General features: G+C 40.2%; 5 protein-coding genes across 22 annotated transcripts; 3 read left to right on the top strand and 2 right to left on the bottom strand.

The window, feature by feature from the left end:
* The first annotated feature begins 31,415 nt into the window (after window positions 1-31,415).
* arhgef9 (Cdc42 guanine nucleotide exchange factor 9) lies at window positions 31,416-80,551 on the top strand. 14 transcript variants are annotated; one of them, XM_020706732.2, is made up of 16 exons: window positions 31,416-31,680; window positions 34,156-35,828; window positions 38,429-38,761; window positions 39,558-39,684; window positions 39,766-39,875; window positions 59,142-59,321; window positions 60,719-60,808; window positions 64,170-64,370; window positions 68,061-68,240; window positions 68,483-68,715; window positions 69,792-69,921; window positions 71,743-71,874; window positions 72,780-73,023; window positions 73,219-73,287; window positions 75,254-75,321; window positions 76,185-80,551. In XM_020706732.2, exons 2-16 carry the CDS (start codon window positions 34,230-34,232, stop codon window positions 76,188-76,190), a joined length of 3,702 nt encoding a protein of 1,233 aa, XP_020562391.2. In that variant the 5' UTR covers window positions 31,416-31,680; window positions 34,156-34,229; the 3' UTR covers window positions 76,191-80,551. The 14 variants fall into 14 exon arrangements, 13 of the variants coding, with proteins under 13 accessions (XP_020562391.2, XP_011478710.2, XP_011478707.2 ...); XR_909457.3 differs by having other exon boundaries at window positions 31,417-31,680; window positions 73,219-73,310; window positions 76,185-76,296; XM_011480408.3 differs by lacking the exon at window positions 75,254-75,321 and having other exon boundaries at window positions 31,417-31,680; window positions 73,219-73,310; window positions 76,185-76,296.
* A 3,093-nt stretch (window positions 80,552-83,644) lies between these two features.
* On the bottom strand, window positions 83,645-90,580 carry asb12 (ankyrin repeat and SOCS box containing 12). 2 transcript variants are annotated; one of them, XM_011480404.3, is made up of 5 exons: window positions 90,183-90,580; window positions 88,432-90,092; window positions 88,013-88,330; window positions 84,754-85,282; window positions 83,645-84,672 (listed from the first exon to the last, which is right to left on the bottom strand). In XM_011480404.3, exons 3-5 carry the CDS (start codon window positions 88,271-88,273, stop codon window positions 84,536-84,538), a joined length of 927 nt encoding a protein of 308 aa, XP_011478706.1. In that variant the 5' UTR covers window positions 88,274-88,330; window positions 88,432-90,092; window positions 90,183-90,580; the 3' UTR covers window positions 83,645-84,535. The 2 variants fall into 2 exon arrangements, with proteins under 2 accessions (XP_011478706.1, XP_004073482.1); XM_004073434.4 differs by having other exon boundaries at window positions 88,468-90,092.
* Window positions 90,581-90,686: 106 nt separating this feature from the next.
* zc4h2 (zinc finger C4H2-type containing) lies at window positions 90,687-100,750 on the bottom strand. Its single transcript, XM_004073433.4, has 5 exons — window positions 100,545-100,750; window positions 99,821-99,992; window positions 98,936-99,108; window positions 92,591-92,753; window positions 90,687-91,333 (listed from the first exon to the last, which is right to left on the bottom strand). The coding sequence occupies exons 1-5, from the start codon at window positions 100,595-100,597 to the stop codon at window positions 91,220-91,222; spliced, it is 675 nt and encodes a 224-aa protein (XP_004073481.1). The 5' UTR covers window positions 100,598-100,750; the 3' UTR covers window positions 90,687-91,219.
* Window positions 100,751-111,894: 11,144 nt separating this feature from the next.
* Window positions 111,895-122,488, top strand: LOC101173478 (moesin-like). 3 transcript variants are annotated; one of them, XM_023959337.1, is made up of 14 exons: window positions 111,895-112,408; window positions 113,159-113,242; window positions 113,317-113,412; window positions 113,556-113,678; window positions 114,048-114,199; window positions 114,302-114,385; window positions 114,463-114,609; window positions 116,238-116,334; window positions 116,934-117,097; window positions 117,238-117,368; window positions 117,548-117,708; window positions 118,107-118,199; window positions 119,797-120,030; window positions 120,913-122,488. In XM_023959337.1, the coding sequence occupies exons 1-14, from the start codon at window positions 112,400-112,402 to the stop codon at window positions 121,075-121,077; spliced, it is 1,740 nt and encodes a 579-aa protein (XP_023815105.1). In that variant the 5' UTR covers window positions 111,895-112,399; the 3' UTR covers window positions 121,078-122,488. The 3 variants fall into 3 exon arrangements, with proteins under 3 accessions (XP_023815105.1, XP_023815106.1, XP_023815104.1); XM_023959338.1 differs by having other exon boundaries at window positions 111,895-112,985; window positions 119,872-120,030; XM_023959336.1 differs by having other exon boundaries at window positions 111,895-112,985.
* A 479-nt stretch (window positions 122,489-122,967) lies between these two features.
* Window positions 122,968-130,848, top strand: ar-alpha (androgen receptor beta). Of its 2 annotated transcripts, none has more exons than XM_011480160.3 (9): window positions 122,968-123,873; window positions 124,716-124,852; window positions 125,061-125,177; window positions 125,620-125,757; window positions 125,955-126,161; window positions 126,688-126,832; window positions 127,759-127,889; window positions 128,043-128,194; window positions 129,714-130,848. In XM_011480160.3, the coding sequence occupies exons 1-9, from the start codon at window positions 123,002-123,004 to the stop codon at window positions 129,876-129,878; spliced, it is 2,064 nt and encodes a 687-aa protein (XP_011478462.1). In that variant the 5' UTR covers window positions 122,968-123,001; the 3' UTR covers window positions 129,879-130,848. The 2 variants fall into 2 exon arrangements, with proteins under 2 accessions (XP_011478462.1, NP_001116383.1); NM_001122911.1 differs by having other exon boundaries at window positions 123,002-123,873; window positions 125,620-125,760; window positions 125,952-126,161; window positions 129,714-130,102.
* The last annotated feature ends 12,631 nt before the right edge of the window (window positions 130,849-143,479 follow it).

The raw sequence follows: 143,479 nt of genomic DNA, 5'->3' as shown, positions 1-143,479 counted from the left end.
CCAAACCATCTCAGTCTGGCTTCTCTGACTTTGTCGCTAACACAGGCAACGTGAGCCGTCCCTCTGATGTACTCGTTCCTTATCCTGTCTAACCTGGTCACTCCTAAGGAGAACCTCAACATCTTCATCTCCGCTACCTCCATCTCAGCCTCTTGTCTCTGTCTCACTGCTACCGTCTCTAACCCATAGAGCAGAGCTGGTCTCACCACTGTCTTGTACACCTTTCCTTTGAGTCTTGCTGGCACTCTTCTGTCACACAACACTCCTGACACTTTCCTCCACCCGCTCCAACCTGCCTGCACTCGCCTCTTCACCTCTTTTCCACAATCCCCATCACACTGAACTGTTGACCCCAAGTACTTAAACTCCTGCACCTTCTTCACCTCAGTCCCCTGTAACCTAACGCTTCTACCTTGATCCCTCTCGTTCAGACACATGTATTCTGTCTTACTACGACTGACCTTCATACCTCTTCTTTCCAGAGCAAACCTCCACCTCTCTAGCTGTTCCTCCACCTGCTCTCTACTCTCACTGCAAATTACAATGTCATCCGCAAACATCATTGTCCAGGGAGATTCCTGTCTTACCTCGTCTGTCAGCCTGTCCATCAGCATAGCAAACAAAAAAGGACTCAAAGCTGATCCTTGGTGTAGTCCCACCTCCACCTTGAACTCCTCTGTCTGACCTACAGCACATCTCACCACCGTCATACTTCTCTCATACATGTCCTGAACTACTCTGACATACTTCTCTGCCACTCCAGACGACCTCATACAGTACCACAGCTCCTCCCTCGGCACCCTGTCATACGCCTTCTCTAAATCTACGAACACACAATGCAGCTCCTTCTGACCTTCTCTGTACTTTTCCATCAACATTCTCAAAGCAAAAATGGCATCAGTGGTGCTCTTACGGGGCATGAAACCATACTGCTGCTCACAAATCTCCACCTTCTTCCTAAGCCTGGCTTCCACTACTCTTTCCCACAGCTTCATTGTGTGGCTCATCAACTTTATTCCTCTATAGTTGCTGCAGTTCTGCGTGTCACCCTTGTTCTTAAAGATCGGGACCAGAACGCTTCTCCTCCATTCCTCAGGCATCTTCTCACTCTCTAAAATCCTATTGAACAACCTTGTTAGAAATTCCACTGCTGTCTCTCCTAAGCACTTCCATACCTCCACAGGTACGTCATCAGGACCAACGGCCTTTCCGCTCTTCATCCTTTTCAGAGCCTTCCTAACCTCATCCTTTCCAATCTCTGCTACTTCCTGCTCCACAACAACCACATCTTCCTCCCTTCTTTCCCTGTCATTTTCCTCGTTCATCAGCTCCTCAAAATACTCCTTCCATCTTTTCTGTACACTCTCTTGGGTTGTTAGCACCTTTCCATCTCTGTCCTTAATCACCCTTATCTGTTGCACGTCCTTCCCATCTCTGTCTCTCTGTCTGGCTAGCCTGTACAAGTCCTTCTCTCCTTCCTTTGTGTCTAACCTGTCATATAGCTCATCGTAAGCTTTCTGTTTGGCCTTTGCCACCTCTCTCTTCACTTTACGCTGCGCTTCCTTGTACTCCTGTCTACCTTCCTCAGTCCTTTCTACATCCCACTTCCTTTTAGCCAACCTCTTCCTCTGGACGCATTCCTGTACTTCCTCATTCCACCACCAAGTCTCTTTACCGTCTTTCCTCTTTCCAGATGACACACCTAGCACCTTCCTACCTGTTTCCCTGATAATCTCTGCTGTAGTTTCCCAGTCCTCTGGAAGCTCATCCTGACCACCCAGGACCTGCCTCAACTTCTGCCTAAATTCCTCACAAGTTTCTTCATTCTGTAGCTTCCACCACTTGGTTTTCTTTTCTGTTTTCCCTATCTTCTTCTTCCTGACCTCCAGAGTCATCTTACACACCACCATGCGGTGCTGTCTGGCTACACTCTCTCCTACCACCACTTTGCAGTCATTAACCTCTCTCAAATGACCTCGTCTACATAGGATGTAGTCCACCTGAGTACTCCTACCTCCACTTCTGTATGTCACTCTATGTTCCTCTCTCTTCTGGAAGTAAGTGTTGACTACAGCCATTTCCATCCTCTTCGCAAAGTCCACCACCATCTGTCCCTCCAGATTCCTTTCCTTCACACCAAACCTGCCCATCACCTCCTCATCACCTCTGTTGCCCTCACCAACATGCCCATTAAAGTCTGCTCCAATAACAACTCTCTCTCCTCTGGGAAAACTCTCTATGACCTCATCCAACTCACTCCGGAATCTCTCCTTCACTTCTAACTCACAGCCAACCTGTGGCGCATACCCACTGACTACATTCACCATCACCCCTTCAATTTCTAACTTTAGGCTCATCATCCTGTCTGAGACTCTTTTCACCTCTAGAACACTGTTTACAAACTCCCCCTTCAGAATCACTCCTACCCCGTTTCTCTTCCTATCAACACCATGATAGAAAAGTTTATATCCTCCTCCAATACTACGTGCCTTGCTGCCCTTCCACCTTGTCTCCTGCACACACAGTACATCTACCTTCCTTCTCTCCATCATGTCTGCCAGCTCTCTGCCTTTCCCTGTCATTGTGCCAACGTTAAGAGTCCCTATTCTCAAACCTATGTTCCTGCCTTTTCCCTTCTCTCTCTGGCAACGGACCCTTCTGCCTCCCCTCTTTCTTCGACCAACAGTAGTCGAATTTCCACCGACACCCTGTAGGTTAACAGCATCGGTGGCGGTCGTTGTTAACCCGGGCCTCGACCGATCCGGTATGTCTAAAGTGTTGTGGATGATTCGCATGGTTATTTTGGCAATTTTTACGCCGGATGCCCTTCCTGACGCAACCCTCTCTATTTATCCGGGCTTGGGACCGGCACAGAAGTTACTGGCTTGCAACCCCTGTGGCTAGATTGATGAAAGGGCAGATATAATAAATTGAAATAGAAGGGGGAGAAAGCAGCCGTTTTTTTTCAGTTTAAAAGTGAAACGTTTATATAGAATCATTAAACAAAGATTAAAAACCTTTTGTAACTTTTGTAAACCCATGGCTTCTCACCTAATCAATTCATTCAAGACAACTGCAAAGGTTTCCTGTGCCTTTAAAGGGGAGGAGTTTTGCTTTTTGAACTGACGTAAACAAATGCTAAACTTTTCCACAAAATCATTTTTTTCTTGTGATTTCCTGCCTTTGTCTCTATGTGTACATGCAACCAGAAGCTGACCTGTAGAACCAACATCTGCTGAAAAGTCCCAAAGTTATGCTGAGCGTTGCCTGAAGGCCTTTGGTGGCAGTGCACTGTTAAAACAATAATCCTGAGTGACTAGTTTGCACACACACACAAAAAAAAGACTCGCCAATAACAGGATACTTAAATAAAATAAATTGGATTTAACAAGTAAATTTAACTATTTTAACTGAATAATTCAAAGTGAAAAAAATATCCTATGGATTGCTCTTCAAAATCAGTTTAAAGGAGTTAGGCCCATACAATATGCTAAACTTTTCTATCAGCAATAATCCAATACTTGGTTATATTAGTTGCATAAACGTTTAGTATAGTATATGAATATAAAATACAGTACCTTGAAAAGTGATTGGATACGATTGAGACTGGTTTCACTATCAGATCAAAAAAAGCTCATCCAAAAAAAACTGAAATAACAAACAAAAAACTGGAAAAACTGAAAAACTTTCCAGAAAAACTGGAAATAACAGCTCTGACTTTGAGGTGGAGGATTCAAATCATCTGGCCACTGAAACTTTATTTTTTTTACTTGAAAAAAACAATTTCTTTGTCCTTATAAAAACCTTAATGGGCCCTTTTACCTGGAAAAAATAACCCATAAAGCAAATTATTGAAGCAGAATTACCTTCTTTTTTTTTTTTTTAACAAAGCAATCATTAAACTCTCTTCTCTAAAAAGAAAAAAAATGGCTTCTTCAGTTCTACGTTTTACACAATCTCTGTTTAGATAATAGTTTCTACATTTCTTTAAGAAATACCTGCATCTAATTATTGGGAACATTATCAGATTTGCATCCAAGACACGGTTTCAAATTCATAAAAACTTGACAGAGGTCAATTAAAAAGGGCCAAGGCCTGATATGTACAACAATCCTGTATGGCTGGCAAAAGTATGAAGGCTATGTGATCCACTAAAACTATCGCTAAGAATAATGAAGATATCGTGTGATCCTTCTACCATTTTTCTTACACTTAGGAAACAGATGAATACTTTCCTTTATGGTGCCTCTATTTCCTTCATTTTCAAAAGAAGCTTCATGATCACCAAGGTCTGAGGTACATTATTATATTGTGCACACATATAGGTCTGTATGTATCTCTCATGCTCTAAAGGCTCCAATGACACTCGCACACAAATCGCTTCCAGCAGAATTCAGTTCATGACCCACTGCTGAAAGAGCACTAGTACAAAGACATGATGGGATGCTGTGGTTTACTCAGAAACTTTTATGTTGCTTAGAGTTTTATTTAAAGCTTCTTTAATCCTTGTGCTATTCTAGGCTCTTTAACGTTGGGAGTTGGGTCATCTAGACCCATTAGACAGTGCTCTGAACCTTTTTTCTTCAATGACTTGTGAACCTCACTGGTGTCCACGGATTACATGAAATCTTTCCACCTTTATCCACCTTTGTCATGGTAGGGAGAACACCTCAATGGAAGGGTGGGGTCATCTAAGATAGCACAAGGGTTAAAGAGTATCATCTGTAAACTGAACTTTTTGTCCCAAATTACAATAGAAGATCATTGACTTTATGTGAGAACTGGACCGAATGAGTGTGACGTCACCCAGAAAGTTATTGCGGTCCACTGATCGGTCTTAACCTGGGCTTTTTTTTTTTAGCTTCTTTTCACATTTTCTACCAGAGAGCAACCTATTAGAGGTTTTAACCTACAGCAGCATAAATCATAGCTGAGATAAAATCATATTCTAAGCATTAGGATATGGTTATTTAGATAAAATACCATGAAACATTTACTTTATATTTTATCACACATCTTAAAAAGCAAAAGCATTGATTATTGGCATCTTGTACAGAAAACAAAGCTCTTGTGATTTTTCAGTCTAAGTGGAGGTCGTGAGAGGAAGTAGTAGAGAGCAATCTGCGATGCTGCCTGAAGGTAAGCATTGTTTATGTGATAAGAGGAGAAACAAGCGTGTCTTTGTGTCCTATACAAAAAATGAATTATAAATGAAATTGCAACACTGAAGAGAGAGAGGATGGAAGGAAAGTGGGGATTGTTTAGACTCGAGTGGTTGAAGGAGAGGAAAGACAAAGTAGAAAAGTGAGTGTCGAGATGGCCGAGACTCTGGCGTAGGTAGCCTCAGAAAAGTTTGAATCCATGAGATATTGGATATCCTGACCTGGCCAGTGGAGGGCGTGAGGATGGATTGGCCACTGTGGACCATCTGAGAAAGAATGAACAAGGGAGAAGGAGAGATGGGGTGATGGAGGTGTAGAGAAAAGGAAGGGAGTAAGGAGAATATCAATGGCCAGACAGAGACACGTATGGATTTCTCTTCTGTCTCTTCAGAGCCCAACTTTACTGCAGCGCAGAAGTGGATCGAATTGGGAAGGAGAGAAAAAGTGCCTGCTGATCCTCCCCAGAGAAATCAACACTTATGCATGAAAAGCTTCTTTGACTGTTAACTTTGTTTCCCTGTTCATTGTTCAATAGGATGCCCTTTTTCTTCACCATGTCCTTCTGTTTACACCTTGACACAATAAAGGCAGTATAAGGCAGCGACAGAAAATAATGAATACCACGCAAATGATAAAAAAGTGCATGCCTCAGAGTGAACAAATAATAAAAAGGAAATTTATGAATAAGTGTGGTTATTACAAAGTTCTGTCTTGCGAGTATTTGCATAATTTCAATTACAGCACAATGACACAGTCCCTTCCTGATGCGATTTGTGCTGACTGTTAATACCATCAGCATAAACAAAGGAATATCACATTGATTTTCAAGCTGAGTCTGTCAATGCACGCATCAACATTCATATAGTGTACAAGTTCTGAAAGGCTGAAAGACAGCTCGGTTTTTGTGTTTCATATGCAACTAAAACAGTAAAGCGGCATGCTCCCTTTGTATCAAACATAATTTTTCACTCAGAGGCAGAAAATGTCGGTATTGAAAATTTAATGGTCATCATTAAGCATCAGCACCTTCAGCTGTTTGGCCACAATCACTTTACTCTGCATCAATAAAACGAAGCATCAAGGATTTGATAAGCGAAATCAGACCAACACACATCTACGACGAACACCAAACGCTGACTTTTATTCAATACAAGAAATCAAAACTAGATATTTAACTGTCTCCAAAGTTGTTTTTTTAGAGTTGAGAAAAGTAATTTTCAATAATGATATCTGGATAATGTAATGCTATTATTTAAAACAACTTTTTAATAGAACATATTTGTAATATTCAAGATTCCTGCCTTAATGCTGTAATTATTTATTTCTTATATAAAAGAAAGACATTATCATTAGTGAACTGACCAGCTTTATGTATTTATGTCTTGATGTCAAGTTCACTTTTGCAATGAAACTGAGCTAAATAGGAGAGAATAGAGTGCGACTTTTGATCCCCTACAGGGGTATCGCCTGTGAAGAAGATAATGAGTAAATCAATAAGGCTAGTTGTAAAACTCAGGCTAAGCTATGCCTGCTCAGTTGGGGGTAAGCCGGGTCTTACCGTCAGCCCTCCAGCATCAACTGACACACAACTGCAATAAGTTAAATGCACACGTACCAGTTTATTAGCTTGTGGCACTATTTACTTTCAGATATTTTTAAATGCATGCTGCCTTGAAAGGCAAAGATGAGACAGATGCTGTAAAGACTTCAAGGGCTATATTCCTTTAAAAAAAATGTAATACAAAAAACTAAGGGCTACAATGCACAACATTTATTAGCATCATAGGCTAACAATTCCCCATGTAGGCATATTTTGTTAAATTGTTGCCTTAAAATTGTTTATTTTTGGAAAAGATACATTTTTGATGTAAATAGCTATAGCAAAGCTTGAAGTCCCCATCCGATCATCTTTTGCGCTGTTTTAAAAATGTGTTTCCAGTGGTTTTTTAACTATGATTATGATGTTTTAGGCGAACAAAAACTGGGCCTGTTCTGGGACATAGTTTCTGCAGAGTGGCAGGGGTCCATTATGTCACTGCTACAAGCTTTTTCAAACGGCATTTTTTCATCTGCTCCTGATTCACAACATTCTGAATAAAGAAATACTCAGAAATCCAATCTTACTTAGAAATCCAATTTTAAATTTAATTCCTTTATATTTTTTCTCCATCGTGACAAAAATATCACCCTAAAACACATTCCTTTCTTGTTTTCTCTGTGCTTTTAATATATTTAAAGCAAGCTCACTGAATCACTTTAGTTTCTTTCTTTATGCAAACCTTATCTAAATAGGTGCTCACCATAAGTCAGTGAGCTGAATCAATAAAATGGGAAGGTAAGCCTCACACAATATCACTTTAAACATAAGAAGGAAATGCACAATTTGCATTAAAATTGTTATTGGTTTACATAGAGCAGAAGTGCAGCAAAGCCATCTTGCCTCCAACCCTTTGTTTGTTTGCATTTGATTACAAGCCATTAGAAGTGAACATAGCCCAGCGGACTAATCTTGGAACACATTTTATCTGTGTGCAGTAACTTTCGTCATCAAGCCTAAATCACTCCCAAGCCGCATGCTGCAAGCTGCAAATCGAACCCAATCGTTCGCTCACACTCTTATCAGCACAAGGTCAGTGTGTGGGCGGAAACATAGCCTTCCGTTTGACCCGTGTTATACAGCCAAAATAATGCATTCGTTCTGGCTCCGGGACATTTTGCGCACACATGCACACACAAATAATCTAACAATATCAATTGCGATTAGTTATTTGCATGCTGTACTCAGCCGAAGCACAGATTTGCCATGTTAAGCTCTTAATTTCCTGCAAATAAGAGGAATAAGTGAATTGAAAGGCAGGGCACATATACTATGTTGGTGTTTAGGAAGCTGTTCATGGTGGTAAAGAAACTAAACATGTAAAAAAAAAAAAAAAAAACTGAAGATGTGAAGCAACACAGCAGTAGCTGTGGGAGAGATGCATTGGTCCTGCCCAGATCACTGTTGGTGGGGTTTAACATAGTTTGCAAAACTTTCAAACAGACTAAATGATCAAAGATAAACTTCAGGTGAGAACATATATCAAAGCGAGAAGTTTTTGACTGCATATATGCTTTAAAGACCCAATCCGATGAAAACAATTTTTTGGGTGTTTTTAACAAGTCTTTGTGGCATTCTGAGTATTTCTTTATGCAGATCGTTGTGAATCAAGAGCAGATGAAAAGATACAATTTGAAAAACAGCTTATTTGTGATGTAGACAACACGCTGGGTGGTTCCTGCTCTGAGCTTTTAGAATTGGGGAGGGGGCGAAGTTGCTCCACCAGCAAATTTCCAATGAACTGCTGCAGCTCTGCAGAAACTGTCCAAGAAAGATGACTGTGTTCTTTTTTATTTTGGCTTTCACATGATCACAAAGGTTTTACGATAAATAAAAGATGATTGGAGTGGGTTCTTGCTGCTTTCCATACACATACAAACGTGTCAATATATACATACATGGAACAAAATTAGCAGGCACATGAAGGAAAAGGGAAAACAATTTAGCTCAGGATGGATGTGTTTGTGTTTATCTTTGAATGATTATGTGAACATTTATGAGGGACATTTTTAATAAATCACAATTCTTCAAACAGAAATGATAAATTCTCAAATAAAGTAATTTAATAAAATAATATGAAACATAAATTTGGATTTAGGACAAGTAAAGTTGGCTGTTTGTAACCACATCAAATGGCAACAGTCAAGATCGTGAAGGCTGAAAGATTCCCTTTGCCGAATTGGCTCAAAGCTATGCTAGAATTGGACTTTCCTACTGGGCTCCATGGACCAGAAAGGGTCTCCTGAGGTCATAGTTGAACTGGAAGAAAGCTGGACCTGTGTGGATCTCACACAAGCAGCAAAAGCTTTGGCTCTGAGGTGTGGGAGAAGGGTCAAGAGGAGGCTGAAGCCAGCAGGGGGTTATGCAGCCAATCAGAAGACTGTCGTCGGGCAAGTGTGAAGCATTCAAAGTCATTTTGCACAAAATCTCAAAGATTAATTTATAAACAAGGAATCTAAAGATAGTTTTTAAGATGCACAAAGATAAGATCATTAGTATTTGCACAAAAATTAGTAACTGTAAGATAATTATAAACTGAAAAAAGAAATCTAAGAAGACTTCAAAAAAGGGACTAAGATAGAAAACTGAACTGAAAAACCTATGACCTTGTCTTTAAGTCAATCTATGGAGAGTACAAGGACTCAGACTGAGATTCTAGTTTCAATCTGAAAATATTGCACTATGAGGAGAAATGGAAAAAAAGATTTTACAGATGAGAGCGTTGAATGATGTAATTTAACACAAAATGTGTTTCATTGCTATCTGATGGTGGATGTGAGAAATGCTAAATAATTACAAATGTGTTTTCTAAATAAACAAGTTAAGCACAAATAAACATTCAAAATCTAAAGGCTAATACTCAGAAATGTAATAGTAAATATGAAGTTAAGAGTCAAACTAAAAAACCTAAACTACATGAAGTACATAACTACATTTTTCAATTGAATTCAGTGCAGAAATGCATTTAATATGCAGTTTAAATAAATGTTTACATAATTTGTATTTAATTGTACTTGTGACTAAAAAATCACACAAAAAAAAGTGTCCTGTCACTGAGAAGTCGTCACCAATAAACAGATTTTTATCACATTCAAAACGAGGCATTAACAAATTACTGTCTCTTCTCCAGTGAAAAAGTTGAACTTTGCTGAACATCAAAAACATTCTGGGTAGGAGACTTTCCTCTGTCCTGCAGTGGCTCATGTACATACATACATACATACATACATACATACATACATACATACATACATACATACATACATACATACATACATACATACATACATACATACATACATACATACATACATACATACATACATGCACACATACATGCATACATATATACATACATGCACACACTCTTTGATCTCTGGCCCGCTATCTTTTCCCAAATGTCTCATGCTCTTATCAAGCCCTATCGGGTTTCTCCAAGTGACCACGCCCCCCCATCCCTACCTTATAATGTCGTTTCTTGATTTCTGTCTTCTTTAATCCAATGTTTGAGCTTGTTCATGTTCCAATTACTTTCATGTTGTTCCAGTCCATGGTGTGATTGTTTATTTTGCAATATTGCTGACTTGAGGTTCTGCTGCTCCGCTTCTTCTTTTTGTTTGATTGTCTGTGTCTTCCTGTTGTCTCCTCAAATTAATTTTTGTGCTCCCCTTTCCTTGTATTAACGGAAACGTATTTCGACGAGACTTACTCTGTATTTCACGAATAACTGTAAGTTCCTTTTGGTCCTTTGGGTGAACCAATACTTGTCTCAGTTTTATGTGAGGTTTGGTTTCTGTATTTATGTTGTGTTTCTTCTCGACTCTTTGTTTTGATGCAGTTATTCCCCTAACGGATTGAATGGTTATTGTTTCCTTGTAACTTTTCTTCACTTTCTTCTTAGCTTTTGATAGTTTTTTTTCCCTTTGGTTGTTATTTTCTTATTTTTTATCTGTTGTTTTCCTTTGTTTATGACCCATCCTGGATCAGGTAGAGTTGCAATGCGTGTTGGATCTGTCTTTCCTGCTCCTGTCTATTCCCTTCATCTGTAAAAGGGTAGGACCATACATACAGTGATCTTACAACTGACCGTTTGTGTGCAATTGTGTCTTCCTATGAACATAGGCACTAGAGCTGGAAAACCCACACAAATAGACAGCAGCAAAGAAACTATAACCATGGTTTTTTTTGTTTCCTTTTACTGTTTATTTTTGAAAGGTTTTATGTTTGCATCAAAATCTATCTTGACGTCTACTACTTTTTCCTGCCGGTGCTCATAACCAGCCCATGAAAAATGCATCCCACACCATGATTTCCACTTTTGACCCATTTTTGCATCAGACCAGAAACGTGATGAAACTGCACAAGCTGGGTGCTCTATGTAATTCTTGTAATCTGCACATCAAAAGGGCAGTCGGCTAAAAAATATTTAGTGAATGTTAATATTTTCCACTCTTACTACTTTTTTTTGTGATGACCACAATAAAGAAGGAGATGAGACAGGGGCTGCGGAGAGGAGACCTTGAGTTAGTTATATATTCAGGACAGATCCTTTTGCTAATCCACATACACTCCAGCTCCGTCCCCCATGTGTGCCCTGCCCTTAAGAAGGCAAACAATAGATATCCTTCACTCTCCTCTAGATCACCTCTTTCAACACATTATCCTTCATCTGCTCATTTTTGTTTTTATCCATACAGCAATGTATGTCTTTATTTTCATGTCAAACAAGAAGACATATTCATAAATGAAAAGTACACAACATATTTTGCAGGAAATGCCCACATGAAAATAGATTTTATGCAAAACAAGGAGGAAAAAAGACCCCGGATCACTCCATGTTTGTGTAAGAGGGATTTTTGGTTAAGCCCAATTTAACAGCCAGTGAGTTTAAGTAAAGGTGCTCCGCAAATTCTATTCTGCAGCATAAACACTCAATATATGCTAAGCCTCATTCTCTTGGTGTGCATAATGCTGTCTGGATCCCACCGAGCTCCCGTGGACCCGCACACACAGCCCCATCCTCCTTACTCCTTCTGCCAATAACTGCCCAGGAAAATCAATATGTCAATACACATTGCAAATGTTGGGTCTTGACTTTGCAAGGTAATGTCTGCTTGTCTCTGCAATTTTGTTCTGAGCGCAACAGGATAAAAAAAATTGCTCCTTTCTTCTCCCGCAGATTGGAGTGATGAAAAACATAAACGTCTTGGGGATTGACTGTTGTTTTCTGACCTCAACTGTGACTGGTACCTTCTCTCTGCTCATCTTTTTACCAGTCACGACCAAGGAAAACAAACCTTCATTTTTTTACATTTTGGTCCTAAACTCAAAACGCACAAGTTGAGTTGGTGATTTGAGGAAAAATATATGTGCTACTTCTCCTTTTTGTCTCTTAAAAAGTCGATTTCTCCTTCTTTCACCACTCTTACAAAATGAAGTTTCAGGTTGATTTAAAATGGAACCTTTAGTCCTGCAGACCATGGAATTGTATCCAGGTTTCATCCCAGGTCCCTGCAGTATTTAGGCAAGGGCGCTTAGAGGAGTGGGAGGAGGAATGCCGAGGAGAAGACCTAAGGCTCTGCTCTAAGAGCCTAGAGACCCCATCTCTCCAAGAGATCAGTTCTACTCTGAAAACTCTATCTACACTTAATCCTGTCTCACAGGGATGCACACCCACACATGCACATACAAATGTAAGTATTCAAGCACACGTGCAGCTGAATTATTCATGCACGCATTGAGTGCATATTGTATTTAATCACAGCAGCTGCAAAAACACTCTATCCTCGGTGGTCTAAGTAGCAATGATGAGTTTAGAAGACCAACTAAATGAAGGATAATTATATTTTTTTACACTTTAAACTCTTTCCCAATCTAACAGCAGTGTTGTGCTCATCACAGCTGAGTCGGGCACATCTGATCGTTCGGCAGAACCACCCGTTGAAAGGGGTCTTCTTGTAAAACATTTGAACCCGCTCTCAGCAGAGTTCCTGCACAGTATAAAGCATGTGACAGATGAGTAAAGCTGGAACGCTCCAAGACGTCTTCAAGAGAGATGTTGCCCTGCCCTCACATCTGAATATGTATGAGATTTTAGATGAGCACTTTTCATTTCAAATACACGTGAACGCTGCAGCTTCAGCTGTCATCTGCAAAGCTTGATTCTGACATAAAACAGCATGCACAAACTTTCAAGTCCACTTGGTTTTCATATTTTATTTAGCCATGAATTTTGATTTTGTATAAGGACCTAAAAAAACCAAGTTTGATCTTTTTTTTGTTCTGGTTTTTTTTGTTTTAGCAAAGTTTCATGAATAAGGGTATTGAGAAGAGGCCATACAGCCTATTCAGACACCAGCAGTGTCTGAAACCCATCAAGGTTGCTATTTCTCTGGGGATTGCTTGTCACCGCCACTCTCTGTGTCTTGTTCTGTTTTGATCTGAGCTCTGCCCTCAACAGCTTTTTGGATGATCAGTGATTTAGCTGCCAAAGGTGATTCATGAATAATAATATGTTTTCAAGTGTAGTAAATTAATTCTTTGTTGTCATGTCGATGCCTGACACTTGCAATAAATACACCACTGACAAGTCTCCAATTTTACATGGAATCGACACACAAAGGAACTAGATTGTAGATGTGTGGACTAAATCGTGTCCCAAAGGCACTGACCATTGTTGATGACAGCAACTGTATTAATAGTTTGGGTGGAAAAACATTTATTAGAGCTGCAATAGACAGAGAAAAATCTATTGATGTTCAGAATTACACAGTAAAGTTCAGTTTTGAACTGAATCATTTATGCAAGCTCTTTATCTAGATCTCCAACTAATGTCTTTACTACCCCCCTCAAGTATTTATCATTTGAGCTATTTTGGGAAAAATGTCTGTAAATTGCATACTTCAAGAGAAAAAAAAAACTGTTATTTTATTTTGTCTTTGGTCCTGAAGACAAGAAAGAGATGATTTTAACCAAACTTGGGAATTTTAAAGCTTCTCAATGTGTGAGAAACCTGGGCGTTCTTTTTGACTCTGAGCCGAGTTTTAATCCTCACATCAGAAACGTTGTGAAAACAGGATTTTATCATCTTAAAAACATTGCCAGAATCCGCCCTTTCCTCTCTCTTGCCAGCACAGAGGTGCTGATGCATGCTTTTATTTTTAGTTGTTTAGATTATTGTTATGCCCTGATAGTTATGCCTTTGATAGTTAAGTTCTAGTTTTAAGAATATTATCATTGTTTCTGACTTTAAAAAAATAAATAAATAAATCTCTGTAACGCAACTTTTCTTTAATTTTATTTTCAAAATATGTGACCTACTTCCATGAAGAGTGATGACACAACGTCCAGAAAATACATCCGTTTTTCTTGGCATTATAGTGTTGTTTAGTGAGGTTGTTGGTTATTTACATGTAGACCTACGGATAGAGCTGTTAGCCTCAGAAGTTCCTGAACTCACCGGTGCGTTTGTCAATCACATCAGTCGTTTACAATGGCTTAGGGATGACGCAGACCCATCATTTGTTTTCATTCAAAATGTGAGTTTCAAAAAGGTTTGAAATTTTTGGTTTAAAACAAACATCAGAGTTCTGACACATCATTGTAATGCCCCTTAAAATAAATTGTTGAAGCTTTTTTTACACTTTAGGGGAGTTTCATCTGTTTTTTAAAGTCAATTTTCATATTGTTTGGACCTCGTCTTTGCTTTTTTATTTTGGTTTATAACTTTGTATTATGCTTTTAAACTTTTGATACTTGTATTCACCCTTGTTGAAAGACATAAAACAGTTAGATCTCAGTTATTTGTGATTTGTTTTCAGTAAAAAAAAAAAGAATTTACCACTCAGAATGTGGTGTTTTTATACAGTTTCAGGTTTATTTTAGAATTGGTATAATGTAATGACAAGACATCTGTAAATTAAAAAAAAGGAGAAGCTGGGATTGTACTTAAAAGCATTTTCACAAAAAAAGTTTTAAAGATCATTTGCTTGAGGTAAAATGTTTTGAAAATGTTGAACCAGATCTTTATTCTTTTTGTTGCACAAATCAAACAACACAAGAATTTACTTGAGTGTTTTAATTAAAATTTTTATCATTTTTCCAGTTCACTTTGTTTTGCAGTCATGTATCACCAACAAGTATCACAATTTCCTCTGTGCTCTTATCTCGGAAAAGTAATTTTACACAATTTAATCAGAGATGTGTGGAAATTGGTCTTTTCACTACTGGATTCCACTCATCGCTCTCAGGTAAAGACAAACTAATTAATCTATAGTCCATGACAGGCTATATTTTATTAAGATGAGGTCTCAGAAAACTATTATTCTTCTCTTTGTCAACACCCACCCTCCCACGTGAAAGTGTCATCCATTGTAAAACATAAAGAATGACAGATTTGAGTCAACCTTCCAGTTCTTCTGGCAAACAATTGCTCCGCTTGTCATCGTGTCGAACTTTTTTTCTTTTTCCCCTATGTGCTACATTTATAGTTCTATTGTCTTATCAGAGGCTCTGTGATCATCTACAAGACAACTGGTTTAGACTCAGGTGGTGAACTTTATTTAACCGATGAAGTGCATTTTTCGAGTACAACCCATCATCTCGTTCAGCTTTGACCCTGTGTGTATTTAGGTTTAACACCCCACTTGACACTATTTCTTCTATTTGGTCATGGCGCTCGGATCTAGCAAATCCCTGTTTGTGCTGAACTGCCCTCTGGGCATCTTCCTGCACCTGGGGTCTTGTGTGATGTGCTGGACCTCAGCCTTTGCTGCTGTTGTTCTCCAGAGTTGTTCTCACAAAGTAGCAGTGATTATTGATGTAATGATGTTGGTCAAACCAATGTTCTCATCACTTACAGCCAGCTAGAACCTTTTATTTGAGGGGTGCAAGAGGGGTGCAAAGGACTTTGGAAGGATGGCAAATGAGAACAGCAGATTGGAAGGCAAAAGATTTAAAAATATGTATTCAAAAAAAAAAATGTTGTCATTGTTAGAAATATTAAAACATCAGTTCTTTAGGCTGAGGGGCTAAAACTAATGTAAAGCTGTAGCATTTTTTTTAATTCATAGAAAGCCCAGATTGGCCAGCATACACAGTACAGGGGTGCACCCAATCATTTGAGGGGCTTGCTAGATTCATTGAAAAATAATGGTTTTGTTTCTTTTGACAGTCTTTAAGAAGCTTGTATCAATGATTTCCTAATCTTTGTCAATAACGATACTTATATTGACTCAAAAAATTGGGGGGAAACTGTGTGTGTGGGGGGGAGGGGGGCAGCAGCCTTGATCTACTTAGAATGTCTATCCCAAAAGATAACTATTCCTCCAAAAAGTAACTCAAAAATGCGTCACAACATGAATAACCCAAGAATTGGGCTAAAGAAATAACTCATGTTTCAAGAGTTGATGGCGCTTTCAATAATGGCATTGGAGACTTAAGACTTAGATAGGTTACATATGTACCTTACACATACCAAGACCAAAATGGGTCTCCTTGTATCCTACAGTTCCAAAACTGTAAAGATTTGTTCATCAGGTTTTACATTTCTTAGTCTTTCTAGTTGTAATGTATTACTTATTGCAGCATTCACATCTTCTGGCAGACCTTAAGAGCTACTTCTGAAGAGTTATTTGCTGCTTAGGCTTCCTAAAAAGAATAATAATTGGAGAGCATAAAAGCACAAGCAAAGCCATAGATCTCTGTCCAGAATGCTTCTGGATGCTTTAGAATGCAGACCTCCAGAAAATTCTGGTAGTGGAAATAAGCTTAAAGGGTAACACCAACACAATTTAATTTCATTGTTTGTATTTTATGATTTAGTGGCTTAAGTTTATTTGTAAAGCACAGATCATCTTCCTTGACTGCAACAAAACAAAATTTAACCGGCAAATTGATAAAGTAAGAACGTGTTTAAAGGTTGCAGATGCATCAAAAAAAAAAAAAAAAAAAAAAAAGGAACACACGGTTTACTATTTACCTATAGATCCACTCTGATGAAAAGAGTATTTTTGGGTTTTTTAACATGTTCTTGTGGCATTCTTCTCATGATGGAGGACAGAAAATTAGGCTTAAAACTGCATTTCTGAGTATTCCATTATTCAAATCTTTGTGAAACAGGAGCATATGAAAAAATGTTGTGACATAGAAGCTACAATCGGCAGGCCACATGCTCCCTGCTCTGCTCCATTCTGACGCATCCACTTGTAAACGACCAGATCCATGTACGTCTTCATTTTCTTTGTAGGAACTGGCATCTTGCTAAGAACTGTACGGCTGAATAGCTCCAATATTGCACTCCATTTTTGTTGCACCAGTAATGTTCATTTGGATTGTGAGGGGCCGTAAACTAGCGGGAGAGATTGTAAACAGAAGGATGATGGGAAATGGGTGCAGGCTTACTCCGTGCTAACAGTCTTTTTTTTTTTTTTTTGCTTTTATAATATATTTAAAAAATGACCAGAGTGGCACTTGAACTAACCCTTTACAGTTGTGAAATAAATCAAACTAAAAAATTTGTGTTTTTAAACCCCAAACTGCAAAATTGTGGTGGTAATTTAAGCCTTTTCAGAAGATGCTTGGAGCTAAACTATGTACTGGGAATATTAAAGCTGCAGCAATAAATGAGAAATTCATTAGATTGGGCCCATGTAGATCCATAGAAACATAAAGGAACAACTGACTACCCTTCACTGCAACAGACATTTTCCAAGTGCCCTGTAAGCAGATGACACAGCAGAGGGGGAGGAGACACAAGTGTTTTGATGAGTTATACTAATTATCTTCAGACCGTTAACGAAGAAAAGTGAGCGTTAAGTTAAATGGCCCTCCCTGAATTTGCTTTGTTTCATCAAACATAAATAGCTAGTCAACAAATCAGATCTTCATCTGCTCTGCCTCCCATTGACTCCCCCCTTATTTCTCTCCCTTTGAGGCGAACAAAGTGAGTCAAGATCTTGTCCATTACAATGAAATCAGTTGACGTTAAATCGTTCTATTAAATTAGCTGTTTGTCAGCCAAAATTTCTCCGGTGCACATAAGCGACAACTCAGTTCATACACCCACGCACACTAAGGTCTCAGCAGACCAGTGAAAGGACTCCTGCTCAGCCGCAACACTTAGATGATAATTATAGTATATATTGTCACAGTGGATGCCTTCTGACAAAACACAAACACGCCATATGCAGATTGGTCAATTTAACAGGCTGAGGATAAATCAACATTTAGTGTGCACCGACACAAGGGAAATATTTATCCTGCAGGACAAATGACGCGTGTGCGTGTGTGTGTGTGTGCATGCGTGAGACAAGGAAGCCATATTGGAGAAGTAAATAAGGCAGATTAACCGTTCTGGTGGTTTGGTGATGTTGTGTTCCCAGACATGTTCAAGGAGGACAGATGGAGGCAGTGAGACATGCAACCCTCATTGTTATCACAAACTGGGCAAAGCCACATCAGATTTAATCAAACAAAAATGAACTCAGCATGAGGAGTGCAGTATTGCTTGTCGTGTAAGGGCCCGAAATGAGAACCCACAGAGCCAAAGATTGACCGCAGAACAGTGGGCCCCAACCTTTTTCAATCCACGGACAAGCTAAATGCCAGACAGTATTTTCACGGACCATCTTTTTTTTTTTAGCTTCCAGTTTCCTTTAACTTTTAAGGGTAAAGTTCATCTTCATCTTTCGCAAAATACCTGCAGCTGCTTTAAAATTAATTTGTACACTACATTTAGTGTAGGAACTATTAAAACCCATAACTGCCAACGTAAAGCTAATAAATCGGCGCCAACTTCCACCTCATCCAAAAATAATAAACGTGATCCCACTGTTTGAGCAACTTTTTTAGAAGCATCCTCGTAACATTAAAACCATTATTTAACGTTTGATACATTATTGTTATGGTGTGTGGAAACAACGGTCACAGTAAATCCATATTTGGAGTGAAGACTACAGTTTATGTCTGCTAAATGCAGCTTTTTTTTCCTTTTTCTTTGAAGTCAAAGGCTCTTCTTCTGTTTCCTCACTGGCTCTTTCTGCAAAAGAAACTTTTGACTAAAGTTAGATTTCTGTTAACTCCACTAGCTTGGGGGTGTCAACGTGGCGATCAGCATAGTCGCTTTAAGAAACTGGCAGATGTATATTTGACACATGACATGTCTAGACTGAGCCGGACGTGGTGCAAAAACATTAGATTTCCAAAATATAGGTTGTGTTTAGTTTTTTTTTTCTCTCCCCCATGGACCGGTGCCAGTTTGCAGCCCAGGGATTGGAGACCACTGCCACAGAGGATGATCTTTTTTTCCTCAGCGGATGACTTGTCATAGAAACCAGTAAAGCCTTTTGCACCACTGACTTTTTTTCTGTCCTTTCATAAAATATTATCATGCAGGTCACTGTTTGTGTGAACTTCACCGCTCTAGTTCGCCATCCTATTTGCTTCTTTTTCTTTTTCCCCCCCTTTTCAGAGACGACATTTTACACGCTGTGTGTCAATCCGTTGGTGAGTGAAATAAAAGGTCAGACAGCAGACTATATTTTTCATTTCAGTAGCAACCGAGCCACCCACATGTGACACTGTGTACCGCATTATCAGCCCTGATGAAAAGACGCGACGGTAACTTACGAATGACCTGAGAAATGTCATTTCTTTCTCCTGGACCTTACCTGCAGCTCAGGCAGTTTGTTTGCTGTTTGGGATTAATTATGAGATGCGCTTGCTGTCTACTGTAAAGTTTCTTGAAGGCCTTTCAGATAGGAGAGGAAATTGATTTATAGATATTTACTTTTTCTTATAGGTTTTTTTATCCGGGTATATGTGAGACTGAGAGAGAGCTAGATTGAAGCACCATGACGCTCTTTATGGAAGCATAGATTTTTCATAAAAACCTGTTTGCTTTGTGTGTTTTTAGACTGTAACAGCATTTACTCTCTGACAGAGATCAGACTGAAACAATGAGTTGCAGATCAGTGGAGAAGTCTCCAGGGAGAAGTCAGTCTCATAAGTGGCACACAGTTGAACAGAAGCACGTATCACTTTTAGCTCACTGGGACTGGTTTTCCATTGTTTTTCAAAAGTCTGTCTCTCAAGAGATTGTTGGGGGGGGGGCGTTTCAGCTTATTTCAGTTTTTCCCTGAAATATTTGTCAGTATTTAATTTTTTTTTTCGGATAAAACTTGGAAATTGTTGCTCTTTCACGTGTTTAGATGATAAATGCATTTTTAGACTGGGTTGTTTCATCTAAACCACAGATAGTTTAGCATGCGTGAAATTTCATCCCCTCTTGTAGGAATCACACAGTCCAACTCCAGTTTGCCCAAAAAGAAGCGGTCTCAGCTTCTCCAACAGGTGAACTATGGTAAAGTTAACTGCAGCCAGACAAACTTTCCAGGTAAGCAAAAAGAACAGAAGTTGCAAAACTGGGTTATCTATTCAAGGTTGTAATGGTCAAAGGACAAGCAAGACTGTATTATTCCTAATTTGTTTTGGTCAGTGTTTATTTTGGGTAATGTCATTGTTCACCTTTCAGCATATCCCTTCAGGGGTCGCCACAGGTGGTTTGGCAGAGATTTACATGCTGGATACCCTTCCTGATACAACCCAGACTTGGGCCACTAAGGGTAGCCTTGCCCAAGAACCCACATTGGATGAAGCTCATCACGCGGATTGAACCCTTGTTTCGACAGCCGGTCTGCTTGTTTTGAGCAATACTGACCCCCAAAAGGGCAGTTGTTGCATTTGCATAACATTTTGAAATGTCCAGGTCAGCTCTCAAGAATGAAGTGTGAAAGCAAACCAAACCCAATTCACCTATACAAAAGTTTTCCACATTCATCTGCTGAACTAATCTAAAATAAAACAGTTTAAATCAATTAAAAGAAGTAGTGATCCCTTGTTTTTGCTGTATTTACTTTCATTAAAAAACCTCCGGTAGAAGTAAAATTACAGATGTTTTAAGGCTGTGAAATTCCTCAATACACATTTTATACTCTTTTCTCAGACATTACCATGTTTATACTTTTCACTCTTGTTTAAACTCTCAAAGTTCAAACCTTTGTCTAAAAATGACTCCAGTATTACAGAAAGAAAACAAAGATCTGCTGGCTGGCGATCAAAGATTTATGTAGATTTGGCAAGCTGAATCCATTTTGTGCAGAGACACGGTACGGAGGAGATTGATTGACACAGTCAAAAGCCAATCAATCAGGATGCAGAGCAAAGTGTGCTGTTAAAAAATAAAAATAAAAATAAAAAGATAGTTTACAAAAATGGTTTGAACAATAATTAATAAAAGTTGGGAAAATTTAACTGCCCATACAGCCCATACAAAACAAGATTTTTATTTCTGGCGTTATCAGGCTCTTATGTATGATATGTATAAATAACAAGGAGAAGGAATGTAGTGTGGTGACCTGGGGGTTAGCCCCACCTATGGTCACTAAGACTCCTTGGAAATGTGAAATCCTGTAAGTAAGAAAGCTGTTGTTGAGGGAAGTAACCCTTGTTGTATCCTGTTCATGTGTATGCATTCTAAAATGGGAAATGATACCAGAAAGGATATTGAATAGTCTGTTTATCTGTCTGTCACACCCTCTCTGAGACTGTTCAGGGTAGTGCGGCGTATGGGGCACAGACAGCTTTCCAACTTATCCAGATAGTTGATAGCTCAGCTCTTGCTCCCCTTCTGCAAGTGACATTCCAGCGGGTTTTTTATAGTATTTTAAAGGTAAATGTGTGTTAAGTGTGTGAATGTGTGTGAGTATGGGTGAATGGGACTGTGATTTTAAAGAATGGAAAATCCCAATATAAGTATACGCTAATTACAGAGTATGTTTGATGTACAATCGACCACTTTTAAGAGAGTTTCCATGGCAATAATGTATTGACATCTTTTAAGCAGCTGATTTATTTTCATTTGCCACAAAAAAGGCAAAGGTTTGTATCTTACAAATTCAAAAAAGACAAAAGGTTTGTTTTAAAAAAATTTTCTTGTACAACAAAGATGAAGACTGTCTGAAGAGAGCTCAGACAACCCAGATCTGCTTCTATCCTTCTTTCTTTTTTATACAGTACGTATGTATTCATATATCACAAAGTTTAATTTGTGTCCATGAGCACTGCAGCTGCAATCTTTGTTACCATAAAAACAATTTCTGAGAATATCCACACATCAGAGGGACCCATCAAATTGAATCTATTTCGTCTGCAGATGATGAATTCACCTTCTGTCATGGTGGATGCTGTCCGATTTCCATGCTGCAGAAATATGGGTTTATTTCCTGGCTTATCTCGGCTTCCTCCACCTCATCTGTTGCTGGTTTTCTCAGCATCTCTCCTCCTGTTTTTTATTTTTTATGCCTGACTATCTCACTGACATTACCACCACCAGCAGAGAAATGATGGTAATTGGCCATTTTGGGCTTGGACAGCTGCAAACATGAAAGCAAAAGTGGCTTCAGCTTGGAGTGCTGGGCTCTAACCTCTTCAACCACAATACCTTTTTTTTCTGTCATGTACTCTGCACTTTCAGAAGCATCCATTGCTTTATGAATATGTGCCCTGGTAAAATGAGTAAACGCTTATGGGACACTTAAACCCAAATGAGTGTTGTCTCTGCTTATTTTCTATGTGGATGACAGTTTGGGAGTGTATCTCAGAGTTGGTCATGAAAAAAGAATGTATTTCATGAAGAAGACTTTTGCTTTCTTTTGTTTTGTTTTTCTGACACATTCCACTTTAGCAGCTATTAAAATCATACCTAAACTAATAGCAGACCTATATAAGTCTCCCCTTTTTCAGTCTGGACAAATAAAAAGCTAAATCTGTTCAGTCATGTTCACACCTCAGAGGTAAATCATCAAAGCACTTACATCCATAGATGAGTAATACCAACAATAATAAACAAATAGGACTGTATTCACAAAAGCCTTAGAAATAAAATGTGATGGATACAGTTTGGGATAAAAATGGTTCGAGAAATGTCTCAATCCAGTAGAAACAAGTTAGGGGTCTTCAACCTAAGGCTCTGGAGCCACCTGTAGCTCTTTGACTTTAAAACAAAGCAAAAAATCTGAATAAATAATATTTTTGTTACCGGTAATTACGTTTTGTCTTTTATTTTTAGATTTTTAAACTTTTTAAGTTTTTTAAACTGAGTTGTTACGTCCCTCTTCAGAGAGGAGGGAGAAATGTGTAACATAAAGAAAATTATGATAACCGGGCGGGGTTAAAGTTGGCCACACAGCCGTTTATTCAGTGACAAATAACACTCACAGGGGACTAAAAGAGAAATAATCAACTCAACACCAAAGGTGCAATAAATAATGGGATAACTTAAATTCTCAGGCTTTAAAGCAAGGCACCAAATTACTCAAAATGCAAACAAAAGACCACAAGAGTAAATGTAACAAAAGGACAAAAACCAGAATCAAAGCTAAGGGGGAAACCAGAGGCTTTCTCAAGCTAAGGCCAGGCAGACAGCAGGGGCAGGCTGAAGAACAAATTCCCACTCAGGAATGCAGCCGCCACTGGAGCAGAGGATCCTCGGAGCTTTTAAGCTTCCCTCCAAGCCAGGCGATTGGTAGCAGCCTCAATCAGCTCTGCAGAGGGGCGGAGTCAGCAGCTGTGCAGGAGCTGGACTTCTACAGGAGCTGAGAACACATATGCATACACACACGCACACACAAGACAAGCAGACAACTACTAGGGGTCGTAACACCCCTCCCCTTAAGCTGCAAACCTTTAAATATAAAGATTTGCAAGCAAACCAACCAAAATGGAATTAAGTGTGTGATGCACAACTTACTCTGAGGGAGAACGTGAATCCAAACTGGTCATGTCATCACCTAACTGGTTCTCCTCTCCAGCAAAACCGAGCGCCGGAGGCGCTGGTTAGGAGTTCCGGGCTGGAACTCCTGCCTAAGGCCGGAGTGGAACGTCGCGAGGAGTGAATGCTGCCTAATTTTCCCGGTCTAAAAACTAGTGCCCCTTTCACTGGGTCACATGCAGGACATCCAACAAAACAAGCCGGGGGCTCGTCCGGGATCGTCTGATTTGGAGCGCTCTAGGAAGTCCGCGCAACAGGCTCCTAGCACGGGCAGTGTCTCCGCGTGCACGCGGCGACCCACGCGCGGGGCGCCGCCGTCACGCTCGCGGCTACCTCTCCCCGAGGCGCCGTCCGCGGACAACACAGGCACATCAGTGACAGTGACAGGCAGACAAACCACACCCATTTCCACCAAGCTACTCACCAGCAGATCCTTCAGATCCTGTTTGAGGATGGGTTTGGGTAAATTGACGAGGAAGTGATTCGCTATTTGCATCAAATCGCTTTTGCGGCACGTTTCCAATTGTTCAAAGGTTGGGTGAGCAATGAAGTGCTCCAAACTAAAGCCGGATGCCATGGTTTTCCCCTTTACATACACAGGCGTTGGCACACAAACAGGAGGAAAGGACACGTCAGCACAACAACGCTGCAGGTGTCACACAAACAAAGGTAAAAGCTGGTGACAGCTGACACTTGAACCCCTTAAATTTAAATAATCCCGGACGAGCCCCCACTTATGTTACGTCCCTCTTCAGAGAGGAGGGAGAAATGTGTAACATAAAGAAAATTATGATAACCGGGCGGGGTTAAAGTTGGCCACACAGCCGTTTATTCAGTGACAAATAACACTCACAGGGGACTAAAAGAGAAATAATCAACTCAACACCAAAGGTGCAATAAATAATGGGATAACTTAAATTCTCAGGCTTTAAAGCAAGGCACCAAATTACTCAAAATGCAAACAAAAGACCACAAGAGTAAATGTAACAAAAGGACAAAAACCAGAATCAAAGCTAAGGGGGAAACCAGAGGCTTTCTCAAGCTAAGGCCAGGCAGACAGCAGGGGCAGGCTGAAGAACAAATTCCCACTCAGGAATGCAGCCGCCACTGGAGCAGAGGATCCTCGGAGCTTTTAAGCTTCCCTCCAAGCCAGGCGATAGGTAGCAGCCTCAATCAGCTCTGCAGAGGGGCGGAGTCAGCAGCTGTGCAGGAGCTGGACTTCTACAGGAGCTGAGAACACATATGCATACACACACGCACACACAAGACAAGCAGACAACTACTAGGGGTCGTAACATGAGTTGATCTGACATTAGTTACATTTACCTGTCTTTTTTAAATGGTTTAACCATGCACCAAATTTAGAAGCATGATGAGCTTTACCTTTCCTCTAAAATACACACATGTCAAATGTTGTTGTTTCCCTTTCGGCTTTTTCCATCAGGGGCCGCCACAGCGAACGAGTCGCATGGTAAACTTGGCAATGTTTTACGCCGGATGCCCTTCCTGAGGCAACCCTCTCAAAGCAACCGGGCTTGGGACCGGCACAGAAGTAGAGAAGAGAACAGGGAGCAGCCCGGAGTCGAACCCTGGTGTCACAGACAGAAGGCTCCGCAAACCAGCACGAGCTAAACCGGCTCCCACACACATGTCAAATAATGACACAAAATGCTAGTAAAAGGTTTGGTCCATTGTCAGAGTGGCTCATTATAAGAATAAGTTTAAAGGCAGGCGGTGGATCTGATTTGACACAGATTTTATTTTATTTTGAAAGGAACTTGGATGTGCTTCTGCTGAAAGTAATATATAAGAACTATAGCGCTTATACAATTTTTTAATTGTAAATATTTATATGCTAAATTTTAAAATAAATGGCTTAAGGGCCACAAAAATATAAATAAAGTGACTATGATGGGCTCTTGCTGCGTTTTGGTAATTAAAAAGGCTCTCATATTTAAGGTTGCAGATTGCTGCCCTATGTGGTAGAAAATAAAACAATCAGTTACTCAAAATAATAAGTTACTCAAATGCTGCACAATAAACCATGAAGGACTTTTTTTTATAGTGGAACCTAAAATAGATGTCTTTACATCTTTAGAGTAAAACAACAAATCATGGAATCATGTTTAATCATAAAATGACAGCACTTTTTTTCCCATCAATCTCAAATAAACTGAATGGAGTAAAGTACTACTGGTAAATAAAACTGAGCTAAAAAACTAGACTCTGTGAAAATTGTTTGCTTCCAAAGTAAACATGGATTTTAACATCAGTTATGTTCCAAAAATTCTATGAAAGCAACCTCAATGATTTCACACATTTTTAATTCAAAAAGTATTTTATATTTACCTATATTGCAACTACGAGTCCAGTTTATGTCTCCCACAAATTATATTTAAAACAGCACATTTATTTACATTAATCTTTATATTCTGATATGTTCATGTATAAAACCTTAAATATTTTATGACATCTCATTAATGAAATGTTGCAATTTATTTGGAAAACATGTATTTTTCTTTTGTCATAATGTAGGATTAAGCTGTTATTTATCATGACATGTTTCCATTGCTGGCCTGCAGTCTTCCTCCATAGGTTTTGCGCCTGTCGTGGCACGTCACCATCAGCTGAGTTAAAATGGACACGACAGATTTGTCCGGCTGGCCACGCCCACAACACGCAACTAATAGGTACGCGTCACGACCGGTGGGAAATCTACTCAGGGAGACTGCATGCCTGCAGTACAGATCTGTCAAGGTATATTACAGCTTCACCCTAAATTTATCTGACAAAACAAAAACAAAAAAACTATTTAAGGGAACATGAAAGACAAATAAAACTTATTCGGAATTGGACTTTTTTTTTTCATTTCAAACTCTTTTCTAATTATAGTCATGTTCCGTAGCAGTATGCCTTTGCCTATGTTTGATTCTTTGTTTATATGGGATGTCAAGATATGACGTGAAGAAAGTGTTCAAACAAACATGTTCACCAGCAAATAATTCATATTTACAATAAACTGTTCGTATTTTTTTAGTCAGTTTTGCTCTTGGGGCATGGTGGCAGAAGTGTCATGGTACAAGGTGTATTTGCTGACTCCAGAACAAGCAGTTGATTTGAGTGCAGATTCTAAAGGTTGCTCAAAGTTTCTTAAGTCCAAAACTTCAATCTGATTAAAAGGTGGGAAAAAAACAAGGAGGGCCTCAAAAAGTAGAAAAAAACTCTCGTTGAGATCAAGTAAGTTTATTTTATATGAATAGCACAGTTTAAGACGATTAGATGGGACACACTTGCTTTTCCACATGAATGCTTGTCTCTCATAGAAAGATTAAAAAGCCTCATATCTTTCCATGTAGGGCCTTGAAGCAAGGACGATGTGCCTCGCTGAATAATAAACGAGACTGTTCCACTTGACTTCGACTTTTTAATTTAAACCAAGCCGTTACCTAACTCGTCTCAATTAGGCATCCTTGGAATCAGTGGAACTGACCAGCAATAGAGGGAGATCAGGCGTTTTCACAGAGCCTCTGTGCAAATACACAACACAAGTGAAATTATCTTACTGGGTTACAGTGGAAAACTGTGAAATTGGAGACTCTGCTATATGGGAGAACATCCCCAGGACTGAAACCTCATAATAAAGATCCAGTCGATGCCTGCAACCTTAATAACGTCTGACTCAAATGCTGGCTGCATCGCAGAGGTTTAATTCTTTACTTTAACACCAAATTACTTGTTCACCCAAGGCATATTTTGTCAAAAAAAAAAGTCTGTGGTCACCACTTCAACAGTGTGCCCATGATCCTGACAGACAGGACTGAGGTCTGAATACCAATGATTTAGTGGCAAATATGCTGCTAGGAATCTGACCTGGTCTTGTGGAATGGAGCTTCAACTTCACGACAGTTAGGCACCTTTTTGCCTGGGGGCTCCTCTGTCATTAACAGCAGCCCTCAGTTCTGACACAAACCAGTGCTGAACACAATACTCTGTATTCACAATACAGATATTATGAAGGTTTCTTATTGAAACTTTATACAGTAGACATATCTTCAGTGAGACAGTGAACCAAACCTTGGGGTTCTGGAAGTTAATTAAAAAACCTTATAGCAAATTTGATCAGTTCCATTTCATTATTTTGGATCAGTTCCCCCAGTTTTGTTCAGTGAGTTTCATTCCCCTGAAAACCGGATTTGTCTGTGTGGTATTACTCCTGAAATAGACCACATTCTCAAATGCACATCTGATTTTTTAAAATGAAAGATTGTTTGAACTTGCCGAAGACGATGGGGTTGTTTGAAAGAGCCAGAGTGCCATCGTGTGGAGAGCTGTAGTTTGGTTTGTGAGAGTGCAGAGAGAAGGATGCATCCACATGGAAAGGGTAGGTTTGCAGCCGAAGCGGCAGATGTTTACCTGAGGTAAATTCATGGATTAAGTTGGTTTATTTTTTTATCAATTCTACCAGCAAAAATGGACATCCGTCCTGACGCTTTTTGCAAAGAAATTCTATGTGGTGCTTATAGGTGCTTCCACTAGATGGCTCTCTTCACTCAAATGTGTTTTTCCATCCATCCCAAGTACATTTCTCATCTTCAATAAACAGTATATGCTTACATATAGCAGTGGAAATGTAAACACTTTTAAATCTACATTTAGTCATATGATACTATTGGTAACGAAAATTTGTGTTGTTTTTTTCTTTTACAAGAGTTTAATTTTATTACTGTAATTAAGGTTGATTTATTATAGAGACTGAAAACTGGTTTGGTTAGGAGACAGAGGTCAGGATTTTGGGTGCCCCTTCGCCTCACTTTAGCTATGTAGCAACTGATGAGTTTTCACAGTTCAACTAACTCTGGGAAGAAGGAATGAAGAGGTCAGAGGTCAACATTTATCAACGAGATAAATTAGACAACAATTTTTATTTATTTATTTATTTTTGCCATATGAAAGGCAGTTTTCTGTCAGTTGCGATTTTAACTTCTCAAATCTGGTTCTTTTTTACTGACTTCATACATTCTGCAGAGAAGATGTTATAACTTGTATCTCCTTATGCTCTCGCTTGGTTTAACACCCCCCCCCCCCCCCCCGATGTCTACTGGTTGTTAATTTTTATTTATTTGTTTATTTATTTAATTTTTTTGTCATCAGTGGAATACACCCAGATGAGCAGAAGTGGCATATAGTGCCAGGCTGCTTTTTTTGTCACTGATCCTGACCCACAAACAAAGCCAAGTTTAGCTCAGCCTGCAGGGCATAGCAGGATACAGAGCCAGTCAAATATTCTGAATTAATTGCTCCTATTTTATAAAAAAGGGCATAAAAAAGTGTTGTTATTGTTTTTTCTTTTTTCAGAGCATGTTGGAGATGGTAGCCTACAGGAGTGTTACTCCTGCTTTGAATTCCTAAAAAATCTGCTGTTTCCTTCCAAGCTCTGAAACAGGAAGTAAAACTCTGGTACTCTTCCGCTCGTCTTGTTTATTGGAACCCGCCTTCCTGTTTTCAGATTCATCCCGATAAAGACAAAAAAATCCCCCAGCTGAAAGCTGCGCATGCACACTAACTAACAAACCAGCACACTCCCTCTGTCCTGTCCTTTCACACTCCCCTCTTTCCTTCTTCTTACAGAAGAGACTCTTAAAAAGTGAGAAATTCCCATCACTGACATCTCTCTTCACACATTCCAGCTGTCGTGTGCTGGCACACACACATTAAAGGGCCTAAATTGATTGATTAACCTGAGGGGATTGAAGTTGGGATCAAAAGAGTCAGATGTCACAATGTGAACTGGTAAGATGGGTTCAAAAGGGGTGTGAACTTGTGTATGTATGTGTGTGTGTTGAACGCAGTGCCATGTTGCACCCAAGCCAGAAGAGTATGCAGGTCAGTCCAGCGGGAATTTCAGGAATGTCCGAGTAATTCAAGGTCTGATACCAGAGGAAAAGACTACCTGAAAATGATTTTTATTCCAAAAATTTGGGGGCGGGGAAATCCATCCAAAAAAGAACTATTGTAGGCTTATTGTTTGTGATGCCCCCCCCCCCCCCCCCCCCCATAACTACACAGCATCTCTCCCCAGTCTCCCCAAACTCAGCAACCGTCTCCTTCTGAGAAAATGGAGTAAACCTCAGTCTGTTTTCACCAAACACCTGCACTCAAAACAAAACTTGGACTTGACCTCCCAGCTGTTCTCACATGAGCTGCAGCTTATGCATCTAGTTCCCATGGCTTTACTAAGCCTTTCATTTGATATCACAACATATCTGCCCCCCCCCCCCCCCCCCCAATCCCTCTCCTCCCCCCCACCTCCCTCTCCCCTCCCTCTGTCTGGCTGGCTTTTTCACGGCAGCCTGTTTTCTCTCAGCAGCTTTGACAAAGACTGGTGAAATAATTACAGCTGGGTCTATGCTGAGGGTGTTTGTCCTCTGTAGTTCCCCCCCCCCAAAAAATAAAATCTGTAAGTGTGGACCGTGTCATACGATGGAGAGGAAGAAGACGATTGTTCTGAAATTGAGGGATGGATGACATCATTTCAAAGGGTTTGGTTTTGCTCTGAAAAAAAAAAAGTCAAGTCAACAAAACCAAAAAAAGAAAGCCCTGCAAATGACGATTCACTTTTTCAATGCTATCCATTGTTTTAATTTTATCCTACTTAATTTTCTGTCATGTTTACACTATTTGGGTGAATTTTTTTGTGAAAGATGAGGAAGAACCTGCTGCCTGTTCGAGCCAGGATGTTTTGTGACAGCAGGAGGACGGCAGGAAGGCGGTCTTGAGGAAGTTTGCAAGAATTAAATAAGTATAGGAACAAAGGGAATAGTTTTAGCCTTAAAAAATGCAAGAATGTGTCTGAATTCAAAAGGAATTAAAAAAAATGTGACTAATCCTGAAATCATTTACATAAAAAAAGAATCTTTGCAAATATGGAAGTTCCATAATGTCACATGGAGATGAGGCTGCTGTAAGTCACAGTGACAGTTGCGGATGAGTTATCAGGAGAGTGTGGCATGTAAATCATCAGAGTTGCTGCTTACACCACCAAGAACTGCAGCTGTAAAGCGGACGAGGGAGCGGAGAGCTGCTCCACGGACAAGCAAGGGAAGCATGGACACGCAGAGATATTTACATACAGTCAGACAGACTTCCTGGCATTGTCAGCCTGAGAGCGTTGATGTCAGATCCACTCCTTCCTGTGCAGAAGGGAGAACGCCACGCTGTGACAATGGGCCCAAAACAGGACAAAGAGGAAACGTTTAAATTTAGGCCCCCTTCTTCCACCATCTCCTCTTTCAGGGCTATGGACTTATGGAGCTGTTTAGTTTTCTGAGTTCCTTCAGTCCCCCCCCCCCCCCACACACACACACACACCCTCCAGCTCCCTCTCCCCATTGTGTCACTTGAATAGAAGGATTTTCACATTCAGAGCAAATCCCATAGGAGGATCAGCCAGAGACCAGAGTTCAGTCAATCACTTGTTTTCACTGATGTTCCTTTGGAAGTTATAAGTGCTTTTGTAACAAAACCATCCAACAAATACTATGTGTGTATGTGAATGTGTATGACCTGCATTAAAAAAAGGTGGAACAACAGTCATGAGGGACAGAAGAAACACGAGAACAACACAGAATACAAGCGATTTATGAATTTTAGTAGTTTTAAAGACCTTACTAAGCTTTTAACTATCTGTTATTAGCTTTTGACTGAAAATAATTATAGTTTTTATGTTCTGGTCTGTGTGTATGTGTGGAACTAATGTGTGTAAGTGTGTGTGTGCGTGCGCGCGTGAAGGAGGATGTGTTGTTTCTCCGTGCGTAAAGAGCTTTATCACAAATCAGAGTGTCGGGGTCTGCTAAGGCGCACAGGGCAAGAGTTCACCGGGAAACTTTTTTTGAAACGTTGGAGCCTCACTTCAGAAAGTTAGAAGGGAAAAAAAGGAGTCAAATGAGAGGCGCAAAGGGAGTCGCTGTTCCTATCGCAGCGTCCGCCTTCTCGCCCTCGGATGGCAGCAGTTAGGACAGCGGTGGACTTCAGCCGGTGGCTGGTCTAACTTGACTGATCGCGGGGCAGATGTCCTTATAAAGCGCACAGGTTTGGTAAGTTTGCGCCGGCTCTTCTGTCTCAATCACGGCGTTTTCACGGCGTGGACCTTTTCCACGGAACTCTCTATTCACTTTATGTGGACGGTTGAAGCGCTACAGCTGTCATTTTTCTTTCCTTTTACGCAGCGACTGTTTAAGGTAATTTTACTAATTCAACAGTCTTATCGTGAACCCGAGTTTTTGTAATGACGTAACTTTTCGATTTGACTTTTAGACCTCGGGACAACAACAAACAACTTTAGTCTCAGCTTTTAGACAGACAGAGGTAAAGTTCTTGAAGTTTTGAAGGTGGCCGCAAACGCCACACTAGTTAACATTATTCACCTGTTTAATACCCCAAGTTGGTTAAAAATGAAGTCAAGTTGCTGTTACTCCTAAGTTAAATTGGACTATCTTTTTAAAAAGCTACACATTCAAATAGTCTGTGTCCTAACTGACAGTTTAATTCGACTATATGTTGAATATTATGGGCTTTAAGTGCAGACTCCATCTTAATTTGTGGGTAATAACATCCAAATGGGAGGCTGGTTTAAGAGATTCCAACTCTAATTGGCCGGATTAATATAACCTCAAAATTCTTTTTTTTTAAACTCTTATGAATCCTTTAGGAAATGACTCCCAGACATTTGGAGGCCACAAACATCATCAAAAGAATGTGTATCCTCCTTTTTTTAAGGCTTTGGAAATGCTCTTCCTTCACTTGGCTGTCTCTGTGGTTCTTATTTTTGTTAGTGAAACAGCCCAGAACGTTGCAGAAAATTCCTGTTTGGGATTTCAGAATATTTTCTTGCAGAGATTTTGATAACTTCTTATAACTTTATTTTAAAAAAAATGTGTGTGTTTTTGTGGAGATTTGTCTATAAACCTTCTTAATTTGGTACTGCCAAAATCCTTGTGCACCCTTTCTATCACCTGGTAATGTTGGGTGACTTTGTCCATCTGAGCTGATCACATCCCACTTCTGGTTTATTTGTCTGCAGAAAGCATTCCAAACATAGAACTGATCTAACTTTTTTTTTTTTTAATGAAACTATAATCCTCATATAAACAGTGTGCACCCTTATAGGTAGCCGTGATTAATTATGTACAGTCATTTTCTTTTCATTGTGCAGCTTAACAATAGTATGACTAACTCTTTGAGAGCGTCTGAAAAGGATGGTGATTCAAAGCTTGAGACTGTGTAAACCTGCACATTTTACCAAGCTGAACAAGGATTTCCTCTTTAGATATAAGTACCAAACAGTATCTTAACTTGTTGTTGCTTTTCTTTTGACTTTGTGTAGTTCGATCTCATTTTGATAAAACATTAGTGGGAATTCCTTTTTGTGTCACTGCGATTCATTTTTTCTCAAATCTTATCTAGAGAAAAATCCAAGATTTAAGTGCAGCCTAACTTCAATTAAAACTCACCAAAAACAGCATCTGTACCTTTTTATTATTCTCAAAAGATTATCAGTGATAAAGTAATAATATTTTTAAGTTTTTGATCCTCTGTAACAATTTAATTTACAATAACTAGTGTTGTGGTGGAAGCCTCAAATAAACAAGATGCTTCCACTCATTAGTCGAATTACCAAACTAGTGAAATTAGCATACTCTAAGCATCTTCCGCTTTTGACGAAGCCCATCTAAGCTGTGCGGTGGTGTTACTACTGGAGCAGATCTGTAAAAGACATCACTATAGTGAGTGTTTCTATGACAACAACGCCTCCCAGTTAAAAAGTGAGTTGGGATTGTGTCTAAAATAATTACTTTGAAGCAAATATGGGGGTGCAAAAGCAAATATTGGGGGTGGAGGGTACAGTGGGTTCCCTGCAATTCAAAAGTCTGAGCATCAAAGAAGGAGATGTCCCAGACTTTTGCTGTTTGAAAGCTTGTTCCCATCTGTTACTCCTAAATATTTGACCTTTATTGCAGATTAGATAATACATTAAATGCCCTTCCTAATAAGTACACCGTTAGCATTCATATCCCTTAGCAAAAAGTAGTATATTTGAGTTTAAGTATAGCAAGTATGCTATAAACCATGTACATGTTCTTCAGACTAAATGAAAGTGTATAATATATAGGTAGTATATAAAAAAGGAAACTTTAAGTATACTGCCTGACTTTTAGTATAGACTGCTTAGTACATTTAACCCTGGTGCTATCCTAGGCACTAACGTTGGGAGTTGGGTCATCTAGACCCAGTAGACAGTGCTCTGAACCTTTTTTCTTCAATGATTTGTGATCTTCACTGGTGTCCATGGATTCCATCAAATCTTTCCACCTTTATCCACCTTTGTCATGGTAGGGAGAATGCGTCAATGTAAGGGTGGGGTCATCTAAGATAGCACAAGGGTTACACAGGCTACTTTTTGCTAAGGGATACAAGTATTTGCTGTAAGTAAAACTTATTTCTTAAGTGTAGTTAATGTGTTTTCAGATTAATGTCAGACTCCTGAATAAAAATGTTTTTTGCTCCCCCAGGTGCTTGACAACGCGAGTGGGCCTTAACATGATGCCTACTGGAACTGATAGCTGACACTGTAGAATGAGAGAGGATGGAACAGACAGACAACCCTGTCCCTGACAGCAGTAACCCTAATGGGTTTGTCAACCGAGTGTTTAATGTTTCTCTGGACGTGGAGAATGAGAGCGGCAGTGTTTATATTCAGGAGGCTGGGCCAGGAAATGTGGACAAGCAAGGAGAGATCCAGGCCGCCTCTTCTCAGATCCTTGTCAAGGACAGACAGGAGGTCAGTCGGAGACCCCGTGCCACAGGGGGCATCTGGAAGATCTTGAACAGGAAGAGAGCTGTCTCAGAACTGGAGAGGAGACCCCACTCCATGATCCTACCTGGGGAGACTTCCATCCCTAAACTCTCATTTGCTGATAAAGTTCGGTCTTTTAAGAAGCTAAAATCCCCTGCAGTGTTCAGAGGAAAGACGGGAAAACTGTCCACAGCCAAGTTCACCAGCTCACTGGTGGATGAGGAGTTGTTCTGTCGGGACATTGGTACTCCTCAGCAGACCAGCAGGGGGACGCTAAGACACAGAGGCAAGAGGCATTCTTATGCTGGCTATACAGCAGAGTTTGAGTGTTCGCTGGAGGAAATAGACCTATCTTCTCCAACGGATGGCGCTCTGCCCGCTGTAGTCGGAGAAGCTGTTCCGCAGAACGGTTGTAAACCCTCAGAAAAAGTTTTGTACTCTAAGAGAAGCAACAACACGTCATCCAACTGTAATAAAGTGACTGTAGGATGTGACGAGGCTAGCATGAAGAGTAGCCAAAGAAACCCTCCCAATGGAGGAAAACGGCACAAAGATATGTGGAGTTACCTGAGGAGGATTTCCCTCTTGGGGAAGGCCAATCCCGTCTACTCTGAGAGGAGCTTTGACTCAGAACTTCCCTCATTGGACAAAACAATGGACTCAGACTATGGTTCTGTAGACTTTGAGAGTGTTAGAGACTTTCAGCCGCCGCCCCCAAAGCACACAGACACCAAGGGACACTTTGGGGGTCTGTTCAAATTTTTCAACAGCGTTGCGGAATCTGCCAGAAAATGGCGGACGACATCTCGCTCTTTCTCACCTCCAGAGGGGGAAAAAACTCCTATGAGCTCCCCGCAAACTCTGCAACGCACAGTGGACAACGTTCCCCAAGTGTTGCTGACACTTCAAAATGAAGGAGCTCCAAAATCCAAGCCTACCCCGTCCCCAGAACTTACCGCTAATTCCTCGCACTCCAGTAACTTAAACAGTGAACTTTCGTCGAGCACACGATCTCCCGAAGTTGTCTTAAGAGCCTTTAGGCCTTGTTCTGGATCCCAAGCTTCTAACGGCCTTCAGAGTTTTGATGTGGAAGTCAATTATATGAACCCAGAGTCAAACCAAAAGTTTACAGCTATTGTAGAGAATCACATTCCTCGATTGAGCTCAGAAACAGTGACGGGAAAAGACGTGGAGGTTAGAAGTAATCAATTGAACGGTCTCTGTCAAGAGGAAAAGGTAGAAGGACAAACAGGAAATGAGCAGAATTCCAAGGATGCTCCACTTGACTCCCACCAGATACAGGAAGTGAATGTCCAATCCCAAGAAGGTGATAAAAAGAGCACAACCAATAGCATACGGCCATCAAATTCTACAGAAGAAATATTTAAGGTAAGTGACTTTAAAAGTAAAATAAGCGATCATAATTATTTGACTTTTACCAAAATCATTCAATAAAAGTGTATTTGATTTTTTTTCATGTTTACCTGCTGTTGTATTTCTATTTCTCTTCAGAGGGATTCATGTACATATTAAATGTGTTGCATTTTTGTTACTGCGTTCCATTGCAGGCTTTCTCAACATCATTAACATCGCCAAAGGCATGTGTCATGTAATTACTGCTTAGAAGATCATTTATGCAGCTGCTTTAACCATGGTCATTCTTTTGCTTTTCAAAACCAGCAGAAACCTAGAGTTGAATTGTTACTGGAGCTCACTTTTTCATGACAAAGAACCATGTTCTAGAGAAATGATTTGGACACCAACTCTGCCTGTTGTACTTTTGCCCCATCTGTTGGAGAGAAGAGGAAATGGTCATTAAGAAAAGTCCACAACAGCAAAGAACAAAAGTCTGTCCTTTCCTGCTATGCTAGCCTTTTGCAGCTAGCAAATAAAAATCCCACATTTCCCCATAGAGCTAGCAGGGAGAGACTGCGGCCACCCCCGAGGTTTGTGACGTCATCCCTTCCTTGCAGCCTTCCTTTCTCTCTCCAGTGAAAAAAATTAGTCATCTCCCTTGTAGTCATACCAGCGAGTCAGGACATGTTAGCTCCAGCTCCTTGTGACTAAATGAGATATGACATCTCAATACTCGGCGCACTTTCATGGAGGTTTATTATGCAAAGGGAAGTGGCTTTTGTAGCATTTGTTTAGGGAAGGGTGCTGATTTGTATTCCTACAACTAAGCAAAGTTCTTTGCTAACATACATTGTGATGGGCTAAAATACAAGGAGCACGTTTTTTTGGGTAGTGACTACAAAATACACATCATGTCTTTATTTTAAGAAAGGAATCTAACTCTAAACAAACACTTTATGTGTAATTTGAAAAAGGCTAAAAAGAAACAGCACCAGCAAAAGAGAAAAAAACATTAAATATAGTCTAGAAATAGAAAGAAACTTCGGGAATATTTTTGGAGTATATCAATGAAGCCTTCCTGAATTCTTTACTGGCTTTTTTAGGATTAAGCTGGGGTTTTAACATTCCATCAACTTTAAATCCAGTTTAAAATTTTCTCATTTGAGCTGAATTCCTCTTAATGTTGCAGTGACACTTTTTTTTATTTTTTGATGTTTAGCCTTCATTTCCAGATAGTCTTAAAGATCCTCTTTATATTTCCAGACTATCAGGACAGAATTGTGTGTCCTGTTGCCTTGGTCACAGCTGTCCTTACGGGCAGATGCAGGTTTTCTGTGGGCAAAAAATGGGCAAACCTGTACGGGGTACACTGGTGGCCTGCACAAAAATATAAGATCGTAGACCGTTAGGTGAGCCTGTAGAGAGAAAATTGTAATGCATAGTTTTTCTACGGGCTTGCTGCGTGCGACCAGCTGTGGTGAACACTTAATACATGAGGGTAATTAAAGGGGACGTCTGTGAGACGCAAGCACGCTCTATGCATTTTTCTTTAGTTCAACCCCACCAAGCCAGTGGACTGTAGCCGATTAGTGCTGCTCAAGTGATAAAAGTGTGCTCCTCGTGCTCCCGTTGCGCGTTCGGTCCTTGCAACCTGACTGTTAGATATTAGACAATTGGACAATCACAGCGTTTATTGCTTCGGCATCATACAGGCGTCCTTCGGGCACTTACATGTCACCTCCCTGCCCCGTGTGTGCGGTTAGTAAGGAGCCAGTACGCAAACAACTAAAGTGCAGTGTAATGGCACTGTACGACAGCATCACCCATGCGTCATAAGTGCACGTGCCTTACATTATCCTTACAAATACTTCATCATGCACTTACTACATGCACAACAATTTAAAATTTTCATGAGGTGGCCTCAAGACACACCTTCAAATGCGACTGCACCTGTCTTCGACCTTCCACGGGCTTGGACAACCCAAAACTTATACCACTTGAAAGGGTCAACCCTCCTGACTACGGCATTACTGAGATTCAGCCCAGTTAGTTCCAACCTGACATGTTTAGTTCTTTTTCAACAAGTCAAATGTTTACTTTGTATATACAGTATTTTTATTGCATTCGCTGTTTACTTTGAAAAACCAATTTCTCATGGCTCCTTAACCCGTTCACAAATTATGTAATTTACACCATTACATCCAGGACTCCACTAATTTTAAGCATCACATTGAAATAAATAAAAACATTGTTTTATATAATTGGACATAAATTCTGGAAAGGGGCTAAAGTTTCTCCAACTTTTTGTACAATCTTGGAAGAGCTTACCACAAAGAATTATTCTTTCTCCTGCTAAAAGAGTAAAGAATTAATAGTTTTAAAAATAATTATCAGATTTTTGAAATTCTACCTGTCTGGTATAGTCATTTTTATGAGAAACGGGTTGGGCTCTGGATTATCAATTATAGCATGTAGAAGCATGACTTTATGGCCGTTAGAGTCTTTTATTCTGAAATTTCAGGTGTATTTAACTTTTTAATCTGCACAGAGGTTCCATGCAACTCCCTAAACAAGAAATGAATTGTTCCACTTTTATCTGGGCCAAAACCACTGAGTATCTTTGCCAATCCCAGCTGTGTGAGCAGATTGCCAACCAGACAGGCAGCAGTGTAAGACAGCTGGGTCCAACCGTGCCCCACTCTAGCACAGAGAAGGCCTCTGTACCCCACAAGCGACCAAGGCCCCGTCCTCGCCCGGCCTCAGCTGTACTGGACCAGAGGAGGCCCTTTCCAGAGCTCTTCACCCATTATAGTGAGGTCGGCTCACTGTCCAGGCTGAGACGCAAGCCTGCTCCCACCATGCAACTCTTTCCAGGGCTGAGACGGATGGCTGCACGCTCCAGGCCCTGTTCCGTCATAGAGAGCAGTGTTACTAGAGAGCCACAGTCCACGGAGCTGCACCAAAGAGTAAGAACTTTCGTAACTTGAGAATTCATGCATGAATTCACAGAAAGAAAAATATTGGCAGCAAAATAAACAAATAAGCAGTCATAAATTAAACCCTGGGCAAATGTTTAAAAAGTAAATACATGTGTTTGGATATATTTATTTACTGTACACATTGAAATAGTTCTCTGTTTGCTTAAAAGTAGGATGGCCAAGTCTCACTAGTAGCCTCCACCAACTCACAGATAAATATAGCCCATGCTCATAATGAATCAAACGCACACTTCAGACTTTGAAGGGCAAGCCCAGAGCAAACCCAGTATTTTTATACCACATACTGTTAGCTGCAACAATGGTCTAATTCATTTTTACATAGACTCCTGTATTGCTGGACGTTTCTGTTCCTTAGTTCTACTTCCTTCTTTCTCTTTTTTCTTCCCTCCATCCCAACCCTTCTTTCCATGTGGCTTGTCTTTTCCTTCTTTCTCACTTTCTGCCTTTCTCTGTGGCCAATTTTCTGCCTCATCGCTCCCATAAGCTTTGCCTCTCATTGCCCTATCTCAGAGTCAGTTCATTTTGACCTGAAAGAACACCTGGCTGGCATGATGTATTGTCTCTTGTGGCTTACTGTGGGGCATGCTCACTAGCCAACGCACCAGAATAGAGTTGCTGCATGTGAAATACTCGCTGCAAAAAAGGGGGACAGAGCTTTTTTTTTTATTTTGAAGGGCAAACAAGTGTGTGCATTCAAGCTTGGGTATGTAAGCAGTTGGGTTATCAGTGTAGGAAATGCCCTAACTGCTTTAGTACCCTCTAGGCCCTGTCTCGCCCTCCGGGTGTGTCGCCACTCGAGCCCCCACACAGAGCATCTCTGCAGCGGTGTCGGTCCCTGCCTCTTCCACCCAGCACCCTAACTGCTTTGGCTCTACTCTTGCCCCAGTCAGGTACTACCTTCATTTCTTTTTAAAAGAATACAGATTAAAGGGTTTTTTATGCTTTCTAAGTCTTTTTGTGCTTCTGTCCAGTACAAATGGGTCAAACGTCATCATCAGTGCGTTTAAGGTCCGGAGGCTCCGGGAGCTGCAGGAGGAGGAGGCTGTTGAGGCCTGGATCTGAACCGCTGCAAGTCAACATTGTGAGTCCTGGTCTCCATCAGCTACACAAACATGGCACCTGTGTTAGCAAAAAAAAGCCATATGCTATTGTGTACTGTCACACTCAAGAGTTTCACATTTATTGTGTAAAGTAACTTTGCAGACAAAGTGACCTTCACAGCTAAAAAAAAAAAAAAAAGGGGGAGAAGAAAAAAAAGAGTTCCATGAAATCATTTTCATGCAGTGCCTGGTGTGCACTGAGATGCATCTGAAAGAGTCTCTTTTCACCTTAAGTAATGGTAGCTGCAGAGCTTATGCTACTAATACTATGCTGGAAGTTAAACCAGCCACTTTTAAGTTCAAACTTTGGAATTTACCTGAAGCCACTTCTGCATTAAAGTGTTTCATTTATGTTTTTGACGGCATAAAAAACATTCAACATCTTGCAAAGAACTCTCTGAATCTCATTGCTTGCTATAATTGGACAATCTTTTATTTTAGTTAATTAAACGTGAACATGTAGTCCTAGGGAAACCGTGTGTATCTTTGTATGACAAAAAAGTAAGTTTTCAGGTACTTCAAAAAGAGGAAACCTAGACATAGGAAGCTGTAAAATTATCTTTCCATGCAGCAAGTCATTTTTAACAAAAAAATGTATAAAATACATTAAAATCTAGAAACAAGGAGTTCCACGCAAGCAGTGAAAAAAATGGAAAAATTAGCTAAAAGCGAAATATTTGATAGAACTGCTTCAAGTGCAATACTCTAGAACCCCATAATAGGTATTTTTTGCTAGTTCTAAGCAAATGGTTTGTATCTTTTCTAGCTTTCATGTACTTTACCTAATTGTAGTTCATTTTGATTAGTCCCAAAAAAACTACTGTAAGAAGTGGCAATACCTAAGTTTTGGAACAAAATGTGCACAAAATCTAAAAGTAGCTGCTTTTCTTAGAACATAAATCAAAATTTTTGTTTTCGAAATATTAACAATGAGTGCCAGTCAACATTTATTTGACTTTAAAATAACATAAAGTAAAATAAAATTAAATTAATAAAAATTAAATAAATCAAGTTTTAATACTCATTTTAATAATAATTTCCTTATTTCTAGATTCTAGATCTTAATGAGCTTTTCTGTGCGGATTTTAGAAAAAGGTGTAGAAAAAAATAAGTGAAAAAAGCTGGTAAAAATATGTCTAAAAACAAGGATTTAAATCTTTGCAGGTATAAAATATTTTGCAGTGTATGCATTGTCATAACATTTGTCATATTTTCCATGTACACCTCATATTGATGTAGTTTGATGGCTAAAGTACAGCAAAACTGTTTTAATACATAGGCCATCTGCTCAGGTTTTGAGTCCAGGCTGTAGTTTTCAATTGTATTGGAATTTTGTAACTCTGTGTTTAAAGAAATGAGCTGCATTTTATCTTTGTTTATACCCTTTCCTCTGTGATCTAAACTGCGTTTGTGAACCACAGCACGTTGTTGCTATGACACTCAGCTGGCTCCTGTTCAGCTCCTTGCTTCTATCTTTAGGCCGCCTTTTTAGGCATGAGCTAAATAGAGAAAGTGTGTGGGTGAAAGAGAGAAAAAGAGGTGGGAGAGGAGAGATGCTCCCTTTGTCATAGTGCTCCCTTGGGGTAGGCACATCGGCCATGTAAGACTGGTTATGTCTCTTGTGTTTGAATAGGGAGGGAAGCTAGTTTGAGATTCGGATCAGATAAGGAGAGATCTTGTATCTTCATTGTTATGTTTCTTGGGAAGAAAATTTGATACGACCCATTGAAAATTGCTGAATAAATAACAAACATGTATTTTTTTAAATAAAAAACATGGAAGCAGGGCAGCATTACAAGAGGATTTGATCGTTCACAAACGATCTCATGAGGCTGTCGTGGATGGTCTGCTGTTTGCGATACACTGTACTGCATATTGCACCCTTCCTCTTATGATGACGACTGGATCCTAGAGGCCGAAGGCAGAGAGAGAACGCATTCTCACTGCAGTGGATTAACCGCTAATGCTGACGCCTCTTTTCTCCCTTTCATTTAAATGGATTTCTCCCCCAGTCACTCTCCTCTGCTCTCCTTTCTTCTCCTCTTCTCTCCTTTTCTGTTCAGCTCTATCCTCCCCTCTCTTTTCCTTTCCCCTCCTCTTTCATCCTGTGCCGTGCTACACTCTAGCAAACCATGGCAGCAGCCGTCTTTTATTCCTAGGAGAGGACAGTTTCCTGTGTGTTGCTAGCACTCTGCCCGAAGCACTGCTGTCAACTTGTCATGCAGGGTGGGGGTCTTATTAAAGGCTTCTTTCAGATTAGCGCTTTTCGGCACAACTGCGTGATTAAGTTTGAGCCGACCCAGAACTTTTCTGATGGCAACATTATTATGCAATGGTGTGTATTTATTATTTATGCATGAGTCAGCAGGCAGTTGGCTACTTGGCCAAAGAACGGGGCAGTGATGGAGGAGAGCACTGCCGGGTTAAAGGAGGTTTTTGTCAGAAATGAAGCGACCCATCGGTTGAATTGTCGATGCGCCGACGCAGAGATCGTGTTCGGGATGATCTCTCTGTGAGTGGCAAACGCGCACCTCGTTTGGTATTCAGGATTAACCCGTCAGGATGCGGGAGTCATTGCAATGACAACTTCATTATTGGGTGAGGCATGTATAGCACCACCCTGTGATATCTCTGCTAAACACACACTGTATGTTGTTTCACCCTAAGCTCAATTTTTCAAAAGACTGTGAAAAGAGGCGTTCTCCTAAATAACCACATGCGTGCAGGGTTCACGCGGTGAACCACAGGTGACCTAGAATCCTTCATCAGCATTGTTGAGCGGCCAAGGTGCCAGCAATTCACGCTGCTCTGAAGTCTATGGTGAGCTCTGATAAACAGCGGTACCCCTGTCCAAACCTGAGCAGGTGGCTGTGTTAGAGGCTCCCCCAGGATGTTTCTTGAAATAACGGCATGTGTGTTTGTATTGACGGTGCACACACGACCGTGTGACTTCATGCTTCCGTTTATAATAGAAAGGCCTTAAGCCTGCGTCTTTCCTCCTAAGCGTAGAGAAGGATTCATTTGCTCTTTGCAATAGCTGTTTTTCTGATGATTGCTGGCTCCCATGGACCAATAGAGCCATGCTCGCTTGTCTTTCTTGTTTTTCTGCATCTCTTCTTTATGCTCTGCAGTTAAGCACACTGTGCACCCATTTGCATGCACAGGCTTGTGCTTTTGCAGCTTGTCTCTTGTCTGGGCCAGCCTATCTATCATTCCATCACTCACCCAAGGCATGCTATGTTGCTATCATAGGAAGACTGTGGGGTTAATAACATCGTAATCCCAGTGTGCTGAGTCAATTTCCACCTTGAGGCCAAAGCCCCAAAAATCTTTAGTTTGTGACAACTCTACTGTTTTTTTTTTTTTACTTTACTACTATTGTCTGTATATGGGAACTGGACATGGTGACCCCTGCTCCTTGCGTTCCAAAAAAAAGTACCCGTTCATCCCGAAAAACTGAAATCCCATAGACTTCTATTGACGATTTCTGATTCCAACATAGTGATGCCCTTATTGCAAAAAAAGTTCATTTGGTTGAAGCTGGAAGTAAGTCATTTTTTATGGATGACACCACTCAGTCCAGTTCCCACATTCAGTCAATGTACACTACTTATACAGTGGTTCCTCGTTTATCGCAGGGGTTACGTTCTAATGATAACCTGCGATCTGTGAAATCCACAAAGTAAGATTATAGATGTTTTAAGGCTGTAACATCTTTTACTACAAACTTTTGATATATTTCTCAGACAAACATGAACATTTTCACACTTTCGTATCTTTTTTAAACTCTCAAAGTTAAAACTTTCATAGAAAGATTTGTCCAGTTTTATAGAATGAAAACAATGATTTTGTTGCGATGGAAGATTTATACAGATTTGGAGAGCTGCATGTCTCTGTACAGGAGACACGGCATGGAGGAGATTGATTACAAAAAATCATATTCATACTTTTTTTTATAATATGGTACATATCTGTGTAACTTCTGTCTTGTATTGCACTTATAAAACTGACATTTAAGGTATTTGTTCTGTTCGTTATATTCTCTTGTCCTTAAGTATCTTTTATGTTGTGTTTAAAGGTATAGGCAGCTTACACTCACTATTAATTCAGTCATTTTTATTAGTATTTCTAGGTCTGAAGGGGTTTCCTCGAGAGCTTTGCTGAACAGACAGTCGGATTTCACCGACTATCCAGTTCGGTTGCTATAATTTAAATAAATTAAAGGCTCCAGCCCTTGTCACTTTGTCCCGAACTAAGATAATGAGACAGAAGCTAACTGCCCGCACAGTTTTTGCAAGTTAGAATGTATTCTGCAGGCCTCTGTGAACGGCAGGCAGATTTTTTTGGCAGCTGCCACTTCTCGTGTACATTATTTAGCTTTAACTTTCTCCCGCTGACCTCCCTGCTGCACCGCATGCGGCATCAGAGAAAACCTCTCCGTCGCATGCTCGTATTATGCAACCCCCTTTGCTCTTTGTGCTTCTACCTCATTTCTCCCCCCTTTCTAACTCTGTGCGACTCTCCTTTTCTTCCTGACCTAAGAGTTTGCCATCCTTTGCTTTCTCCTTTTCTCATATCAGCTTGTCTCCCTCCCACGGTTTATTCTACGTTACCTCACCTTCCTCGCCCTCCCCTTATCTGTTCCTCCCTCTAGGCATGTGAAAACACCTGCCTCCTGCAGCCTGATGTGCATGTGAGTTTTTGTGTTTATCCTCAGTGCAAATATTTTTAGTTTGGGGTTTTTATTTGGTGGCAAAATTGCATCTGATCCATTATATCAATGAATCAGAGGAAGAGGAGTTGACTTTGTTGTTGGAAGAAAAAAACAATACTAACTACTACAATACTAACAACACTTTTACTGATGCTTAGTTTTCTTTTAGTTTTTTTTTTATTCAGTTTTAAAATTAGCAGGCTTACCACTGATGTAAAGTTGAAAAAGTCTAGGATTTTTGTGCCTAAACAGACAATCCAACAACCACAGCATGCAGAGGAGCTCAGAAATAAGCAAAGAAAAAAAGTGTTTTAGGCTGCAGGTGGCAAACAGTCCTCTGATTAATAGTGACACTCATGACCATGCTCATGCATGTAACACTCACACCAGCACAGCAGACATAGTAAAGGAATTCCTAATTTGGGTGGCCTAGCAAACCCTGACAGAGGTCATTAGAAACAATAAAGGGATTTTCCTAAGCCTTTTTTAAGGTTGATCTTTTTTGTTCTGTAAATGAAATGACATGCCTTTTTGTTCAATTAAAAAGTACCCACCTTGCGCTTGCAATCCTCTGTCAGGAGGATTTTTAATTTTTTCTATTTTTATTATTGTTTTCAAGAAATAAAACTTAAATCTGTTGTACGTGAGGGAAAACATCTCTTATGTTTGGGGTTAGTAATAAATGACTGAAAGTAGCAGATGCACATGCAGAAAAAGCTTCCACAGACTGATTGAAATATCAATTGGGGTTTAACATGGAGTCTGTTTGATTGCATTTCAATGTATTGTGTACTTTGAGTCATTAATGCTGCTAAGGAGCTCCTTTCAATTATACAATTACCAATGTATTGTGGTAATTTTCTTCACAGAGGAGGGAAACAGCAAGTAAGATGTTTTAAATTAGCTTCTGCCTCTAAGTTAGTATCTCCCTGCACAATCTTGTCTTCAGATGTTATTATTCCTCAAGAGACTTAACATAAAAATAGGCTCATACGGCGGATATATTCAGACTCGCTGCCTTCCATTTGGGCTGCAGTTGAAGCAGTCCACTAAGTTATGCAGCCTCACTAGGGGCTGACGCAAGGAACACAGTCACTGACTATTTTCATCTTGTTTTGCAGTCTGCAGAACACGTAGATATTGCACTGATGCTTCATTAAAAAGTCATTCTTTTTGGCCGGTCTCATTGCTGTAACGTGAAAAGACTGGTATACTGAAGCAGCTTGACTGGAGAATGGGAGAGTTCTCATGTCGCGCATTACCTAACTGTGATTTTTCCACCGCGCCTGGCATGACCTTCCTTCTCAGTGTCAAAAATCTCACTCTGCTCCTCAACTCTCTCTGTGTTCTGACCCACTGACTTTACATTAGAAGCCAAACGAAGCTGAACGAATAAACAGCTGATGGCTGAACAATGGTGACAAAACTTCGTTCAGGAAAGGTCCGGCAATTTATTTTTAGGGCACTTTGTGGCTGCAAGGCCTGGGAGGAAGCAGGAAGTCAGTGTGGTTACCGTGGGGATGGGAGGAGAAGAAAAGAATTGGAGCAGACTGTAAGGGAAATGGGTGTGGTGGGCTTCGCCTCCCATTAGCTGAATACCTACAGACCACAAACATTTATCCACAAGTGCTAAAACTTGTAGTTTCAGTGAGGGAAAACATTTTTGTTTTAAAGTTGCAGACGCTCTGATTATGACTGACCTAAAAAAAGGGCAATTTGAATTGACGTGTAAGTGAAAGAGATGATGTCTAATCAGGAAAGGGTCAGAGTTCCGCCATTTTTCAGTTTTTAGCTACTATCACACAATCTAACAAAAACCAGCATTTTCAGACGTGTCTGATATTGAGCTGATGTGTCAACCAAACTCATGGTGAACAGTGTTTTTTTCATTTTCTGAGCCAATCTACCAGCTGACAATATTAAATACTAGAAACGCATTTTTTGCTTAAGAGTGCAGCCGTACTGGCGTCACTGAACTGACCTTTTTATGAATGATGCTTGATAATGTCATTTGTTGCATTAATTTGTGCTACAACTTAAAAGCCAACTACTTTCTAAAAGACACAGGGGACCAAAGGGAGCTTTACAAAGACTTCACTAAAACCTCTCACACAACCACCTTTTCTCCACCTGTAAGACGCCTTTGTTCTGCCTCACTGTGCTGTGTGAAACGACCCGTTCTGTAGATGCGCAGTATTTTGTTACGGCTTTGTGGCATCTCCAGGGACGGTCACAGAACCGATTTGAAGGCGGAATAGTGCAACTTGAAAGGGTAAAACACATACAACAAAAACACCTGGGTGATGTTGACAGATGATGCAGCAAAACATTCTGTAACTAAATACTAATGTAACTTTGGGCTACATTAGGACTGGATGTCCTTATGCAGCCCAAAGTTACTGAGCAGGTTTTCTGGTAAGGTGGGATTTATGCCTCGTGTGCTGAAAAACTGTTACTGTTAAAGGGATTCGAACACCAAAAGTTACTCTATTTAGCATTTTAAATCATTTTAAAGTTAGAAATGCCTCAGTGAAATATTTTTGGATGCATTATAATGCATTCTTGGTTTTGGGATTTCTGAGCAGCATTAAAGTCTTACTCCAATGATATTTTGATTTGTTGTAAAAGCATTCCCATTTGTCTTTAAATTATGATTATGCTGTTCTTAGCCAAAATTTAAAAAAGACTGTGGTTTTCTAGGACATAGTTTCTGCAGAGCAGCAGGAGTTTATCACATAATTCACATCTTGGTAGAACCGTTGGTACTGAGTAACCCTCATTTCCCATCATCCCTTTGTTTACACTGTCTCCTGCTAGCATAGGGCCACAAAATAGCAGTACTGTATGTAGTGAGCAAGCTGTCTTTCTTGTCTACGAAATCCTCAGGTCTGCCCACCTGTTGGCCGTGCTGTCACCTGCTGTCTTTACAAATTCCAGTAGAGAAATTTTGACTCATCATTGTTCACATAATCAGAAAGCATTTGAATGAGCATCCAGAGAACAAACAACATCGTTTGTTTCATCTGTATGAATTAAAAATTTACTGCAAGTGGAAGGATTCCCACAGCATTATCATGTAGGACGTCCTGTAAAAGAAACTTGTAAATTTAGTAGCAGATTTTTCAAATTGTTTTACACACTAGATCCTTTTTTGGTTCTACAAATTCCAAATATAAGAAAATCTGCAACTGTTTACAAGGAATGATATTGAGAAGGTCGTGTGAATCTAAATCATAAAAGTCAAGGCGGTACAAAGATGGGCCTCTGCCTTTATTACCGCAGTGGTTGTGTTAATTTATTCTGTTATTTAGCTTCTTTTAAATGTGCCAAAACTCTTATTGTATGCCCAAAATTGCAGCAGAAAACAAAAATGTAATTAATATAACACTAAAGTGGTGACAAGGTCCAGTGTATGGCCATGACAGCTGTCAGCACATCACTGTCCCCACCAACACAACCAGACTTTAACAAGAACAGAAAAGCAAACAACAGGGTGACCTGTCCCGCCATATTAAACAAAAGCTTAAGGGAACAGAGCCTCAGGAGCAGGGATCAGCTGCAGCCTGCCGTCACAGTTCAGCTCAAGACGAATGAAAACCCCATGTGTGCAGGGAAACGAGCATGCACGGAAGAATGGCGTAATCTGTTTATAGGCTCAGCAATTGCACCAAGTCATTAACCCCGCCTTAGCCCAAAAAATAAAGAGTTAAATATTGAAGTGTGGGGACGTGAACAGGAAGCCCCCCCCCCCCCCCCCCCCCCCCCCCCGTCCCACTGTACTCGACGAAAACAATCAAACGTTTGATGGAGCCAAAGAAGGTGACGTTAGTTTGACCTGCTTCGGAACTGTCCAGTTGCTCTTTTTAACTTGATCAGCATTTCTTTTCAGCACCGATCTAAATAGGTGCTGTACTGATTCCCAAAATCTAACACCCCTGAATGTTGGTAGATCATCATAAAATAGTTGGTTTCATGGAAATAAGGGGATTTAAAAATAGATTTTGTTTTCTGTTGTGGCTCCACAGTACACCACCAGAGTACAACTCACGTGAATCAGATTCCTTTTGCAGACATGCGCCGGAGCTTGTATTGCATTCAGTGTGCCGTCATTTTAATTTCAGACTTATCTAATATGATTTTCAGCTGGTGTGAGAAAGTCCGCCATATTTGTCCCAACTCTCCCCCTGTTGTCTGTATGTGTATGAATGTATTAGCATTGGTGTCTGTGCAGATTTAGACTTTTAAATGTGACCTTTGTTGTCTAAATGTCAGGGAGATTTGAGAGGGAGCCCACAGAGGTAGGACAGGCTTATGTAATCTGTTCGCTGAGTCTCACACACAAATGCACACACAAAAGCACAGATGAGAGAAAAAGCATGTTTGAGGATGGTTGTCATATCTCAGCTGTGATGCACCATACTTATCTCTTGTCACTGAAAGCCAGGCTTTCAGAAGCTATTGCTTTTATCAGCATGTATGTGCAGAAAGTGCCCTGGAAATTATTTATGGCTTTAAAAATACTGATATGTTGCACTCCTTTGGTGTTATTCTTTTGAACTTTGTCTGAGGTCTTTTTTTTTATCCTTTCTAAAGCTCTCAGGTGAAAGCGAACAGTGCACTTTATGTGTTTTGGATGGTTGACTAGGTGGTGGCTGCTATGAGTGGGTGATGACTAAACTGTAATTTCAGCGTACTATTTCTGTGTTCGTTTTTTTTATTATTTCTTCCGGAAAATGTTGTGCTCTTATGTAAACATGTCAACAATGACAGCGGCTTGTCAATTAATTTAATGAAAAACATGTTTGGCTGTGCATTAGCATGTCATACATGGTTGTCTTACACCTGGAAGGCTGCAAGGAGCCTTTTTGTGTAAAGTTCACTTGTTCCCAGAGTGATGACATGTCCTGTCAGCACTGTCACGGTGTCGTGCACACGGAGGGAAAACAAGCAAAGGCAGTCATGGGGTTAGATTAGTTGAAACTGCTTTAAAATGTATCTTAGTGTACTGATTTTCGTTTTTCTGAAAGTTTTAAAAATAGATTCTTTAAAAGAATATAAAAAGAAAATCAACAGGAAAAAAAATTGCCTGAAAGTAATACAAATCGGAGAACATTTGCTGGTGAAGCTGCATTTACTTTAAGGTTATTTAATTACTTTTTTCTGACTTTTTCTGTTTCTGTTAATCGGTGCCAACAGTCCTGCCATCAACCGAGATGTGAATTTCTAATGAGTCACTGCCGCTCTGCAGAAACTATGTCCTTTAAAACGACACACACACTTTACTAACTACTAGAGTGTAGCTTAAGGACACCGGTACGTCATAAGAGAATGTATCTTACGTTATTATTACAAATATTTCACAACACATTTACCACATGCACAACAATGGCACGAACCATTTTCCTGGCATCTCTTAAGGTCGCCATACAAGCCCTCAATAGAACTGAGAGACACACCTGCGCTCACCTCTCTACGACCATCCACACGCCCAGACAACCCAAAAATCAGCAGTACTCGTACGGGGCAACCCCTATATGCGTGCATTTGATTAATGCACAAATGACCACTGGGAACGCTTTGAAAATAAGATGATCGGAGATGGTTTGTAAATTATTTTCAACATAAAAATGGCAAAAGTGAAAAGAAAAAAAAAGAAAAACGTCTTAACATCAGAGCTTAAAAAAAAGTCTTACAAAGTAAATTAAGCATTGCTTTTATAAATGCTTTGTTCTTGATGGGATATTTAAAAAAAATAATAAATCTGGTGACCAGCGAACAATGAGAGGAAAAGCGCAAGAGGAGTAATAATAGGGATGCCTCGGTCACACAGAAGAGGTCAGAAATGTCATCCAACACTAATGTAAAACTCCAAAATGTCATAGTATTGATTTATTTACTGGTTAAACAATGCGCTCTGCTTCTAATTTAAATATTGATCTCTAAGCGGTGATAGTCTGAGTAAACAACTGGGCACCAGGCTGTATTTGCGACGCTGGTGCCCAAGCCCAGTCCCCATCCTCTGATGGCAGCGTTCGTGTGCAGAATATGCTTTTATATCAGATTTCATTGTGAAGTGACCAGAGCCCCGAAGTAACCCGCATGCACAAAACAATGACTAACATTGTTTGTAGAAGAAAGATTAACGTCACACACAACACACAATGGTTACAATATCAGCCCTGAAGCTTCGCTTAGACAAAGATGTCTATCCAAGCACTTTTTGTTTATTCGGATTAAAGTGTGCCTTTGCTGCCATCTGCCATGCTTCTCCTGTTTAACGATGTTTTTACCATTGGACATTTGTGACGACGCTTATATAACATGAAAAAAGTTGGATAAAAGAAAGAAAATGCATTTTCCTGTCATTAAGACTGATCAGACTGTGTGCAAAATATGGATTTGTAGCACTTTTTTGTGTGAATGCGACCTGAGTTATCTTGGGTAGAATCTCTTCCTGTGACATTAACCCTGACCATCACAAAAACCAATCTCTTCCTTCACCGTTCTCATACTAATCATTCTAGATAGACGGTGGTGTTAGAAGGCTTTATTTGTGTGTTTCTCTCTGATTGTGTGATGAACCGTCACTCGATAACGGCAACATCTGACCCTCCAACCCAAACAAAGTCAACAAAAAAGGCTTGAATTAAATCTTTAAATTAACTCTCGTAAGAAAGGAAGGAAAGCGAAGAAGCTGACTGCTCACTATAAGGCACACAGGGGAGAGGGGTTCATAATGAGCATACTCTGATGAATGAAAAATAAGCAGGTGTTCTCCATAAACCCACATATGCCCAGCAGTACACCGCTGTGTCAGCCAGTGTTTGTGTAATACCAAGGATCCTGTTCTGCTTGTTGCTAACATTTTGAATGAGGACATTTTCTTGATGCTGCATTATTCATATGCAGAGAATTCATGTTTGCATAATAAAACCAGTATGTTTGTTAACACCAGGCACTTTCAGACACTCGGACTACACCCAGACTAAGATGCCTTAAAACAAATGAACATTTTCATATGGATTTAAATCTCTGCACACAACGCTGAAGAGGAATGAAGATGTATATTTACTGCATGCATTTTGTTTTGATTAAAGAATGCAGTCTTTCTTTGTAAAAGTTTAAATGCCATCCCTCTATTGTGAACCCACTGAATTCCTTTTGGGGGTCACAGGGGCTTCTGTGTTGGGCGAAGGCGTGGTACCCCTTGGATAGGTCGCCGGTCCATCACAGGGCCACACAATCACACACGCTTTAAAGACCCACTGCAATGAAAATTTTGTTTTTGGTGTTTTTAACATTTTCTTGTGGAATTTATTTGATGATGGAGGACATACTTAAAGACAATTTAAAAAATAAATAAAAAAATAAGGCTTAAAGTTTCATTTCTGAGTATTTCTATATTCAAATGGTTGTAAATGAGGCGCAGACGAAAAGATGCAGTTTGAAAAAGCTAACTGTGACGTAAAAAATACGCTGAGCGGGCCACGGATCTAGATCAAAACTGGACGGCTGAATAGCTCCAATATTGCTCGCCATTTTTGTTGTATGTTGGGGTGTGAGGGGCTTTAAGCAGGGCAGAGTGTAAACTGAGAGCCCTCAGCAACAGGGATGGGAAGGAGGGATGGGGTTGCTTAATGCCAATGGTCCTGCCCACAACTCAGAGACGAATAATGAACCACTAATGCTTCACAGAAACGTTCTTTTGATTTTGGCTAAAAATGGTATAAATCATAATAAAAAAACATTATAATGCTTTGAAAATAGATTAAAAAAATCTGATCGGATTGTTTTTTTTAACATCTATAGGGACAATGATAGAAGAATAGAATATTCGGGAATGCAAAATAGTGAAACTGATTATTAAATAATGATGTATTTTGTGGTACAATCACCAAATTTGGCATGAATGTACCTTTAAATCCCCTCTTTCAGAAAAACATGTCAGCCACAAGAAAATCCTAGATTTTAAAATATGTACTGCACATAATTTGCATATAATAGTATTCCATCGGTACCCCTCAAGTTTAATGACTGCATTTTAAGTAAAGGAAATTAAAAAGATTAAAAGTTAGGTGAAGCTAAGCAGGGGTGGGATATGAATGTGCTTTCTCCCACTTCCTTTCAAGCAATCTATTGAACTCCTTTGACACTCGTAATATTTAACAGTTTCGTTGTGTGGTGATCTATATGCAGAAGAGCTAATATGTTTACTTATGATTAAGAGTAACAATTGAATCATTCACTAGTGTATGTGGTTATGCGTATTTTCCAATCAATTATATGATTAATTACCCCATCTTTGATGTATCTTTGTATAGATATATATTTTTTTTGTTTGCTTTGATTATTTGAAATAAACCATTTCCTTATCCATATCCAATTGAATTGGTTAGTTCAAAAGGGACCCAAGTCCAAGAGGTTTGTTTTTCCAGGAAATTATTTTAATTGCATAGCTTAAAGGGAGGCTACACCAAATGATTAATACTTTACTCAGATTAAGCACCAATTCATGGCTTACAAATGCTATAATATGAAGTACCTCACTTATATAATTTCAGATGACTAGCAAACTAAAGTCTCTGGACTTAGGCCCTTCTTGAATTAAACAGGGGTGCTGCCATATTGGATAACTAGTGCTGCCATCTATGGGATGAAGCAAAACCCATGCAAGAGAGGCCCAAGTCCAGGAATTTTGCACTAAATGCATTCTAAATGTCAAGCATAGTCAATACATTACAACGGTCTTGAGACTTTTTGCACATAATCAGATAGCTTTTCCGTTGAAGACCATAGAACATATAATATCTCTATTTTGAAACATTGTGGACTTGGGCCACTTTAGAACTAACTGATTCAATGTTGTCCATGAACAGCCCATATTTTTGAAACTGGGACAAGTAGACATTGAATATTTTTTGAACAAGTAGTGTATGGCCTCCATCTTTAGAAATGGCTGCTATTTAAGATTTTACTTGTGGCTATTCTGAAAGAGGGATTTATACCACAAAATGCGTGATTTTTCTGAAATATCAACCTGTCTGCTATTAGGAGAACATGCAAACAGAAAGGACCTGGTGAGGCGAGAGTGCTAACCACTGCTCCACCATCCAGCCTGAAAGTTAAAATGTTTGGTGGAAAATTGTAACTCAAGACACAGATAAGGGGAGGAAGATGAATGGATGCACTTTTTTGTCTTTAGTCCCGTTTCAGAAACAATTTTGAGACTCTTTAGTAATGACTTTTGTCTGCACACCTGTGATTTAGTTGATTTTCAGATCAGATCAGGATTCATCTGATAGAATTATAGTGAGATGGAGATTACTTTGAGGAGGAACACTTGTTTTCACATTCATCCTTTATTTTTGGAATAGGTCCTAAAAGATAAATTGGCACAGCAGCGCTGGGATATTTATAGATTGGGGTGGAAGATGTATGAGGTTATGATTGTGGTCAGAAATGGTGCCCCTCCCCCGGCTGTAGGTGAAGGCTGAAGCCGGTGGTCCAGCAGTGGAGGACCGCCTCTCCGGCTCCCAGCCCATCGTCTCCCCTGCGCCCCGCTCCTCACCGGAAGGCGGCTCAGCTGCTGAGACCCGCTGCGCTCAGCCTGTCTTTTGTTTGCTTTGAGAATCTATTGGCCTGACAGCCGCTCGGTTTGAAGGGAAGAGGGTGAAACACCGGCAGGTGTTGACTTGCAGGGAGAAATCGCGGTGCAGACTGATGACGGAGATGATGGTGAGGATGATGCATCTCTTCCCGTGCCTTTTTTGAATTGCATCGCGTGCGAGCGTGAAGACACGTAGGGTCATCTTTTTTCTTTTTTTTTTTCTTTTTCTTCCTCCACTACATTTTTTTTTCATGCCTGTCGGTAATGGTGGATTTATCGGTCGCTTTGAAGCCGCACGTCTAGACGGTGGAGCTGAAAACGGCCCATAAACAGAGAGCACATCCCAGCATCGGCCCGCAGCGCTGCGCCATGGCCTTGGATGTCCAGACTTGCGCGGTGTTTACGGTGATCGCGGTTCTGGTGCTTGTGAACGTGCTGTTGATGTTCATCCTCGGTACTCGTTAATGGATCTGCGCTTGGGGCCCGGTTCGCAGCGCACCACGCTTTCGTACCGGAGAGGAGAGAAAAGCGGTGCGCGGTGCTCCAGAGCGGGGACACCCGGCGCTCCGGCGCGGCTACGCGTTGAAATGAATGACGTTGGTACAACATAATGTATTTCTGTTCACCCCCCCCACCCCCGGTCCTCCGTTATGTCTTGTGTCCTCTCCTCGTTTTGTGGCAGCTCATGTTGTCCAGTGGTGATTTGTGCGGATATGTGATGCTTTCACCGCTTCTGTGGGGATTGAAATCCACATCCCTAGCATTTAAAGCCTTCTCCCCCCGCCCCACCAACCTGCGATGATCTCCTCTTTTTATCCTGTAACCCTCAACCCATCTATATTTTTGTCAAATATTTACCAATATAACAATTAAAAAAAAAAAACAACAGGAAGGGATGATGTGATGCTTTTAAATCGCATCCTTCTGCTGCGTCAGGACTTGTTTTTTCCATTGTGATCCACTCCAGCCAAATCCACAATATGGCAGCTAATAGCTGTGCAGTGATCCTTCCACAGAAGTTAATGTGTTATTTGGAGCAAATAGTGGTGCAAGTGAGAGGTCCCTGCTCCATTGCAAAGGCTCTGGGGGGGCTGTGGGGATCATTATGATCTCTGAACAGTAACCGGCAGCACACAGCCTAATAAAGGATGGCCTCCATCACTCCAGGTTTCCCCCATTTTAGATTCAACTCTGCTAAACTCACCTCCCATTTCACTGCTCTCTATATACTCCACTTTGCATCCTTATTTTTCACCTGTTTGCAACCAAGTTATTACACAGATGTTTTTTTTTCTGTATAAAAAGAAGTGGGGAAAAAAGTAAGGCTGATTAAAAGGACAAAGAGCATTTTCAGTGTAATAAAGGATTGGAGGCAGGTGTCATAAATGTTGAATGAACGTCAGAAATAGATATGCTAAAAGCCTGTCCCAGGGCAGCCCTATTTATAGAGATGGACTGGCTGGGATTTTTGAACTCCACGCTAAGTGCGGCACCGTTTCTGTGCCTTTTTAAGTGGAAAACGTTGTAAAGTGTGGCAGTAGGGGGTTTATTTCTTGCAGCTTCGCACTATGTGCACAGAAACTCCCATCACATGCGGTGGCATGTGGATGAGTGTTGTCATGATCGTATAGCACATTGCATAAACTTTCCCCAAGCAGAGACCCCCACAGGTCTTGCAAACATTTAATCATAATGTCAGAATATCACGTTGAGCACACGGGTGCACCCTTAGAGTCATAGTTACTGATGTTTCCCGGCTTGTTTGAGAGATTTGTCTCTGAGTGGGTGTTAGCTGTTGTTCCTCTTGAATCAGAGCTCCCCACACGTCCAGAGGGTTCACACATCTGTAATTCCTCTCGAGCTGGTAAAGTCTAATAGAACTGTGCGGCACACACCATCTGACTTCGTGCAGATGGTGTGTGCGAGTGAGACGACACTCGTGCGAGGGTGTGCGTGTACGTCTCACCGGTTTGAAGGCAGAACGTCTTTGATTGGCTCCCAGACTGGGGGTATAAGTGTGTTACATAACAGGGTTGGCAGACACAGGGAGGACGGGCCGTGAGACTCACTCGCTGCATCGGAAAGAGGAACCTCTTTCTGGAATACGCCGTCTTGTGACTTGGCACCTTAGGCTGAGTTAAGGAACCGCTTTGTCGTCTTGCAGCAGAGATTCAGTTAAGATGATTGTTTGAAGTGGACTTCTCCATGCATGCCCTCTTCGAGCAGTTACATGCCACAAACATGGTAAGGCTGGCTGAAGCATGTGCATTGGTTTGCTTTGTGATGCTGTAAGGTGCGCTGGTGCGGCTGTGCTGTGGCAGGAGACGGGGATGCTGGAATGCAGGGGGTCCGTCAGTGCTGTGAATGCTGATGTGTTGTGCAGCAAAGATGATAGTGAATTGGCTTTTGTCGCTCCCATATTTTCCCGTAACAGAAACCCCTTGGACATACACTTTTATCCCAACATATAAACTGTTCCGCATGCATTTCTCCTGACCTCAATAGAGTTTTAGTAGTTAAAAGAGGGAGACTTTCTCCTCTGATCTTTGATGCTGTAAGTGTAGCACGACCGTAACGATGACATGGAACCTGGTAATGATGAACATGATGAGCAGGAGCTTTCCGTGTTCGCCTGTGTGTTTACTTAATGACATTTGATCAAGCTAGGTATGAGGCTGCACTAAGGGGAGGATTGGGGAAGATTGATTATGTAATGCTTTTAATTTATTCAGGCATGTGAAGGGGAAGGGGATGCAATATATTGGAGAGGGGAGTACTGATCTCGTTTTGGTGATGAAGGGATTCAAAAAGGGAAAGAGAATATGGTCCTTTCCTGTGGAGGGTTCTGTCTGTTTCCAAACTGTTAGTGTATGTTATGAGAGAAAATGTTGAGCTTGTGGTGATTGGGGTTCAGCAATGCAGCACTGCTTTAGTAAGAACAGAAAGATGGAAGGGCAAGAAGAGGACTGACCTCAGTTCCAGTGCTCACCTGTTCTTTTCCCGGCGTTAGATGGTGGCATTTAGTTGAACTCTTTTGTTCCACCTTTGGTATTATTTAAAGTGTTTTTTAATGTACATTTTATGTTACAAACTTGTTTTTCTTTTTTATTGTTTTAAGCATTTGTGAGTGGCCTTGTTTCCATGGCAACATGACACATGTTTATGCAGGAGTCGTCCTCTACAGCTGTGATGGAGAGTTTTTAGATGCGGGCTTCAACTGTAAGAACTCTGTTCAAAGGGAAAAGGAAGGCTCAATGTCATCTTTGATCCAAACCCCCCCTATCTATAACATTTGCATTTGATTATAAGTTGTTACTGTTATATTTAATGGGAGTGGAATATTGATTTTACTTAATAGTCAGTATGTGTGACTCTTTAAAACACCAAATTTGGAAATATTCTGGCATCATGCATCCTCAAGTGTTTTTACCTCATCCGCTCATCTTGTCAATTCCAGTGAAGCATCCTCAATATGTCACCATGACAACGACTGTTCTCTCCCTTCTAGGCATGGACGTCTCTTCTTGTGTTCACTACTCTGCCCCGATTGGCTTATCTCCCCCAGTAGCTGTCTCAGAGAGCCACTGGGGAGTTGGGTTTGTGTACAGGTTGAAAGGCCGGCATAGCTGCTGAGTCTGGGAGCTTATATTTTCCAGGGGAGTTTTGAAAAAAAAATATGGATCAACAAGCCTTTTGCTATTTCAGATTTAAAAAATAGATTATAGTGCATCAAGATAAGTGAAGACAGCTTAGAAAGATTTTTTATTTCATCATAAAAATAAATAAAAATAAGTTTATTAATTCCAGCAGATAAATAAAAACAAGATGCATAATTTCTATTCTGGTGCTCAGGTCCTAGACATCTTTTTACCTAGCTTAGGTCTAAGAACTTGCTGCCCTGCTCATAGCCCCAGGGAGTGAATGCACAGCTTGCTCTGGACTGCAGAGTCCTGGTGAATGTAGCCTTGGAAGACAAAACGAGGAGCTGGATTACTGCCTCAGTGCATACAGATATAAAAGTGGGGTTTGACATCTGCATGGTGTATGTGCATTAGCGTGTGGTTGGCAAAGCAAGAAAGCTGAGATGTCAGGGTGATGGATGGTGAAGCAGTGGATGGATGATGTCAGACGTGGGTCTGTCTGCTGCCTCGTGTCCTTTAATGAGGGCAACCTCTGGCCTCCTCATCCCCTAAAGAATACTCATCACCCCTGCAAGCTTCAGTGCCCCCTCTGTACCCAGTTCATGCTGACTGTACAGTGTTGTTTGTGTGCGTGTTCACAGATGTGCTGCGTATTTATCGTCAGTGTTGCAACCACAATGTCTACATTATTTATTCATGATTTTGAAATCAATAGAAAAGAAGTGATGAGTCATCTGTCCATGTTTTGTGAAGGCTGTGCAGCTGATACAATGACAAGCCCCAGTGTTAGCTTGAGGAAGGAAGATTATCCCTTCCCATTTGTTTGCTTCTCAGCATTTATATTACATTAACACATGTAATGATTATAATGTCATAATGGGCCAATTACGTTCCTGTGTAGAGTCGCGTGGTGCTTCTGAGCATTGTGTTGTTTCTCCCCTATACAGCTCTGCCTTTTGTGTGTTATTGTGTTTGTTTTGGTAAAGTATATTTTTTGGTACTATGAACTGAGTTAGCCATCATGCTAAACTATTTGGATTGCAATCCCTAACTGGTAGTGGACCTTTGAAGGCATGCGTTTTGCCTCCTTTGGGATTTTTCTGAGTAGGAATAAAAACAAAAATCCATAAATTAGGCTAGAATCAGTTCGTTGAGCAGTGTAATTGTATCAATATTTGTTTCTATGTTTGCTGTAGACCTCTGTTTAAGTGTTTCCACAGTGATGGTTTGACGTATTTGGATGAAAGCTTAAAAATGTCCCTTCCTCTTCTTTCGCTCACTCCAGTTGATAAGTGGAGGATCAGTTGTCAACGCTGAGGCAGTATGGGACCATGTGACCATGGCGGATCGGGAGTTGGCGTTTAAAGCGGGGGACGTCATTAAGGTGCTGGACGCCTCCAACAAGGACTGGTGGTGGGGCCAAATAGATGAGGAGGAGGGATGGTTCCCCGCCAGCTTTGTACGGGTGAGTTCAGTGCCTCTGTGTTTGGGTACAGACACAAAAACACCACCTCTGGTATTCAAGGATGCTGGCTCATTACCATTTATTCTGGACATTATCATATGTGAGACACATATACAGTACACATGCAAATAACATAGACTCTGATGAGCTTCAGTTTGGCATCACCCTCAGCTCTTGCCCTTGTTAAGCTACGTACATGCCGGGCTTGTGTGGCACCTTCAAGAACGAGAGCATTCTTGAATGTGCTTTTAGTATATAGTGTTCACACAGGTCTGCTGCTACCCGATACTAGCGCATGTGGTCCCAGTTGGAAGAGGCTGCGTGCTAAATGTTGAAGTAGTGCAACTCTTGTGAATATTGCTCCAGGCTTTTTCCCTCCCAGCTCTATTCCAATATATGAGCGTCATATTATTCCGGCTGGGCACAAGCCGCGATCATTAATGTTTCCTTCATGATCGATTTTCAACCAGTTGAAAGGGACACTACCCATACATCCCTACCAAGGCGGATTCTCTGACTGATCAAAGTTCAACTGGTTTAACTTTCAGGCCGTGTTAAATTGCCCCTTGTTTTGTACTTAAAGACCGAAAATGGATTTGTGTGAATGCACATTAACGCGACAAGGAAGCCTGAAACGCACATATGCACCTGTTTAAATAGACTTTTTTGGAAGTGTTCAATCACATGTGCGTTTTCAAGCCCAGTGTGAACGTAGCATTAGAATTACATGAGCTCCAATGGCTCTGTTGGGGATATATTGCATTATCTGTTTCTGCGTCTGACTAATGCAATCCTGTTTTAGCACAGCTGTGGTGCACAAACTGTATGTAACCTTCTTTCCATTTTCTTTTTCCTGCAACTTTCCTCTCTGCATCTCTGCTAAATTTTTTAACTTTTGACTCCACAGAAGATGTGGTCAGACTTTTACTCCAGATTCTGGTTTTCAATTTTTTCTTTCCACATTTCAATATAAAGGCATAATCTAACTTGTATAATTTTGTTTTATTTCAGAAGCAGCTTGAAAGTAAGTCATGTTGATTTCACTGTAAATAGAGTGATGGACATCTTGCACCCAGAAATTCACAAAACAAAAATATCACACTTTGAATGTTATTGTGGAGACAGAAATATAATTTTAGGATTTTTAATATATTAAGCTGTGTATTTACCAAAAAACCATGCACATATCAATTAGATTATTGCTTTTATTTCTCCAACGTTTAATTAATAGCTATAGCACAAGGCCTCACACAGCAGCACACCCCTCTCCAGACACTCTTCATGGCCATTCCCACCTATCCACCTTTCCATATTCACTCCTGAGAGAGCAGGGCAGACAGGCTGGCTGACTGTCAACCAAAAAGTATCTTTTTGTTCTGTCATTCTCTCTTTCCAAGGTGGAACCCCACCCTCCTCAGCCCCAAACAAAACAGGTTTTCTATATCAACCCTATAGCAACTCCAAGGTTCCAAAACACAGCATCAAAGGTGCGTTCTCCAAGCTTCATCTAACCATCAAACCCGCCCGCTCCAGTCTGTCCACGCAGCGTCCCCTCGACATCTTCAAACATTAATGTGCCCGTGGAGTTGTCATGTCATTCTACTGAAGGGGTCGAAAGAAAGGCAGAACTGATGAGTCAAAAGTAAACATTATTTAAAATGCCTTTCGAAATTCTACCAATGTTATCGAACTCAATAACGCAAATTCTGGATTGGTGTTTAAAGAAAAGGTGATCCCTCCTCTAAAGCTGAATCCTTTTCACGTCAGTGTTATTTACTGTTGACTCTGGCTATTTTCAGTCCTGATGCTACGCTACTAGTCTTTGTCTGCAGTCAGTGCTCTACCACCTGTCACTCTGCTTGTCTGTGGCTCTACATTTCCCATCTTGTGTTTGGCAACTGTGTGTCATCAGGTGTTTGCTGCTGGGCATCTAAAGCCATGCTCACGTTGGCCCTTCTATGCACAGGAGTGACATAAGCTTTGATGTGTGTGTGTGGCAGTGTGATGAAATCATGAAGTGGGGTGTGCACACAGTCATGTCAGGTGAACAGGGGCAAATTTTCTTTACTTTTCATAATAAAACTGAGTCAAAATGCATCCAAAAGTGTGAAAAACTAATTACTCTGCTGTTCTGTGGATTATAAATCAGTCCTTATTACCAAAGGTTGTAGTCTTCTTTGTGGTGGAGCGAGTTACGTTCATTTTGATTACTTTGAAACAGCCCAGAAATGTCGCCTGCCCATTTGTTTCAATGTGCCTGATATAACCCAAACCTATGTCAATTTTCCATCACTCTGTTCATTAAGATTACATTTTATCGATTTAAAAATAGATTTTTTTCCCCCATGATGACCACAGTGCTATGCTGGTTAGTGCTTCACAGAAGGAAAGTTCCAAATTGTATAATCCCCATTAGAGTTCTTTGTGGTCTCTGCATGTTCCCCCCATCCCCGTCTGACTTTTCTCTCGAGTGTAACTGCTTTTTCCCACAATCCAAAAGCTAGCATGCCGAGTTGTTGAGTGACTTTAAAGTGACCACAAGAAAGAGCCTGTGTGTGATTATGTGATGGATTGACAGCCTGTTCAAGTGTAAACTGCCTTTGAGCCGGGCCTCAGCTCCTTATACGAACACAGTGAGTGTAATGAATGAGAGGATTCAAACTCTACTTGTGGGGTCTCTGTTGTGTTATGTAGCAGCTTTTTCTTCTGAGCTTTAAAATCAGATGTTGGAGTCAACTTACAAGGACATTCATTAGAAGAAACTACACATCAGTCTTTCTAACAATGACAGATTATAGTTTGTTTGGAAATGGCCTTATAATCCCGCCCAGATTAATGACAGCGGTAATTGCTTCATTCTTAACCGCTCCTTATTTTTTTCCCTAAACATTGTGTTTATCTGAGTTATAATGTTTTACTTTTACCTAAACCTTTTTTTTGTAATAAAACAATCATTCTAGGCAATAATTGGCTGATCTGCATTATTTACTAGCCCTCTTCAAGTTAAAAGAGAATTGCATTTGCCACTTTTATGGAAGTACTATGATGTGTACTTGGTTTTTCACACACATATTGTGTATTTTGGCTTAGTTTTAATATTTTGAAATGACACTGTATAACATGGCACATGTGATCTAAGGTCAAATGTACCTCATTTTAGTTCCTAACAAGAAATATTTTCTTTATCTTATTTTAGTAGATGATCCCAACACAAATGACTCTGTGGAATGGAGTTTTTACCACACAAGTACACAAAGTATTCAGTGTCCTTCAGATAGTGTCCTTCTATAAAACATTAAAGAAACATCAAACTTTGGCAATGTCCCACACGCTTTTAACCTTTTGAGTCCTGAGTGTCGTGGAACTTTCCCAGCTAAAGTCTTTAGGCCCTCTTCATCACTTTTGTTTTCCCTCTTGGTGTGGTTTTTCATTTTCTGCGTCCAGAACAAAAACGGTCAATTTAAGGCTCCAAAAATCATAACCTTCTGAAAATTCTTGGTTAAAAAGGAAAGAATTTCAGACATTTAAAGAAGATTTTCCTCCCCCTGACTTGATATAAGTGTCATCCTAAACCCTTTTTTGATTCACAATGCCTAAGCCACCCCTGCCCTTACGTGGAAGTACTGGCAAGAATATGGCCAAATCTGTTCGGGGCACACTGGTTGCATGAACAAAATATCAAAATCGTAGAACTCTCAGTGAGTCCGTTGAAAGAAAATGTTAATGCACATTTTTTTCTATGAGCATGCTGCGGGCGACAGGTCGTAGTGAACACTTGTAGGGGTAAGCAAGGGTGAAGTAGGAGGCATATCGTACAAAATGTTCCTTTTTTTTCAACCCTCTCTGGACCTGCGCACAGGAAGCCCATTAAAGTGAAAGGTGCACACCCCACCCAGAAATGAAGAAATCACACAATCAGAGCATAGTTTGTGTGGGAATCCTACAGGAATCTACGTATTGCATGCACACCCCATGGGTGCAGCATTTGCGCGTGGTCAGTAAGGGGCCAGTGCGCAGACCTACTAACAACTTGAATACGATATCATCATCCGTACATCATAAGTGCGTGTAACTTACTTACAAATAGTTCACGAATTTTACGTATTTTAGGGCGTCCCTTAAGGTGGCCACACAAGCATCAAGAAAACTGCAAGACACCCCTGCGCTCCTCTTAAGATGCTGCCCCTACTATCTAAGACCCTCCACGTGCCAGGACAACCCAAAAACCCGCAGTACCCATGCTCGTCAACTCCCGTATGGGTGCATGTGACTAAGGCATAACCTCAGTTGTACCACTATGTTGGATGGAAGCATTAATTAATGTAAAACAGTCAATTACGAAATTATTGTTATAGTTTAATGCCGGTCAAAAATATATATAAACTGTAAAGCTGTTCTATGTTTTCTTTTGACTGACAAGCAAAGATAAAAGGAAGTTTTGATGTGATGCATTTCTGTGCATTTGCATGTTTACTGAGCAGACCAAATCAAGAGGGAAACGTTGCATTTTTATGAACTCATTTTTATAAACTGAATAAATTAATAAAGATGTCAATGCCAAAGGTGTGCAAGCGCCCTTAGTGCCCTTAAAATGAAGCTTTGTGTGTGTATATGGTTAGCTCATGCATTTATTGTGCTTGTAGGCATTCATGCTCATGCTAATGAGTCATATCAATCTTAGAAAAATGCAAAGTGTCAAGTGAAAATGTTTCACAATATATGGCCCCCAAAGTACACCTCCTGTTGTCTATTTTAAGAAGTCTTCTTTTTATCGATGCATTTTTCGGAGTGTACTCTTTGTATTCAAGTGGCTCTTTTGTGGGTGTGTTTGAATGCGTTTGTCCTCAGCTGTGGGTGAATCAAGAGGACGGGGGAGTGGAGCCGGCCGAGGGAACCAGCGAGGTGCAGAACGGGCACCTGGACCCAACGAATGACTGCTTGTGTCTGGGCTCACCCCTCCAAAACCGGGACCAGATGAGAGCCAACGTCATCAATGAGATCATGAGCACAGAGAGACACTACATCAAACACCTCAAGGACATCTGTGAGGTACACAAACACCTCCACCAACACATAGCAGTGTGTGTTTCCATTCTGAAGACTACCTTAATATAGTCAGCAACAGCAAGATAGCTAGTAAACAGTAGGAGGCCCAGTGACATGAAGCATGAGTGAGAGGCAAGCTGCTGTTGTGCTGATATATTACACACATTCAGACATTATTATTCATTCATTCATTTTCTTAACCGCTTTTCCCTTTCGGGGTCACGGGGCTGCCGGAGCCTATCCCGGCCACTTGTGGGCGAAGGCAGGGGATAACCTGGACAGGTCGCCAGTCTGTCGCAGGGTAGAATGTCCACAAACACACACCCATTCACTCTCACACTCACACCTAGGGACAATTTAGAGCTACCAATTAACCTACCCATTATTATTATCATTCTTTTTTGTTTAACACCAGATTTTGTGTTGAAATTGGTAAAAGCTTTTTTCTTTTTTAATAACACAAATATAAAGAGAAACATTTCGGTTTTGGGTTCCTGCAAACCATTTTTCACCTCTTGTAGAACTATTGGAGTTTTTTCAAACAGAGCTGGAGTAGAAGGGAAAATACCTCACCTTAAACTAAAACAAAACTACAAACATACAGGTTTTAACATTTTAGGTTGGGATGGACTAACAATATTATAATGTGATAGAGGAAAAACTGAGTTATAGACATGAAGAAAAGTGCTACTCACTACTACTAGTAATAAAAATGGTTGTTACCACGTTTTATGGATAATGTTGGCCGAGCCATTGATAATTTAATTTTTTGTTTTGTAAATTAAGGCATTGCTTCAGTTTTAATGAGACTCTATTTACGTAACTTTTGATACGATGCAATGATAGGATGAAAAATTGACTGCACTCCCCTGAGACCGCTCAGGACCACTGGGAATTTAAAAATGCTAATCTATAACATCCTCACCCCCCATATTTCCTTTCTCAGACTCGATTCTACTAAAAATGTTGTGGTCTGTCACCTCTGATTGGATGCCGGAACTATCTGGCATTTCCTTTTTTTTATCAAAGCAATTTTACGATGAAAATTGAATTTTTTGGGGTTTTTGAAACAGCAGATGATGGAGGACAGATTCAAAGAACATTAAGCTAAAAATTGCATTTCTGTGTATTTCTTTGTTCAAATTGTTGTGAATCGGGAGCAGACGAAAAAATGCAGTTTGTAAAGAACTGTATTTGTGATGTAGAAAATGCACAGCATGGGCGGGTCACATGGTTTCTGCTCTGCTCCACGCCGATGCATCCACTTGCAGAGAAAGAGATCCTTGTGCGTCTTTGTTTTCACTATCCGAGCTGGCATGTGGCTCAAACCTGTACAGCTGGATAGCTCCGATATTGCTACCCATTTTCGTTGCGCCGCTAATGTTTGTTTGGTGGTATGAGGACTGTAAGGTAGCAGGAGAGGCTGTAAAGAGCTCTCAGCAGCAGGGAGGTTTTTAATAAACTCTGCAGAAACTATGTCTTAGAAAACCACTCAAATTTAAAAATGAGATATTTAAAAGACCACTAGGAACGCTTATACAACAGATTTAAAAGATGATCTCCTAAAGCATCGCAAGCAGATGACTATACAGCAATGTTAGTTTATTGCCCTTCAGGTAGACTGTAATGCCATATGAAAACTAACAATGATCAAAAGAATCATTGCTACTGGTTACTTGGTTTATTTTTTCAAGTGTTGTCCTCATGAGTGCAAGAGAATATCAAGAAAACTCCCTAAAACATGTTCCAGTTCAGCTCTGAGTGCTTTTTTTGGAGTTGTCTGTCAGCAACAGCTGTTCCATGACTGAGGTCATATCTGAACACAAATCCATTCGCAGCACTCTGGATGTTCCCTGGTTCAAGGCTCTGTTATCTAACCATCTTTAGCCGTTTCCTGTCAAATAACTTGTTTGGATCAAGCTTATTGTTTTGGAATACTTGCAAAAGGGCGTAAACTTGACATCTAAACTCCTGCACGTGCATGTGCACCTGCATTCTTTGGGTTTGCATAGGCATGCATGGGCAAGAAATGTACTGCAGTTTTAAGGTGTTTCTGAGCTTTCAAATGGATTCTACCATTCTGCATGCGTAAGGAGATGGGAAAGAGGATGGACTAACAGGGGACTGAATCCGAACCTGAATCCGAAAGAGCAATCTAGATAGAGACAAGCATGAAAGCACTCAAATGTCGGTTAAGATAAAGATGGAAATAAATAAGTTAATGATGATATATTGAGTTTGTAAAAATTTAAGAGCATTGTGAGAAAAGTTTTTAAAGGCGTGGTTGAGCGCCACCCAGGCTAACTTAACTTTAAGCTTTGTTCAAAGGGAGTGTTTCAAGTCTAGCCTTAAAGATAATGAGGTTTTCTGCTTTCCTACCGGAAGAAGAGAGTTGGTGCCATGACAGACCAAATGTTCTGCCTAATATTCTTTCTTTTGTAAGCCTGCTGTCTGAGAGCAACAAACTCTGTTGAGGAAAAAGGAAACTTTCAGATCTTTAGGATAAGATCTTTAGACAGAGCTTTACTTGTGAATTACAAATTTTCTTCCAGTTTCAACTGGCAGTCAACGAAGTAAAGCCCCAATCTGGGAAATGTAGTCTCATCTACTAATGCTCATGGAAACTCTACTACAGCATTTTTCCATCATCTGAAGTCTTTTCAAAGTACTTTAAGGACAACAACAGAAGGGAATTACAGTGGGACGGTCTTGAAGTTACAGATGTAAAGGATGAACATCTCTGTATCACTCTGAGACAGTGTTTACTGCGTCGTAAAAGGAAAGAAACTCCACAAAACTGCACAACACAAACAGCTGTTACAGGTCCCGTATTTAAAATAAAAAAGCGTTGAATCCCTGCAAAAAAGCCACACCGGGAATTTACAGTTAGCACTTATAGAAACCAGGAAGTGTTTGTCTTTTGATGCTTACTGAACGAGTGAAAACAACATGCAGTATAATGTAGTTACTGCATGCTATGTTGTAGACTCGTGTGTTGCTTCTTCTAGGCAAAGCTATCAGATTATCAAGTAAAAGGAGGGGCTCTAAGAAGCTGTTTCTGCTTTTTCAGATTCCAGAACAAAACATAGTATTGTGTCACTTATCTGTTGGTGTTTTGACTACAAACTACTTGCATCTTTAAGTTGATATTAAACATTGATTAAAGTAGATTGTGCTCTGTGGCCATGTGTTTTTAAAGTCTTACTCCAATCACCTTTTTATTTTTTTACAAAATCGGATAACCTTTGTTGTTTTTTGGGACAGTTTCTGCAGAGCGGCAGTAGTTCATTTGAAATTTGCCTCTGAGTTGTGGGCCTTCCCCATTGGAGAGCAGGGAGCTTGTGGACCACTTAGCAAATTTTTAGCTCCTTTTCAGAAGCCGTTTTTTTGTATGCTCCTGTTCCCAATGATTTGAATGAAGAAATACCCGGAAATGCAATTTTGAGCTTAATTTTCTAAATATATGTTCTCCGTCATCATAAAAATGCCACAAGAACATGTTTAAAACACCAACTCAGTCCAGAGAGCATTGAAAAACCATTGGTGAGCTCTGCCACACAGAATTCATACTTGTACATAAATTACTCAAGAATTTAAAAAAATAAAGGAGGATACATTTAGACAATATTAAGCTCTGTAAGTCTGGTTTTCTTTCCTTTTTTATTATTTGCTGCAAATTTCATTTTGTTGCAGGGCTACTTGCGGCAGTGCAGGAAGCGTGTTGACATGTTCAACGATGACCAGCTAAAGGTCATTTTTGGGAACATCGAGGACATCTACCGCTTCCAGATGGGTTTTGTTAGGGATCTGGAGAAACAGTACAACACAGAGGAACCGCACTTGTCTGAAATCGGCCCTTGCTTTTTAGAACACGTGAGTTGTATCCTTTTATTTTAATTTCATAGGTATCTGCAAATTTAAAATGAAACTGCTCATTATATTTTTGTGTTTTACCTTGAAATTATCTTAGTAACCTAATTTGAATTGAAAAATCAACAAAAAATATTAAAATAAACAGAAAAATAGAGATAATTCATAGTAAATGTAGTTTATTTGACTGGATGTGTCCCTTCATCTCCACTGATTCAAAATCCCTTTACTGTGTTGCAATGCAGCAAGACGGTTTCTGGATCTATTCAGAGTATTGCAACAACCACCTGGATGCATGTATGGAGTTGAGCAAGCTGATGAGGGATGGCAGGTACCAGCACTTCTTTGAAGCTTGTCGCCTCCTCCAGCAAATGATTGACATCGCCATAGACGGCTTCTTGCTCACCCCCGTCCAGAAAATCTGCAAATATCCCCTCCAGTTGGCGGAGCTCCTTAAATACACAGCCCAGGAGCACAGGTACTGTCCACTGTGGTCACGGCTATTTTGAATCCAGTGAGTTTGCTTCATTTTAACACTAGCTAGTTTGATAAAGAAAACAGAGTCACGAGTGCATCATTGTGCTCTGGATGCATCGTGTTGCAGTGCAGCATCTGCAGGTGTTGGCCTTATTCTTCTGAAACCATTTATCATTTATCATACATGCATGTGGATATATATATATATATATATATATATATATATATATATATATATATATATATATATATATATATATATATATATATATATGTGTGTGTGTGTGTGTGTGTGTGTATTTTAACAATTTTTATATACATTTTACCAATAAATAATGCAGCACATATTACATCAGTCTGTAAACTACAGATAAAATGTAAAATACAGCTTTTTATGGATCATCATTCATACATCCTTCACACAGATCACACATTTTCCACAAACTGCATGCCCGGTGCAGAAGCTAAGCGCGTAATATAAATATTTGTAAATGAGCTCTCGTGCACAGATGTGAATGTTAGCATCCAGATGTGCAAACTCATGAATTCAAGCCTACAGAAAGATTCTGCAAATGATTCAGCATGTCTCAGCCAGCTCCAGGTCATTCACAATCCCCACGTTCTCAGTTGGAGAGGGACATGTGCCAGCTCTGCCAGCGAGGCTTGCCAGATCACAGTGTTCAACTGTTAGGGAGCTGTGGAGAATCTGCCAGATATAGGCCTGTCTCTGTCACACTTGTACACACAACAGTGTCACACACATATTATCTTCCAAAGCGAAGATTGAATTCACAGCACATCTAAACCAGAAGGATAAATCCAGCTCAGCTGCCATGGATGCCATCAAAGTTAACTGTGAAAAAAAGAGATTGTCTGATTAGGATTTAAAAACCACTGTGATCTTCTGGCTGTGTTCCAGTCTGATGTACCACTTCAGTGTGTGTTTATCATTACTGCTTGTACTGGGCCGCTCTGCATCATTTGTGAATGTAGCGTTGGCTGTCTGTGTCAGCCTTTAAGGGCTATAAGTTTGCCTCTTAACACCGCAGAGTAATTATGTACCTGCTGTGTTTGTAGCGACTATCGATACGTGGCAGCAGCCCTGGCTGTCATGCGGAACGTCACTCAACAGATCAATGAGAGGAAGAGGAGACTGGAAAACATTGATAAGATCGCTCAGTGGCAAGCCTCAGTGCTCGACTGGGAGGTATGTAAGACCTGGGGTTTTAAATCCCACAACTAATCTCTTTAATATATGATAACTCTCTGTCCTTTGTTTATCGCAGGCTTTAAGTCTTCAAAATGACCCCAAAGTATTCATCTTTATGTTTTGCAACTATTATAGAGGTTTTTACACACTATACAGTTTTTTTAAACAGGCGATAACATTTTCCCACTTTTCTCTTTACTTTAAACTTTTAAAGTTCAAACTTTCTCAGAAAAATAAGTCCAGTATTTTGAAATGAAAACAAAGATCATGAATCAAAGATTCATGTAGATTTGGAAAATTGAACGCATTCTGTACAGGAGTCCCTTTCAGAAGCAAAGAAGATCTCACAATTTCAGAAACTACTCATCTTTTGGGATGTTCATGTCTTGTTGATGCCAAAATTTAGAGAACAACAGGGGGATTGGTTGGGTGAACCAAAAGGCAACAGTAATTTCAAAAACAAACATAACCAAAGTGTGAAAATAAACATCTTTAATCAAAGCTTAAGCATGTGGCTTGCAGGTATGATTATTGATTGGAACTGAAGGCATGGCTGCACTCTGCCTAATGTCAGACATCATGCCACATTTAAAGGGGATTACTTATAAAAGTGATGTAAGAATGTATTATTTATACTCATTATTTGTGTTTGTCTTCTGAAAGGTTTCACGTAGTTCTTCTTTGTTTGTAGATTTATTCCCATCTACATGAAGCGATTGCAAACAAAATATAGCTGTAAAAGTGTTGGAAATCTGTCATATTTTGGTCAGTTTTAAGGGAAAAAAACATTCCAGACCAGTAAAATACCAGAGCAAAATTGTAATTACGATGAAACTTTGAGGCTATGGTACAATTCTCTTTTGCAAGATAAAAAGTGCTCCTGTTTCAGCTAGTTAAGTTGTTCTCTAAAGGTATTTTCTTAAAGATCCACATCATTTAAAATCATGTTTTTGGTATTTTTAACATGTTTTTGTGGCATTTTTCTGATGATGGTTAACAGGAAGCACGTTTTACATGTTTAACGATGACCAGCTAAAGGTAATTTTTGGGAACATCGAGGATATTTATCGCTTCCAGTTGGGTTTTGTTAGAGATCTGGAGAATGGTGGACAAAATTAGGATAAAAATTCTATTTCTATTTTAAAAAGGTCATGAATCAGGAGCAAACAAAAAAAATGCAGATTGAAAAAGATTGTATTTGGACTTTAAATATGTAGTTGAAGCTAATTCTTCTCTAAGAGTTCTGGTACATCGCGTTTGTCACCTTTTTTGGTGCCTCCCCTGGGTTTGTCAAATTTGAGTTTATTTATTAAATGCTCCAGTTTCTGCCACTGTGCCTGATCTCCTGCATTTTGGATCCTACACCACCAGTTCCTGAGGTATAATATAATATATTATACCAATTTAAAATAAATAAATAAACATCATAATAAGCATCATTGTTGTTCAGCTGGAAGTGCAGACCTATAGGCAGGAGTAAAGATATTTGTAAATTATTGTTGAAGAGTAATTAGGTTTAATAACTGCGGCTTCCTTCCTAGAAACTATTTTTAATGAAAGAATCAGCCCTTATCAGAAGAAGCATATGTTGTATTTCATCTAAAGCTGGTTCAAACATGTGGCTGTGCAGAACTGAGCTCCAACTTGAACGGTTGTGACAATAATTAAGATGTTTCAAGTCTCCTCTGTCCGAAAGGATCCTCTGATATCACAGAAAAACTTTACATAACTGTTTCCACAGGCGGAGAACGACTAACCGTAATGAGCAGATTGACTCCAACTGTACTAAGTCCAAGTGTCCTTTAAATTTGTGTTTAGGGAGACGATATCTTAGACAGGAGCTCGGAGCTTATCTACACTGGGGAGTTGTCATGGATCTATCAGCCGTATGGACGCAGCCAGCAGCGAGTCTTTTTCCTCTTTGATCACCAGCTGGTTCTCTGTAAGAAGGTGAGCTCTCGCCCTTTTGTTCCTTTTTATTTTAGGCTCGTTTTTAAAGTTCATCCGCAGTTTCCTGAAAGTTGCTGTGTCACATGGCTGCTGTACAGCAAGCCTTGAAGAAAATGTGACTTCATACGAGGAGTTGAAAATAGATTACATAAAGCTGGATGAGACACGGCAGTCCTCTGAGGAGACGCATTCAAATCCTCGGCGCCTTTCACAAAATGGAGCTGCGGCGCTTTTTGGCTCCAATGCACCGAGGCTGCACTCTCTCCTGTCAGAGGAATATCCACGCTTGGCTGGACTCGTTACACGCAAACATGCAGGCACAAACGCAGACAGACACTTAGACGCGAACATAACTGCATCATCTTTACACACAGGCTGAATGCAAAAATGGCTAATTTGTTTAACAACACAAGGACACGACCCCCCCTGTACATACAAATATATTGTTTATGTTTCCATGCTTCCTATTTTGTGTTCATCTCTCTACAGTCAGCAGGGTGATGCTCTAAATCACCCAGTCTTTTTTTTTTCACTTTTGCGTACCCAGCATCCTTTGGTGCATGTGCCAGCCCTCAGGGTGCAGTACAGCAAGAGCACATTGTAAGAAGTTTTCCATCTTTCTTATCAGCACAAAGCTTCACACTTATCTCCCCCTGCTGATGAAAGGATTTCTCTTCTTACCTTTCTTTTTATGGTAAAACAAAGGCACGTTGTTGTGTGAGAACTGATCTTCACTCTCTGCTATATTAGCCAGTATTTTTTGTGTTTCTGGAGCAAGAAACTTGTCTTTTTGTGAAAATGCAGCAACATGTGTTGTATGAAAGAGACCATCAGGATGCTGAAAGGCTTTTTCACACCTTGAAAGTTCAGCGCACTCACAAGCGTCTCCTTTTCATCTTCACCAGGATCTGATCCGCAGAGACATCCTGTACTACAAAGGCCGCATCGACATGGATCGCTACGAGGTCCGGGACGCCATCGATGGGCGCGATGATGACTTCAATGTTAGTGTGAAGAATGCTTTTAAATTGTACAACAAAGACAGCGAAGAGATCCACATATTTCTGGCCAAAAAGCCGGAGGAAAAGATCCGCTGGCTCAGGGCATTCCACGAGGAGAGGAAGATGGTCCAGGAGGATGAGAAAATCGGTTTGTTACACTCTTCTTTGTTCCTTCCTGTTTGTAAAATCAATTCACAATATTTCTACGGTAGTGATAGAGTTTTTGCTATGTCCAAATGGATCAGATAACTATCATGGTGTATCAGCAACTCACAACACTTTATCTTGGGTATCAAAGCACACCTGGAATATCTGAGCAACATACTACTTTGTCGATATTTAGGTTTTGAGATCTCTGAGTACCAGAAGCGACAGGCAGCCATGACGGTGAGGAAGGTGACCAAACAGAAAGGTGAGGCAACAAGAAGATATCAGGTGATTTCCTTGTTTGTTTCTTTATTTCCCCTTTGCTGCTGTGCTCTGTCTTCTCATCGCTGTTTACTCTTTCTTTAACCTGTTCTCTTTCCTTTTAAACACTATTTATGAAAATGGAAAGCTGGTTTTATACCAAAAGTTTTATTTTTATTTTTTTATCGTAAGCTAGAGCTGTCAGGAGTTCTCATGTCTTTTGGCGTCCAGTCTCTAATGTAACTTTCTGCCAGCCCAAACAGGAGAACAGCCTGCTGTGAGTTGGAAAGCAGCTGTTAAGCATCAATGAAAAGACAGAGGGCTGTATGCATGAAGTATTTAGTTTAAAGGATGATGCCAGTGCTGAGGATGTTTGGGTTCTGTGTCATGCTTGCCTTGAGAAATTAAAAGCCTGAGGTTTGTTATTTCGATGAATTTCCTGGTCACTTTAATACAAAAAAATCAAGGCAATAATGTGTCAATTGGTGTTGACATTTTTGATTTGGTCTAATTTTAAATTCGTTTATGTAAAACTGTGGGCTGGTGCTCTCACTCCCCTGGACTGATGAAGTCCGGTTGGGTCCTGATATCGATTCCCTTCATACAGCAGTGTTCAAATTTGGTGCTCTTCATACAGCTTGAGTTTTTTTTTTTTTTTAATATATATATTTTCACTCTAAACTGTTTGGTCCAGTCCGCTTCATTGGTGTCAAAGCTCATCTGAACACCAGTGTGGACAAGACAATCAAGCCCAAGTGAGTTTTGGCTCATTTGCAAGTGAACCCTGGTGTACTTTATTTTTTTATTACGAATGCAGATCTATCTAGCTTACCAAAGAGCCCCCTAACAGCACACTAAAAAGGCAAATCTGACTAAATATTGTGATAAATATTGCCTAGTGTGAACATATCTGATGTTATTCCCACTTGAGTTATTTTTGAAGTTTCACTGAGGTCTGATAATGGCAAAAGATGGTATTTTAGTCATGAAAGCAGAAAAATGCATGATGGTGGGCTGAGAAACACTGTCCACACTTAATGCCTTAGTCACAACTGCCCTTATGGATGGATATGAGCGGGTGTCTGAGGGTGAACAATAGGTAACCTGTACTGGGATGAAATTTTAAGATCATAGACCTCTTGGTCTGTAGACCAAAAGTGTTCATGCATATTTTATACTGGCATGCTGCTGGCAACAGGTCTAGGTAAGAATAAATAAGGGTAAAGTAGGTGAGATGCAATTGTGGCGTACTAATTTTTCATTTTTTCAACTTATGGGCCTATCAGTGCTGGTCGAGTAATAAGTGTGTGCTCCTTGTCTAAGAAATTAGACAATCGCAGGGTAGTTTGTGGATCCTAGGGGCATCTTTTGGACACTGATGTGTATCACCTGCACACCCATGCATGCAGCATTTGTGCATAGTCAGTAAGGAGCCAGTATGCACATTTTAACGAATAGACAGTGGCGTAAGGGCACCATATGGCAGCATCACACGTACATCATAAGTGAGTGTTACTTACATTATCCTCACAAATACTTACATTATCCTCACAAATACTTGACAATGCACTTCCCACAATTACTCTAGGAGTCAAAACAGACACGGGCGCATGTGGCTAAGGCCTAAAATAGTTCAAACTGTTCGAGTTGCACTGACCGAGCCCAACATCTGCTGACGAGATGCTGATTTTTCCCAACCAAGGACTCACACATCCGCTCACTTCTGGGATCATCCTTTGCTGTTTAGCCTTTTATTTGCTAGATTAGATGTTCGTTTGTTTACCATTACTGATATTCTCGCCAGTTCCCACAATAAGCATGACCATCCATTGAAGTATAAATAAAACGATAACCACTACGAGAAATGATCTCTTTGGTAGATGCAGACGTCTGTCAGAAGTAAATGTGTGTTTCTGAGTTCTGTTTGTGTTCTTGGCTGGCACAAGGTGAAGTATTCTCTTGAATTTCAGATTCATTTATAGATTTCATCTTGAGAAAGAGGGCCATGTTGTATGGACATGGTTTGAAAATGATAAAGGTATATGCATTAGAGTTCTACTTAGAGCTAGCACAATAAGATGCCATGGCAACTGCTAAGCCGCATTGGAAGGTGTTGTGTTAACCATTGGCACTGGAGCATGCAGTCACCGTCCAATCTGTTTACAAGCATTATCTTGACTATCCAAGATAAATAGGCTCTACTAACACAAACAGATCAAAGCATTCTAACTGCTAAAACAGTGTTTGGCAAAAAATTAGATTTGGAACAGAAGACACTGTTTATCATCTTCTCCTTTTTTTTCCAAGATGCCATGGCAACTTTTAGATATTTCATCTCCAAATATTGTTCTGTTTTCCTTAATAACAGTAGCATAGCTGTGATGCTTGTAGACTGTAGCAAAATGACATGGTAGAGTGTAGTTCAAACGCACATTGACGGCTTTCTGTTGGCTCTACTTTGGCTAATCCTGCGTTCACGAGTGTTAAGGGTGCTATTCAAACAAACGCGCTGTCAACAAACATGGATGATCAGCGGTCCATGTCCAGCTGCCTGGTGTCTGGTGTAAGCCGTCAGTTCTCGTGCTTGGCTGCTGCACACTTTGATTGAATAGCATTTTTATCCACTTTATCTTCCCAATTTAACCTCATCATACATCCATCCTGTATCATGTATCAGGATTAACATGCAGGAATGTTGAGTGACGGCTTATTTTGTTTTGTCTGTGTGCTTGTTTTTGTGGAAGCATGACTTGATGTTGCATCCTAGTATCGATGTCATGACCGTTATTGACGATGTTTCCTCTTTGCTCTCTGCCTTTCCTTCTTTTGTCTCCTTACTCTGTGTCTTTCCTCGTCTCCCTGGCCTTCCCCTTCTTGTTCTATTTGCACATGCTTTTTTAGGTGTAAACAGATGTACGCCCCCCTCATACCCGCCCCCCCAGGATCCTCTCAGTGCGGGGCAGTATGAGGTAATGGAGGACATGGCACAAGGCGAAGTTTTTGAATTCAGTCAATCCAAAAGAGGCCAGGCTCCTTTCTGGCAGAATTTTAGTAGATTAGCTCCATTTAAGAAATAGAGAAACACAGACTCTTCTGAAGGACCAGCTATTTTTCTTAGAAGCACTAAACACTGGATTGCTATGTTCCATGGTGAAGAAGATACAAAAAGAAAAAACACATCCACAAAAGACTCTGAAGTTAAGGACCAATGCGATTAGAAGGTTTTACTGGAAGCACCAAGTGGACCTAAAAGGATTCAGACAAACTAAACACTTTTACAGCTCATGTATGTTAGTAATGTTCTTAGTTGTCATCCTTCTTCAGCTCAATCATGAACGTTTTTCCCTTGGATTCTGCATCTTCACACCATCTGAATGTCCTGCAGTTATGTAGATTGTTATTTAATTTTGCTTTTAAAATCTGGAGAGAGACCGCAGACCAAGCCAGGTCCCTCCTGGCTGCGTGACTGTTGCTGAGACTTTGCTGCGCTGCTATGTTAGAATGCTTGTTCTGTTCCTCTGAATGTGGGATGCAGCGACCTCAGCAGCCTGGACGGGACAAGCCCCACTGTTAGTTTCACCTTTAAGTTGGATCACTTTGACAAATGATCATCGACGGGTCATCTCATCAAACTCCACTGATGTCTGAATCAGGATCTCCTTGCTCTCAGTCCTCCTTTGTCAAACAGATTATCCCACTTTTTACCTATTCCCGCTTCCTTCTCTCCATCCTTCTGCACACAACTGCTGTTTCTTTTTTTTAATCCGTGGAGGAAGTTTCTTTTTGACGAACCTGCCATGGCATGATGGGTCAGGGAACAAATCAATAGTTGGAACATCGATAGGGTATTTACATTTTATCACCAACCACTTGTGACAGGGTATTCGCTCACACTGAGGCTCAGTGTGCTGTGTCCAACAGAGAGCTTGCTTGGAGGAAGCGGCTGGGAGCAGGAGAGGGGCAGGTTTTGGTACACCTGTCTTATGCCCCAGCCCCTTCTCCCATTCTCCCTGGAGACCACTCCTGTAGCACTTTGCTGGCAGCTCGCTGGGTGTTTGGAAAGAGCACAGCCTACCTCTGGGAATGAGCACTAAAAGTCAAGTTGACGCATCAGCCAAGGTTTAAAAATTCTCTTTGGAAAAAAAATAAAATAAAAAAAACTTCTTCAGTTAATAATTTTGTAGTGTTGACACTATAAATTCAGTTCTCATTTGATCGGAGCCTGGGCCATTCAAACTTGTGGTGCTAAGACGTGATAATTGAAGCCTCTAAAAGCAAAGCGTTTGATAAATGATCAAAAATAAGGTTAAATTCAGGTGTTTTGAGTTAGAACTGAGAATGAGTCCAAAACAGCAGTTATCTGAGGAGGTGGAGAAGTGAACGCATATCCTCTGACAGACTTGTGCACCTCTAAAATCTTTGGGTTTAGACCCTAGCTTCCTCCCTGTCACTTTGTTTTTTTTTTCCCAATCTGATTCGTACTTGGACAGTTAGCTCCAGCACCGTTAAGTGGTTTCCGGAAAACTGTGGCCTGATCAGATTGATTTGTTTAATCACCAAAGTCCCCGAGGCTGCTCTGTGACAAGAGTCTGCCATAGATACAGTCCTTCTGCCGAAGCGACCGAGGAGGATCTACCACTGTACACTCATGAAAGTGTAGTTCTTTTCTACTTGGAATGTGAGTGAGACATCTGTCCGTGCTTCATGATCATGCCTCAGATGTACCTTTTGTGTTTGGATTATACCACCTGATGGACAGAACAAATACAGTATGACAACTTGTGCAATGTGATATATCATTATATATCCTCACTATTCACTACGGCGTGACATGAAAGAGTTATATATTGTTCTGTGTCATTTGTTTGCCTTCTTATAGGCCTTATAACCTATTGGAACAAAGATCCTTAGAACTGCTTTGTATGTTGTGTAATTTATGTTTTGTTTCAGTAAAAAAAAGTTGAGAAAAGGGCGATTTGGCTGCTGGTGTCTGTAGAGATGGCTCCCGCTGAGATTGTTTTGGAAGATAATTCTGTTGCCTGGCACAGCAAAAAGACACGGTTCCCAGGCCATGATAACCTCAGGTCCCGTGCCCCGCCCTAATCCATCCCCACCACCACCCATACCACCGGTACCAAGCATACTGGAAAACACACACACACACACCGACGCACAATCCCGTGCACTTGTTGGCCCGTTCTGCTGCGGAGAAGAGAGATGCTATCTAACAGTGCCTTCCAGCATTCCACTAGTGATTATCTATTCAGTTTCACAGGCAGATTTGAATTAGTCATGTATTTTCCCTTCAGTGCATTTCTTCCTTTCTCTCTGCTCTCACACACGCAGGGAATTCCTTTTTCCCAGCACTCCAGATCCACTCGGACAGAAACTCAGCGCAGACTTTTTTTTTCCCTGTGCGAGTACATACCGAAAAACTCGGAACCCCCTGCATTGTACTCCGTCATGCTTACATAGCTGCAAGCTTAGCTGCATCGAAAGACTCTCACTCTAATTTCCGGTGTGTTAGAAACCGCATAGATTTATTGTATCTATTTATCTTCCTAAAAGATGGCTTAATATACGGTAGGACATTTTTCTTTGTCAATCAAGTTAAGTTTCACTTTTCAAATATAGTATCATAATAAATAGTGCGTTATGAATTAAAAGAAGAGTAATCTATTTTACCTTTGTCAGCTACACACTGTAAATACTGTAAAAAGAACAGATCATATATTTGGATATTGGTATTTTGCGTTGGAAACGAATGTTGTTCCAGTTCTAGCGTGCGGTAGACCTCAGTACCAGGTAAATGCATGCTTGTGGCATCCAATATTTTGCATGAGACTTAAGGCAACACTTAACAGATAAACTTACTTTGTTTTATTTATTTATTTTTAAATGAGTTCATGCCATCTCACCAAAGGGAGTTGTTTTTGTCAGTCCCCCTATCACCTCACCTTTGTTTTTATTTCCTGTTAGGCAAATCAGAAGATTAAATCAAAAACTAATCTCTTCATAGCTGCTAGAGCTAATACTAATGTTCTCTCGCCCACATCCCACAAACATTTAAAAAATAGATTCCTTTTTTATCATTTTTGAAGTGACCTCATCAACGGAGGCAAAACGGGTATATTTCCTCTCTGACAGTCAACCAAACAGCAGTTTCTGCTTTCACCATGGATGTTTGTGTATAGAAATGGTTATAGTCTCCCTTAAAGACCCACTCTGATCATCTTTTGAGCTCATTTAAAAGCATTCCCACTTTTCTTTCAGTTATAATTATGCTGTTTTTGACCAAAAACCTGCCTTTTTCTAAGACAATTTCAGCAGAGTGGCAGTAATACATTAGAATACACAAATGAGCTCTTTTTCAAACCGCATTTCTTTTCCTGTGCTCCTAACTCACAACGATTTGAAAAAAGAAATACTCTGAAACGCAATTTTAAGCTTAATTTTTTTTAACATTTGTCCTCCATCAGAAAAATGTCACAAGAACATTAAAAACACCATTTTTATTGGAGTAGGTCTTTAATATACAGCTAATCCCGAAGACCCAGCACTTCATCAGAATTCAATTCCTGCTTTTGTTTCCAATAATGACTTGACATCAGCTCTATTTATTGGCATCAGTATTATATGGTTTCATTTGGGCCAAAGTGTTAATAGGGTGTATATATTTTTTCTTATGTAATTAACAATCTGACTTTGTACTGAGAGCTCAAAAAAATTTTTTTGCTTTGTTTTGTTTTCCTCAGGCATCTGATTAAGACAGCCAAGTAAGCAGACTGTCATCTGAATGCATCTGAGGATGCTTGGATTTCTCGAATTCCTCTTAGTCCAGAGTTTACATGAGCCAGTGATCACCCATACTCACACTTAGCACAGCAGAATCCTGCAGCTAGGATACATTTAGAAGACCCCATGTTGGAAAAATCAATCATTGTATATTACTCATCTTTTTTAAGTTGTTCCCCCCTCCCCGAAGAAAACCCTTTGACATCATATGCAAACATTTCTATGTTCCTCTTTTTGTTTTTTGCCAGCCTTTTGAGTTTATTTCTTGTAGAAATTTAAATCCTGAAAAGTAATGCCTATTCAATCCAGAAACTGTGAATGAGAGAGTGGAGATGTCAACTGTTTGTACATTATATGTTTTGATGTAATCAGAAGCACTGGGAATATGTTGTATTTCGCTGTAAAAAATGAAAAAAAAAATCCATATCTGATATAGCTGTACTTTTGTTGAAAATAAAACCTCTGCAGAAGTGCGTGTCGAGGCGTCAGTGTGTGAGTAGGAGCATTGTGCCGGGTTTCCTGTTGTGTGTGATATCACCTCCTGTTTGTTGCGGCCATTCCCAACTGCTGACACACTCTCTCCAGGATATCTTGCAGGGGAGGGATCGAGGGTCGTGAGATAAACAGCGTAATCACACGTCACGGCATAAATCAATATGTTTCATGCTCATGTCTGCGTTGGACGGCTGTAATCAATAAATAATGAGGAGTTACGCAGATATCTCCCACTTGGCCACCATGAAGTGTGTCTGCTCACTGCGCTTCCTGATGTTTTGAAGCCCAAAGATGCAAGAGTGTTTTTCAGCCGAGATCTAAGGCATCCTGTTGTGATGCACCCACTCTGCGGGTTGTGTGCGTGTGTGTGTGTGCGTGTGTGTTTCCTCAGTTGTGTCTAAAGTGAGTGGGGGTCCATTTAATTCCTTTGAAAATCACCTTTGAAAATGGGAGAGAGCAAAAAGCTGATGCAAGATACAAACCGAGGAGCCAACCAGCTAATAGGACAAAGCAGTTGACAGTGCCACTGCGGCCTCTACTGGTCAGTGGTGGTACGACACTTTTTTCCATTGGTCCAATCAGTCAGGATCACTCTGGGTGATCCTGAATGTTTGTTTACATGTCTACAGCATGAAAAAACCTTTATGTAAAATTAAAATAATGTAAATGGGGGATTTTGTCTTCTTTTTCGGCACCCTCATTAATCCATTGTCCATCTCTGTTTGGTGTGAGATATCTGAAGTAGTTTAAGCTTTATGACTTCATTTTAGAACTGAACTGGGTCAGTGTGACATCACACATAAAAAAAGGCTTATTTCTGGCTCCAACCAAAATTAAGTCAATTCGGTCGCCATTTTTTTTTTGGATATGGATGCTGCCATGTTGGAACCAGACATCATCAGTAAGCAACGATTTGTCCAAGTAGGTCTGAGACATTGCTATGACAACCACTCTTACCAATCTGGAGTGAGCTTGTTGGAAGTCCACACCCCTACCAGTTGAAAGCGAGCTTCACAAACTCTGTCAATCAGACGTTTTGAGTGTTTGGCGTGGGGGGCCAGCAGGTGCCACATGCTTTTGTTCAGGCATCTGATTGGCCAGTTTATAACTTGCACTACTGCAATTCGGATTATCGAGAAAAACAGGTAGAAGAGAAAGAATGGTTATTCTTACAAATATAATAGCTAAATACTAGCTGTTTATTTCTCAATAGAAGTCCATGGGGTTTTAGCTTCTTGGAAACCACTTCCTGCTTTGAATACAAACTAGGTCCAGTTCTCATCTAAAGTCAACAATTTAGTCCCAGAGTTTGCTCATTTTCCCCAATGAAACTGTAGTCACTAAATGCTTAAATATATTGTGTAGGTGCCATGAATTAAGTGTGGTCTTTCTTATGGTGAATGAATATAGATTTCTTTTGATTATGGGTCATATAATCAGCTGGTGGGTCACATGTTTGTGGGCGGTGACATCAATTTACTTTAACTCACCTGTGGTTTTTCCCTGTGTAAGGGGGGGGCTGGGTTGGTTGCCGTAATGTTTGTTGACCGCTTTATATTTCTCTTTTTTGATCACAATATAACAAGTGGATTTAATTACCTTCATTTTTCATTATTAAAACTTCAAAAAACAAACTTCGTTATTATGCTCTATGGTTTTTGAGCGCGTCATTCAATACCCGGACCCACCCAGCGTCAGCCTCTCAGCGACTGTTTGGTTTTGAACAATTGAAGTTGCTACATTTTTGTCAACAAAAAAAAAGGCCAATAAACACGGATATTATGTGATTAAGCAACGGAGCTGAGATTTGGAGTAACAAAGGAGGATTAAGGGAGATAGTTGCTGGCTTTCAAACAGTTAAGGAGAAGCTGCTATCATCATTCAAGCGAACTACAGCCAGGTAAGATGTGCGCATGGAAGCTGTGCCAGTGGAAGGAAGGATTGCAGTTCAAAAGTTTGAAGATTGGGAGCTGTCGTCTGGCTCGTGGCTGAAGGAGGTTTAGTTCTGCGCAAAACATTCCGTTGCTGAGTGACTTTTTGCAGAGTGACGCAATGCTGTGACGCGTGAATGCGCTCAATTGGTGAAGTTGCCGCTGTTCTTGTTCCAAATGTGGATATTATTTGGATAAAGTTTATTTTGCTTCACAGACAATATCCAAAGGTGGCTAAAGAATGAAATGTGCCATAATCACGCTGATGCTGCAGGTTTTGAAATGAACAAACATTGAATTAAATGAATGACTGAAGGACTGATTAAAATGGAGCGTGATAACAGACTGATTAAACCCACGGCCAAGGCGTTGGCAAATAAAATTGAAAAGCTTCAACATGATCGAAAAATAGCAGTTAATAAAATGAAATCACTATACCAGAAATTAAATCACTTATGAAGACAGAAGAAAATGTTTCACATGTCCAATCATTTTTCAAGGAATTAAATCAGTTTTGTGTAACTGCTATCGCCTCACATGATGTTTTGGTGCCTTAACTCATGGAGGATGAGCAAAACGAGTGGTTTGACAGCATCATGACATATACTAATGCATTTAAAGAAGATATTGAAAGATGGCGGAGTGGGTCGAAGACGTGCAACAAAGTGGAAGCCCTCCATTTGCTTCAAACAGTTCCAGCTGTAAAAGGTGAAGAAATGCTTCAATATCGAAAAGAGGATGGTCCACAAATAAATATCACTGCATCACTGCTCAGTACAGAAGATATGCAAGACGACATTAAACCGTATGACGGTGTGTCAAACGTGGAAAATAAAACCTCAGTTTCTGGGAGAAGGTCTGTTGCTTCTTCTTCTTCATCTGCATGTCTGAAAACAGAAGCTGACCTGGCAGCGTTAATGGCAAGACAGAAGCTACTAAAGGAAAAACATGAACTGGAGGAACAAGAGGAACATCTGAAGAGGAAGAAGGAGCGCCTTAAAAGGGATGAAGACATTGCAGCACATGTGGTTAAATTGAATGTGTTACGATCTCAGTGTCACAAGTTCAAAGAAGTCAACTAAATACTCTGATGGAATGGATTCTTAATTGGAAAAGGAAACATCAAAACAGATGGTTGTCAATGTTGATGCAAATTCCTTTATTCCAGAACCATAAAACAAAGAGATACTAAACAATTTTATTTAAAATGACATGGCGGGCCACATTTGGCCCGCAGGCCTTGAGTTTGACACACGTGCCTTACAATATCCCTTCTACCTACTTGTTAGGTTTTTGTTTGCCTTGTGGGACGAAGGGAGCATGCCAGGATTTAACCACGACCTTCTTGCTATTGGATGGTTAGGTGATGGTGCCAACCCTATCACCAGCATTTAACGTTTTAGTAATTTCAACCCACTTTCAGATGGACATTTTTAACTAGAAACGTCCCAACTCTTAAAAAATGTATGAATATTCTGACTCCAGTTGATATTTTTAATGCTGAGATTGACAGGATCTCATAAAAATGTGCAACACTACCATGAATTTGTCAAAAAGTAAGGGGAACGATCATGAATTTATACACGCTGTAAAAGTCGGGTAGGAGTTGTTATATTGGGGACTTTCATGTGTCCTTTAATGATGAGGTCATCAGTTTGCCCTTCTAGACTAAAGCAAAAATTCAGTTTGCTGTACTATACTTTCCTTTTTTGTGATTGTGATACCAAGATTGTATAATTGTGATTTTTTTTTTTTTTAAGACAGCAACCATTAATCGGGCTTTATAAGGTTGATAAACATGAAGCAACACTGTTGGAGCCCCAAAAGCCCTGTATTTGTGAGGGTTTTGTTGCTGCCATCTTAACTTTCCTCTCTGCTGAGCTCCAGTGCCCTTTTTTGTACAACCCGTGACATTACTGCACTCACATATAGGTGGATAAAGCCTTTTCTTGGGGGCATCCACGTGTAGCTTGGAGCTTAAGGCAGCTCAAACCGTCCATCCAGCTGATCCATCCAGGAACACGGTTCACGTTAGGAGGGGTTATGCTTTAAATAGTTCTTCATGGTCACAGGAATGTCCAAACTGTCAATTGCAGGCTCTTTGTTTGCAAAGCAGATGCATCTTCGAATCATCCGTCGAGTCTGCGACATCAGTGTTTTGGGGCAAACTGGGGCAGAAACAGGAGAAAAAAGGTGAAACATTTGCAGTTGAAATGTTGACTCTGTGGTGCTGTGTGAATAGATCTCACCTCTTTCCTTGAGCAGCAGAAGCAGAGCTTCATTTTGCTTTGTTGTTTTGTCGATGATGAGTGTGGGCAAGTACACGTTGGCTCCAAAGTTGATGAGAAGCTGAATGTACTCCACCCCGCAGCCGTAACGGAGACACACCTCCAGGACAGTCTTTGGCAGCTTAATCCTCGCCAACATCTTCTCGTCTGTGCAGTTGTAGTCGGGGTTTGCTCCATGGAGGAGGAGGAGCTTAAAGCAGTCCAGGTGTCCATAAACAGCTGACAGGTAGAGGGGCCCTCTGCAGGTTGTGGCATTGGAGGCCCACTCAGGGACTTTGGGTTTGACGTCTACATCTGCTCCGAAGCGCAGCAGCTCTCGCAGGACATCCACGTCGCCCTCCCGCGCTGCGGTGAGCAGCGGGGAGCAGTTGTTGTACTGGCTGCCGTTCGGGTCGGCTCCGGCTTTCAGGAGGGAAACCACGCAGTCCAGATGTTTGCCGCTGACAGCAGTGAACAGGGGGGTCTGGGCTTTCACGTCCAAAACATCCACCTGGATTCAAAGCAAAAATAAAAAATTCAAGCAAACACAGGTAATTAAACTATTAGTGATATAAACAGCAAAAATATATTTAGCAAAATACATTTAAAAAAATCAAATAATTTTGAAAAATTTCAGGAAAAAAAAATCATGTAAAATCTGACTTTAAAAACAGTTATGAAACTGAAGGCTTAAACACTAAGCTATAAGCTGCTCCACTGCAATTTGTTTTACGCACAAATTTCAACTTAACTCCAAAATCAAATAACAATTTGGACACATGCTCACTACTTTTTCTTTTTACGGGAAAGCAATTTACCAGTAAAAAACTAAATAGTATGAACATTTTAGAAAGACTATTTATAAATTCACCATGTTTTTTAATATAAACTAGAGCAGTTTATAAAAAACAAATTTACATCCATTTTCTTTTAATGAGCAATCATTTAAACGCAATGCATTATGGTCTATATTCAACAAGCTAGTGAGCATCGATGCACATGAGCTTTTTGCAGAGACCTCTGGGAAATTTTCAGGGCAACAGGTTTTAAAATTGTACATTTGGATCAGTGATGTGCAGTGAGGTTGATGGCTGGTGAGGCACTGACTCCTCTGGAGTCAGATTTACAATTACAAAAACGGAATATTTCACCATTCATCCAACAGCAGCTAACAGCTTAGAAAATCCACACAAGCAAATATTTTCCCACAGAGAATATTTCTGTTATAGACATAGATAGAACACACTTCTTGCGGATGAATTATTCATATGTACTGTAAACAAATTAAAGTATATATATGTATGTGTTCAGCACACATTTGTCAAATACCATTTTCTTTATCATTTTAATTACGTGACAGAATAAGCAGTGTTGAAGTAGAAAATGAAAAAGCATTTTGAAGGATTGCTTTTTCATTTGAATTTTGAGTCAAAAAATGCAGCTTCATTTTGAAAATGAAAAAGCATTTCTGGTTTTGACTTTTATTTTTAATTATGCTACAGAATCGCTTCCATATGCCGTCAGACATGAGGCACAGTGCTTCAGAGCCTCATCTGGAGTTTAGCTCCGTGATCGCAACATTCACATTCGGCGGTTTTAACCTCAGAAACTGTAAAAAACGTGTTGAGTTGACTGAAAATCTATATTTAGCACAGATCAGTGGAAAATAATATTTACTTAATTTACCTTTTTCTACGATCATGACAGGTGAGGCCGAGCCTCACTTGCCTCACCTGACCGCACGTCACTGATTTGGATGCTCAAAATGGTGAATGTCCTATTTAGTTCATTAAATAGTAAGGGAATTCAGACACAACCTAAATACATGTTTTTAATTAAATCCTTTTGCCCATATCTGTTTCTTTAACATCATATAACCATTTGAATTTATTTGATAAATGCATTTCTGTGATTCCTACCTCATTAACGTGACCCAAACTTTCCTTATTCTGTATCACTTGGTCCATGTTTTCTGCCCTGTAGTTCAATATTATTCCACTAGAGGCAGTAGATAGTGGATGGTAGATCCTGCTCATTTTAAAATGGCTGCTTCCATGAAATCCCAAAACGCTTTTTGAAGGACGTTTGCACATTTTAAAAACTTTACGGTAACAAAAACTCATCTATTGTTATTCTTTTTTAATGACTACTTTCTGTATTCAAAAAATGCTTTTTTAAAATGATTAATTCCATATGATACAGTGACACCATGTTAAAAATACGTGGATCAAATTTGAGACAGAGGGGAAAAGAGGAGCTTTTTTCCTGAACACTCATGTCAATATTTTTTGCATCTTCAGCTTACATATTTGTGAGAAAAAACGTACCAAATCACCCAACATATAATTGATACTATCTAGATCTCGTACAAAAATTAAATGGCAATTTTTGTGGATTTCCTCAAGCTAATTAAAGAGGATTGACAAGATTTCTTTTAAATGATAAGGCTTTAAGGATTTATGATTGCCTGGAACAGTCAATTTTTTTGTTTCTTTTGATATTTTGGGCCTCTGGGCCTCCATAGGTTGCAGACTGCATGTCTTTGCGTGACTGCAGCATTGCCTCAGTGCACACAACCTTGAGAGAAAGCAGCAGCATTTAAAAGAGAAGTGACAGTAAGGGAACAGCTCATCATTCTCCACCAGCGGCACACTTGTTTTTGTTTTGGCAGTCTCTTCATTCTGAGTTCAAGAGGTCAGCTACTTTCAGAAAAAAATGTAATTTACAGCATTCAGGGTGAAGAGTTTCACAGCCTATTACTTAAAATCAAAATTTATGATCAATTTTGCGGTTTGCACTGCACTTGAAAATCCTTTTTAATGGGGAGGAGACCTGCTGTGAATTACATATGAGCTGACAACAGCTTTCCTGATCCTGATCTGCACTGATAGCTGCTGCTGATTCACTCACAGCTACAGTGATTTGTTAATAGTTGTCAACCTTTTTTAAAGAGACTGTTTATCAAGTTATCACAATGGATGATTAAAACAATGACAACAATGTTGATGACAGCCGACAATGTCTTCAACTTGTCATCAGCATTGATTAAATAGATGGTATGCTAAAATATCAGCTGTTTTTTATGTCAAGGGGGTAAGAATTGAGTGGAAAAAAATACCACAAATAAAGATTTTAACTTTTTATAGAGAACAAAGGCTGATTATGCAGCTTTTTTTTTTATTTTTTTGTACATTCCCAGCAAGTAAAGCTTCAAAATAAAAGCTTAAACCCTATATCTCACCTCTGCACCATGCTCCAACAGCAGCTCCAAACACCTCAGGTGTCCCAGAGCGGCAGCTGTGCGCAGGGGGGTTACAGGGACCCCCCACCCACTTGGAGCATTGATGTACCGCCTGTAGTTCTCCTGAGAGAGAAGCTCAGACAGCAGAGTCACGTTGTCTGTGCTTACAGCGCTGCTCAGAGCCTGACACTGCTCTTTGTCCTCATCCTCCTCCTTTGGCTGCAGCAGGGAGAAGATCTTAGAAATGTCCATTAAACTCATGTTGACAGCTGCACCCTGAGCTCGGAGGGAACTCCAGGCAAGTCAGACACTTTCCATCTGTAACGACAGAGGAGCGCTGGAGCTGAAACCTTCAATTGAAGATGTCAAATCTCCTGCTGCATCAGGACAAACTGGGATTGATGTGGTAAAACACCTACCTCAATGTGTTGCGCAAATCTCAAAAGAAGGCTCACCTTCAAAACTCTGTCACTGGTCACGTGCGGAAAGAGAGGTCCTCCGAAGAGAGCGAGTGACGTCCCTGCAGCAACCACGATTTGTCAAAGTGGAGTATGCTGAGTTTGTGTGTGAAAACTGACAATGGGGGCCAGGGCTTCTTACTGGGGGAATGTGGGGGGCTAAATTTAGGCCACACGGGGGGCCTGGATAGACTTCCATTCTGGGAGAGTCAGGGCTCAGGTTTATAATTAGAAAGGTGATAGAACTGATACTCAGTTTGTGGTTGGAATGTTTGACTTTTCTTGTTTAAAAAGAAAATACTCAAGTAAACAAAGGACTGTTTTCGGGTGTCCTGTTCAATTTAAGCGTATTTGAGAGTCGTTCTTTAATTTTGTTGCAGTCATTTGACCTTCCGCCCCCTACTTAGAGAACAATTTTAGTGTCAGCTGGGTGACTGTCACAGGCTTTAGAGGAGAATCCTGTCACCTGCTCCTCTGCCAAACCCACCCATGTCTTGTAAATGTCCCACATTTAGACGAGAGGGGGGGTTAACACACCAGATTCTTTCCCCAGATGGCAGACTGTCAGGTTTTTGGCAATTCCATATGAGATCTTGCTTTATTTAACTTACTATTCATTTGTGTGTGCGTGTAGAAATGTGGTTTTCTTTCCCAAAGCCCTTTCTTAAAAAAAAAAAGAGAGCCATAAACTTTAAAAATAATGCTGTTTTAAAATGCAATACCTTTATTTTTGTTGTGAAGAAGTTCAACATTTGTTAATTAAGGTCCTCTTTTGAGTATTTGTGTAAATTTGAGGCATACATAAGAAGGTGTTTGTGAATTTACAAGATGAAAACATTATGACAACTTCACACCGGCTTTATGAACAGATTTATGAAGAACGCGTTCCACATCATGAACTGGTAAAGTTCACCTGCTTGGCCACCAGATGGCGGAAGAGGTACACAGCTGACAGGAAGTGCGCCGGTAAACATTTGAAGGAGGGACACAAACATGTTTTAGTAAACAATATTTAATAACCTCGCTCTATCGGTGTTCTATTGGTAATAATTGTATTTCTTCTGTCTATATTATGAATGTTTTGAAAATTGTTCGAACATTTCACAACTTGAGAGAGAAAATTGACTATTTTGTTTTTTAAGTAGAACTTCACTTCTTGTGTCTGTGCTGCAGAATTTAAATAAAAAGATGTTATTTGAGGCCGAACGTGTTGTGGCCTTTAAAGCTACTCATCAATTCGTCAGTCTTTTGAAAGGGAAGAAAGGAAACAATCTTATGAGGGGCGAAAAGGCGATAAGAAAGGAAACAATCTTATGAGGGGCGAAAAGGCGATATGGGAGCGAAAGTGAAACCTGAGCTGCAGCAGAGGCTGAGATTAAAGCGGGAGGCTTACAGCTCTCTGATGGAGCAGACTAAAAAAATACCCACAAATCCTCCCTCTATTCGGGAAAAGATCCAAGTGTCCAGCCTCAGTCCCTGCCAACTGAAGGTAAAACTCTGGACCAATGAGGCCCAGATTTATTCACTTGGTGTTATCTCCCCTTCATTATGACAGTCTGCAGAGGGAGTGGCTCCACCCGTCTGCAGCAGGGAAAGCCACGGCTGGCCTTGACAACTTTTATCTGAAGGTGGAAGAAGACACAACTTTAATTTTAAACTCTGAAGGACAGACTAAACACAAACTTTTTTTTTTAAGTAACTTTTAGACCCACCGTGGTCCATCTTACTAATTATTCGATCCACTCTGTTGCAGGATTTGACACGTTAGGGCAGTTGATAAAAAAAAAAAAAATCTCCTAAAGCCTCCAGATACCCCTCACTGGATTTGGGAGGAACTTCTTTGGTGAAGATATGCGGGTCACAGCAACCCGGGGTTGCCTTAGCAACCACTAAGGATCATAGTGTTTCCCTGGCAACAGATGAAATGAGGGGTTACCCTGACAAAAACGCTACTGGAGCTCATTTATCAAAACCTCGCTGTCCTTTTTCAGGAAGATAGCAGCAGACATGACGGCGTGTCACAGTATTAATAGAGTGAAAATTACAATGACGCAGCAGAGGCAAACATATTCCTACCTCTTTACCTCCAAACACAGGATAGGCCCTCCCATTTGTGCAGGTCAAGCAAAGCAATGTTTACGTGCACACCGTAAAAGAGCTGGAACAACCCTCAAGGTTTTGTTCTCCATACAGAAAAAACAGACGCGTTAGCCCAGTTAGTACAAAACAGCAATTTATTATTCTTTTTTTTCTTTTTTTGCAGTATTAAACACAAGACTATTCAATGCAAAATGAGTGGCCTTTTTGGTCTGTAAACATAAAAACAACCTCCTAGTTGTACTCGTCTCAACAATTGAACCCATTACATTTCATATTGGCACAAAAAATACACAACAGCAGGCATGCACTGCAAAAAAAAAGTTAAAGTACAAGGAGTTAGCTAAGGCAATAAACAACATTACCGTTTTTGGACAAGTTCCATTTAGTATTATTGCAATAACACTCGTCAATGAACTACTGTAAGACAATTACTTATAAACACATCCAAAACGCACAAACAACGAAATGACATTACCAGCTGCAGACGAATTTGGAACAATAACTATTTACTAAAGTGGACACCAAAAACCGTCCTGAAGCACAGACCTGTAGTTTCAGTCAGTAGAATAAACACTGGGGCTGATCTTAGATGGAAAAAAAGCTGCACCAGGTGCCTTTAAACTCCACCGACGGTGCCAGGGAGCAGCGTTCACTCATCTGGCTTCCTCTTGGGTTTCTTTGGGTTGCGAGAGCGGCTCTTGGCCTTGCATAACGGACAGATGGGAGCGTTACGATGAATCTGCTGGTGGCAGGACAGGCAAGCCTGGAGAGGAGACGAGTTCACAGCAGAAAACTTCACTCAGCGTCTGAGTTTATTGGAATTCATGTCAGATCGACATGATTTTTTCATGTTTTCATCAAGTTTAAAAGTCTTTTTGTTACTGTGTCTTTGCTACTCTGTCCTTAACTTCAGATTTCTGTTCCACAAGGCAGGAATACATTGGCTGTGAGGCACCAACCTGTAACAAACTGTTACAGGTTCGATTTTCGATCCTTTTGCATCTCAAACTTCACTTTTTTTTTTATTATCTTGTTTTCATTTCTGCGTTTCTGTGAAACAGCAGGGCAGCATGTATGCAGCAGCGACAAGACATGAATGATTTATTTTTATCCCCATGCTGCCGACAGTAAAAAAGCTGACAAACACACCAATGCCCTTGACTAAAATTATTTAAGAGCCTAAAAATATCATAACTGGATGAGCTTGGTAGGAACAGACCTAAACTTGTTTCTGCTTTTGTGTCCATTCTGTGAACGACATTCCAGCAGATTAAAATCTGGAAAAAAACATATCTAAGATCTTAAAAGTAAGTCATGAGAAGCTAAGGAGGTTACTATTTTCTGAGGAGAAATTCACATGAATTTTATCTCATTTTTTGGGTCTTTTCTTGATAGAAATTCAACAATTTGCTGATTCAAACAATAAATGAAGTGTTCACCGGGTCATTTTAAGAGTTTCTGTGTGGATCTTTCCACAGTACAATGTGGCACGCCGCCGCCCGGGGAAATGCAGAGATGCATTTAAGATTACCCCATACCACAGAGGGGAGGGAGGGCCGTGGCGGTGTGCGTGCTGGTCCATTGTCTGGAGTCATTGAGGCGTTGCAAGAAATTCAGCCACCTATGGGGATTTCATTTTTAACCTCGTTTCTCAAACTGCAATGAGTTTCTTCAAAAGATTTAGAGTTTTGAAGAAAAGAAAAAAGAGGTAAGAAAAACTTCAAATGTGGCTGCATGCACTCATCCAAAAACATGTCAAAACATGGGAACTGATCAGCACATGGTTAACATGAAGAGGCTCAATCAGCACCTACTGCCAGACTTGGCAGTTTTAGAAGATGAAATCCAAATTCTTGGCAGAAGCAGACACTCAGCTGACTTCTATTCTGGTTATTATGTCCTTGATTTGACTAAAACTTGACGTGGGATTTTAGGTCAAACTCCTAATGGCTCCACTTCTGTCTTAAAACGATCTTGTGATTCATCCACTGTGTCTATTTTCAGCCAGATGGCGAGTTACCTTCATAGGAGGAGGCTGCTGTCTGAAGGTGGCTGTCTGTCGGGCGTCCTGCTTCCTGGACACTTGCAGCTGCTGTGCTGCGGCGGCGGCAGCCGCTAGGGATTCTGGGATGGCGGGCTCGTGTGGCTCCTTCTGCCACTCCGCCTTCTGCTTCTCAAAGTAGCTGCAGAGAGCAAACGAGAGACCTGGTGAAGTGTGCTCGTGACTCACCAAGCACTTGGCAGCGTTGTCAGCGTTGCGTTTCGAGAGGTGAGCACAGAGTGACAACAATGTGCTCAAGGGAAACTCCTTTTAATGCAGGACTTTGCACTGAAACTCAAGTCATTGCAGGGTTGTTTGTCAGTATGCATGTGTGTGGGCAGAAGAGGGCTGAGAAAAAAATGTGGCCTTGGACTTTATGCCTGCCTGGCTCATTTTCAAAAAAAAGGAATGGGGGGGAGATATCCATTTTCATTATACTCTAGTTTCTCCTGAAAGAAAACGGATCATGAAGCAGAACTTTAGGTATTTACAATAATGTTGTGTTACTTTTAAACCTGATTCAATAATATTAATCCTTACCATATATATACACATATGGATTTTGCAGGTTTTCTTTAAAAAACAGGCTGATATTTCAATAGTTTTGCTTGTGAAGAGGTGTAGCGAGCTCCTTTCTGTGCAGATGCATCACTTTAACAAATGTTGCCCACAGGTGTGATTTAATTTTCTCCCAAACTGCTTCATCACAGCCTGTATTACAATTACACAAGGCCCCATTGTTGTTAAGCACAATTACTCTAAAAAAATATGTAAATGATAGTGTTAACGTCTCCCTTTACTACATTATAAATCTCTCACGATCTCTGATGAGTTCTGTCAACTAGGAAAAACGGCAGCGGAACATGAGCTGCAGCTTTGAAAGTATCTGGTATCTTCGTACTCGGAGAATGGAGGGGCGTACCGGGAAGCAGGGAAGGAGAGATGACTGCCACCTGGTCAGCAACATTATCACCCGAGAAAACAGCCATGTAGAGGTCAGCGCAACGCTGGGTCAGCCCGCTTCCTACAATTAAGCCCTTAACATTTAAAGGAAATGACTCAAAAACAGGGAAAATGAAAAACAATTCGCTGGATAATTCTAATTGCTGGCAAAGCAGCTTTTTAGTTTTTAGTAAATGGCTAACCTTTCTGACTCTTAAAGAGAAGAACATTGTTGATTAGGAATAAACCCGTGCAAGTCCAGATGTGGCAGCTTCTTGATTAGCAGAGTAAAAATGTTCAAATAAACAGCCAACACTTTCCAGGGATGTGTGAGGATGACGAGCACTGAGGAAGGCTTCACATCTGTATTCTAGGGACCATCCGCTGTGGTTTACTGGAGTAAATTGTGCAATCATCCTCTGCTGAAGCCTGCAGCCTCCGGCACTGGAATTCAACTTGTCAGATTCAAGTGATGGACCTCCGGTTTAGTGAAAAACAAAAGACTTTGTAAAACCTCAAATGGAATTACTTGTCATCTCCATTTGGGGGGGGGGGCTAAAGAGCTTGAACAACAGGAGAAAAAGTTTTTTTTTTTTTGGTGTGAATTCTTAAAAATAAAACTGATATTACTCAGAAACTACATTTTTATGTCCAAGTTTCAGGTCAAAAGCAACTGGAGCCAAGTCAGTTCACCAAGTGGCCACTAGATGTTTGTTGTACTCCACCCAATTTGTCTGGTTTTAAAAACCTTTTCCTCACATCTGTAGGTAGATTAAATCCATAAAAACCACACTGGGGTCCTTCATTTAGATTTTGTTTTTTTTAATTTAAGATAAAACGGTGAAGAAATGGCGGCGTGGACAGCTAAATGCTTGGGTATTTACTAGTGCAACCCCACTTATTTTTCCTTTTCTGTTTTTCAGGATTTGTCTTGCTGCTTTAGGATCATAAGACTTCAAAAGATCCATCCAGAGTTCTTAAACTCCGTTTTTTTTTTAAAGTGAGTGCTGCCGGACACCTGAATTTCTCCTTTGGGAGATTAATAAAGTTTCTATCTGTTCGTCCGTCCGTCCAAGGTTGTAAGTTATCCAGAGCTAAACAAATGCTCCCGCAAAAAGCTCTGATTTTTTCTTTCAGTGATCCTGGCATTGTAGAACATCTCTGCAAATCCCTCTCGTCCATCAGCATGAATATCTGTGGCTTTGTTGAAAGAAAATCAAAAGTTCTTTCTAAAATACAAAACACTAGAAGTTCCTCAGAGGAAAGATTTCCATTTACTGTCTGTAGCTGCAGTCACATGTGCAAAATGTCTCTGATCGGATCAAAGATTAGATTAGAGTTGAACTGTGTACATGAGCCCAGAAAAACTTCATCCAACTATAACAAACGTTTACATACGCCACACTTTGACGTAAAAGCCAGAGTAGTGATCTACAATCGGACTAAACTGTTTATATGCACCACAATCGGATCAACAATCGGCATAACCCACCTATCTCAATGAATGGAAAATTTTGATCCGAATGAGTCTGATCGGGTCAGAGTATTCCAAACGGTGTGTTTACGTGACGCGTTTATATTCAGGCGTTTAATCGATTACTTTTGTCCATGAAACCGCAGCTATTTCTGCTTCTTCTGGAAAAAGCTCAATAGGAAATTCTTTCCGGCATTGACTGTGTATGAGAGCCAGTGTGACGTCATCCAGACGAAATGGTTTACTTTAACCAACTAACCAAAGTCAATTCAGTCACCATTTTTTCGCTATACGGACGCTGCCATGTTGGAGCCAGACGTTGACAGTCAATTTTTCTATGGCAACCACTCTCGCCAATCAGGAGTGAGCTTGTTGGTAATCCACCCCCTTACCACCTAAAAGGGGGCTCAGAGGGAATCTGTCAATCAAACGTTTGCAATGTTCGCTGTGGGCGCGACGAGCCACCACCTACTTTATTTAAGGGCATCTGATTGTAACTAAAAATAAAAAACTTAAAATAAAAATTAAGATTAGCACGCGGTTCAGCTGCAGCTCACCGCTCCCCCAGAGGATGGGTCAAATGCGGAGAAGAATTTCTCCATTGTGGGATAAATAAAGTATCTGGAAAAAAAAAAAACATGTTATAAATGTGCGACAGATTGGCGACCTGTCCAGGGTGTCCCCTGCCTTCGCCCACAAGTGGCCGGGATAGGCTCTGGCAGCCCCGTGACCCCGAAAGGGAATAAACGGCAGAAGATGATGAATGAATGAATGAATGAATGAATGAATGAATGAATGAATGAATGAATGAATGAATGAATGAATGAATGATATAAAGGCAGCAGAGCAAGAATGGTTACTCTGACAAATAGAATGACTGAGTTGTTGTTCACCTCACAACACAATGGCTGTTCTCAATAGAAGTCTATGGGGCTTTTGGCTTCTTGGAGCCAGCGGGTACTTCCTGTTTGGAATGTTAAGGAGGAGGGGTCACTCGGTCCAGTTCTGACATACAGTCAGTGGTTTCTGGACATGCCCTAACTGCTGCCAATGTCTACGTCTCATCTATTTGTTTTTAGAAAATCCCAGTTTAACAAAGAATTAAACGATCTCTACAAATACACACACATTTGTCCAAAACTTCTCCTAAATGGGACAATAAAACGTCCTGACTAAACAGTGAGCGGGTTTATGTGTCAGGTTACAAAGCCAACAATAGTTTGATCTCAAATCAAACACAATGCATCACAATGGGCCAAATTTGAGCCCTTTAATCTGACTGCTGTCCTCAACTAATTTACAAACCAAAGTGGGGCCAACTGATCCGCTTCCTGCTCTCACCGTCAGACTTTTTGACATTGACCTTTAACGACACGCGTTCGTTTTGCAGTAAAAATGGCACCACGCTAAGCCACACAGGACAGTTTTACGATTAACCACTAAAAAATGACAAATGCTCCGTGGCTAGTGCAATGATTATAAAAAAGGTATTTGCACCTCTTCAACATACAACATGAACTGCCTCACAACTGCCCCATGTCATATTTCAAAGGACACGTTCGACCTTGATGTCTGCACAAAAAAAAATAACTTACACCGTGGAGAGGAAAGGGCAGGGATCTATCATTTGCACTTGACATTTGAGCAATATGATCTTGACATGTGATGCAATACATTTCTATTAGTCGGAAATTCCTGGTCCCTATGGCTCGCAGTGGTCATTTCATTTAACAGCTTTCTTTGTGAGACCCTGGTCTCCATGAGCACACAGTTAATAAAACATCTCTCCATTGCAATCTCTACTACTTTGCTATATTACTTTCTTCACACCAAGTACATTTCTTTTGGATACTGCGAGAGTCATCTTAACATCGCTGAATCATTTTAACTCATTTTGGCATTAAATTTCAACGTTCCCAGCTTTATACTCATCAAGCAAAAATATCATTTTAGCTTCCAACTGTTTGCATTTAACTCATTTCAGAGGGAAGTATTTCGTTTAATTGCATGAAAAACCTTTTTTTTTTTTTTTTCTGATTTGGAAAACTTCCTAAACCTTTCCTGCCAAACAAATGAGTCACACATTTTGACACCGATTCTATGCTTCAATCATTCCAAGAGTAATGCTGAAACTCATTCTGATATCAAGTCAAGGGCCATAAATCAGCGAGGAACACATTTATAGGGTTGAGATGCAGTGATGACTCAACAAGTGCTCAGCCAAAGTTCGCTATATGATAAAGAAATTGTTTCTATCGTTTTTTGATAAGGCGAGCTCAAAGACAAAGAGGTCTTTCACTGAGGCGTGTTTGTGCCAGAAAGATAAAGCAGAACACATGAATTTTATGGAAAGAGACTAGTAAAAAACTCTATTCAAATGTCTATGTTTTGATAAGAAATAGAATGTTTCAAAATTCATTTGAAGCCAGTTTCATTACAGTTTGGATTATTTATTTATTTTTGCCTTAAAGCCTTGTTTAATTGGTTCAAGTTATCCTTTAAATAAACCTTAAAATAGTCAGAATTAGTGTCATAAAACCTTCTACACTGCCATCGCGTTTAGGTTAAAAAACAAAGTTTCGTTTTTTTGATGGCACAGGTTGTAAAAGTGAAAAACACAACAAAAAGCGGCCAGGGGAAAAAGAAGAGACAGGTCATGAAAAAGTGATAAACCTCGTTGAAAGTTTAAGGTCCCTTTAGGTTGAACAAAATCCAAAACTTCCTCAAGTGCCGTTATTTAAACTGCAAACTGTTGAATGAGAGTTAGCTGATACTTAATCAAATGTACTCTGACTTTCACTAACTTTGTTCAAATGTATGCCGATGATTATGTCACTGTGCAACAAATAGTTCAGAACATGAATTAGCGATGTAGCTACGGTGCTTTGTTTGCTAGCATTGATTTGACTAAAAAAAATTTTTCATTTGTATTTTTATAACGATCTGAACGACGACAAGCAAGTCAAACCCCCTTTATTTGGTCTATCACCTTCCCCATTGCATCACATCCTAATTTCAGTTACTACTAACAACTAATCGTGCAATAAGACTCTGTTAGAAGCTGTATTTTGTATTTCAGTTGTAAAAAAAAAAACAGAAAAATGTACGGCATTAAGTAAACACAAATAACTGTCAATATAATAAAAAAAAAAGGCTTTTTAAAATAGTTGGTCCCTTAAAATTCGATGTAAACAAAAATGTATTGCATATATCTGTGATATTAACTGACATATTTTACATATGCTATATTTGCCAATCATTTTTTGAGCTTTTCAAATTAACAAAGGGAATTGTTTGAATGCAGATCTTGAAGATTGATTTCCGTACAACAGAGCTAAGCTAAAAATATTAAATAAATGGTTAAAATTAGATGAGTAGTACCTGAAATTGGTTATTGAGGTTAAAAATGGTCAATTTTACAATTTAAAAGACTATATAACCTGAATGCTTATCAGGAAAAATGCTATATCAAGTAATTTTTGTCAAAACAAGAGTGTCTTCGTGAACATAAAGAGAGTGCCATTCTAGAAAGGTTGGCTTTTAAATGTTTAAACTTTTAATAAGTATTAACCCTTTCATGAATTTCATTCATATGAATCTATATTACTGTTTTTTGAACTTTAGGCAGCAGGATAACACTAGAAAAACAGACAATCTTTACTAAAAAGCTTTCAAAAGTGTAATTCTTTCTTCAGATTTGACATTGAGATGGATAGCTATTAGTGACAGATGCAGGTGGTTTGGGTTAAACGTCCAATAAAATTACATTCATCACAACTTCTAAGCAAGCAGGTTAAAAGGATGTATATAAAGAGTTATCATCCACTTGGCCAAATGAACATTTCAACCAAAGTGATTTGGTTATATATGAAAAAGAAATATATATGTTTGTGTATGCATATACTGACTCCAAGGAGAGCTTTTCCTCCTCTTCATTCAGGTTAGGGAGTCTGTGTAGTCCTAAAGTCATCCTGAGGGCGTCCACATGCTCCTTCAACGGTTTGTACTCGTCATGAAGACGGCGAGTCGTTTCTAGCAACTTATTCAGGTCGTTCTCTGACTGCTTGATGGTGCTCTCCATCTGAAAGGAGACAGTGTCATGTATTTCATGAGGTGAACATTTAACCGGAAAAGTTAGTCATTTATCTCCAACATAAATTGAAATGCAACAAAAAGCTTTCCTTCAAACTCCTTTTATAGTAACACCTGGTTAATAAATAATATTCAAAGATTAATTAAAATAATATAATCACGACTCACAACTTAATAATGAAAAGTTCCAGGAATTGAACTGTGTATGTTAAAGAAAGACGACTACCAATCAGTTGTCATGCTTTTTTTCTTCTCCTTTTATACCTCTGTATTTATTATTATGTGTAAATAGCTGTTCATTGTATATTTTTAACAATATTTAGAAAATATTTGAACTCGGACAAGAATTACAGAAAGTTCAGAATTTATAAGATTTGTTTTTCTAACTGTTGCTTGTCTTTCTTGTTTTTTGCTTATCTTTGTTTGTTCTCCTTCAAAGTTTGTATCTTTTAAAAAAATGAAACAAAGAAAAAGAACTAAAACTCATGAAGTGTGCTAATTTTAGTTTACTATCTCACTTCTTGTACACCTGCACTTATAGGTCAGCTGAGTTGCCACAGTTCCTGTAAAGGTTTGAGTCAACAGAAACAAGATGGAAATCCTCTTATTATGGTCCAAATAAGCAACAATGTCACAGATTTAAGCAAATATGGTTTGTCGCTGGATCAATTACAAACTGTCAGTTCTTTGTAGCAACTCACCACATTTATATCAGCATGAATGAGGCGCAGCTCCTCAACATGAGCCATTTTCTCTTGTAGAAGGAGATCCATTTCTTGTTTGTACTCTTTCAGATGCTTCTCCTCAGACTCCAGAGCTTCAAACTCCATCTTCAAACGAGACTTGATCTTCTGCATCTGGATCGTCTTATTTCTTTAGTAAGCGGTGAAGACAATAGTCAACAGCTGTACTGGTGTTGTTTCCGTCACTTGCCACAATGACGTGTCAAAAAGACATATATTACACCCAAAACAACACAAAAACCATTTCTTTACACGCAGTTATAATTCATACAATTATTTTTAACTCATCTCTGGTATTATGCATTTATTATAAGTATTAGAGAATGAATCGTTTTGCAGAAATCACATTTGATTAAGTGCAGACAACTTGGCTTAATAAGCTAATACCAGCTTAACAGCTAGCTCTGCGCAGCAGCCCACATCTGGCATTTGTTGTCGCACATCTGGATTGTTGATGCATCATCCAAATATGCGCTTAAATTACACCTTGTGTGTATTCATCCCACAAGCCCGCCAACCCAGTCACTCATAGAGACGTTTGGGTAAAACGAAAGCAGCAGAAGCATTTTAATTACTAGCAGGAAGGCTAATATTAGCGAGGTCAGTCACAAAAGCTTCTCGATGGCTGACGACGTTAGCTAAACTAACGTTAGCCACCAGCGAGCAGGAGTCTGAGATTTACCGTATTTCCAAGATGTTCTCCAATTTACACATTATTTCTTGTTCGTCCGCCATGATTTCAGCAGCCTTGTCGTCAAACAAACTGGGCAGCGCTGCTCCCCCACAAGGCCGCGGTGGTCTACAAACTGAAGAGGGGGGGAGAGCGAAAAAAAGAAACAATAGCAGCAAGAGCGCGCCTCCGCGCGCGCTCCCTTAAAGTGAAACCGTGGCAACATGATGGAGCACGTGCAAGAATGCACCCACACTTCAAGTGAGCTGAAGTAACCATCTTCAAACAGGACAACAATGTGTGAAGGTTAATTCTAAGTTAAATTAGAAACCTATTCTAAGATTTTGTTTGAGAAATGAGTACAATTTGATTATTTCTTTTTAAATACAAAAGTTAAATAAACATAAGAGAAAATAATTGAGCATTGGGTAAAAGAAAATGCCATCAATTGTCACCCCAATGCATTTGCAATAGATGCACAATTTGCATGATTAGCATTTAACAAAAAATGAAGTAAATTACCTTATTTTTTTCATTACTTGAGATTTTTAAGCAAACAAAATCTACAGTTATTGGTAAAAAAAAATGTAAACATCTTGATTTTTCCATTTCTATGTCAACCCAATCTTTGATTCTTTCTTTAAGTCATTCAGCTACTTCTAGTGCTTGTTTTCATGTTTTGTTTTGTTATATTGTTTATTTTCTAGTATATTATGATTAGGCCTGCACAATATACCGCAAATTTATCGTTATCGCAATATCAAGCTGTGCAATATGCATATCGCAAAAGACAGCAAATTTGCAATAAATGGTTACCTTAGATGTGGCCAAGCAATCTTATAGCAGCTTGAAGTGTTTATTGGATTGAAAGAATCCCTTTCTGCATTTGACCAATCAGATGGACCCCTTCACGTTGTTAACTAATCGGATGGCGCCCTATTATGTTGTATGTTCGCCTCCTACGTCAACAAGGGTCATTTGTAGTATAATTTTTAAGCTGTTGTAAAGGAATGGGAATAATATTTTTGGTTGTTTTGCTAATTGTTTATATACCGCAAATTATATCGTTATTGCAATATTAATCACTGATATCGCATATCGCGAGTTTTCTTCATATCGTGCAGCCCTAATTATGATGCATTTCTTTCAAAATATCATACTTACAAATTTGTGTTATTCTTCTTATTATTATTATTTACTTTTGTTAGTTGTTATTTCACTATGACTTCATATATTTTAAAAGATCAAATATGACAAAAATACCCTATAGCTTATATTAGAATACATATAGAAAAATCTCTTGAGTTTCTAAAAATAAAAGAAAAATTAGTAAAGAAAAAAGCTTGATATATTAAAATTTATAAATTAGATTAGCAGAACGATTGTGGAAAAAATGTCCATGTTATTTGAAAAATGCTAAACTTTTTTTGTTTTTACATGTCGTTTATTTATGCTGTTTTGCCATGGATTGTAACTCCATATTGCTTGTTGTTGAAAGTTTTTCCTCATGCTAAAAAACATCATTTCCATCTTTGTGAGGGTTGTTTGTTTATTTTTCTGTGATTTTTTTATTTTTATTTTTATTTTAGTACTTTCATACTTGTACATGTGACAATACATTTTCAATTCCAATCAGTGATATTCTTAGGTTGTGTTTTGAGTAGTCTCCCTTTCACAGTCACACGCTAACAAGTCACAGCTGTTTTCATTTCTACTAATGGTCCTCAAAGTATAGAAGTGCCAGGTTTTCAAGCCAACTGCTGTTGTTGCTCCCTTATGTCATTGGATTCTGTCGTGTTTATGTTCTGACATCAGTCCTTTTCTCCTGCATATTTGATTCTTACTCCACAAATTCCTGACAATCTTTTTGTGATGCATATAGCAGAGAAATGCATCATAAAAGAAATAGACTGAAAATGACTTGCGCCTTTGCTGTCAGACTGTACTATAAAGTGACGGGATTAGGTAAAAAGCTAAAAAGAATGTGCTAAAATATCTTGTATTATTTTAATAAAAAAATAAACAAGCACCTTGGGATTTTTAGCTCAAAAACTTTACCAGAAGGTTATTTCCTGTAGAAAATTATTCCGTTGAATAATGTTGGAAGATGGTCACCAAGTCAATGCAAATGCTTTATCCAGAGTTAATTTTATTATGAGTCCATCTGATCTTTTGACAAAAGATGAGATTTCTTCAATTCTGTGTATATTTGATTTATTCGTCCCAAACCTGTTCCGCTTAATCTCCTTGCAGTCGTAATTCACCTGGTATAAAAATGGCTGTGCCTCAAGTTTCCTCCGGAGCATTACTTACATTGTGAAAATAGGAAACATGGTGTCAGAACTGAGTCAACAGAGTTCAAAATGCCATCCGAAGCAAAGGGTATCTCGTTAACACATTGTGGGCATTGGATCATTTGCACTCAAAGCACGATCAGACACTAAAAATTTTAAATGAAATGCAGTTTATTTAGTTGAGTTTGAAAATGGAAATTGCGCAGCTTCGGAGGAGCCCCTCCAGATTTTAATGGAGAACTGAAAACAAGGCACTTCTTCTTGATCCGTGTGTCATGAAAAGCTCTGAGGTATGCTTGGATTCATCGTCTACCTACTTGACCAGGGTGGAGCCGCTTTAATGTGGTTGTCCATCTATTCCTCTCCTTACTTGAACCTCCTGTTGCTGCTTTTAAATCTTTGGCTTGGTCTTCATAGTAAATACTTTTTATTCTTTTCATTTATCCTCTACCATGATTTACTGGTGGCTCAGTCTTTGGCCTTCTCCTCCTTACATATGTAAAGACTTCTCAGCTTATCCTTAAAGACCACTTGAAGACAACCTTCTTTTGAAGAGAGTTCAGTTGACCAGAGTCTTGTATTTCTGTCTTTTTTTATAAAAGCTTGTCATCCATTATCATGTTTCTTTTCAATAATCCATCGAGTAAAGTTTAATTATATTAAAATATTGATGGAGTGGTCACTCGTATTCATGTTTGTACACAATATTTTTTGTTCTGTAGAAGGACAGGAAGTTTTTATGCAACCCTCCAGTGGAGACTCTGTCTCGCTCTGAACTCAAGATAAAAGTCCCCATTTGCTTATTTTAACAAAATACCTTCCGGTTTTTTTTTTCTCTCTGTATTGTTGCCATGTTTTTTTGTCCCACAACGCTGCATCAAAAGCAGTGTTCTGCTAAAGAAATGAGACACACCCATATTTGTTTGAAAAAAGCTGTTGTCCAAAACCATTTTCACTCATACGATCCTCTTACACATACCTAGTCAACCTAAAATGTAAGAAACTTTTGTACAACTGACACTGTTGACACAACATGTGTGATTTAAACAAACTTGTATCACAGAATGTTAACATTTCCTCTGCTTTACATCTATAAAACATCGGAAAATGATATTTCCAAATCTCAAGCAGACTTCATAAAGACAGATGCAAGCACATTTTACAGATAACACTGAGTTATACGTCTCCCTTTAAGTGATCATTCCTGTCCCCTGCCTTTTGAGGATGCTAACTGCAGACTGCCTTTAAACTAAAGAGATGCAACTCCAACAGCCAAACACAAACAAAACATGATATTCTTTAAAACGGGCAACAAATCTATTATCTTATCCTTATATTTTCTATACCTCCTAGTCAACACATTGTTTTTTAGAGTTTATTCCCATTTGTGCAAGTTAAAAACAAGTTAATTGGATTTTTTTTGGCAGCTCCTAAGTCGGGAGAATGACTTACAAGAAAACTTAAAACACAACTAGACGGTTAGATGATTAAATAATGAATAAAAGGATAGGCGCGTGGTAAATCCGTCTCACAATTTTTTCAGTATTGCACATAGTATCCCTACTTATTGCCAACCGTTCTGGTGCATTATGACTTGTATGGCAGGGGTGATTATGTCCTTTTCTGTGTTGGATAGTTCAGTCCTCTCTCTCTTATGTCCTGCGCCACCAATCTCACTGCAGCTGGGAAGAAGCAGTTCTGTAAAAGCTTTCAGGCCTGCAGTGTCTGAGGTTGTGGCCTGAGTCCACACACTGGATCAGTGTATGGGCTGGGTGGCGTCTGTCCCTGAGGAACCTCATCGCTTTTCTCCTCCTTAGCTATTCATAAATGGTCTCAATAGATGGAAGATTACGGTTAATGATTGTTTCTGCCGTGTTAATGACTCTTTGCGGCATCTTCTTTTCCTTCCTATTCAAGCTGTTATGCTGCTGGTGAGGATGCTTTCAACAAGCCCCTTTAGGCCTGGGTGAGGGCCTGGTGCTTGAACCCGGCCTCCTTCAGCAGCCTGATGAAGTACAGCCTCTGCTGGGCTTTTTTTTATTATTTTTTTTAGTGTAGGGACAGTGTTTTTTTTTTTCCAGCTCAGGTTTTCTGTGATCTGCAGATGAAGGAACCTGTGGCAGTTGGTCTGTTCCACAACAGTCCTGTTGATGGTAAGCAGCTGATGTGGTTGGGATATTCTATATTCCACAATTAGTTCTTTAGTTTTTCTATGTTGGGGACAAGGTCATTGTCATCGCCACAGATGGTGATGTTTTGTACCAAGTCTCTGTATGCGGACTCGTCCCTTCCTTTGATGAGACCAAGGACGGTTGTGTCGTCTGCTTGCTTAATGATGATCCTCTTATTATCATGGCAAATACAGTCATGGAAAGAGCTTTAGACTGAGAGGAGCTTAGCATTGTTTTTGGCCTTTCTTTTCCTTTAAAAAAATCTGCAAAACACAAGAACATGATTCTATTATTTTAGCTACACAAAAAGAAGTTAATGCAGCCATTTATAATTTAGCATTATTGCACTTTTTTTTGTAGTTCTTTTCTTTTTTTTTTTTTAAATCAAAGCGATTATTACATATTTGCCAAACTCAGCAGCCAGCGTCATCACTGGTACAAGTAAACAAGATTTTGTGACTTTGATACTCAAATCTTTTCTCTGTTACACAAACTACACAGTCTACTTTAAAATTCTTCTGCTTGCATTCATATCAACATGTGGTCTTCCCCCCTGATATTTCTCTGTTTTTCAAAAGATGATACTTTTCCAAATCAGAACCAGCTTTGTTGACTAAGTATTAGTGAACACACATGGAATATGACTCTAACGTATGCTCTCATGAACGAGGGCAAAGCATACAAAGACAAAGCATAAATAGTTGTAAAAATTCCAAAAAATAATAAAAATAAAGATGTACATATATATTGTGTACTAAATTTAAACCGGTTTAAAATGTGTGCCTTATTACTCTATGACTCTTCAAGAGTTTATCTTTTTCTGTTAAAACAAGATTCAAACCAAGAACTAAAATACATTTAGCCACAACGGATTTGGAAATGTCTAACCTGCCACGCCAGAGCCCTATGATTTGAAGCCAAACTGAAAACATACCAAATATCAATTTGAAAAAGATTTTACATCTAAAAAACAAATAAATGCTTTTCCAAAAACTGCACTGTCACAATTTTATCCAAAACTACATCATTTGCTTTTCTAAGAGAAAAAGAAAAACACGAGTGGCAAAACAAAGCAAAACTTTGTTGTTACCATTTGGTGTAATTATAGCCTGTATTTATGAAAATGGACAGGTCAACATGCCAGAAAGGAGAGGAAATGCCTTAAAGTCAAACTTGATGATTTAAAACAGTCATTGGAAAACCAGTGGATTATATAATAGCAGTTGTTTGGACTTCTTATATACAGTGTGTGGGTGTAATCCCCTTGAAGGGCAGCTAAACAATTCTAATAACCGTTGATCAGAGCTGCACATCATCTTGCAAAAATTATGGCTTACTCCTCCAGAACGGTTTCCCCTCTGGGATTCTTGGTCAGTGTCTCCTTGGGATCTTCTGTGCTTCCTTTTGGTGCTTCCACCTTGGATCTGGACCTTAGATTGGCCACGAAGCAGTTCTTTGGTGGGACAGGTTGCATGCCAAAAGCTGCTAACAGGCTAAATGTATCAACACTTTCTGATCAACTTTTTTTTAATTCAAGTATTTTATTGAGATTTCACAGTTAACATGTATGACAAATCCCCCCAATAAAAACAAAAAAAAAACACTAAAATAAAAATAAAATAAAAACAAAAACCGAACATAAACATACACAAGTGAGGATTACCGATAACAATTTCCAATACATAGTGTATTAACGTGTCATCATTAAGGCATCATTGATAAGTAAAGACAAAAGCTGTCCCATTTTTCAGCCACATATATATTTTTGCAACTCACTCTTCCTAACATCTTTTCACAGGCGCTATTTTCTATCATTTTTTCTTTCCACATTTTTAGCGTTGGGATTTGGGGTTCTTTCCATAATTTCAAAATCAGACGAGCACATGTTACCAGTCCAGTATTCAATACTCTGAAAGTAGTTTTGCTTAGTAGCGGCACCTCTTTTCTATCCCCTAAGAGACATAGTCTTGCTGATTTGGGAAGTTCACATGCTATCCAGCCCTGTATGCATTCCAACACTTTACTCCAAAGTCTAGAAATAAGTGGGCACTCCCATATTGCATGAATAAAGGTACCTCTCTCCTTATGACACTTCCAACACAGATCATTTTCACTGATTCCGATCACATGAAGTCTAGATGGAGTGTAGTAGTACCTGTTAAGTATTTTATATTGAATAAATTTGCCTCTGGCTTCCCTGATGTAAATTCCATTGTCAGAAAGAATTGTTTGCCATGAATCATCATCGATTATACAACGCAGGTCTCTTTCCCATATTGTTTTAAGTCCTTTGCTTGTGTTTTTTTTAGCCCATGGGCAGATTTTATACCATTTGGATGCCTTGCCTAGCAGTGTGGGTAGTCTTAGAAAGTTTTCTATTGGATTCCCATCTTGCGACAGTCCGACTTTCCCTTTTAAGCAATCTCTAAGTTGTAAATACCTCCAAAAGTTACCATGTCCTTCCAAATTATATTTCATCTTAATGTCATCATATGACATGAAAATGTCCCCTTGGAATACATCCCCAATTGTTCTAATACCTTTTTGCAACCACTGTGCCCAGTAGATAGATCGCTTACCAATCTTAATTTTAGGGTTGTGCCATAAAGATGCATACTTTTGCAGATGTGGAGAAAGCTTACACTTTTTATGCACCTCCAGCCACACCATCTTTGAGAATTCCAAGATTGGGTTATTGGTCCTGCCTCTCTGCTCACCTGGCTTTTGCACTAATATCTCCATCGGTGTAAATGGGAACGTAATGCCCCGTTCTACTAGGACCCAATCTGCGTCCAGTTCTCTACCAACCCAGTGCTTTGTCAGTCTTGACATCTCAAAGGAGATGCTGTAGTGTTCTATATTAGGTAGAGCTAATCCACCATCTTTTTTTGGTTGGCAAAGCCGGTCCATACTGATTCTGGGTTTCCCGCCATTCCAAAGAAATTCTTTAATCATTTTATTATATCTTAGTAGGATTTGTTTTGGGATGCTCATTGGTAACATTCCGGTGTAGTAATTAATTAGCGGGGCCACAGCCATTTTTATTGTATTAACCTTACCCCATAATGTCAAGTTTAACTTACTCCACTTATCTAAATTAGTTTTAATTTTGGTGAGTAATTTTTCCATATTATCTGCCATAATGTCAAGAATACTTGGGTTCAGTTCTATACCTAAATATTTCATCCCTTTATCTACCCATCTAAAGTTAAAGCCAGACAGCAAACTTGGGGTGCAAGTTTGAGATACTGGCATTGCCTCTGATTTGTGCCAATTTATTTTATACCCAGAAAGTTTGGAGTATTCATTCATAACCTCAAGTAGAGTTGGTATGGAGTTAGCGGGGTCTTGGCTCAGTATTAGAATATCATCCGCATACAGAAATAGTTTATGGTCCCTATCTCCTCCATATACGCCCTTAATTCTAGGGTCTTCCCTGATTTGGATAGCCAGGGGTTCCAAAAATATTGTGAATAAGAGCGGGCTGAGACTGCATCCCTGACGGGTTGATCTAGAGATATCAAAAAAAGGAGATAGTACCCCATTTGTGAAAACTGCAGCTTTTGGTCTCGAGTATAATGTCTTAATCCACCGGCAGAAGTTGTCTCCAAATCCAAATTTTGTTAGTGCTGTAAACAAAAAATTCCATTCAACCCTATCGAAAGCCTTTTGGGCATCGAGGGATATTGCGACTACGGGGTTCGAACTATGTTTATTCATCCATAGAAGATGTAGTAATCTCCTCATGTTATCAGCTGACAGTCTATTTTTGACAAAACCAACTTGATCTTTATGAATAATCTTTGGCAACTCCTTCTCTAGCCTCATTGCTAATATTTTTGATAGTATTTTGCAATCTACATTTATTAAACTTATTGGTCTGTAATTGGCTGGGTCCGTTAAGTCTTTGTCACCTTTTGGTATTAATGATATTATTGCCTGGTTAAAACTTTCAGGGAGTGTCCCAAAATCATAGGCTTCTTGAAGTACTTTAGTTAAGAATGGGCACAGTACTTCTGTAAATGTTTGGTAATATTCAACTGGAAAGCCATCTATCCCAGGTGATTTCCCAGTTTTCATCTTACTGATTGCTTTCCTAACCTCAGCTTCCGTTAAAATAGAGTCCATTGCATCCTTCCCCTCTCGTGAAATCTGTGGTATCGTCACCTTATTATAAAAAGCATCTAACTGTTCTGTGCTAGCAGCAGTTTCTGATGTATACAGTTTTTGGTAGAACTGTTCAAAGACGGTGTTAATTTCACCAGATGATGTCACCAGTCTATCATTCTTTTTTATTGCTGTGATGACGTTTTGATTGTCCAGCTGTTTGAGTTGTCTAGCAAGTAGCTTTCCCGTCTTTTCACCCTTCTCATAGAAGTTTGTTCTAAGCCGAAAAAGTGCATATTCCGCCTTTTTGTTATATGTTTCATGGAGGTTAAATTTCAGTTTACAAATTTCTTTAAATGTACTTTCATTATAGTTTTGTGCTAGCTGTTTTTCCCATTCCTTTATTTGATTTTCCAGTATTTTTATTTTCTCCCTGCTCTCTCTTGCTTTTTTAGAGCTATAGCCCAGACATTTTCCTCTCATGAATGCCTTGAGAGCATCCCATACCGTGGCCAGTCTGTCGGTTGACCCAATATTTATATCTAAAAAACATTTGATTTCCTCTTTTAATGATGCTACAAACTGTTCATCACGCAGGATACCCAAGTTTAGTCTCCATCTACCACGCTTAATTTTACCCATTTGAAATTGAATGTGTAGTTCCACTGGTGCATGATCAGTGAGAGCAATAACACCTATTTCACAATTAGTAACTAGTTCAGTGCTAGAGTTTGAGATAAGAAAATAATCAATTCGGGAATAAGATTTGTGGGAATGTGAGTAGAATGTATATTCCCTTTCCGAGGGGTGTACAAGTCTCCAGATATCTACCAACCCAATTTCCTCCTTAAGGGAATTTAATGCTAACCCTTTTCTGGTGTTGAACTTAACATTGTTAGTACTTTTATCTAGAAAATCATCAGGCACCTGGTTAAAGTCCCCACCTATCAATATATGTCCTTCTAACTTACTCAGCATCTTACTAATCTTGTAAATAAAGTCAGGTTCATCCCCATTTGGGGCATATACATTCACCAAGACAACCTTAATTCCATTAATAAGGGCCTGAATGCATAGCAGTCGTCCATCATCATCCTGAAGCTGCTTTAGAAATACAAAGTTAAGTTTTTTGTTGATAAGTGTCATCACACCACGGCTTTTACTCGACACGGAGTTGTGAAACACTTTGCCAACCCAGTCTCTTCTCATTTTTAAGGCTTCCTTATCTTTTCCAAAATGCGTTTCTTGGATAAATGCAACATCAGTACCATGAGATTTGAGGTAACTGAGAACTTTTTTCCTTTTAATCGGTGTGCTGCAGCCATTTATATTCCAAGACACCAGGTTTATATCCATATTACCCATTGTTATAGAATTTCAGAATCAGCTTCTCGTTTAACGTGACCTAGAATCCAATGACATTTTAGAACAAATACACATGCAACATAAACAACTTCCTCACTGTTTGAAAATTTCCCATAATTAACAAAAATATAAAAACGAAAACTTAAACACTGCACTAAAACAGAACATGGCAGTGTAGTAACTCTCCAACCAAGTGTAGACTTTATTTTGGTCCGTGTGGGTTCTGAAGACTCTACCTGTCCTCCACCTGTCTTCTGGATGTAGCCACGCCTCGATGCCCCCCCTCCCCGTCATGTGTGAAAATCTTCCTCTCTCCCCTCTTCTTGCATTACTCCGTCTCCACGGCCATGTTTTCTTTAACAAAGTTTTCAGCTTCCTTCGCATCTGTGAAGCTCATGCGTCCCTGCTTCCATGTAAATCTGAGGGTTGCTGGATGTGCCAGTGTGTGTTTCACCTGGCGTTGCCACAACAGCTTCATCACTGGGGAAAACTGCTTCCGCTGAGCCACACGCTCCTTGGTCAGGTCTTCAAAAAATGACAGCTTACAGTTTTCCCACAATATGCCTCTTTTCTTCTTGGCAGCCATGAGGACTTTCTGCCGGGCTGTAAATCGCAGAAATCTCACCAGTATGATGCGTGGAGGTTGGTTAGGTCCTGGACGTGGTCCCGGGCTTCTGTAGCAGCTTTCAATCTCGTATTCCACTCCATCCAGCCCGAGGCCGTCAGAGATTAACTTCCTAATGTAATCGCATAGAGCGCCGTTTCCTTCCATTCCTTCTTTCAGTCCCACCAATCTTATATTCTTCTGCCGATGTCTGTTTTCTTGATCATCCGCACGAGCCCAAAGTAGATCAAGCTTCTTAGCTAGCAGCTTCTTGTCTTTAGCCACATTAGCAACTTGGTCCTCCATGTCCGAAATGCGGTTCTCGGCTCCAGTTAGCCGTAGTTGGATTGCACTTACGGCGTTCTTTAACTCTGTCGTGTCAGACTTAATAAGCGAAACATCACTTGCCACCACGTTCAGTGTAGCTCCCACTTTAGTAATTTCTGTAAGCAGGTCGCTTATTTCGGTCCTCTGGCCTTCATGTTGATTAGCAGAGCTAGCTTCGCCAGTAGAAACAGTCGGGAGGCGCGTTTGTATACTTCGTTTTTTCTGACTCATGGCGATGTTTCGGCTGGGAGAGGAAAAAAAATCTTGTATCTTAACAAGTTTAGCTGCGTTTAAATTATGCAGACGGGAAGAGTTTCGTAATTTGACGTGTAAAAATTAAGACGGGGTACGGAGCTCATCTACTATGCAGCCACCTCCTGGCACCTCATCACGTGACTCCCTTTCTGATCAACTTTAATGAACAGACAGATTCTTTGACTTTTTCACATTTACTTCTCTTACCCAAAATTCCATGTGGTGAGGCTATGGTGAAACAAAATTATACCAAACAAACTGTAATACTACCTCGCCAATAATTCCATTTCAGTTTTCTTTTCACCAAGGACGATGGTTCTGTTTTGACTGGGATTCTTATTTACTGATTCATCTCTTCAAATAAAGCACACCGCAAGATGCTTCCAAAGAGCAGTCAGATCTTCCTGCACTGACAGATCCATCATATTTTTGGTTCAATGATCAAAGAGTTCTAAATTTTCAATAAACCTCCTCACTCAAACTTTTTTTTTTTTTTTTTTTTACATAAAGGCAGGATTTAGAACATGCTACTACAAAAACTGAGATCTATCGCTTTAAATGGTCTGGGCTTTTTTGTGCAGATGGATTAACCACACAAGAAGCACTTGGAAACAATACAATAGTGTATTCTCGCTCACTGTAATCCTTAAAGGTATTGCAAGAACTTTCATATGACTGCAAAGAAAAGGCTGCTCAAAATACTGCATCTGAAGAAGGCTTTTGCCCATCCATTAAAAACTACAAATGTCAACTGTAAGTAACTATCAGTCTTTATTTACACCCTTGTTTTTATTTTTGTTTCATTTATGGTTTCGGTAACTTCAAACTTAAGATTGATCAGGTAGAGCTTTACCGGTGAGGCCTGTACTCCTAAAGCCCAGAGAGTATTTTTAGTAGTGAGCAAAGTTCCATAAAGTAAACTGAACAGGGGACAAAGATAATTCACATCTAGCCTTACACTCTTCCTGGTGCTCCAGTTTCTATAGTACTAAACAATTTTACCTTAAGTATTTGGCAGACTTTTTTTCCCTAATGACTAAACTAGTCTGTTTTAAAGATTTGGTTTGTGTCTTTTGAGGAAGATAAATGTGAGATTCTGCAGACAACATGATGCTTCTTCTTTCTGTGTGTGTGTGGAGTCACTTTGTTGACTTTTAACCAAATTTACTAAATTTTACTGTTTCGACCCGTCAGTAATACTTTGGCATCATACAATGAACCCCATGTTCTCAGTTGAGTCTTAAATACAAGTCTAAAAACGGGCTTCGTTTCTTGATTGTAGTCCCCTCCAACCTCTTGTGATTGGATGCTCCTGGTTGAACAGAAGAATGTAAGGAACACTCTTTTTGGTCTCTTTTTTTTAAACCAAGAAACCAACAGATTTAACTCTGTTTCAAGGATGTTCTTACATATTCTGTCTTATCCAGTTGTGGCTCTGTATGCTCTTTAATCCGACTCAGATGTATGAACAGAAAGGAGATTTTTCTCTCTTTGCTCTGGTAGATAAATGTCCGAGTCACAACGATGGATGCAGAGCTGGAGTTTGCCATTCTGCCCAGCACTACTGGCAAACAGCTTTTTGACCAGGTACTTTGTGTGATGCAAAGAAGCTGTTTCTTTGAGATAAGTGAAATTATGCTAACAGCTGTTGATGTGTTCAGATAGTGAAAACCATTGGGCTGCGAGAGACGTGGTTCTTTGGTCTTCAGTACCAAGACAGCAAAGGCTTTTCCACCTGGCTCAAGCTAAACAAGAGGGTAAAGTTACAGCTGCATGTCGACTTTCAATCCATCGTCCGCCTTAATTTAAACAAATGCGTCCAACTGTGGTGTTCCCCTGAGGTTAATTAAAGCCTATTTATTCATTCTGGTGTCCCCCTGCTGTGGGCTGTGAATCCCAGGTGACGGCTCAAGATGTGAAGAAAAGCAATCCTTTGTTGATCAAGTTTAGGGCCAGGTTTTACCCCGAGGACGTGGCTGAAGAGCTCATCCAGGAAGCAACGCAGCGCCTCTTTTTCCTGCAGGTCAGAAACACCAAATTGTTCTTCTACTCTTTGATAACAAACCACTTTATGTAATCAAAAAACATAAAGCAAACAAACTAAGGATTCAGACATTTTTTTCTGGTTGTTACATTAGTTCTGTGCTCTCCAAGAAGCAATACGGAGAAGCAATAGTAATAAGGAATCTCTGTCAAAACAAACTGTAAAAGATGACTTAATGGTCAGCAGGGGTTTCCTGATGACTCATACAGACCCGTCAAAAACTCATGGGTTTTCCGTCAGGGAGTACATGGACAGAAAACTTGATCCATGCTCAAGATGTAAACACCACACAGCAGAAAAGGATTCTCTCCATAAGCACACCGACTCTGCCATCTTCTCCTGTTTTAGGTGAAGGAGAGTATCCTAAACGATGACATATACTGTCCACCTGAGACAGCAGTGCTGCTGGCCTCTTATGCAGTTCAGGTCAAACATGGGGACTACAGGAAAGATTATCACGTCCAGGGATATCTCACAAAGGAAAGGCTGCTGCCACAGAGGTAGAGCATTCTGTGCATTTGGGCATTAACTGAGGTTCACCTTAATGCCAGTTTAACTCACCTGAATTCTAATTGCTTTGTCCTCTTTACTGATAACACCAGGGTTTTGGAGCAGCACAAGCTGAATAAGACTCAGTGGGAGGAAAGAATCCAGAAGTGGCATGAAGAGCACAAAGGAATGTTGAGGTACTAAATTCTTCCAGCAAAAATTGTCCAAGTGCAAGGAAGGGTTCTCCATCTCATCAAAGCATGCCATACTGCAGGGAGGACGCTATGTTGGAGTATCTGAAGATAGCTCAAGACCTGGAGATGTACGGCGTGAACTACTTCAACATTAAAAACAAAAAAGGGTCAGAGCTGTGGCTCGGAGTGGATGCTTTGGGTCTGAACATTTATGACAAAAAGGACAAGTGAGTGACAAATTATGTTCTTAAATCTGTACGCTAATTCATGAAAACCAAAGCCTTACAGTCTGGATTAATTACAACATCATTTTCTACACGCACGTATAGTTTCCTGTTCTCATTTTTCAAAAGTGTATTTTCTGTACCTCTAATTATAAAATGTCTCATGAAAAGTGAATTAAACCTTTTTACATTTATTTTTATGGGTCAGTAGAGACAAAAACAAGGAGATTTCATTGCCAAACACAACATTTGAGAACAAATGCCTCAACTATCAAGCCTGCAATTAAAGTTGTACTTTTTTGCCCAAATCTTATAAACAAAAACGAAGACTAATAATAAAACATCAAAAAAACATTTTTTTTATTTTACTTCCCACTGGGCCTCCATCCTAGTGGCCCAGAGAGAGGGTGACCTCAGTAAAAGTGGAAGAGTGTGGGCTTGAATCCATAGTAGGGTGTCACCAAAGGAATGGGTCCCACTGCCACCCTGATTTGCATTTTGCATCGTAGGTTGGATTGTGAGGGTTTAACCTCCAAGTGGTACCTAGAGGGAGCTGTGACTGCAGCTCGGTGTGTTCTCAAGAGATGGTTCAGATGTGGAGAACGCATTTCCCACACTGCTGTGTGGCAACAAATGCAACGTTTTAAACTTTGAAATTCTGCCACCTAACATGAACCAATGTTGACTAAATGTGTAATACACTAAAAATCTGTTTTAAACAATTGTTCATTAAAAGCTGACTTTGCCCATCAATTGTAATGGTAGCCAGCGCAAGGCTCTACTTTGCGGCAATTATCTACAAGGCTGAAAAATGCATTCTTCGGTTACAAAATTTGCTCCAAAAGTTGGATATCCAAGACGTCCCTCTGGTACATTTTCAGTCTGAAAGGAGTTGAAAAAAAATTACTGTTGCCCGTGTCAGGAGAAATTATGTGCAAATTAAAACATTGCAAAATAGAGAGGCACTTAGAGGAAGCCATCTTGGCCAAAAGCGTTAAGATTCATCGTAAAAAAATTCCATCTTGTCCAGAGAAATTACGACATCAGTCTTGTCCTCTAGTTTCCTCAAAATGTGTTGTTTTTAAAATTGACGAAAAACCAGAGTCAGGAGTCACAGTAAAGATGTCAGAAGATAAACACTTGTAAGTTGCACATAGTTTAAAGAAAGAACTGAAAATCCTCCCTAGACATGTAAATAATATTATGGTTGCTATGTTTATGTCCTCAAGGTAATCAAAAACGTGATTTGATTGGAAACCTTAGTACACTAAACAACTTTAAAACCTCGGGGGCTGATGGGACAAAGGATCAGAGGTCATGTTGGTTACCAATTTCCACTTGAAGCTGTAACTTTGGCATGTCTTGCTGCAACATTCACAGCTCGTCAGTACTTTGAAAATATCCTGGAGTCAAATGTAAGGTTGCTGTTTTATACATGGCTGTACACTTGCATATTCTAAGCTTTGCGTTTCAGCCTGTACTGTGACTAACAAATTCTGTCAGCTGAACTGAAACAATCAATGTGTGAATGGCATCATGCTTGCACAATGGTGCCAGAATGTAGCCAACCGCCTTGCTTCAGCTTTGCTGCTAATTTGTTGCAGGCCAAAAACATACTGATATTTTCACAGGATGACCCCAAAAATTGGTTTTCCCTGGAGTGAGATCAGAAACATTTCCTTCAACGACAAGAAGTTTGTCATTAAACCGATTGACAAGAGAGCCCCGGTAAGAAAAATCACAGCAAATTGTTTCTACTGCGGAACAAATTTCTTTTTAAACACAAAGCATTGAAAATGGAATTAAAGGTGATTTAGTTCCCGTCAAAGTTTTTTTTTTTTACAGCTTGATGGTATGTAGAGCCAGTATCTTAACACAGCCATTTAATGCCAATGGATTTAAGAGATTTTGGTCTTTCCCACTATTTTTACTGCTTGTTTTCAAGGCTACATTTCAGAGTTTTTAACACATTTTCATAGAAATGCAGAGTCATATTGTCTCACCACATCTGTAAACAGAAAGAGTGACAGAAACCCATTTGCTACTGGTGAGATGAGCAATTTTGAAGATGCATAAATTACACAGACTAGAGTTTCGGCAGCAGATGCCATTTGATCTCATTTACAAACATGAGATCAGGCCAGATTCTGCAAGCACAGATTTATTTAAAGTAGAGTTTGGAGGTAAATAATAAAAAAAAAACACAAAATCTATAAAAAAAAAAAAATCAACAATATGATCCATTTTTCATGTTTTCAACCCAAAAAACTGTTGTACAAACTGAACCTTTGACTCTCGACTGATTTGTTGCCTGTTTGCTGCTGAAGGATTTTGTTTTCTACGTGCCCCGTCTTCGTATCAACAAACGGATCCTGGCATTGTGCATGGGAAATCATGACCTGTACATGCGCAGACGCAAACCTGACACCATCGAGGTGCAGCAGATGAAGGCCCAAGCCAGGGAGGAGAAGAGCAAGAGGCAAAAAGAAAGGTACAGAGGAGGGGACATAATGAATCTGAATTGTTTTTTTTTTTTACAGTTTACACTGTGTTCTCTCTGCTTTAAGAAAGATCTGTCAGGAGGTAATGTTTCTTTCTAGATGTGTATTTATGCACAATTCTACTTGTCAGGGCTCTTCTTGAGAGTGAGAAAAAAAAGCGAGAATATGCTGAGAAGGAAACAGAAAAGATTGCCCGTGAGACCATGGAGCTGATGGAGAGACTGAGGCAGATTGAAGAGCAGACAAAGAGAGCTCAAGATGGTATGACAACTTTCTGAATGCAAATGTTTCTTAACTTCAGCTTGGTTTCTTTACCATTAAAGACAATTTCAAAAAATCTCTTGATATTTTAAATCTGTTTTTCTGGATTGTTTTGGAGCTCGCAAGCTTATTTGGATAGATATTTACTTGATGTTTTGCACACATGGATGCTTTTACAGAGCTGGAAGAGCAGACTCGCAGAGCACTTGAGTCAGAAAAGGAGAGAAAAATTGCTCAAGAGGAGGCCGAGCGTCTGGACAAGGATCGCAGAGCCGCAGTTGAGGCTAAAGAAACCCTTTTGCACAATTCTGAAACCCAAATCAAGAACCAAGAAAGCCTGGTACTCCCATTTACATCCACTTTTGTTGCTATATCTTTACCAAAAGTCATATTGAAATGGGTTTTGTTCAAACCCAAAACCCTAAGGGACTTGATAAACCTGAAACAAATTAACTTATTTTATGATTTTTTAAGTAGGTCCTAAAAGGATGGGAATTATCAACTTCAGAAATGCCAGTAAATTTGAATTTAAACAAATCTGCTTTTTTGTCTTTTAAAATAGTTCTTTCAGCTGTGAAACCATAGCCGTAACTTTGAAACCACATGTGAACATCATCCATGCACACATGGACACACACCCACTTCTCTTTGAACACATCACACCTGCAAACAGAGCACAATGACCTTAGAGCAGAAGAACTCTTAACTCTCTTTCCATTTGTGTGCATGGTTGCACAGGCCACTGAGCTGGCAGAGCTTACCTCTAAAATCTCCCAGCTGGAAGAAGCCAAGAAGAAAAAGGACGAGGAGGCGAAGGGATGGCAGAAAAGGGTGAGAGAGAAAAAATAAAACATGAAAGGGAGACGGGGGGACTTGAACATGAAGAAAACGGGGGACTTCTGATGCACAGACAATTAAAGAAGCCCAATATATGTCAATGCAACTTTGAAGTAGAGTTCAAATGTGTGCAAAATAAATGATTGTGCTCAGATTTGAACATTTCTATAGAGCTTTGTTTCTGTTTTCCCTTAAACTGAAAGTATACATATGAGATGTTTCATTACTATTTAATAATCTACTAAAATATAAATTTCACTTTTACTTCAGCACAGACAAAGTGAGCCCAAGATGCTTTTCCTTTTATCTCCATTGCTTCATTTCATTTGTTAATACACTGCACCTCTATTGTTGTATTTCTGCCGCAAATTCCCAAAAGGGTTTGATACGGTAAAGAAGCTTTCACCGTTTTGTAATAATTCCATTTCTTCCCGCAGACTCCAAAGATATTCAGACTCTGAGGATAAAAAGCAGTCGTGTACTTCAGGTGTTAATTTGGAATATTTTTTTCTTTTTTGCACACCTCAACGGTGTCCAATGATGAGATGTTTTGTGAATCCCTGGATTCCAAATTTGTTCACATATTCTTTCTGAGGAACAAGTCTGAACTGAAAACTGGGGAGTCCAGAATCAGAAATCTCTCAGTTTACAGCAATGCATTCGTACAGCTCTGTTAAAATGTTCATCTTGCATTAAATCTCATCCTGAAAGTAGTTGCTAAAGATTCTCATCCATCCAGGTCTTGAAGTTAAGTTTATGGTATCTGGTTTTAAGATTTCTCTTCTTGAAACTTTTCGCCACTCATCCAAACAGCTTCATCAGCTGATCTAGAACCCTAATGTTCATGTTTGCATCAGTGGAGTTATTACGAAATACAAGCAAGCCATATTATCTGCTTGACAACATCATAATTTCTGAATTTTTTATTTTTTGTTGAAGATAAAAACGTGTCCTCTCCATTTGTGGTCTGCAGCCCATGAGGCTGCAATGCTTCAAAAGATGGATGTTTAACCACAAAATACAGGAAGAACATAGAACGTGTTGGAATATTGCTGAATTCGGTTGTAAAAAGTTTCTGGAGGGAATCCAGTGCACATGCATTATAGGTTAGCCCAGTTTGCTTCTGGTCTAAACCCCATCTGCAGGTTTCCTGTGTTGCTTGCATGTTTTTCCCATTACTAAATACTCTGATTTGGTCACACACTCCAGAAAATGAGTCCTTTCAATGGACCGATGTGGGAAACTGTCAATTATGAAATTTGTCATGAACTTTGGCAGCTCCCCACAACCCCAAAATAGCTTAAGCCATTATGGAAAATGGATTAATAACAATGATGTCCTCTAAGCTTTGTTCCTCAAAAAATCACATTGTACATGAATCAGTTTCCCCTCTTTGGGGGTTGTGTTTCAGGACAGGATTTGAGACAATATAAAGACAATTGGAGAAATATTTAGGGGTTCATACTTTCTGCTTTTTAATCTTTTGTTTTAGCAAAAGTTTTAGCATGCTAAAGTCTCAGTGCTCGTCAAAGACTGTTCATCTCTTTAAAAAGTCAACCTTAACACTTGACTGTAAGTCGTGTTTTGACAGGCTGTGATGGTAGAAGCTGATTTGGAGCGAACCAAAGAAGAGCTGAAGACTAAACTAATGGGTGTCCACATCCAGAATTCTGTCCATCCTCACATGCATGAGCATGACGAGACGGATGAGAGCAGCGCAGAGGCGAGCGCTGAGCTGAGGTCTCCAGGCATGGTCCGAGACCGCAGCGAGGAGGAAAGAGTCACAGAAACGCAGAAGAACCAGAGGCTGCAGAAAAACCTAAAGGTAGAAATGCACTCACAAAACCCTGTTTCACAGATTTCACTGTTCTGCTAAAACTTGAGCAAAACCAAAAAGGCTGGTTTGGTGAATTAAAAATGGCATGAATTATCTTGATGGGAATGTTCAGTTTCTGTGAATAATGTTCTGTAAATTAGAAAGCACTTCTGCTGAATAGTGACAGTTACTGAATGAGAACGAGATAATCGAGCAAAACAAGGTGGCATTCAGATAAAAACTCAACTTCTTTCTCTGTAAAAGTTTTCAGCTCTGTGGAAAGCAAATGGGTTTTCCATCAGTTTCATTCATACAAGCAAAATCTGCATAACCACATAAGAGACACAGATGCTTGACATTAACAAATATAATTACCAGGATAAAGCATTTAATTGTGTTCTAACAAAATAAACTTTATGTTGACTTAAATGACTTTTGCAGTTATCACTCCTATGTCTCATGTCATGCCGTTTCTGGCCGGAAAAATCCTAGTTTTTCTGTGACACTTTTGAGGGTTTTGGTGTTCGTTCGTTACCGTTTTTTGTTGTATGACTCTAACTCTCCTGTAAAGATGCCAAACTAATTACTTTCACAAACCGTGTCTCGCCAGAACTAAGTGCACTTTACATAATTAAACATTGTTGCACTGTTTTTTTTAATCATTGTTCTGGTTTTATTCAGCGTAGAAATCTCCCTCCTGATTTTGGTCTCGCAGCCGGAGCGTGATATCATGTTGCACGTGCAACTCGACACAAAAAAATAGACTTAATAACTATTGACAAAGGAGTGTTTTCAGATAGAAGTGGGCAGAACTGAGAGGAGAGAGCTCCGGCTGCTGAATAGTTTGCAAGTATCAAGTAAGATGTTCTATTATGTTCTTTTCTCTTTCAGTTCCTGAGCACCGAGCTGGCCAGAGCTGTGGACGAGAGCAAAAAGACCCCCAATGACCTGATCCATGCCGAGAATGTGAAGCAAGGCCGTGACAAATACAAGACCCTTCGCCAGATTCGCCAAGGCAACACTAAACAGCGTATCGATGAGTTTGAGTCTATGTGAGACAGCTCCAGCTAAAGGAAAAACACAGATAATGAGCTAAAGTTTTAGAAAAGTAGATGTTAACTTTGACATAAGTAATCAGTTTGAGGTATCTGAATCAATAATAATTATTTTAACTGTGGTGCCATAATGTGGGATGGCTGTCTTTGATTTTTCCTACATTAACCTCTATATGGAGGGGAAATGAATGAAATAAAAACTGTCATTAGAAATAAAATGATTAGCAATGAAGGGAAAAAAAGGCAAATATTACTGGTTAATAGATGCAAACTGATTGTGGCCTTCTTTTCTGCTGTTCATCACCACCGTTTAGCACACAATCGCAGTCTGTATCAGCTTCCATATAAATAGGCAAACATTGTCTTGATGAAGCACTTAAATTTCAAATAACTTTATAATCCTGTTAAAGCTCATTTTATGTAGTTCTCAGAAGAAAGGTCCTTTCAGTATTGGGGGGGGGGGCAAATAAAGTCCAGTTCAAGCTCTTAATCCAATCTCATTACAACAAGTTTGAGTTATTTTTAATCTAGTTTAGTGCATTTCCACCAATCTTTTGTCGTTTCATTCACACAATGCTGAAAATAACCTAACCAACAGACTGCAGCTTAACCTGGCCTTAGTTAAAGCCTGTGTCCTGAGCAGGATGCAGTAAAGAGGAATTACTCTCCTTTAAGAGGAGGAAGACCTGCCTGCCCCACAAGCCAGAGGTCAGTAGGGTCGGATAGCGATTGCAATAATGCCACACATTCTTTACAGCATATAAAGAAGACACAAGAAGAGGATGAGGACAGTTCTTTTTTATACATTTAACTATTCTATATACATGGAAGCAATCAGTTTGCCTTAATTGAGTGATTTAAAAATTAAAAAAGTCTAACCTTGGAGCCATTAAGGAAGTGTATGAAAAATGTCCAAATATGACACACTTTTAATAGAGCTCTACTATTCTAATTTATGTTCTCAAATTTTCTACATTTTAGCCTCAATTTCAGACAATTAGGAGATACAAAAAAGCGACTCCTCTAATCCTCATCAGGACTTCGAAACATTTTATTCAAATGAGAGCTTTTTAGATTTTAAATGTCAGCAGTGAATCATCTTATCCACAACTTTGTGTCCCGTCTGAAATTATGACATCCTACTGGAAAGCAGCTCTGAAAAAAGCTGTTTCTGTATCTAATTTATTCTTTTTTCTTACATAAGAAAAATTTAAAAAGGATTGGCATGCAATTTTATGAAACTTTTCTTCTTTATAATAATTTTTTGTTTAGCTATAGTGAACACTTGCATAATGTGAGGGGAATAAACTAATAACAGGCAGAAATAAATGAACATGGAGCCATCTCATTAGATTAAATGTGTAGAAATTATATATTTGTAATAATATATAAATAAAATTGAAAGCATATAAGATAAAGGGATGTGGCTTTTCTTCTTTTAAGTGCTGTACATTATTCAGACAGCAGCTGTGAGGTGGAAAGCGCCGTTAAGCGGATTTATTTTTTATCCCGGCAAATCTCGCGAGAACTGCTGGTGTACCAGAATAACGACGGGGTGAGCGCCTGCGCTTCAAACTGTTATAATAAGTTACTTTATGGTTATTCTTTAGGCCGCTGTTCAAAACCAGGCAACACAGCGATATCTGCATTTCCTTCTCTATCAGTGACGAGAGTTAATCTTAAGAAATCAACGCTCACGAGTGGAAAACAGTTACTTTGTAAAAAAAGTTCACAGCCAATGATTTATGGATCCTATCGGCGGGACGTCCCTTCCCTGCGGCAACGTCGTAGACTGATCTGAATTCTCCTCCGCTGAGACGCATGAGTGGAGTCTCATTGGACAGGCGGGTTCTCGCCGGGAAAGTGTTTTGTTTGTTCTCTGCGCACTCTGCGCGTCGCTTTAACTCCAAGGACGCGAGCCGAAGATGGCCTTTCGCTCCAGCTTGGCGGAAAAACAAGAAACGTTTAACTGTTTCGTGATGAGTGACAGAGAGAATCCATGTGACACCAACGCGTGTCCAACAATCGAGCTGAGTAAAGCGGTGTCGGTGTCTCTGGGTCTGGATTCGCTGTCGTCTCCGCTCCACAGCCAGTGCCCCAGCAGCGCTTTTGCAGACCCCGCCGACAGCGGAAATCATGGTTTCCGAGGAGTGTCAGAGTTGGGAACGCCTGGAAATGTGAACTCGGAAGGAAATGGACTTGTCCTAGCCCGCAGCAGCCCGGCACGGGACAACTTTAGAGAAGTGTGCGCTAACATTCGGCAGGTGAGCTGCGTGGATCTGTTCAGATCGGGGGAAATGGACTGCGCGCAGTCTGTTACGCGCGGATCGGTCATATCCAGATTCATCTGCAAGGATCCCAGCATGTTCGTGAACCCGGCAGCAGAGCTCTCCGCGACTTCCCAGGTCAATGAGGTCGCGCCTTTAAAACCATATTCTGCTTATCCCGCTAATCCAGACCTGTACAGGGAGAACCAGGGCGGATGGTCATCATGGTGCGCAAACGAGCGCATTTACAGCGAGCGACCCGAGCCCCACAGAGGCGGGTCTGACGGACATCATTTCTCCTGCAAATATTGCAGCTGTGGGCCAACTCCATTCGGGTCCAGACAGGAATGCAACTGTGTGTGGTACAGTAGAGGTGCGCAAAGCGGAAAAGGTGGCTCACAAGCAGCGATGGCACAGGGTTACGGCCAAGTGGAAAGTTACCCAGACGCGACTCCCCAAGGGCAAAACACTTTTTCCACCATCAAGACCGAACCTTCAGTTTGGGTGGACTGCGGCGACCGAACTTTCAGGTATCGTGGATTCTGATCCTTCCTACTTGTTTTCGTTTGCATGTGCCAGGCATCGGGCCAAAAAAGCAGTCCTGTGACTGGAAGCGTTTTGCGCTCAGTCACACTCTTCTCTGACCCGAAACAAAAAGACTAAATGCAGCGTGATCAGCATGTCTAATGATCCTGCTCCACTTTACCAAATATTACAGAGTCTGCCTGTGAGGAAATCATTCGGTTTAAGTGCGCAGTCAGGTGTCAAACTTTATGTCACGACAGTTTTATACAACACTTTCATAATTTTAGCATCCATAAATCAAAGCACCATCAAACCATAATACGTGCTCTGCATTAGCACTGATTATTTGCCTTCTAAAAAAGCCCATGCGCTGTGTTTGGCCTTGGCCATTTGAGTATCCAGCTAAGAGTGAACCAAAGTTCATCCTATCCAACTTTCCAGAAAGGGCCTTATTTGTGCTGTGACTAGCCACACAAGAGACATCCAGACGTGATTTAATGCATCAATGCCACTATAAACAAGAGATACGGCACCTGCTGCTGCTGATTCTGTGCTCGGGATGGAAGAAGATGTTTTGTCAAGAGTTACTGATTCCTAAAAAAATATTCAGACTCTGGCATTCTTTAATCAACACTTTCCTTGAATCCACTTGCTGTTACCATTGTGGTAATTGGATTTTCTGGCAGTAATTAGTGCACTAGGTTTCCAAAGAGGATGGACAGATTGACCTGAATCTCTCAAAAATTCTGGTTAAGCTTGTGCTTTGATTTTTCTTTTCTTTTCTAAAAGAAATGAAAAGTTGATCCATATGTTTCTTCCTGTCAATCCATGTTTTTTGTGTGTCCAGGCATGAGGATTTGTTTCCAGGAGTCTACCTGTCCGACCGCAGAGTGTGCCAGGTGTGTGGTGACGATGCTTCAGGCTGTCACTATGGAGCAGTCACCTGCGGCAGCTGCAAAGTGTTCTTTAAAAGGGCCGCTGCAGGTGGGTGTAAGACGCAAACATTCAGGAGGGATGCGGAAAATTATCCATCCGCTGATTTAATTTCTTACACCCACGTGCCGACAGGGCACAGTGACCTGACATTAGGAGGACTATTCGTTATCAGTAAACACCCACATATCATTGCAACGAGTAGAAGCCAAAGCATTGTTGAACACGCGTCCTCCGGGACTCGGTGTGTTGCTTCCAGGTAAGCAGAACCACCTGTGTGCCAGCCGGAACGACTGCACCATCGACAAGCTGAGGAGGAAGAACTGCGCCTCGTGCCGTTTGAAGAGGTGCTTCATGTCGGGGATGAGCCTGAAAGGTGCGAAAGGATGAAAAGAGGATGTTTCAGAGAAAGAAAATGTGAAATGTTTCCAAATCAGGAGAACAGATGCTTAACGTTCAGCAGATCAGAGCTGTTTGCGCTTCAATGCATTCCACATAATATTTGTTATTCCTTTTTCATCTTCTTCACATGTAAATTTAAAGAAGAAAAAAAAAGCTCCACATTGACTCCAACCTTATTTATCCTGCTCCATTTCTTTATTCATTCATTTTTTCATTCATTCATTTTCTTAACCGTTTTATCCCTTTCGGGGTCACGGGGCTGCCGGAGCCTATCCCGGCCACTTGTGGGCGAAGGCAGGGAAAGAGTCCAACAAAAAAAAAAAGCTAATTAGTTCCATTTCTTTATGAGATATAAAATCAGCATATTTTAGTGTGCATGTCCGCTTCCTGTCTGCCCTGTTTGGGTTATATTGTAGGCCGGAGGCTGAAGGGAGCTGGACAGACGAGGAACGGAGAGGAGGAGCAGCAGCCCACTGCCTGGGGGCCTGGGGAAAGGGAAGAGCGAAAGAAAGATGTTATCCCGGAGCCTGGAAACATGGCTTCCACGGCTCAAGGTAGTGAGGATTAACTGTGCAAAAGTGTCATCCTGAGTTTAATATTTCCTAACTAACCGTAAAGTATTGCTCTCAAGTAGCAGTTTAAAAATGGACTTGGTTTATCTTTTATTACCAAGTCCAGCTGGTTGCTTTAGACATTAGGTCTTGTATGGGAGGTTTAAGCTTGTACTTTTTTCTTTTTTTCTTTTCTGCAGGGCCTCAAGGCTTGCCACCAGGGATCCCCCCGACTCTGCGCTCCTGCTTATCCCTCCTGAGCATCCTGCAGTCTATTGAACCCACTCTGGTTAATGCGGGACATGACCCCGCCCAGCCAGACAGCCCCTCGTCCTTGCTAACCAGCCTCAACGAGCTCGGAGAGAGGCAGCTGGTAACCGTGGTGCGCTGGGCCAAGGCAATTCCAGGTAAGGCAATTGGTGCCAAGGTGACGCCTGCAGACATTTCTGCAGCTGCTCCAGATTATTCTCATAGTTTTTGTTTCCTTTCTGTTTTACTGTCACGTAAAAGAGCAATTAAAAACTTGCCAGCACAAGAGCAACATTAACGTAATGAAGATTTTCTTTCTGAAAAGTGCGAAAAAATAATACTTCAGTAAGTAGGGATATTTAAGAATCCTCTGTTATCTCCGTGCGGGGCCTCAAGATGTTGGTCTGTAGTTTTCAGCAGCTGCCAGGATCCTGTGCCAGTTCAGTTCAACGTGCTGAAGCACACAGCAGTGTGCAGGCCAGTCAGTTCAAATACTAACCACTAGAGGGGGCCATGTTCACATTTAAGCTAAGGAAAGAAAACTCAAAACAGACATGATTCCTTTTCCCTAAATTTTATTAGTCTCTTTTATCATAGAACTAAAAAGGATTCTTTTTTTTTCTTTATTTACCTCTTTAACTGCAAAAACAACCCAGTGTTTTCCATAACCGTGTGGTTTTCCAGGTTTCCGTGATCTCCACGTGGATGATCAGATGTCAGTGATTCAGCTGTCGTGGATGGGGGTGATGGTGTTGGCGTTAGGGTGGAGATCCTACACTCTCACCAACTGCTCCATGCTCTACTTTGCTCCAGATCTGGTTTTTAACGAGTAAGTCTTGGAAGTTTTCCGTGTTTTTGTTAAAGATCAAACTTTACCAAGCTCACGCAAAAAAAAAAAAAACCCATAGTAAATAAAGTTTTTTTTTTTTGGTAAAGAAAACCTAGAACGGCTTCTTTGTCGAACAAAGTCGTCTTGTTTGGGAGCAATCAGCTCTCTGTGGCACCGGGTTTACTCAAACGTCAGGAGATTTCAGCTGTCATCATCACAGGGAAACGTGGCGCTGTGGAGGACGAGCATCAGAGAACGTCTGACTAATCAGACAGTAAACATCTCCTTTTGAGGCGACAGTAAACAAGTGTGTTCTGTTGGAACCGCTTCCTCTGCGTCAGATAAACGTGGCTGCAGAGCGATCACCTCAGATGATTTATTCCATTTCATCTCCGTGTAACCAGCCTTAATTCCCCACTGACTGCAGCAGCATTAAGTTGTTTCTCTTTTCACCTTTATGAGTTTTGATTTTTATTGCAACTTTCTGGATTCCATCAAAATGTTTCCTTTACTTTCATTCCCCCCCCCTCCCTCTTTTGTTCTTTTAAAGTTTTAAGACAAACACAGTGGTGTGAATCACACATGTTATACATAAAAGTCCTTTTTTTTTCTTTTTTTCTTTTCCTGCTTCGGAACTGTAAATGGTCGAAAAAGGAGAGCTGCTCACTGAGCTGAAGGCAGCCAGAGGGACTCAGGGTCGCTTTCAATGTTCTGCCTTTTTTGTGCAACATTAGCAGGACACTCATTCTCTCTGCATCCGACCTATGGCCTGTGTGGCAATGAATAGGTCTGCCCTGCATGTTCACCCTCATTTTTCTCTGTCTCTTTCTCCACAATCCATCTTCTCCTGCAGCTTTTTCCTCTCTCCTTTCACTTTGTAGGAGCATTCTTGAAATGTAATTGTTTTTTTGTGTTACTTTTTGCAGCCAGCGGATGCAAATCTCCAGTATGTACGAACACTGCGTGAGGATGAAGCTCCTCGCCCAACGCTTCCACCGGCTGGAGGTGACCGAGGAGGAGTTCCTCTGCATGAAGGCCCTCGTCCTCTTCAGCATCTGTGAGTTGGCTGGCATCGCGTTTGGAGTAACAGCTTTTAATGTTGCCTCGGCCCGTGAAATACGACAAGAAAGGAGCAGAGTCGTACTTCAGCGAATTTATTGGATGAATAAAGTGTGTGAGTTATTGTGGTGCTCTGGCTTTGTGGTTGCAGTGCCAGTAGAGGGCCTGAAGAGCCAGCGCTGTTTTGATGAACTGCGGACCTCCTACATCAAGGAGCTGGATCGGCTGGCCAGCCACCGCGGGGAGACCACCCGTACACAGAGGCTGTTTCAGCTCACGGAGCTGCTGGACTACCTCCAGTCGGTAATGCACTCGAGTCCATTTCACAACCACAACATGTTTGTAAACTCAATTTTAGTAATTGCCACAGACCTGTGTACCTTTGTGCAAAGTATAGAGGGTCTGAGTGTCCCTCATAAGTACACAAACTGTATTTGGCACACACTAGGACAGTTGGATTATTATTAACTAAGATCGTGAGATTTAATCAAAGAGTCTATCAGCTATTACATTTAAAATTTAAGCCAGAGTTGTTTTTATTTAGTTGTTTTTTTAGTGCCAGGACAGTTTGTTACTTAAATGTTTTGTCAACTCTGCAATGGCTCCCTCTGCAGTCAGAAACGTGTAACAACTCTTTTCTTCTCTTATTTCAGCTTTTTCTTTTGTTTTTCTTGTTTTGTCTTTAAAAATCTGATATCCAATTTCTGTTTATACACATTTGTTTTAAAACTCCCAGATCTAAACTCTAAAAACAGCTTTTCAGAGGAGCCATTAAAAAAAATTGGTTAAATAAAGCCACGCAGAAAAGAAAAGTCTTCCTGTGTTTTATTTCTATTTAACAGGAGACAACAGGAATGAAAAGCCTCGAAACATATCCATGTGTGTGTTACCACATAAAAAGGTCACAGTGCATATTTTCTCACCATCCATCCACTGTGTCGTTGGAGTTGCTCAAGCGTCTGGGCACATACGAAGCCAAAATAAATAATGTCAGTAAAAGCTGAAATAAATCTTGTGCTGAGAGCTTATTTAACATGCAGAAATGTCAGGCTACTCCAGTCAGCTTGTGCAATTCATCACTCATGTATCCGTCGTTAAAGCATGTGAGAGCCTGTAAAAACTTTACGATAATATTTGTTGCGATTATGCTTCTCGGTTTATTTCTGGAAAAGCCTAAACCTGTATAACCACTTTTTTTTTTTGTTAAAATCCTAATTTGAACCCACGGGAGTGCTCATAAGAATGCCTTGGCTGAGGGAAACTGTGGCTCAATCATCAGTAGTTACTATTCAATACAAACACACATATAACTCATGCAATTCAGATTTAGTCATTGAAGATTCTCAGCAGGCGTTCATCCACTAGGGGGTGCAGATCAACTGCTTTTCGCCTCAGATAGCTGGAGGACTTCTCAAAGAACAATTAAGTTCCAGAAGTAAAATCCTGAAGTTGTTAATAGGGTGTGGCTGACGGAGGAGCCCCTTCCTCCAGAGAGCAGAGCAGCGGCAGTTTATCCCTTAAATGCTCAACTTTGTGCTTTATGAGCTGGAAAGAAGCCACCGATTATCTGGCAGGGCTCTTGAGGAAGAAAAGTGGAGCTGGAGGAGAGTTCTCAGCTCAGGGAGGCTCTTTCAGCCGTGTGGAGCTCGGGATGTCAGGTGCTGGCTTTGAAATCCACCTCTCTTGAAGCTTTTGTCCAAAGACAGGCAGCCCCATCCATTGTTTACATTCCCACAATCCCCCCTACTTTGTTTTCTTTCAACCTTTAAAACCATCTTAGTCACTAATTACCTAAATATGTTTCTCTGTCTTCTCTTGTTAGGTTGTGAGGAAATTGCACCAGTTCACCTATGATCTCTTCATCCAAGCTCAGTCCCTGCAGACGCGTGTCAACTTCCCCGAGATGATCTCGGAGATTGTCAGTGTTCATGTGCCCAAAATCCTCTCAGGCATGGTCAAGCCCATCCTTTTCCACAACACAGCCTAGACAGAGAGAGCGTCTCGCTGACTGTACCCGCGTCCCACAACTGCAGGCGCATATCTGCAGCTGTCAGGCTGAAATGGCAAAAATAGGCTTTATGGAGATGAAATGAGTCGGATTTAGGCGGTGAGTGGACACTCACAGTAGACGAGGACTGCACATTCTTCCAGCGTAATGTAGATCCATCCACCCTGCTCTTCTAGCTGCCTGCTTTCTGTGTCACAAACTTCAGATGTTCTTAATCAAAACTCTTGCATGCCTTTGTCCACACCAGTTAATAAAACCTGCCGTTGTACTGATTGTCAACATGTAGTTGGGGGGGGGGGGACTTTTTGTAGATTTCACATCCTAAAGCTTCTCTGTGTACACCAGCATGGCGTTTGATCTAGCTTTTTTTCCACAATAAATGTCGTTGTGTGCACCTAAGGTGAAAAAAAAGGCTAATTGACAGTGAATAAGCAGTAGTCGCATGCATGCTGAAAAATAAAGTAATCTTGCCTGTAGGCGAAACAAAAAAAACCTTCTTAAAGATGTCATAAGTAGTTTTATGTGCTAAAATAAACGCCTCTAAAGTGCAAGTACCTTCAGTCGAGCTTATTTTGAATGTATATTTATGAATCTTTAAGAGTTGGAGTATGAAAAGCACGCTCCACTGACCTGTTCTTCAGCTGATTTAAAAAAAAAAAAAAAAGAAGAAAAAAAACGTAACTTTGAAAACATTTTTTTCGAGTGCCAAACTTTCTTCAAGCACAATGTTTTTCCCAAGTGAATATTTCCTACTCTTGTGTAACTTTTCTACTGTTTCTTATGGATGTTCTCTGCCAATGCTGCTTTTTTGTGTATCATCTTGTATTCATTGTAGCTTATTGCACTTTTGCAAAAAAAAAAAAGAAAGAAAATAACAAACAATTGAGCAGAACAGATTTTTCGTTCATTTAAAGCTGAAAATGTAATAAAATGAAGTTAAACTACAAAGCATGGCTGTGCTGCTCTTTCCAGCAGGACTTTTTACTGACTTAATTTGTTTAATGGAATCAGAGAACAAGATTAAATAAAAACGTGGTTCATTTAAAAAAAAAAATCATTAGAGAAAATTATTTTATGAAGTTGGTTTGGGGTGCCCTCTAGCGGCCAATGAGGGAACGTATAATTAGTGCAGCCAGATGACATCTGTTGGATCCACTGATATTTACTTGGTTGTGAAATTGGACACGGATTCACGCCACATTTGACTGAGGTTAAATTACAGTGCAAGTTGCATATTTTATTCAAGAGTCATAATATATTCCTTATGAGAAAATGTGATTCAAGACAGATTAGCTGCAGGGTAAATAAGGCTGGTCTGCTATTCATTACAAGTTTAGAGTTTAGAAAAAGTTTTTTTTTTCTTTCTTTAAATTAACAATTTTGCAGAAAAACCCTTTACTTTACAAGCTGGTTTACTTTGTGCATTTGAAGGCAGAGGCCATTATTGTCTGGGTAACCTACCATTTTCGGCCCCATTTCCTGGAAAACTCCTTTTTCAGCTAGCATTTGTCCCTCTCATAAATGAATTGGAGCTGAACGAAGCTAGATTTGAAAGACATGCTGAAATATCACTTATTTCTAAATATACTCTAGTGTCCCTGAGGTTTTCCCTTAAAACCAGGCGTCCATGTAGGTTTGCAAAGATTAAAAATGCATGTGTTGATGTCGACATTTGAACTTAGTTTAGATTCCATCTGATTTTTGTCTTTCTCCACGTCTGCTCTCCATCAATATTACATGTCTACTTCGGTGGAGGAGGAATTTTCTTCTGTCGTTCCTTTCTTTTTTCCTGTTGGGTAAACAGCAACCGCAGAAAGCAGAGTCACGCTGACCACAAAGAACAAAAAGATGAAACTCTGTCCTTATGTTTAGATGCAGGGAGGATTAAAACAGGGGTAATGGAGGCTGTGGGAGGATGGATTTGAAAGAGAACCAACAGAAGGAGTGGGTTCTTAAAACTTGACACCAAAGTTACTGAATGCATGGTGCCAAAGAAACTAGGTTGACATAGGGCGAAGTGCTCCTTACATAAAAACTAAGCAATAATGTTCCAAAACACCAGGTTACCACAGCTCATAGCTGCTGTGACCGGAAGTCAATTAGATTATAAAGGTGGTAAGATGACACCCCTGAATGGGGTGTTGTGGTGGTCTGTCTAATGGAGACTGATTTCTACCCAAGCACCAGTCCATTAACAACCAATTAACTTCCTATTAATATTTTACCAGACAGGGCCTCTCCTCCTGACATGTTTTAAGGAGCTTTTTTTCCCAGGAGTGTTTGAACATGAGCAGCTTTTAGCGCAGCATAAAGAGCCCAGTGTAATGGGCTGAAGGAGGAGGAGTGGCAACCTGATAGCACTGAGAGCAGAGTAGTGGAGACAGACTTCTGCAGCTGGTCTGTCCCAAACTGGGCCAAGCCTGAGCCAAACGCAGTGTTGGGAAATCCGTGTTTTTGTGTGATTAATTCTCAGACGCAAGATCAGACAGGAATAAGTTAACTGAGCAACCGTGTGTTTCACTTACAGAAAACGATGATTAATTTGGACCTGTCACACATTTTGATGATTCATTGTTTGAATTATAGGTTTTGATGCTTTCAAAAAGAGTGAAAAGGTGATCCACACGAAAAGGAGCTCAAAAGGAGAGAAATATATTTCTGCAGTGGCTTTGTGCTGCGTAAGGCTGCTGTGCGCCTGGACGCTCAAAACGGGTTCATGGAAACTCCCCGCCTTGAGAGAAAGAGCAATAGAGAGAAGCAGAGAGAAACAGGCCATTATGACTGTAGCCTGCAGCTACTCCCGGCGGATGAGGCATTTGTCTTCACTTGAAAGCATGATTTATTTTCCTGCGAGTCGGAAGGGTTATGTTTGTCACCGCACACTGAAATGACTTTTTGGAAATATCAGCAAAAGAAGAAATGAAAGAGAGGGGGGAAAAAACGCAGCCTAATGCAAGCTTGATGTTTACCTCAAACACTTCCTTTTTCTTCTTGGTTTCCTTGTTTAGGATCAGTTTCATTCTTCATTAACTTTTGTTAATCGTGTTGAACCCTGTGTCTAATTTGTCAGCGTGTGCGTGTTGATGAATAAGAGAAAGAGGGGAAATGTGGGGGTAAGATGTGGTTGTATCAGGTTCCCTCCACTGGGTGTAGATGTGGTCTTAGATTTCTCCCTGGGCTGCTGATTAACTGTGCGTAAGCGTGTATGTGCGCGCGCGCGCTTCCAAGCGTGTGTGTCAGAGAGCTGGGAGCGCACAAGAGGAGGAGAAGAACTTCATCTTTAATTTCCCCCAGCTCCAGATATTACACCCCCGCTCGCCCTGTTTTTATTGGAACAGAGACCAAAAAACAGCGAGTGTTTATGAAGCATTAAAACATGCTGGGCAACTTGAGTGTGGAATTGTAAATCTATACATTTGGCTCTGTCTCTCCAAAGCGAAATTATTATTTTTTTATTTTTTTTAACAGGGGATTTGATGTGTTTTACGAAGACTGGCGATTGTAACGCTCCATGAAATTATGTTTATTATCGTGATATGGGGGATAAAAGCCGAAAGGGAAGGTTTGCGTAAAGGGAAAATGGAAGAAAAAATCCAGGACTTTTGCGCACAGAGGGAAGGGATTATTCCCATTGCCCTAATGACCGTTTGAACAAACCAATGGGTGCAGAAACCACATTACATTCTATTAACTGTGCATTTGTTGTCAGTGAACTGTTAATGATGTACAAAGGGGGCTCTGCAGCGCTGGTCTGGACAATGCGCGCTCTGTGCTCGCAATTATTCTCAGGAAAGCGCGGCAGCTTTTATACCTGGAGACACATTAGCTGCCTCTAATTAGAGTAAATATTCTTCTGGTGGAACACAAGTATTGCCTCATCACTCTTGCAGAATATTTGCTGTTTTTCTTTTCGTCCTGCAGGGCTTCTCTCCAACTCCTCTCGTTCTGTCTTCTTCTTTACACTTTCTTTTCTGCACTTGCTCCCTGCAGCAGAAGCACCACCAGCTGTGACAAAGTCGCACTGTCGGTCCATGCTCCGACCAAGTTCATTATATCTCCACACTCACAGACAGTCCGTCCCTTGTAGCCCCCTCACAGTCCCTCACAGTTCCCATGTCCCAGCTAAATGCAATGTGACAGCGCCGCCACAGTCCTCATCTACAGCCATCACAAGAAAGATTCCCCCCATCCCATGCTCTCATCTGCAGCCTGAGAGATGGCACTGCATTTGCTTGCAAGAATGGAGTTATTTTGTGTGTGCAGCTGCAAGTGCATTCATCTCATTGAAGGTTTGTCACAGACCTTCTTCAAACTGTTCATTAAAACTGCGTTCCCCCTCCTACTCTGCTGGTTTTCTGCTTAAGTTTCTGCATATTTTTTTCTTCCTTTTTTTTTAATATCCTCAATTTTCATATTGGAGCTTATTGCAGCCCCCTTGGGGCACACACGTCTGTAGTTCGAGGAATTTGCTGCAGCACACTTTAGATATCTTTCATGCACACACTTTCTGATATCTTCTCTTCTCTTTCCCTTCCTCCCCTCCAAACATTATGGTTGTAGTTGCAGCCCGAGGCATCAGTTCTGTCATACTGGGAAGGTCAAAACAGACACACACTGACTCCCCCCACACACACTCATGGATTTCAAATATCTATATAAGCCCTCAGAGGATCAGATTGTTTTACTGGAAATCATGTCACGGGTCAAATGATTGAATTATTAATGGGGGTTTGGTGCAATAACAATCGGCCTTTGTCTACTGTGAGTCCAAGTGATATTCATAGGCCCATTTTAGTCTAACTTGATACAACAGTGTTACAATCCAAATCCAATAATGCAGAGTCTGCAAAAGAATGTCTCCCCTCCTCCTTGACTATTGTTTCAACAGTGGAAAAAAAAAAGAGAAGGAATGTCTGTTTCCTTAGGAGTAACTCTCCAGAACCACATCAACATGCTGTGCCTCATTTCAGAGGACAAGGCAGTACATTTTCCTCAAACAGTCATGACAAAATAATTCACAATCACAGGGTTCTTTCAGGAGACACCGGAAAACTGTGTGCCGATGGCAAATGGCTACGTCTGCAATGTGATCCACTGAAGAAAAGATAGGGAGGAAAAGAAAGAAAAAATCATCTTTGTGTCTTATTACAGAGCCAGATATGGATTTTGTCTTGGAGCAGGGCTGGAAATCAACCAAGAAAATCTGCATTTTATGACTCACGTAATGGAAATGACAGCACACAACTCCAAACTCCTACATTGGCATATGTAAAGAGCCACACTCAGAGAAATACATTTATCTTAAGCAAATGTGAAACACATGAGATTTACGCGAAAGCATCTTGGTACTTTTTGATATCCTGAGAGTAGTTCTCATCCTCGACCCCCCCCCCCCCCCCCAATATGGAAATACGTGTTATTGTACAACCCCTGGTGATGGATTCCTGACCTCAGCCTAGGAAGATTTCTCTGCCTGTTTTGAGAATGACCGTAGAGCAACATGCTGGAGGGAGACATAAGGTCAGGCCTTTAGCATTTATTACCCGCATGTGCCAGAAAACACAGCTCTTTTAGACATCCTAAACATAGCACCCTGGACACATGGGCTGACAACTTCACTTAGGAGAAGCAAATCAAGCAGGGTTGTTAATGCAGCTGCTGAAAACAGCCCTATTAGGAGCCCTCATTCTTTTCTTTTCTGCTTTTCTTTTTAATCATTCATACTCTCCTTTCATCGTGTATCTTTAATTGGCATGACTGCTTTTTAATTTTAGAAAAAGATCTCAAATATGTTTCGTCAAACACTTACTTCAACCTTTCTCCTCCATTTATGCCTCAAATTGATATAATGTGGAGTGAAAAAAATAAATAAATAAACACAAAAAGGTGTGTGAGTGTGTGTGTGTGTGGGGGGGGGTTCATATTCCTTCCATGCCGAGCTTCATCAAGCATGTTCGTGTAATTATGCATTCTCATTACAGCCAAACAGAAGTTTCCCATCTGGAGAGGCAGTGCCCCTGTTTACAGTCCTCTGTTCCTCTCCTCCCATTTCAAACCCCATAGATATCCTCTGAGGCCTAAATGAGCTTGAAGACAAAAAGAGCACTGTGTAGTGTTACACAACACTGAGGAGAAATTAGCTTTTTTCCCTCATTATGCTCCCTTCTTTATGGGAAATAGAAAACAAAAGACGACATATGTAATTACCACATGAGCAAAGCGTAAACATGAGGCTAGGCTTCCGGCAGACGGCTAATTGTAACTTTTTCACTTCTCCTTCGGTGCCTGTAGCTTATTGTGAGACCCAGAAACATACATATGGACCCACATGCAAAGAGCACAGATGCTTTTTATTCGTATTGTTGATTTTATTTTTTTATAGCGTGAGCTGCGTGACTGTAATGTTCTCAGGCATGTGATAGTTGTATCATGATGAACTTTGCTCAAATAAAACAATTTCTTTATCCATTTAAAGTCTGACTCCAATCATCTTTTGATCTATTGTAAAAGCGTTCCCAGCGGTGTTTTACTTTACTTTTACTTCCCATCATCCCATTGTGTACACTCTCTCCTGCTAGCTCACAGTCCCTTACAACCCCAGCCTAACATTAGCGGTGTAACTAAACTGAAGAGCATTATCGACGCTTTCCAGCCGTACAGTGTGGAGCCACATGTCAGCTTGGACGAGGAAAACAAAGACGTACACGGACCTATTTGTCTGCAAGTCTATGCATTGGATTGTAGCAGAGCAGGGAGCATGTGGTCCGCCGACTGTAGCACCTACCTCACTGTAGGCTTTACCAACTGCATTTTCTTTTGTCTGTTCCTGATTCACATCATTTTGAATAAAGAAATACTCAGAAATGCAATTTTAAGCTGAATTTTCCTAATACATGTCCTCCATCGTGAGAAAAGTGCCACAAGAACATGTTAAAAACACAATCGTCATTGGAGTGGGTCTTTTACTGGAAGCGACATTTTGAGGTGATGCATCAAACAGTCCCCAGTTGCAGACTTTAAGCCTCCTTGGATAGTTAAAACCACAATGCTGCAACCATGAGTGGCATCCGGGCTCAGGCTACACACACATCATTCCGCACATTACTCCCCTCAGCTCCCCTTTTGATGTGTCAGAGGGAGAACTGCCCACAGTAACACAGTTTCTTTCTATTTTTTTTTATTGCTCACACTGCACTGTGTACTGGATGTACATCCATGGGGTTGTGTGTGAGCTAGAGAGTGTTTGCTCTTCAAAGGCTGCAAAGGGGCTGTGCTACTTAAGGCCTATTAAACCTGGAGCTCTGTTCGTTGTAGCTAGGAGAAGCAGCGTGGCGTGCTGAGGCAGACAAAACGGCGAAGAGATACCTTTGAACTAGAATCATGTGGGAGCTCCCATTTTCACAAGTGCTGCAAAACTGAAAGCAATGTTTTGGCCAGTCCCCTGATATGTTTTTTTTCTGCTAAGAGCCAGCTAACAGAGAATCCGCTAGGACTTCGCCCTGATGGTGTGATATTACAAGCCCACAGTACATAATCCAACACACTACGAGTTATTAAAATATGACCATAGCAGCTCCCTGAGGCTTTATAACTTGCACGTAAAGTGTCTCTCACTTGCACACACACACACACTCGTGATCAGCAACGCATTCCTGTGGCACAAATTCAAGCTGTTCTCCATTTTCCCTGTCTGTGCCGTCCAAGGCAGACGAATCCCAATCTGAACAGCGACAATAAAATACTTTAATATAGTTTCATACCTTAAGTGCAAACTCTATCCAGTTCCTCTGATAAAAATTTCAGACAGTCCTTTCTCAAAGCAGAAAGAAGGTAATGAGACGCTCCCTCAACAGGAAATGTAAAAGAAAATTCTTTTCACCACAAAGTTTTTTCCCACAGCGGTTCTGGACTACAAGAAGCTTTTTTTTCTGCCATTCCTCTTTTTTACAGTTTAAGCCAAAATTTCACCCCCATGTACTCAAAAACTCACCAAAATTTGCACACTAGTAGTATCAGCTTAAAATGAATTTTGGGCACAGTCAATGACTTCCCCTCACACACACACACACATTCACTAAAGAATTATGACATCACAACGGGAGGAACCATCAAAAACATGAAATGTTATGTAGGACTAAAAAAAATAGTTTTTTAAAGTCAAGTACAAAACCACATGTCTGGGATACAAAAAATAAGTTTTGAAATTATTATGAGATGGCCATAGGGACATACAGGGCTTGGTGTGAAGTTTGACAATTTTTACATTTTCGCTTAAACTTTCATTTGAGTTGATCTTCACAAAATGTAATACATGAATCCTTGACACAAGCTAAATGAGACAATATAACATGTGAACATTTTAGGAATGTGGGTGTGGTTAACAAATAACCTCAGTTGCTAAGAAAATCTCAGAATTTCCTTTTGCCAATCCTCCTAATGACATGAATGTCAATCCCCAGGCAACCAAAGAATGAAATGGTTGTTATGGAGATAAAAACAACAGAAAGCTTCCATTCTGAAAAAAAAAATCTGTTCTTAACCCTTGTGCTATCCTAGGCACTTTAACATTGGGAGTTGGGTCATCTAGACCCACAAGTCAGTGCGCTGAACCTTTTTTCTTCAATGATTTGTGAACCTCACTGGTGTCCATGGATTACATGAAATCTTTCCACCTTTATCCACCTTTGTCATGGTAGGGAGAACACGTCAAGTAAGGGTGGGGTCATCTAAGATAGCACAAGGGTAGCAAGAGTTTGTCCCATGCAGCTCTGACTAGGAGGGCAGGGGCAGAAAGGAAGGGTGAGGGGCGTATAGCTGCAGATCAGCCAGTGATGGCGGGTTGAAAAGGGGTGGCGAGGGTAGCGTCTATGGGCTCTAATTTTTTTATTTTATATAATTTTTGATATCTTCTCATTCAAATACAAACAATTGGATTGAGTTGAGTTCAGCTGGAATGATAGATGTACCCATGTTGGATTCATGCATCCAGGAGAGGAACACTGTTGTTGGAAAATAATTCAGACAACCTGCTTCTTTTTACTTCTTTCTAGAACCTCCGGAGGATGCTGCTGTAGCCATCTGCATTATGTGTGCAGTTGCACGCTGCACAGACATGCTCACAGACATGCTCACATACATTGTAGGCTCGTGCAGACACACAGTTTCGGTGTTCATGCAGTCCCCAGAGCAGAGAGCAGAACAGGAGATTTATGTTCTCTGTCGTCCACACACTGTTCTCCCAGCCAGCTTCCAGCTCATTAGGGCCCCTACACGGTCATACGTGTTTCCCTAACAAGCCGGACAGAGCCTGCCTCCGAAGCCTGATGGATTCGTGGGGTGGAGTGAGTTACCCCTCCACAAGAATCTGAAGAGGGGGGGAAGTCACAATGCATGAAACATCTCACAGGCAACTTGTCTCCGTCGAGGCACGATATGGACTGTGTAGTTGTTCAGCCATCCATCATGGTTAGCAGCATTTATTAGGCCTTGGTTAAATGATCCTTTCAGAGACATGATGTGCTTTAAAATGAAAGTGTTTGCTTTTCTCTGCATGTGTGTAAAACTGAGGGAAGGAGCGGTGTTATCACTTCCTGCAATGGCAACTGAAGCGGGAGAGTTTGCTAATCTCTACATCTATTACCTGACATGAAATGAGAGTCATTCTCCAGTGGCTGCAGAGACTGGAGTAAATATGAGAGCCAAATGAACAAATAGACGACTTGTTTGGGAACTGCTCGGCATGCAGGCTTTATCAGTTTTGTTTCTAATCCGCCTGATAATGAATCCAGAGTCTATTTTGTAACTCACGCCTGACTGATCATGGTATGCGCGCATGTCTGTGTGAGTGCTCGTTTGTGAGACTCACTGACACATGTTCCTGTGAGATCTGTGCTTGTCATGGGAACTGACTGTGGAAGAAAAGAAGCTTTGCTTAGTTAAAGTGTAATTTCTTGGGAAAGCTCAGGCAATAAATGCTAATATAGCTGCCGATGAAGCTCATTTCTTCCGGCTCTGCATCTTGGGATTTAATCAAAAATCCTTTAGCTGTTCACTTACAAGTGCTACGATCAGTCTCTCCATTCCTGAGGAATACATTATAATGGTTTCTGTAATGAAGACATATTGCACTTTCTCACATTAACCATTGGGGCTTTAATCAGAAAAATAACGGAACTAACGGCAGCTAATAATCTCCCAGTGGACCAGTTCATTTTCTTTTATAGTGAGGACAAAAAAGTTGCTAACAGGTGAAGGTTGCAATAAATGAAACGTATTATTTACAGCCATGTGAGTGCAGTAAGATACAATGAAGAGATTCTCCTTGGAGCCCCTTACGGCCTATAAATTACAGCTATCAAGGAAATGACAAATAAAAGCCCTGCAGTCAAATTTTACAAACCAGTAAAGTGTAGGCGGCAAAATGCACTGTGTGTTGACTGCTTCACAACAATGTAGTGACTCCAGAATGATGGAGGATGCCATTAACGACATCGTTAATGAGCAAACTGGATGCCTTTGTAATCAAATGAATCCGTTCGACAGTCTAGCTTATTTAAACAAACAGCGGGAAGTAAAAACAGTGGTGATACCACAGGCTCAGCCGGCGGTGCGCTCCTTCCCAACCCGTTTATGATTAATCGCACAGCAATTTTTGTGCGCTAGGTCATTCACCTCAACAGCTTTGGCAACAGCGAACAGTCTGATGGCTCTTACAAAGCAGTATTTATCATCTCGCCGAGTACAGGCTTCTTAAATGCTGGACAGGTCAGATCGTTCCACCAAAAACTGTTTGAGTTGGCGTGCTTTACAGGTTGTTACAAAGATATTAAGTAATCTGGGGGGGGGGGGGGGTTTCTTGTTTTCTAATGCGACATCCAAAGTAAACGCTTTCATTTCCAATGAAACAGAATCAAAAAGCCAGAACCAGAGAGCAGTGCCATTGTAAATTAAGCAGCCGTGTGGGGGAGAGACGAGAAAAAGCATTTCTCAGATTAGACAAACCCCAGCCCCGGCTTGATGCCGGTACACCCTGGCTGTGATATGGCCAGCTTCCACGTTTCATGGGAAGCCAAGGCAAATTTTCAGCTGATAACTCTGGCCAGGCCTGTTACAGTAAACCTCCATGTTATCAGTGCTTTGGCCAATTATCTCTTCAGAAGCTGCCACTTGTGTCTTGTCTGTGAATATTGCAGATGTGATGGGAGCAAAGGTGGATGCGCCAACATGGTCAAGCAGAAAGCTAAATATGTTGCAGATTCCGCTGATTTGTGGGGATTCTCGTGGCGTCTTTGACTGGTCTGTGCCATATTTCCAACCCCCCCTCAGAGTCGTAGTAAGCAGAAGACATTTTTGTGCATGGAGTCTAAGCTGTTTGGTCTAAGGAGGGGGGCACCGAGCCAGCAAGGCTATGTGGTCTTTTCACAGAGACAGTGCTGGGTTTAATTATCCCCAGCTGTGCCTCATCTCCCTCCCCAGTTGGGTTCTTTGTCCCTGTGTCCTCTGAAAGTGTGCCACAGTTGTAGCAGTGTCAAGGTGAGACACAGGTATGAGCGTGCGCACATACACACGCCAACGCACGGAGGTGGCACAGCCCAAAGGAGACACTGCAGAGGCAGATATCAGCCAAAACAGAAGCTAAAACAAATGGGAAAAAAAATCCTTTCTCTATAGCCTTTAAATAAGATTCAAGTTCAAATGTAAAATTTTTATTTCTATTAAAAGGAATTAACAAAATGATTGTATTACACAGAAAATTCCTCAACAAATATTGGCCGAAATGAGCCAAAGCATGTTTTCGGAATCCTGTCTGGTCGTGCTCTCCCAGGCTTTGTCTGTTTCCATATTCACCTCTTGCTTATTTTGGGGGACTTTTTAGCTTTTAATCTGCTCCTCAGCATGTGGAATGCAGCACAAGCCGATTGAGATCAGGTGACTGACTGAGCCACTCGAGGATATTCCACAACTTTGAGCTATTTGCTTACAGATTTAAGATCTTTGTCCTTCTGAATAATGAAGGGTAACTCCATTGTTTTGATGAAGTTAGTTGAAAGCGGGCTCCTGTGTACATTTGCATTAATCCTGGAGTAGAAGTCATCAAGACAGACCAAAGCTCCTTTTTGCATCATTCTGAAAATCCCCGCAGTGGTTTGTGCAAAAGTTTCATCATTTCAAATGCAGTAGAACTTGAATTCCCCCGTTTATAGTTTCATAAACAATCTTTGCATTCCATCTTTGAGCTTTCTTTCCTTTTTTTTTTTTGTGCAAACTGTATTGTTTTTTTTTTTCTGTTTTTGAAACAAACCAGAAGTTTCCATCTTGAGGTAGATCCTCTGAGATTCAGTGCACAAAGTTCTCCTGTGTTTGTTGATAAGGAAACACCCACACCTTCATCCCGGAAAACAGTCTTGCATGAGGAACCGTAAAGAACTTTTGCTTGATTTTCCATCCACCTACAACAACTACTCCGTTTGTTTCAACAAGCACATACAAGCTTCTTAACCAACCGTGAATTTTGGCATGAACGTTTGATTCCTTTGACAGATGTTTTTCTTATCTGATTTAATTTTTGCACTTAACAACTTAGTTACTCTTAATAATAACACAATTGAGACCTGTAAGTCAACTGTGAGATTTTTTCTCTCAAAACTATTTCCCAAGATCATTATTGCATCAGCACTGAATTACCTCTGAATAACTGCACTGTGGGGCACTGAGCTTCAAAAGATGGTATTATAGGGAACACTGTTTTTGCTTAACCTGATGTCATTATCCACATGCTGTGCAGAAAACACTATCCTCTTTTTTTCTTTATAGTTTCCACAGAGAAGTCCGATTTTCTTGTAATCTCTTAAAGTGGTCTTGAGCAGCGCTTCTCAAGGCTTTCTGGAGGTCTTTCACCATTTTTCTTTGGACATCAGCTGCTTTTACCACTCCACTCTGCTCCTTGTGCTCGACCATTTTCAGAGGAAGGTTTGTGTTTATTAGACCACTTGACAGTGACCCATGAATCATCTGGGCACCAAAAGGTTCTGAGTTTGAAGGCATGACCTGAAATTACTTACAAGCAGGCGCGTAATTAATTTTTTATCTTTGTGTACTTTGTAAGGCTATACATGTTTAGTAATACAAATACAAATAAAGTTCTGATACTTTTGTTTGGTCTAAATTGTACAATAAAAAGAGTTCAAGTCCCACTCCAATAATCTTTTGATCTATTTTTAAAGCATTTCCAGTGTTCTTTTAATAATGATTTTTGGCCTAAAGCAAAAAAAAAAGTTTCATTTTCCAGGACATAGTTTCTGGAGTTCAATAGAAATTTACCTCTGAGTTGTGGGAGGAAGTCAAGGGACCATTGTCGTGGAGTAAGCCTGCCCCTACTTCCCATCATCCCTTTCTTCACTCACACTTCAGTTTAGCTTAGTCAGTTTGTTAGTTCATTTTAGTATTTTCCTATTGAATTCTATGTATTCATGATCCTTTTGACTGTGTGTTCCACGTTTTCAATTACCGATACGAAGCCCATCGAGATGACTGTTGTTGTGAATTTGGGCTATACAAACAAAATTTAATTGAACTGAACT

The sequence above is a fragment of the Oryzias latipes genome, chromosome 10 (assembly GCF_002234675.1).
Source record: "Oryzias latipes chromosome 10, ASM223467v1".
Classification (NCBI taxonomy): Eukaryota; Metazoa; Chordata; class Actinopteri; order Beloniformes; family Adrianichthyidae; genus Oryzias; species Oryzias latipes.
The sequence above is the reverse complement of the archived record's forward strand: the minus strand, read 5'-3'. Positions and strand labels throughout refer to the sequence as shown.

What these genes read in the sequence shown, in the direction of transcription:
- arhgef9 (XM_011480405.3), top strand. Translation starts at nt 34,230, where the DNA reads ATGGAACAGACAGACAACCCTGTCCCTGACAGCAGTAACCCTAATGGG. An exon ending in CTACAGAAGAAATATTTAAG is followed by an intron (nt 35,829 to 38,428) that starts GTAAGTGACTTT and finishes TGCCAATCCCAG; the next exon opens with CTGTGTGAGCAGATTGCCAA. An exon ending in CCACGGAGCTGCACCAAAGA is followed by an intron (nt 38,762 to 39,557) that starts GTAAGAACTTTC and finishes AGTACCCTCTAG; the next exon opens with GCCCTGTCTCGCCCTCCGGG.
- asb12 (XM_011480404.3), bottom strand. Translation starts at nt 88,273, where the DNA reads ATGAGTTTAATGGACATTTCTAAGATCTTCTCCCTGCTGCAGCCAAAG. An exon ending in TGTTGGAGCATGGTGCAGAG is followed by an intron (nt 85,283 to 88,012) that starts GTGAGATATAGG and finishes CTTTGAATCCAG; the next exon opens with GTGGATGTTTTGGACGTGAA. An exon ending in TCTGCTGCTCAAGGAAAGAG is followed by an intron (nt 84,673 to 84,753) that starts GTGAGATCTATT and finishes TTTCTGCCCCAG; the next exon opens with TTTGCCCCAAAACACTGATG.
- zc4h2 (XM_004073433.4), bottom strand. Translation starts at nt 100,597, where the DNA reads ATGGCGGACGAACAAGAAATAATGTGTAAATTGGAGAACATCTTGGAA. An exon ending in GAGAACATCTTGGAAATACG is followed by an intron (nt 99,993 to 100,544) that starts GTAAATCTCAGA and finishes CGCTTACTAAAG; the next exon opens with AAATAAGACGATCCAGATGC. An exon ending in TTCATGCTGATATAAATGTG is followed by an intron (nt 99,109 to 99,820) that starts GTGAGTTGCTAC and finishes GTCTCCTTTCAG; the next exon opens with ATGGAGAGCACCATCAAGCA.
- LOC101173478 (XM_023959336.1), top strand. Translation starts at nt 112,962, where the DNA reads ATGCTCCTGGTTGAACAGAAGAAT. An exon ending in GCAAACAGCTTTTTGACCAG is followed by an intron (nt 113,243 to 113,316) that starts GTACTTTGTGTG and finishes TGATGTGTTCAG; the next exon opens with ATAGTGAAAACCATTGGGCT. An exon ending in GACAAAGAGAGCTCAAGATG is followed by an intron (nt 117,369 to 117,547) that starts GTATGACAACTT and finishes ATGCTTTTACAG; the next exon opens with AGCTGGAAGAGCAGACTCGC.
- ar-alpha (NM_001122911.1), top strand. Translation starts at nt 123,002, where the DNA reads ATGGCCTTTCGCTCCAGCTTGGCGGAAAAACAAGAAACGTTTAACTGT. An exon ending in GTCGGGGATGAGCCTGAAAG is followed by an intron (nt 125,178 to 125,619) that starts GTGCGAAAGGAT and finishes GTTATATTGTAG; the next exon opens with GCCGGAGGCTGAAGGGAGCT. An exon ending in CTGGGCCAAGGCAATTCCAG is followed by an intron (nt 126,162 to 126,687) that starts GTAAGGCAATTG and finishes GTGGTTTTCCAG; the next exon opens with GTTTCCGTGATCTCCACGTG.